General features: G+C 39.1%; 7 protein-coding genes across 10 annotated transcripts; 3 read left to right on the top strand and 4 right to left on the bottom strand.

The window, feature by feature from the left end:
- Window positions 1–22,696: 22,696 nt before the first annotated feature.
- Window positions 22,697–27,390, top strand: siae (sialic acid acetylesterase). The gene is made up of 10 exons (XM_083886442.1): window positions 22,697–22,806; window positions 23,292–23,453; window positions 24,356–24,510; window positions 24,865–25,003; window positions 25,221–25,389; window positions 25,498–25,583; window positions 25,668–25,801; window positions 26,004–26,158; window positions 26,639–26,825; window positions 27,016–27,390. The coding sequence occupies exons 1-10, from the start codon at window positions 22,734–22,736 to the stop codon at window positions 27,265–27,267; spliced, it is 1,512 nt and encodes a 503-aa protein (XP_083742568.1). The 5' UTR covers window positions 22,697–22,733; the 3' UTR covers window positions 27,268–27,390.
- Window positions 27,391–27,528: 138 nt separating this feature from the next.
- tbrg1 (transforming growth factor beta regulator 1) lies at window positions 27,529–35,578 on the bottom strand. The gene is made up of 15 exons (XM_083886470.1): window positions 35,479–35,578; window positions 35,059–35,196; window positions 34,753–34,810; window positions 34,574–34,656; window positions 34,435–34,471; window positions 34,069–34,131; window positions 33,029–33,262; window positions 32,824–32,894; window positions 32,318–32,562; window positions 32,089–32,225; window positions 31,845–31,991; window positions 31,581–31,678; window positions 29,709–29,819; window positions 29,358–29,503; window positions 27,529–27,831 (listed from the first exon to the last, which is right to left on the bottom strand). The coding sequence occupies exons 2-15, from the start codon at window positions 35,175–35,177 to the stop codon at window positions 27,743–27,745; spliced, it is 1,638 nt and encodes a 545-aa protein (XP_083742596.1). The 5' UTR covers window positions 35,178–35,196; window positions 35,479–35,578; the 3' UTR covers window positions 27,529–27,742.
- A 1,468-nt stretch (window positions 35,579–37,046) lies between these two features.
- Window positions 37,047–53,766, bottom strand: LOC310925034 (uncharacterized protein; the record flags this gene model as incomplete). The annotated part of the gene is made up of 29 exons (XM_083886901.1): window positions 37,047–37,150; window positions 37,650–37,753; window positions 37,908–38,073; window positions 38,178–38,302; window positions 38,386–38,572; window positions 38,828–38,989; window positions 39,071–39,196; window positions 39,295–39,443; window positions 39,528–39,655; window positions 40,401–40,517; window positions 40,608–40,665; window positions 42,300–42,345; window positions 43,946–44,088; window positions 44,676–44,772; window positions 44,882–44,944; window positions 45,987–46,106; window positions 46,206–46,309; window positions 46,469–46,629; window positions 48,143–48,247; window positions 48,663–48,724; window positions 49,182–49,285; window positions 49,561–49,717; window positions 49,946–50,079; window positions 51,316–51,487; window positions 51,582–51,740; window positions 51,840–51,965; window positions 52,252–52,400; window positions 52,905–53,143; window positions 53,632–53,766. 29 exons carry the CDS (start codon window positions 53,764–53,766, stop codon window positions 37,047–37,049), a joined length of 3,702 nt encoding a protein of 1,233 aa, XP_083743027.1.
- A 6,088-nt stretch (window positions 53,767–59,854) lies between these two features.
- mmp13b (matrix metallopeptidase 13b) lies at window positions 59,855–62,821 on the top strand (the record flags this gene model as incomplete). Its single annotated transcript, XM_083886444.1, has 11 exons — window positions 59,855–59,960; window positions 60,064–60,177; window positions 60,314–60,441; window positions 60,574–60,722; window positions 60,847–60,972; window positions 61,073–61,228; window positions 61,334–61,454; window positions 62,035–62,168; window positions 62,261–62,420; window positions 62,517–62,620; window positions 62,721–62,821. Exons 1-11 carry the CDS (start codon window positions 59,871–59,873, stop codon window positions 62,819–62,821), a joined length of 1,383 nt encoding a protein of 460 aa, XP_083742570.1. The 5' UTR covers window positions 59,855–59,870.
- A 9,715-nt stretch (window positions 62,822–72,536) lies between these two features.
- Window positions 72,537–80,860, bottom strand: tsku (tsukushi small leucine rich proteoglycan homolog). Of its 2 annotated transcripts, none has more exons than XM_083886126.1 (3): window positions 80,663–80,860; window positions 74,461–74,775; window positions 72,537–73,889 (listed from the first exon to the last, which is right to left on the bottom strand). In XM_083886126.1, the coding sequence occupies exons 2-3, from the start codon at window positions 74,767–74,769 to the stop codon at window positions 73,149–73,151; spliced, it is 1,050 nt and encodes a 349-aa protein (XP_083742252.1). In that variant the 5' UTR covers window positions 74,770–74,775; window positions 80,663–80,860; the 3' UTR covers window positions 72,537–73,148. The 2 variants fall into 2 exon arrangements, with proteins under 2 accessions (XP_083742252.1, XP_083742253.1); XM_083886127.1 differs by lacking the exon at window positions 80,663–80,860 and adding an exon at window positions 75,676–75,685.
- Window positions 80,861–88,525: 7,665 nt separating this feature from the next.
- gucy2f (guanylate cyclase 2F, retinal) lies at window positions 88,526–99,362 on the top strand (the record flags this gene model as incomplete). Its single annotated transcript, XM_083887253.1, has 18 exons — window positions 88,526–89,267; window positions 90,621–90,922; window positions 91,659–92,013; window positions 92,111–92,195; window positions 92,463–92,559; window positions 92,637–92,762; window positions 92,971–93,051; window positions 93,233–93,409; window positions 93,499–93,655; window positions 93,817–93,966; window positions 96,062–96,210; window positions 96,321–96,484; window positions 96,589–96,781; window positions 96,899–97,073; window positions 97,575–97,673; window positions 97,756–97,850; window positions 97,939–98,024; window positions 99,281–99,362. 18 exons carry the CDS (start codon window positions 88,526–88,528, stop codon window positions 99,360–99,362), a joined length of 3,315 nt encoding a protein of 1,104 aa, XP_083743379.1.
- A 1,775-nt stretch (window positions 99,363–101,137) lies between these two features.
- serpinh1b (serpin peptidase inhibitor, clade H (heat shock protein 47), member 1b) lies at window positions 101,138–104,968 on the bottom strand. 3 transcript variants are annotated; one of them, XM_083887115.1, is made up of 8 exons: window positions 104,881–104,968; window positions 104,161–104,192; window positions 103,332–103,481; window positions 103,060–103,252; window positions 102,709–102,979; window positions 102,521–102,619; window positions 102,186–102,418; window positions 101,138–102,078 (listed from the first exon to the last, which is right to left on the bottom strand). In XM_083887115.1, the coding sequence occupies exons 3-8, from the start codon at window positions 103,448–103,450 to the stop codon at window positions 101,776–101,778; spliced, it is 1,218 nt and encodes a 405-aa protein (XP_083743241.1). In that variant the 5' UTR covers window positions 103,451–103,481; window positions 104,161–104,192; window positions 104,881–104,968; the 3' UTR covers window positions 101,138–101,775. The 3 variants fall into 3 exon arrangements, with proteins under 3 accessions (XP_083743241.1, XP_083743240.1, XP_083743242.1); XM_083887114.1 differs by lacking the exon at window positions 104,161–104,192 and having other exon boundaries at window positions 104,881–104,944; XM_083887116.1 differs by lacking the exons at window positions 104,161–104,192; window positions 104,881–104,968 and having other exon boundaries at window positions 103,332–103,854.
- Between the last annotated feature and the right edge of the window lie 19,252 nt (window positions 104,969–124,220).

Genomic DNA, 124,220 nt, shown 5'->3' with positions numbered 1-124,220 from the left:
CATAACACTGAAGTGTTTCATAAAAGACTCCGGTCATCTGTATGAGTTTTGTCTGATAAATACATATACAAACATAATTTCAATGTATTAAAATGCTCACATAATTTAGGCAATGACGCAAATGTAACAGAATATTTACTTTAAGGAAAACGCAGATTTTATAATTATTTGTAAGTGTTTTGTAAATGCAATTGTGAACGTGTATTTGATTAATGAATCAATCACATTTTACAATTCGAGGAGCTTTTAATATTTGAAATTTGACAAATGAATTAAGCTTATTTTGCGGTTACAATGACTCCAAAAAAGATCAAATGTTATCCATTAATCATTTGTAAATGAAGGTCAAAAGTGAAATTAGATATTAGTGAGATATGTTAACTCATGCAGCTAGCTCATTCAACTAATATATCTGTGCCTAATTGCTTCAGTCCACCATTTGTTACTGACCAAATCATAATTTAATCATTAGCCAACGATTCTTGTTCATTATTAATTATAAGTATTGATAAATTAAACATATTAACATAAAGGAGTTAGCAATAATGTGCAGCCTGATGTGTTCAAACATCAACATGATTTCTTTGTCATAATCATTAGTTTATTTTCTTCCACTAAGCATTCATCATAAAATTGTAATAATCACCGACTCTTAGTAAACAAACAAGTGAGGTGTCGTTAAACAGATAATCAAACTGTCGCTGCGTGTCGTGCAGTCTGGGTGGTTTGATATATCGAGCACATGAATTAAGTCCACTTCATTAAGTTGCGTGGATGTATGATCAGTGGGGCTGATATCTAATTATCTGATCGCTTTGGCGGACGATTGAACTAACTGATGCAAAGTAGGAAATATGCGAATAAACATAAATTAATGAATTAACAATCTGATCATGGAGACAGCAAAGCGGCTGCGTTGCTTTTAGACAGAACCAAGTTGATTTGAGTCCTCATCTTCATTTATGCGATCTTTCTTTGCAAAAGGTTGCACTTTATTCATATTAGTTTATTTAATTTTCAGCTATCAAACCATGCCAAAACATTTATATGCGAAGCATTGGATTTATTAGAAATTAAGAAGCATGTTATCACACTAAGGCTTAGATATTAAATACTGAGGGCGGGGGAAGCTGTCAGTCAACACTTTAATTTATAATGATGTCTCATTAAGTGACTTTTTTGAAATGTGAAGGAGTTGTAACAATGCTAATCCCACTGAGCATTAACAACATACACTGCCTCTCCAATCTCCAATTTTTCTTCAATGTTCAGTTCCTCATACACAAAAGAAAGTGTGTAAATGTGGGAGTTTCCTTTCCTAATATCAGTGTTTTGAACATTGAACAAAGTAGCTGTTTAAATTTAAATGTGTGGCAGAAATCACAAAGCAACACCTGTGTTTCCCCCCCATCTTTGATCTTACAGTCCAGGAGGATACGCAGTATCAAAGAGAATTTCCCTCCTCACCATCTTCAGCAAGCAAATCCTAAACTGGAACATAGCAACTGATATAGTTTTGTTCACGAGGAAATCCTCTTGATCTTTGCCATGAAGTCGAGCTCATACCTCAGAAGCTCTGGGTTTCATCTGATTATGGTCTGACCTGTGTAATTCACATGCAATCACATCACAGCTTGCTGAGTGTTTACCTTTATTTCCACTCCATCATTAACCTGTTGCCTGTGTACTTTCTTGATGAAAATGAGTGTCTGGAACACATACGTGATCTACAGTTCTGCTGTGTATCAACACACGTTACTGTTTCAACATGCAGGAAACAGCTCAACATTGAATTAAACCTCTTTGTTCCGTGAAGCACAGCAGACCAGTTGGATTGATCTGGTGTAGTGTGTGTGTGTGTGTGTGTGTGTGTGTGTGTGTGTGTGTGTGTGTGTGTGGGGGGGTTCTTGTACTTGCGGCATACTGAGGACCAGTGAGGGTTTTTAACCAACAAAGTGAGGTCATTTTACAGAGTGAGGACATTTTGGCCAGTCCTCACTTTGTTTTCGTTGAAATCACTTCCCTAGGTTGCTATAACATGCTATACTAAATTTGTCCAAATTTGTTTTCCACATTTTGGACGACATGGTATAGTATGACGTTTTTGTCAAATTCTTTTGTCAAATTTTGGACCAAAATGTTTTTGTCAAATTTTGGACCAAAATGTTTTTGTCAAATTTTGGACCAAAATGTTTTTGTCAAATTTTGGACCAAAATGTTTTTGTCAATTTTTGGACCAAAATGTTTTTGTCAAATTTTGGACCAAATGTTTTTTGTCAAATTTTGGACCAAAATGTTTTTGGTCAAATTTTGGACCAAAATGTTTTTGGTCAAATTTTGGACCAACATTTATTTTGTCAAATTTTGGACCAAATTTTTTTTTTGTCAAATTTTGGACCAACATTTTTTTGTCAAATTTTGGACCAAAATGTTTTTGGTCAAATTTTGGACCAAAATCTTTTGGTCAAATTTTGGACCAAAATCTTTTGGTCAAATTTTGGACCAAAATCTTTTGGTCAAATTTTGGACCAAAATCTTTTGGTCAAATTTTGGACCAAAATCTTTTTGTAAAATTTTGGACCAAAATCTTTTTGTAAAATTTTGGACCAAAATCTTTTTGTAAAATTTTGGACCAAAATCTTTTTGTAAAATTTTGGACCAAAATCTTTTTGTAAAATTTTGGACCAAAATCTTTTTGTAAAATTTTGGACCAAAATCTTTTTGTAAAATTTTGGACCAAAATCTTTTTGTAAAATTTTGGACCAAAATCTTTTTGTAAAATTTTGGACATGTTTTTGTAAAATTTTGGACCAAAAAAAAAAAAAAAAATTGTTTTACAGCCCTTTTTGCTCTGGGGCTCCACCTGCAGACATGTTATGGTACTGCAACCAGTAGTTATTTATAGATGTCATTCATGAAGTAGATATTTGTAATTGTGTTGATTTATAAAGTGGAAATGCTGGTCCTCACTTTGTCAGCAACGCAGTCCTCAGTATGCAGCAAGTACAAGAATGTGTGTGTGTGTGTGTGTGTGTGTGTGTGTGTGTGTGTGTGTGTGTGTGTGTGTGTGTGTGTGTGTGTGTGTGCGTGCGTGCGTGTGTGCGTGCGTGCGTGTCAGAATGTACAGATGTTTGGAGACGGTGTTTGTCATTCTCTGTATCACCAGAGCATCTGCCTGCACTCTCCTCCAGGCAGAGTGGTTCAATCAGTGACAGCTGGTTATTACAACACAAAGTGGAGAACGTGCTCGCCTCTTTTAGGCTTCAACAGGCTCCATCAGAATGGTTTGACGCCTGTGGATTCTCATATTTCACTTTGATTATTTATGATTTGCTTGAGATCTCAGATCTGGCATTTGGTGTGAAAATTCCTCTTATTGAATAAGAGCAGTTCATACTCTCACATTCTCTCATATTACTAGATAAATATTCTGCATGATGTTCTTGATTTTGGAGCTGTAGTGCATAACTTTTAAATATAAAGCCGTAAACAAATGATTTCACACAATGCTGATTAAGCGTCACGCGACTCGCTCTGTGTGACTCTCTCGCTCAGTAAAGCAGTGTTTTTGGGTCACCCGACAATTTACTGTGGCCCTGAAGTGCAAATCATCAGCACAAACAGTAAAACAGCATTACCTGAAAAGACATACACATTACTGAAATTGCTGAAAATAAAAATTATGATTAAAAGAAAACAATTATATCTTATCATTGTGATTACATTACAAACAAAATGTCAAATAAAACATGTACAGATGTATTGTGCCTACAGTATAAAATGTATATAGTGCAGCTATAGTAATCCATCTACTTTTATATTGTCTGTCTTGCACATTATCATTTGCATATATATATTAATACTCTTATTTCTCTACCTTATTTCTATGTTTTGTGATTTTTGGCTGCTGTAACACTGTAAATAATGTGGGAGGAATAAAAGAATATCTTGTCTTTTTTTTGGAAAAAAATATTAGTAGGTAATGATTTCAGTTTTATTGTAATTAGTACTTCTTGTACTTCATGCACAAGCAAAAAAAATACTTTCACTCTATATACATTTGGAGTAATCCAAATGTTATTTGCATTAGTAATATGATTTCAGGTGTAATCGATAGAGTACCGTTTAAGTCATTGTGTTTTCTGCTTTTGATATTGTGTTATTGAAATAATGATGTTATGTTTTAAGTTAATGCTGTTGTTGGGTTAGGGGTTAGGGTTAGGGTTTCTCCTATTTGTGCCGGTGATTTTGGGGTGGTGATTTGCACTTCTGGGCCACCATACACCTTGCACACACTTTATGTCACAACTGATGGAGGTAAGAAGTGCTATTAATGTGAGATGGCTCCAACCATAAAATAAAAATAAAAAAACAAGCACTGAAAAGCACTTTCTCCTAATCCTCATAGTCCTGACTCCTGCAGAAAGCCAATGTGGGTGTTTGAGCTGTACATCATAACCGCTGAGAAGCTATGAAAAAAATACATTCAGGGTCTGATTCGCTGCTCTGTGCTCTACATACAGGCAGGTTTCTCGATCAATGATCTCTTGCTCTCCTTGTTGAGACATAGTGAGGGGGTGTTTTGGCAGCCACTATTTTGGTCTGCAGTGCACTGGAGCTTTAATGTTTTTCAATTGAACTATGAATCATAACAAGCTTGGCTTCAATACATAAGTGCCCAAGATCAACCAAAATGTTCCACCATCTACCAGATATTTCTCATTAAAGGAGTCATATTATAGCCTATTTTTTTAGACTGAACATGTCTGTGACATGCTTTGGTCAAAATAACATAAGGATGAAGCACCACAGCAGTTCAATCACCCTGCTAAACAGAACACTCTGTTTAGTAGTATCTCTTTTAAAAAAAAAGAAAAATGAAAAGAAAAGAAAAACGAAACTTAAAGGACAGGAACTGACATCAGCCACAGAGGCTACTGGGAGCTAACAGCAGTTTGCATTTGGAAAAGTGATCATTTACAGGCTCTAGCACTCATATTGCCATCATATATAACATGTATCCACTGGACAGATAAATCCTCTGAGGCTGAACGTTTGTGTAGAACTCTGTGCAGAATATAACTTTTTGCAGACTTCGCGGACTTCTGGTTTTCGGATACAGTTGCCCTCGCCAGCACTCTAGCATGTTTTACGGACAAAGCGGAGCTCAGCGAGACAACAATTCCAGGAATTTAGCGCATTGTGACGTCACAGTGAGTGCGGAAGTTAACACCGTGTGTTTTATCTCCTGTACTTAGACTGAGGAGGACCACAAAAACTTGAGTGAGTCATCTTTTTTCACACTTTGTCGACTGATAGGGCCTCCCAAATATAAGGATTTAAATGATTAAAAAGTTGATTTTGCATAAAATGGTACATTTAAGGGTTTTTTTTTTTTTTAAATTGCTAAATATTAGTTTACAAACTTTAAGCACCGGTAGTGAATAATAGCAAACTAAATGTTTCAGTGGCGGCTGGATTTTCTGAAATCTGCAGTGATTCATTTCCTCACAAACATGTATAGAAATGGAGTCATGCCTCATTTCACACAATTTAGCAAGCAAATGGTTTTCCTGACTTTTATTTTCAGTGTGATTAAATGAGCCTCTCTCTGCAACAGTGCAGGCAGCCACATACTTCAAAGTGTCCAAATGTCAAATTTAACCTTCTGTGGAAATACACACACAAAAACACCATGCTGGACGTCGGAGATTACAAAACATTGCGGGCTATTAAAGCTTAACTGCTTGATCTGCGGAAGCAAAAACATCGCTTGTGAACAATGGTGAAGATCGTTGTGCGACGAATCAGTGGTTTCACCACAGCCTGCATCAGAAACAGCATGGTGAACTTTTAAAAGGTCACAATCAAAGCTCATAAGTCGTGCTAAATAACCCGAGACTCTGCAGTTAAGGCTTCAGATGACCCTTTGCATGCAAGAACTCACTGGTACAGATAATAGACAATAGAGAAGAGATCGACACAGATGCAGATATGGATTTCATTGTTAAAGTGTGGAAGTCATTAAAGACATGTTTTGCACGTGTGTTTTGATTTTGATTAATCTAGCATTCCTATAAATATTTTTATTGGTGTCCCTTTTCTAAATTGACTGCTATAATTTCAAAAAAAAATTCATTTCTCTAATGAAGGATTATGTGTGCAGTAAGTGAGAAAAGTTAGTGAGTCTGCTTTTTTTTTCAACTTGAAAAACAAACTGTAGCTGTTTATATAGTATAATATGTATGTTTGTATGTATGTCTAGTTTCCTTCGCCATTGTCATGACACTCAAAACCAATGGGGCAATATCAATTAAAGTGAAATTATTATTTGTATTTGTGCAACAATGCACATCATCTGTGGTGACAGATGAAGATAATGAAATATTGCCTTTCTCTCAATTATGATGTGACTATAATTACAAAACAGTGTTGAAACTGGTGACACAAAAACGCTTAAATGAAAACATAATAATGCTTTCAGGCACTGATGAAAATATAATTATTTGTTTAATGCACACTGTTTAAAGAGGTGTTTTTTTTGTTTGTTTGTTTTTAACCGTTTTTCGTCTCTCTCACAATTGGCATGTGGGAATGTGTGTGTGTGTGTGTTTTCCTCCTGACTCCTCTTTCTTTGTTGTGCTGATAGCCACAGTCAGCATCGCTGTTATTGCTCCCCTTGGTCATCGCTGAGCAAGTCTCCTAAAGGTCCAGTGTATAACATTTAGGAGGGTTTATTGGCAAAAAAAATAAATATATCACCCATAAATATATTTATATACCATGTATAATCTCTTTAAAATAAATGTGTAACCTGAGAATATGCTTTTTATATATATACTTTAGGCTCTGGCCTTTATGGAGACCGTCATCTTGACCACAGCCTGAGAGGCCAAAACATTCAGAGTGTGCGTTTCCCTTAAACACTTACACAAAGAACTTGACAACAGGCAGTAAGTGTCTAATCACACAAAAAGCCTTGTTTTGTTCAAAGATTTAGACGATTTGCTAACATTGGTCAACAGCATCATCTGTTGACCAATGATAGTAATTGCCACAGTAATACCAAAATATGAACGGAGAACACAATCATTTGCTGTGTGTGTAAAGTGTAAATAAATGTCTCTGTGTTTTCCCCAATAAATACTTTTCCTTCCTGTTTAAATAAGATGTGTTCAACTGTTTCTGGAAATGTCACCAAACCTCTCATGATATGATTTTATACTTGTGACCCATTTAGTTTGCACGTAAGATAAATAAATATACTATGGAGTTAGTCACCATCTGCTAAATTATTAATATTGATAGTTTCTATTTGTAAAAATTAGACTTACACTTGTTTCCAAAGGCATTTCGAAAGAGTTAATTGATATACACAGGCAGCATTTACAGTAAAAACTGCAGTACAGTATTGTCTTATGTGTATTATTACAAAAGACATCAGTCGTTTTGTTTTTGTTTATGTGCGATATACGTATCATGATCTAACTGTGGGACTCATTACAGCGATTGATTCCCCTTCATTTGATTGATGATGAGCTTTTTTCCCTGTATGGAATTACGTGGTAGTGCTGTCAGACTTAACCAAGACAAAGTGTCAGTGCTTTGTGGAGTGTATCCACAGGGATTCTCTCAATGTAATTATGGTTAAATCATGTTTCCTTATAAACTCAGCTGCTGGTTTAATCCTCTTCATCGTCACACTTTAGGTGCATAACAGAATTCAGACTGGATGATGAACTAATGAGAGATATGAGAAAGGCGAAAGTACATGAATCATTCTTTCAAGGGTGACTTCAAACGCCCCATGATCTCTGACTGTTTTGTTCTTATTTGTGAGGCATTTCTAAGGAGGATATTGTCTCTATATTTCATTGTTGCAGCAGTGCAAATGCAAATGTGTCCTTGGGTACAATTAATGAGCGCCAACTCAAATGATGTCCTATGTGGCTCATTATCGTGCATGGGTTTGATTTGCTGAGCGTGCATACTCAGCAAAGATGTCAATGTGCATGTATGGAATGTGGAAATTCAGGAGTGTTCTACTAACATTCAAACATGTTACAATGTCTTCTACAGTACAATATCAAATCTGAGGTGTCCACAGCTGTATGGATATGTGTACAATGATAGTAACAGAGGCCACATCCTAACATCTTTTTCAAGACCATAGTGAACACAATTTGTCCTTAATTTGTCCCAGAATTAAGTAAAGTGAATTTTATTTATCAGCTAACACAACTACACAGAACACTATGAGTAACAAGTGCAATGCTGCATTACAGAATCACCTCACACAGATTTATGCTGGTTTTAATAATTATTTGTCGGAACATTTTTCAGAAAAACTGTACAGCTAGTGCCTTTGCTGTGAATGTGGTGTGTGTGTATGTGTGTATGTGTGTTTGTGAGTGTATGCTGATGTGTGAGTAGTGTGTACTGTGGTCGCTTAATGGAGGAATTGCAGAATGGGTCGCACTCGGATGCTGGAACAATAAAAGCTGACGTTAAGCATTTGCTGTTGGATTTTTCTACAGTCACTTTGTGTCCCTCTTGCTCTCCTCCCTAAATAGTTATGCTATTAAATACCACACATTATCTGGTTTTTATGGCTGGATATTAAATGTGTGTTTCAAGTGAGTTTGTATGTTGAATATCTTGAATTTGTGCGGGTTTCCTCCCACATTCCGAAGAGTTTCTGTTTAGGAAAACTAGATACACTGTAATTTGTCCATTGGCTTCTCTGTAGTTTCGCCCTGTGATGGACTGGTGACTTGTCCAGGGTGTTACCTGCCTCTCACTCAGTGTCAGTTGGCATTGGCTGCAGTCATACCTGCCAAACGTGATGGATAAGTGGTAGGCAATGGATGGATTGATATGTCACTACCTGCACTGGCACTGCAAATTGTCCAGTATTAACACTAATCTCTGCAGAGCAGGCTAAACTCAATCCAAGGTGAAGGTGTTTTAAAACTTGCATTAATTCCTCAAAGACCCATCCTACTTTCTCTCTGATTGGTTGGTAAAAATGGTCTGCTAAGGTCAGGCCTATTTAAAGTGTGTGGAGGACACACACTTATTTTTTATTTTTTTCTTACTTATTAAAAACCTATTTTTAAAACCTGTCAGCATGGGACAAAAAATACTAAATAGGCTCGGTCTATCCCTAGGACTTTATTGAACAGCCTCATGTTTTAATTAATGAGGCGGCTAATTAATCAATACATTTTTGTGATATGAATTCAAAACCTGTCCTTGCTTGGTTTACATTGCCTTGTATTTTGGGAAACCCTGATATGTTAATGTCCCCTGTTTGTTTTTCTTGTATAAGCTGATTTCTGAGTTTAATTACATGGATATGTTTGCTGTTTTAAAGGACTTTACTTAAATCCATCCATCCATTATCTTCTGCTTTATCATCCACTTTACTTAAATCAAAACAAAAATATGTATTCTGTAACCGAAAGGCATTTCACTTTTCATATTTTGAGTATTGACAAAAGTTATTTTGCGCACAGCGGTTTCCTCACTTGTGGGTCGACAGTGACTACAGTTACATTACACGTGAAATATGCAACATGAAAGTACTTGAAACTGACACATTTAGTCTGTAACAATTTTCTCCCTATGATAATGGCTGTTGTATTGCCTGTTTCATAATAATATCTTTTTTTTTTTTTAAAAGGTAGCCATCCTGGTTTCCCTTTCACATTTTTATTGACTTTTTGTTCATCTATTCATTTGAGCTGCTTAAAGACCCTGGGTATTATCTTCTTAGGTATTTTGTTATTTGTTGTTGTGTTTTCCTATGTGTTACATTGACACTCACACCACCCTGCACAGCTGCACTGTGCACTACTGAACATACTGTACAGCACAGACTGTTTCTCTATGCTCAATACACATGTTCATATTGTAAATTTACTTGTCCTGCTTTCATATACTTGTGTAAATGCATAATTTAAATGTGATTTCAATAATCGTTTACAATAATTATCTTTACTTAATTAGCCTTCTTGTGTGTTGTTTAAAACCTACACAGCAACATATTCTGACTCTGAGTTTAACCTCACACAAAGCTGTTAGCAACCCTCTTTCCTATCTTGCTCTGTGTCACATCTTATCTCACCGCAATTGGATATTCAGTAAGAAATGTTTGCCTGAAACGTTATTTACAATAACATTGTAAATTAAGGGTGGCAGGCTTTCAAAAATACGGTGCATCTTGCCACCCTGCATATTCAATTTGAATGACTTTAGAAAGCATTTCCCCTGGATGTATTTTTGCGCTGTTAAATTGATAGTTTGCAAGCCTGTTGAGTTATATCAGATTTTACCTTTGAGTGTTTGGTTCTTAAAATAACTGAAGCGAATGTATTGAAAGATTTTCTCTTTTTTTGTCATTGTGTTACACTGTTAACACCGCACTCACATTTGATTAAATAAGAAGGACATTCAAGAGCATTCAAGCAAGAGAAAACTGCAAATGTGGCAAAAGTATGGATGACCCTGATTTAAAACAGGGGAAAGTAAAGGTCCAAGGTAAAATTGGAAATATTAATTTCATCCAGTGCATGACCTCTGCTGCTGAGGGACATTATTTCCCTTAAAGGTGCAGTGAGTAAAATTTAGCAACATTTATGGGTAAAGTCGCAGCCTTCAGCTGAATATTCTCACCTCAAAAAGGCTCATTCTGGGAAAATGAACAAACAACAATGCAGTCAATCAAAACTAATTATAATTATGTTATCTATAGGTTCTGCCAAATGACAATAATGCCACCTAATCTGTACACACTCTACCTTTAATATGCATTTGAGTTGGAGGCAATTAAACCTGATGTCAGTTCTTTGCTGCTGCACAACAGTGTAATTTGAACTGGAGAATTATCATTTCTTTTTTAATTTGTAAACTGAAAAACACTCACACAGTAGATCATTAGGCATAGATGGATAAATGATTACTGCTTATTAAAAACTGTAACTTGTTCCAAATAGTTCACCTGTATCAAACACATCATGCTATACTGGCTTTTCTTTTCTTTTCTTTCTTTTCTTTTCATATTGGTGCTGTGGATTGTACCATAGTAAGTGATATTTAAAATAAATATGAAGCCAGTTTGAAGACGACAGGGAATTAATCATTAATTATTTATGTTTGTGTGTTGAAAACTTGATAGACGCTTTATACTAATAATGTTGTTTTTCAAAAATGATATATCAAATGCAAAAACAAATGCATGCATGTGTGTGTTTGTGTGTCCATGATGTCATTATGCCATTCTCCGTCTCCCTTTGTGTCACTTTACATAATTTGATCCTTGGTACATTAAGACATCATGCGAGGCTGCCTCATTAAGGCAAATGTATCATTAAGTGTAATTCCTCTGTTCACATGGTGAACAGAGACATTAATAGAAGACACAGTGTTTCTCATACATTCAATTATTTTAAAGTGATTTGACACCTAGACAATTAAAAGTTTGCCATGGATGTACTGTAGCTTTAAATCTATGTCGGTCTGCTATTGTGGATGTTGTTTTTTATTTAAAATGGGAATTTAGACACACATCAGTGTTGGTCTGATGTGACGTGTCTCTGAAACTAGGTATTGAATTTATCTTCTCTCTAAACCGCTTAATAAGGCAAATGAAGGACTATGTTCAGTGTCCTTCTCACATATGATAGACCCTCTTTTGAAGTCTCCTTAATCATCAAGGGAAGAGAAACATTGATATTTAAAAACAAAGCTACTGAATGCATTGACTGAGAGTAATTTCCAGTGTCTTATACAGCCTATATAAATAATTAAGGAGTTGGGGTGATGTTCATCCATTTTTATATGAAAAATAGATACAAGAGAGATTAATTTTTAAACAGCAGTCAACAATTAACTCAAAAAAATGTAGTTTTGATAGTTTGTCCCATCAAAGAGACAGCCAGAAGGAAACAAAAAACAGGATGCTTTGCTTAACATAGTTTTATTGGAACACAATAATAATAAACTTGTATAATGCATATCTTCTTGAAAAAAATCACCCTGATACACACATGTATCATGTCTATTTTCTACTAGGTGCCTATGGATCTTTCAATGCATGTCCTCATATCTTCCACCGTGGAGTGTGAAAAACAGTTACAGTTATTGTCACTGTGCAGATAGCACCATGCAGCATGCTTAAATAATTGCGATCATGACTATTTTGCTGCTGACATTGTAAACGAGCTACAGTCACAACACAGGATTATTTTAAAGTTGACAAAGTGGAAGAAGAAGATGATGATGATGATGATGATTATAATAATAATAAAGAAAACAAGGAGGAGGAAAATAACGAGTTTATATAGAGTTGGTTTATAGTAGCTCATTATTAGCCACATTGTCACAGTCACGCTCTAGTCAGGTTTGGTCCTCAGGCTTGTATCAATGCGTGCTTTGCCCCGTGATCTTGTTTAATGGCTCACATAAACAAGATGGATTTTAGCACCTGCGTTATTTGTCTCTCTGTATACAGTTAGTGATACTACAAGGAGTTCATCTATGGGTATTGCAGCTGGCAGTGTAATTAGGAAACATGACAGGTTGCTGACATGATCTCTCCTTGTTACTGCTGTTTAGTTTTATATAGTAAGTAAGGCAGTAACACTTAGGGTCCCTTAATTAAAGTACATTATTAAGCATTAACTGTTTAATAATATATTAACAATCATTATTATGTTTTACTTAGTATTAGTTAACATATTAGTTAACCACTTCTTCCCTGACCCTCTTTTTGGAGTCCCTGCTCGAAAATGACATGACCAAACTAAATAGAGTACATCTCTGCAGTTACAAGCTCTATGTGAATTATCTTGGTATCAAAATAAAGATAACACTTGTGCGATTCCACCAGATTCTCGCCTAAAACAATATTGCATTTTGCAAAAATGCAATATTGCAAATATCACCTTTAAAATATGCAGTAGTAGCTTAAAAACACATGGAGGTCGTGTAACAACATGTGGACATGAGCTGTGCAAAGTCTAATGCTGCTGAAGCAGAGGGAAAATACAGAGGTTTTAGTAAAGAGATGTCTAGGTGTTCTTTCTTTTGCACAGTTTGGCACCATCTGTGCCATTTGAGATTTCTTAGGTACCAAATGATTAAAAACTCATTAAATTTTATTTATACGTCACTACAGCTTGTTTTGAAAAAAAAAAAAGTATGATATCTCGCTGTAAATCGATGCTTTCTGTGCGGTGCGTAATAACTACTCTGCAGTGTCTTCAGTTACACAGCGCCATAGCTCTGGCTAACCTTGGTCAATTGACAATTGACAGCTCGTTCTAAACCTCTAAACCGGTAAAATCTAATGCATGTGAATCACTTCATTAGCGAGTCAAAAGGACATAAGGACATAAGGGCATATGATGCATTTCTGTGGACATTCACTCTTCTCTAATCAGAACGATCTAATGTCGTTCTGTAATTATCAATCAGACCGGGATTTGTTCCCAAAGCATGCTGGAAAGTATAGTTCTTCATTAGAAGTGGTTTTGTTCCGGTGGAAATAACTTGTTTTGATAATCAGCAAAGGTATTTTGGGGCTGAATCTGTGAATCTAGGTCGTAGAGTGTTAAAAATAGTACCGCTGGGATCTGTGGGTCCTCCGATGTCCAGTTGACACATGTTTTTTTTTTGTTTACATAATCACGCTGACGCTCCGGTGCAGCTTTTCAATGTGTGCGCTGTAACAGCTTTTTTCCGCTCCTGCTGGTTTGATCCGTCGTGTGTTATCTGTGTTTCGTGAACATAAGAATTATGTTCACAAAACACATATAAGAGCTTTAAGCTGAGTTTCTGACCTTTCTGTGGGTATGCAGCATATCTGTGTTTGTTAAAGTTAGATATGGTTTTGGCTACCGTGAAGAAGAGGTTAATCCATTAATAAGTTAGTTAATAAAAGATTCTTTAGTTATCATTATGTATGTATTATTGTTATGATCATGTGTATTTTGTGTGGTTTAGGTAGTTAATCCTCCCTGTCAGAGGGAGGTGATGCTCCTGTTATGTTTCGTCTCTCCTTGACTTTTGAAGGTGGTGAGTGGAGACCCTGATTTGCCAGGAGCTGATCAGGTCAGCTGTTAAAGCTGCTGGAGATGTCCCTCTCTCTCTCTCTCTCTCTTTTGCCATTGTCCTGACTTCCAGCCAGACCATGATGACCTGCAGCCTGCTGTTTAGTGCAGTAGGTAGGTCCTGTTTTGTTCTCCTGTTTTGTGTTAGAGAGGCAGGATAGAGTCCTGTATTTTCTTTTACCATTTATTTTGGAGGGGTAATTTACTTATTTTTTATTGATAGCGGTTCTGTTTGTTATTTTTGCCTTCCTCACCCTGGAGTTAAACTGCCCTGCATTAAAAATACATTTGTGTTGGACTGCAACTTTTGGTTGACTTGGTCTCTGGGAGTTGGGAGAGAGGCGGAACACATTTATGTTAAGCTCAGGTTACCCCGAGGCCCAGGCGTAACAATTACTCAGCATTAATTAACACATAAGCAACATCATTTATTCATGGTGTTTATTTGGAGTGAATAAGCATTAAGTAACAGTGAACTAATGTACATACTAATAATTCGCTATATATGAGCATTAATAAACAATTAATGTAGGTCTTAATTAATCATTTACTAATGCTGTGCTGTGTATGTCACCAGGGAGCCCTTACCTAACCTTATGTAAGGTATTACTTAACATTAGTAACCTGACTTAACCCTTAATAAGTTCCTCATAAGCATTTATCAACAAAAGTTAACCAATACTGAATGCTTTTTGGACCCTTATTGTAAAGTGTAAACATGTATCCCTTAGGAAACGCATAACATTGGTAAATGAGCATTACTTAACCACTATTTGTTGAAGAAATAACATATAAAGCATTTTACACATTGTATTTCAAACATACTTTTTGTCAAATTTTGAAAGACATACTAAAGTATGACATTTTTGTAAAATTTTGGACGACATATTAAAGTATGACTTTTTTGTCAACTTTTGGACGACATACTAAAATATGACTTTGTCAAATTTCAGACGACATACTAAACTATGACTTTTTGCCAAATTTCGGGCAACATACTAAAGTATGACTTTTTTGTCAAATGTTGGACGACATACTAAAGTGGACTGCATCCACGCCACCTTCTGCACGACCTCTACCTGGTGACAGATGTCCAGAGAGATGAGGAGAAGAAACATCCAGGTTGCTCTGGTGGGTGCCAAAAGAACAAGAAGATCTCCGGCAAAGACCTGTCACACGTTCGTCAATGATCCATAAGCGCGTGCTTTTGCAAATGATTCAGGTTAATTTTACAAATTTTGTCTTTTAAAATCTAAACTTCAAACATTTATTTAGAAAGGCTTTTAAACCCTGGCAGCACTGTGGCACTTTCCTTGTGTGTTTTCTCATATTATTGTATGTTTTATGATAACTTGATGTTAGGTAAAAATAATATGGATGCATTGTCGGTGTTGTTTACAATAAGTAGACATTGATTGATTGATTTAAATCAATCAATGTGACATTTCGGGATCTGCTTCTATTATACAATGTTAGAAATGTTCCTGTAAAAAAACAGTAAAGAACTGGCAGCTGGGTTGCCATTATGTTACCGTAAAATTAACATATTTTTTACTGTCACTGAGATTTACAGTTTTGTCATGTAAATGAAAAATACAGTGTAAACTAAAATTTAAAATGACTTTCACTGTATTTTACAATTAATTTGGCTTGTTTTATTTGTACATTTCAATAATCTATTAAAAAATATGATTTCACACAGTTAATGGAACCTTTGTTAAGAAAAACATGTTACTTGTCATTGACTTTAGGTTTCACAAAATCTCTGTTTCAACCTGGCCACAAAGTGGTATCAAGGCAAACGGATGATTTCCTGAATTTCAAAAATTCATTAAAATTATTCCTTAAGAGGTTTGCAAATATGTTCAACGGATCCTTGTTCAGGGTGATACCAACTATTATGATGGTAAATGTCAAGTCATTCCGAGATACTTTGTTTTTGAGACTAAAATCAGCTCACTGTCAAAGTGCATCAGGCAAAATTGATTATTTCCCGAATTTCAAAAAATCATTAAAATTATTCCTTAAGTAGTTTGCAAATATTTTCAACGGATCCTTATTCAGGGCAATGTTGACTATTATTGATGGTAAATTTCAAATCATTCTGAGATACTTTTTGTGTTTGAGACTAAAGTCAGCTCACTGTCAAAGTGCATCAGGGCAAATTGATCATTTCCTGAAATTTAAAAATTCATTAAAATTATTCCTTAAGAGGTTTGCAAATATTTTCAACGACTCCTTACTCAGGGCAATGTCGACTATTATGATGGTACATTTCAAGTCATTCCGAGATACTTTTTGTTTTTGAGACTCAAGCCAGCTCATTGACAAAGTGCATCAGGGCAAATTGATCATTTTCCAGATTTTCAAAAAATCATTCAAATTATTCCTTAGGAGGTTTGCAAATATTTTCAACGGATCCTTGTTCAGTGTGATACAGACTATTATGATGGTAATTTTAAAGTCATTCCGAGATACTTTTTGTTTTTGAGACTCAACTCAGCTCACTGACAAAGTGCATCACGGCGAATGGATCATATCCTGAAATTCAAAAATTCATTAAAATTATTCCTCAAGAGGTTTGCAAATATTTTCAACAGATCCTTACTCAGAGCGTTGTCGACTATTATGATGGTACATTTCAAGTCATTCCGAGATACTTTTTGTTTTTGAGACTCAAGCCAGCTCATTGACAAAGTGCATCAGGGCAAAAGGATCATTTTCCAGATTTTCCAAAAATCATTAAAATTATTCGCTAAGAGGTTTGCAAATATTTTCAACGGAGCCTTGTTCAGGGTGATACCGACTATTATGATGGTAAATTTCAAGTCATTCTGAGATACTTTTTGTTTTTGAGACTAAAGTCAGCTCACTGTCAAAGTGAATCAGGGCAAATGGATCATTTCCTGAATTTCAAAAATTTATTAAAATTATTCCTTAAGAGGTTTACAAATATTTTCAACGGATCCTTGTTCAGGGCGATGCCAACTATTAGGATGGTAAATTTCAAGTCATTCCGAGATACTTTTTGTTTTTGAGACTAAAGTCAGCTCACTGACAAAGTGCATCAGGGCAAATGGATCATTTTCCAGATTTTCAAAAAATAATTACAATTATTCCCTAAGTGGTTTGCAAATATTTTCAACGGATCCTTGTTCAGGGCGATACCGACTATTATGATGGTGAATTTCAAGTCATTCCGAGACACTTTTTGTTTTTGAGAAGAAAGTCAGCTCACTGTCAAAGTGCATCTGGGCAAATGGATCATAACCTGAATTTCAAAAATTCATTTAAATTATTCCTTAAGAGGTTTGCAAATATTTTCAACGGAGCCTTGTTCAGGGTGATACCGACTATTATGATGGTAAATTTCAAGTCATTCCGGGGTAGTTTTTGTTTTTGAGACTCAAACCAGCTCACTGACAAAGTGCCTCAGGACAAAAGGATCATTTTCCAGATTTTCAAAAAAATTCATTAACATTATTCGCTAAGTGGTTTGCAAATATTTTCAACGGATCCTTACTCAGGGCGTTGCCGACTATTATGATGGTACATTTCAAGTCATTCCGAGATACTTTTTGTTTTTGAAACTCAAACCAGCTCATTGTCAAAGTGCATCAGGTCAAAATGATTATTTTCCAGATTTTCAAAAAATCATTAAAATTATTCCTTTAGAGGTTTGCAAATATTTTCAACGGATCCTTACTCAGGGCGATGTCGACTATTATGATGGTAAATTTCAAGTCATTCCGAAATACTTTTTGTTTTTATGAAGAAAGCCAGCTCACTGTCAAAGTGCATCAGGACAAATGGATGATTTCCTGAATTTCAAAAAATCATTAAAATTATTCCCTAAGTGGTTTGCAAATATTTTCAATTGATCCTTGTTCAGGGCGATACCAACTATTTATGATGGTAAATTTCAAGTCATTCCGAGATACTTTTAGTTTTTGAGACTCAAGCCAGCTCACTGACAAAGTGCCTCAGGAGAAAAGGATAATTTTCCAGATTTTCAAAAAAATTCATTAAAATTATTCGCTAAGTGGTTTGCAAATATTTTCAACGGATCCTTACTCAGGGCGTTGCCGACTATTATGATGGTACATTTCAAGTCATTCCGAGATACTTTTTGTTTTTGAAACTCAAACCAGCTCACTGACAAAGTGCCTCAGGAGAAAAGGATAATTTTCCAGATTTTCAAAAAAATTCATTAAAATTATTCGCTAAGTGGTTTGCAAATATTTTCAACGGATCCTTACTCAGGGCGATGTCGACTATTATGATGGTAAATTTCAAGTCATTCCGAAATACTTTTTGTTCTTTTGAAGAAAGCCAGCTCACTGTCAAAGTGCATCAGGACAAATGGATGATTTCCTGAATTTCAGAAAATCATTAAAATTATTCCCTAAGTGGTTTGCAAATATTTTCAATTGATCCTTGTTCAGGGCGATACCAACTATTTATGCTGGTAAATTTCAAGTCATTCCGAGATACTTTTTGTTTTTGAGACTCAAGCCAGCTCACTGACAAAGTGCATCAGGGCAAATGGATCATTTTCCAGATTTTCAAAAAATCATTAAAACTATTCCTTAGGAGGTTTGCAAATATTTTCAATGCATCCTTGTTCAGTGTGATGCAGACTATTATGATGGTAATTTTAAAGTCATTCCGAGATACTTTTTATTTTTGAGACTAAATCAGCTCACTGACAAAGTGCATCAGGGAAAATGGATCATTTCCTGAATTTCAAAAAATCATGAAAATTATTCTTTAAGAGGTTTGCTAATATTTTCAACGGATCCTTATTCAGGACGATGCCGACAATTATGACCGTAAATTTCAAGTCTGCATGCACTGTCTTCATAGCCCTATTCGCACTGAATTCATTACCTGGGGTCACCAAAGGTCCCCAAGTAATACTTATCTCGTGCGAATAAATTAAATTACATAGACGGTAAAATGTTTACACAAACTATCATAAAGTTGAATTAATTCACTGACAAAATGCAGGTGTCAACAAAAGTTAACTTTGTAAAAAAAATTAAAATGTGCTCCTTGTGTTGTTTGACTACTTTGAAAATTGAGCTCGCTGCTAACCAAAATCATTCTCGCATGTGCATATGCTGTAATCGTCAATGCAAACAAAACTAATCAAATCAAACAATAATATCATAAGTAACATGAATCAATAATATAAAGTTGCTACTCACCAAATAATTGGTAACATGGAGATGGATCAGGAATGGCAGGTAAATAGCTTCACGTGCAGCTCAGGCAATGCTCTTCCCAGAATGCCAAAAATAATGTATGATACTGTTATCGAATACACTTTAACGATAAAGTGCTGTAAAATAGGAATACATTAGGGTACTGTTAAAAAAACAGTAAATGAGGTGTAATTTCACTGATGACCTGTAATATTAAAAAGTATATTAAATAAGTAAATATTAAAGCACTGTTAATTAAAAACACACACCTTAATACTGTTGAAATTCTGTCGTAAATTTACAGATATTATTTACAGTGTATCTGTAAAATACAGTAAATGACTGATGTCAAGTATCTAAGAAATAAATATGCCTTGTCCCCCAACACCCCTTTTTTAACAATTTATGTGTCAGATGCTAAATGAACAGGCAAAGACAACAGCGGTATAGAGTGAGTTTGTTCACTTCAGTTAACTTATTAAAATCTTTTAAAACTGACTACACATTTTCTCTCAGTTCCTAATATTTGTAATACACCAAGATAACAAATTGTTGGTTTTATGGCTTATTGTATGGACATATTGGAATGCAACTCTCGTGTTAACTTAATTACAGAGCAGGATGAATGCAACGCAGTGTTTAATATTCTAAGAACAAAGTGTTTAATATTCTTAGAACACAGTGCAACAAGAAACAAGGAAACAAAGGATGGAGCTGGGTTGGGATATCTTGACACAAATTAATAAGATGAACAACAAAGGGAAAACACAAAAGCTCAAAGTGCGGGAAGATAGTAGCGAGCCACAGGTGAAAACAAGTGGGAATAGTGAGTGTGAGTAAATAGGGAGACAGGAAACACAAAGGGACAGGAAATATATAAAAATGTGTTACCAATAGAAGAAAACTACAAAGTACAGATAACAAACATAGAACGACAATAAAAAGGCAAAGAAATGCTTACAATGACAGAAAGGTCACTTTCAAATCCAAAACAGTAAACCACATGACCAAACCGAACATGTTTCGCATAAAACAAAGGCAGGACAAACATTTGAGTATGTTTGAGTAAGTATTACTAAAAATGTGAAAACGGAAAAATGGAATTGTGCTCTGAACATCTGTTCTCCAGCAGGATATTGTTGGCATAAATAGGGCACAGGAAGGAGGTATGAAAGAGTGAAAGCATGTAGCAGTGCAGGTTACAGGAGATGATGCTCTGGCTCCTCTCTTGCACCTAATCCCTGCTGAGTGGCTTAAAGAGAGACGCTAATTCAAGGGATTTATCACACGATGGATGAGAGCTGGCGTGGTAAGAGAAATGTGAGGGCTCCAGACAGACAGTCATAAATCTAAGTTCATGCATGAAGCCACAAACACATTTGCATCTCTTGGTTTCACCACATGAAATTATCTGTAAAATTTGATGGAACAGACTAGAGCCCATTCCACGGATCACTGGAGGAAGGACAGGCTTTTCTTGAGCCTAATATCTGAATTCTTAAATGTAATTTATGCGCTGGTTTGGACGCTGACATGAAGTGCTAATATTGAAGCATTACTCACGCACAAATTCACAGTCACACCAGTTTGATGTGGTCTCAGTGTGTAAAGAAAGATGTGGAGGTTCTGATGATGACAAATGATTCAAATATATTTTTCTTAAACATTCCATAGAAGAAAATTCAGAGACATTATGTCATTTTTCGATTTAAGTAGCTTTATTGGCATAAACAAAAAAGTAATGTTGCCAAAGCATTTCACAGCGACATTTTACACATCACATTTCATGATAAATATATGATAAACTGCGAACTGACAACACTCTCCAGTTCGAAGTTTGCAGGTTCTCCCTGCAAACTTGCATGGTTTCTCTCCAGGTAGTCTGGCTTCCTCCCACAGTCCCAAAATACGCAGACTGAAGATAACTGGACACATATTCACCATGAGAATGGTCCCAGTTCCCTCCAGTCTGTCAAGAGTGCGGTAAAGCAGTAGACAATGGATAGATATTTCACAAATGTTGGATATTTCATAGTACTTATAGGTAAACATGTCACAAATATACAGGTAGATGCACATTGTCTTTGCATATCAGTGCAGTGTTCTTACAGTCACTGTGAGTCCCACAGGCTGAGACAGTCAGAACAGTTGCTGTCCCTTCACCAAGCACAATCTGTCAGTTTTGGTTGAGTAAATGTCAGAAATGTTTCTATTTTATTTGTCATTTCTTTGCAGAATGAGCCCCTTAGTGAGGAGAATTCCCCATTATGTCAGGAGGAAATGCAGTTCTCTTTCCACCTCCCGTGTCCAGCAGTTACTACATACATGTTCTTGTGTCTACACAATCATCTTAGTAATGTTGAAAATACCTTTTCTAGAGATGGATTTATAATGATTTGTCTTGAGGCATGATATTGCTTCACATCCATACTGTGTGTACTCTGCAACTTTGCAGCTGACGAAGCATGCTTAAGACATAGAGTGGAATATAAAAAGAAAAGAGAGACAAATGAATAAGAATGGGAAATGAGGTTTCACTATACAGTTTAATGTCAATCTGAACCACATATACATTCATGGTGACACTGTTCAAATTAAGATATATATAAATGTTATGTCTCAAATACCGTGCATGACCTTTGAAAATGTAACATGACAAGCTGCACGTGCTGTAGGCTAATATATATATTTGTACGTCTTCTATAAACTGGTATTATGTCACATCTCACTATAAATACACTTTCTTATTATTCACCTCAGAGTTGCTTCATGCAGAATCCAACAGCTTTCCCAGTCCCCTGCTGGTTTTGTTATTTTTATATTTTTTTGTGTTTAATAGCTTGCAGGCAGAACACAGTGTCTTACCTACGGGCAAACATGTAAAATGCTTGGGTAAATACACCTGGCTGAAAAAGTACTGGTAGATAATTTATGTAACACCTGTTTCCATTTTTTAACAGTGTTCACTGCACAACAGTTTGTTTCCTTGAGAAACTAATGGGGGAGAAAATGTAAAAGCTAATGTGTGAAAAATAAAAAAATATGTATTTGTTTTTGCTGAAATAAATATTAATTCAAGGTTTAATACATAGGGTATTTTAGGTATACAGCACTCAAAGGAAGGTTTTTATAAATACAAATGATTTGACTTTTTCTTTTATTATTCATTTATGTTTTTTTAAAAGTGCACCTCAGCTCTCGTGCTTTTAATTTGAAGGCCAGACAAATGACGTCACGGAAAAAAGTAAATTCCTCAAACTCTTCAAGTAGAAATCACACGGAGTGTGCTCACTGATAGCAGTGCGGATTGTCGCTTTTCTTATGTCAGTTTGTATTGTTTTTAATGTCAATTTTTTTCTGAAGTTTTCTCTGAAGTTTTCCTGACAAAGCTCTTCAGCTCTTCAGTAACATAATGGGTTGTCCTGTTGCCATGGAAATCACGTTGTGTGTTGTTTTTGTAATGTTTGCTTCTGTCGACAGCTGTGGTGAGTTGAGTACACCGAGGGAACAGTGAACACACAATGTATGAATCTGGAAATTAAGCTAATATTATAGTTTGTTAGCTAATATTAGCTATATTAAGCTAATATATAATTTCAACACAACCCATTATGACACATGGCATGGCTGAAGTAAAGTAGTAGTAGTAGTAACAGTGTGTGTGTGTGTGTGTGTGTGTGTGTGTGTTACCTCTTTAACTCCTTTACTGACATAAACAGTGACCTTGCCAGGACTAATAGTCCAAAACCTGGTTATAATAATGCACAAACTCATGTCTGAGGAACTAGTTGGTTATGGCTAAGGTTAGGAATAACAATAAGGCAGTTCAAATGAATGGGGGTCAAACACTGTGTGTGTGTGTGTGTGTGTGTGTGTGTGTGTGTGCGCGTGTGTGTGTGTGTGTGTGTGTGTGTGTGTGTGTGTGTGTGTGTGTGTGTGTGTGTGTGTGTGTGTGTGTGTGTGTGTGTAGGTGGGAGCCTGAGCTTTGCCTCCTACTATGGAGATCACATGGTGCTGCAGAAATCTCCAGAGAGAGCTGTGCTGTGGGGATACGGCCCTGAGGGTGGACATGTGAGCGTCTCCTTGTCAGGACCAATAACACAGGAAACATCACCGGTCACTGTGACAGAAGGTAAATACGAGCAGTTGGTGTCAGATGAGAAAGATATCCTGACGTCTGGAGGTTACTGAAGGCAGCAGAGGTCAAACCAATCCTGACATGAGCATGTATGGCAAAGTCTGCAGGTTTGGATGTGACGTTTCGTTGTGGATTGAAAATAGTGGCCTCAGAATTATTTTCTGTACCAGTAGCACAATTATAGTGTTGTTGTTTTTTTTTGTAGGCAATCTGCCTTAATTCTACCTCAGTGTATCATCCATCCATCCATTTTCTACCGCTTTATCCTCCACATGAGGGTGGCGGGGGGTGCTGTGCCAATCTCATCAGTCAGAACAAAATGGGGAGCCCCTAAACAAATGAAATGAGAAAAGAAAAGTGAACATATAAAAATAAGGTGTAAAAAAATAGACGTGAACAGGAAGCTTCAGCAAAAAATGTAAGGGATGAAAAGTCATGTTCCTCATTTCTGATGCATCACAGCAGAAAGGGATCGAGGTAACTAGACCAGGCAGGCACCCATAAGAAACAGACAAAGTTTAAACATACTGGAACAAATGTTCTACGGTAAAACTAATTAGTGTAATAGTACATAAAAAGATACTTACAATGAATCACACATACAACATAGTAATTATAACTTCATTTCTACATCATGACCGACAACCATCCACCAACTGAAGAATGTCATGACCCAGGTTAAATTTTTAAAATTGGCCCAAATAAAACCTTAAATCACAAATTTGATCAGTACACATGCATATAGGATCAAGTATTTCCATACATAGCCTTGCATTTCTTAAACAACCAGAAAATACATTTGGAACACTCATTACATCAGGTGGGGCTATGTTAAACAAATGCTTCACTAACGTGTTCCCACTTTTTAATTCCACTAACATCTCTTCCATATACAGGTATCTGGAGAGTCTCACTTGATCCCGTGGAGGCTGGCGGCCCCTACATGGTGACAGTAGCCACTCAGAACAGCACGGCCACACTCACTGACGTGCTGTTTGGAGATGTTTGGCTGTGTGGAGGGCAAAGCAACATGTGCTTTAAAACATCTCAGGTAGGAGGAGCTACAGGAGCAGCACCGTAAATGCACAGTAGAAATCCGTCTGTAATATTGAATCGTCTGTTATTTTACACCAAATATGGGAGGTTAGTATGAATCAGTTCTACTTTATTTCTAATTTTATGGCTGATTAGTTTCGTAAAAAAAATTATATTTGTTTCTTAGTTGACCTTTATGAAGCTGCAATCAGAGCACTTGTTTTAATTTGATTAAAACCTACTCCAACAATTCATTGATTTTCAAAATAGTTGATGATAAATCTAGTTAATGACTAATAGTAACTGTAGCCATACATATTTTATTGTCTAATTACACGTCTTCACTTTTTTATAATTCACTGCCCAAAAGATTTTCAATGCATCAGAGGAGTTGGCCCTGGCAGCACAGTATCCTCATGTGAGAACTTTTATGGCAGCGTTGAACTACAGTGACACTGAGTTGACTGATCTGGCTCAAGTGGAGCTTCCCTGGACTGTGCCCACAGCAAGTAAGCTAAAGGATTTTATTATTGACCTCCGCCAGGTAGATAGTTAGAAGAAATGTAGTGAAGTAAAAGTAAAAGTTGCTAGAAATAACTTACAGTAAGTATAGTAACAAAGTATTTGTACTTATTTACATTACACCACTGATTAAGGTTTTGGTGTAGTGTATTGAAGTGCAACATGGCCTTACTGTGTGTGATAAAAAAATATGTGTATTTCCAGGGACCCTGTCTGAGTTTTCTGCAGTATGCTGGCTCTTCGGACGATACATGTATGAAATTCTGAAGCATCCCATCGGACTGGTGGAGTCCTGTTGGGGAGGCACACCTGTGGAAGCATGGTCATCTTCCAGAGTACTGCAGCAGTGTGGACTAGAGCAAACTACAGACAGGTGAGGACATAAAGACAACATGATTTAGCATTCTGTAACTTGTTTTATGCAATTAATGACCAAGAAAAAGCGAGCTGTGGCTACTCTCTTCTCTTTACAACCTTTCAGTCCTAAAGACAGAAATTCTGTCTTGTGGAACGCTATGATCCACCCACTGCTCAACATGACCGTCAAAGGAGCCATCTGGTACCAAGGTATAATTGAAATTAGATTAATCACACATCCATTATAGCCAAATATTCTTGCTATTATGAGTTATTTTTCTCACTTTGACACAGGTGAAGCAAATGCAGATTATCATCAGGATAAGTATAATTGTTCCTTTCCTGCTATGATTGATGACTGGAGGATGGCATTTCACCAGGGCTCAGGGAATCACACTGCAGTCGATTTTCCCTTTGGTTTCGTTCAGGTATGATACTTAATTTAATTTAACATCTCAAAGTTAAACATTTATGATTGTACATGTGTGCATTGATTTTGGTGCCCTCTAAAGTTACCATCAAAAATTCACATTGTTAAACTGTTGCTATGCAGATAAAATTAGATCCTGTACAGATTTTGAATTATTTGCATTATTGCAGTGCTGATCCACATTTCCTCTTTATATGCAGCTGTCCACCAACATAAAGAACTCCACAGATGATGGTTTCCCCAACATCCGCTGGCACCAGACAGCAGATGTTGGCTTTGTTCCAAACCCAAGGATGACACGTACCTTCATGGCTGTGGCTATGGATTTACCTGACGAATCATCACCATATGGAACGTAAGGAGGACATTTTTTAAAAGCATTGAAATGTGCTTATACCTACAGGATTTGTGATTTGCACACAGGTGATCAAGAAAATGCAGGTCCAACTTAAGGATTATTAATAAACATTATGCTTTGGGAGTTTTAGATATGTTAGAATTGTACAGAAAACTAAATGCATGTGGTGGGTTAGGTTTATGTGGTGCAGAAGGTCATGACATTCAATTTGGCCACAATACTCTGTTCTATCAGAGCTACTTTCAATCAAAAAGGTTTACAAAACATACTTTTGCAAGAATTTTAATTGGGGCAAATAGCTCTGATATGACCACTTTCACCTGACTCTGAAAAGCTGTCAAGACACACAAGTCTTCTGGCATTAACCAAACATCAACAACGAAATATGGAGGTGTGCCCTGTTTTTACATTGAGCTATTCTGTTGACTTCACATCTCTAAATCTGGTCAGTGAAGATTAAATAATTTTTCTCCCCAGAATCCATCCACGGGACAAACAGGATGTCGCATACAGACTGACACTGGGAGCACGGGCAGTGGCTTATAATGAAAAGGACGTGCACTTCCTTGGACCTTTCCCCAACCAAGTCAGGTCCTTGTCAATGCATGTCAATGTCACCTACGACCAGTCCATCTCTGTCACACCGTCTAAGGACGCCTTTGAGGTAGAGCTGCAAGTAGTGGAGTCAATGTGAATGAAAATATCTCAGCCATATTTACTGGTTCACTACTTTACTGCTTCAGCTGCACATTTAAGTTTAATTAAAATATAAATGTAGATTATACTTTCTCTGACAACCCAAATTCTTGCTCAGTAAAAAATGACCTGCATTTTATCTTTTTTTTTTTTTGAAGATCTGTTGTTCAGGGAACCAAGCATGCCAGCCTCAGTCCCTCTGGGTTCCAGCTCCCATCATGCAGTGGGATTCAACCACTGTGCAGCTATCTACCATGTTTTGTCTGCCCACTGACGCCGCCACTGCTCTTCGATATGCATGGAGAGACTGGTCTTGTGACTTTAAAGCTTGTCCAATCTACAGTGCCAGTGGGATTTTACCTGCACCTCCCTTTATTGTTAATATTGACTCAGCCGAAGGAAACATTTAGAAACATTACGGAAGCGGTTGAGAAGCAGAAGTGATACTTTTTCTGTATTGTATATCTATGGTGTTTAGATTTAGGTGTCTTTAGAACCACTGCAGATAATTGCTGGACTTCACGAATGTTGAAAAAAGTGACACATGTTCATGACACAGATTCAAATAAGCTCAAATAAATTACAAATAATCATCTCGGATAATGTGAATGTCTTACATTCAGACTCACAAAACCCAGCTTTTACTGGTTAAACAGAAACATCTTAACATAATCGCAATAAATCCAAACATGCAGTCAACTTGTTTTTTGCAAAACTTTAAATAGCAAAGCAATATGCCATAGAACAAAATATGTCCGCCTGTCTGTCTGTCTGTAGTAATCCCCACTCATACATAGAGCACATAATGATTATTCAGACAGAACCACTGTATTAAAATTGCTAGCACACATACATAGCAATGCTGTTTGAGCGACACTATTAGAATCAGGAGCTGTAATATGAGGTAGAGGGCTTCATGGTAGTGGGGGTCAGGTGGTGCTGATGAGACGAACTAGGAGACTGTGGCGTCTGTCCTGAAGAAAAGCACACAAATAAGTTAAGGAAGAAGAGTCACAATGTGGTTGAGAGCAACTATCGTAGCAGCATAAGGTAATGAAATGAAAGAAATGGAAAAAATAGTACTTTTAAATAATCAGCAGACTGTTATTTTGAAAACCTAACCTTACAGTTATGCGACTCCTGTAAGGGAGTGCAAACATTTTCCTTCTCATTTTATTGCTTACATTCATGGTATACTGTATTGTTTACAGCAGAGGTTTGGAGAAGCACTTGGGTGGGTAGGTTGTGTTATTGATAAACAACAGAGCAAAGTAGAGCCTGCAGTGGAGCAACTTCACTATGACAGTTTGACCAGCTGTTTAACCCTGTCTCTGTATGTCTCATTGGTTCTGTCCAGACCTGGTATAAATATCCCCCCTCAGCCAGATCACATGAACTATAGATGTTCTCATCTAGCATTAAAATGCATCCTGGATGAATCTCCTGTGAACACATATGATCGGATGTGGCTTCCCCACCCTTTATTCAAATACATGCTGATGTCAAGACTGTGTACATTAATTGATTAACAAGTCTGACTGCACAGATGAGTGTGCTGTCAACATGTTAAGGCTGCGTGTCTGTAACCATGATAAAAATGAAATCATACAGTGACCATGGTTAATATTGTGGAGTGCTTTTGAGTGCAATTATGCTGTGAAACTACTACTGCTGACTAATGTCAGCTGAAGAGGTGATCTCTAATCTGTCCTGAGCAAGGTTATGATAGATAATTAAAACTAACGAAATAACGAAAACTAAAATTATAAAAACATGTTCATTAATAAAAACAAAAACCTAAAAAAACTAAACGTGCTTAGTTTAATGTGATGTGTCTAACGAGGATTATTTATTATTATTAATAATAATGTTATCATTATTATTATTCATGTTATGTTTATGTACGTCTTTGTTCTGTTATTTTTTCACACCGACTCCATCCAACCTCAGCACTATGATGCACATTTGCAATGCATTTGATGCATTTCAGGTTATATTTGATTCAGGGATGGTTGTTCATCCGTCAAAACTTTTAAAAATAAATTTGTTTTTTAATCTTGCAACTGGCAAACAGTCTATATTACAAACAACTCAAACAAACACTAAAACTAATAAAAACCATACTAAAAGTAAGCATTGACAAGAAATAAAAACCCATAAAAACTTGCAAACCTGCTCTAAAATCTAATAAAAGTCAAAACTAAATAAAAAATAAAACTTATGAACAATCCAATCCAAAACTATTATGACCTTGGTCCTGAGGATGAATTGAGTTCAGGGATGTGGACAAATGCATTCTTCACATCAAATACAGGACTCATTAGGACCTGTACTTGGCATAATCTGGCTGTAATCAAATCACTGAGGGGTCATGAATTAATCTGTTTAAAAGGGGCAACTGCATTGTGGTTGCTTCTACTGCTCATGTAATAATCAGGGTCAATGCTATTAAAGTAAAGTGCACACACTATAACCAAGATAAATGTAGTATATCAGCAACCTGTGATATGTTCTGTCTTGATGTTCTCATCAAAGCCTTGGTGTCTCTGGTAGGCATCGAAGTTGACAGAGGCATCGTCCTCTGATAGGCTGTGTGGAACCTGACCGTCACCAGGGCGACACACTTCGAAGCGAATCCATCTGTAACTAAATAAACAAAGTACAAATTGAATAGAGGTTGGCCTGGTTCTGACAAACTTTAGATGCACTATGCACATCTGTTGTCAGCATGATTCCATGACCTAAAAATGTTAACTTCACCATGGCCTGCTAATATTTCCCAGTTTGCTTTGCAGTTTCTCCTGTCTTATTCTCATTAATAATCCATGCTTGGTAAGCAGAGTGCACATACTTGGTACATTTGCGCGCTCCAGGACAGCTTTGGATGAGATTCTGGATGGTGGGATGAGAGAAGCCAAAGAAATCTGCTCCTGAGGGCACGATGGGCACCACACATTTGGAACTAGGGGAAGGACAAGTTTGAATGAGTACATTATAAAGCCATGGCAGTCAGACACTCCAGTGTCCCCAATCTTTCTATGTGTCATTAATATTTGCTCACCATCATTAAAATGCAACAGTAGATGCTATTAACAACACCAGTACTTTTCCTCAGAGCCAGTGTTGAGCCATACTCAACCCCGCTAAAAGTAGTCTTATATGGCACTACGTAAATATGAATTTGCACAAGAAAATTGCCGGGCAAGCAGAGCTTTTGAAAATTTGTGGTAAAATTTGGGCATTTTGAGGCTTTCTGAAGGACCATTATGGTGACTCATGAAGTAAGGGCAAGTAACTCAAAATGGAAAAAAACAGAAAAATTATTGTGCCAATTTTGTAACATTTATTTTATTTTATTATTTTTTTTCAATATAATTTTGTTGTTATGGCTGGGACTGTGTGTACTGACATCACTTAAGTCAAGGCATTGCAATTGAGGGTGCCCCTCATCTGGTGCGGGCCTTTTTTTTCTGTGCACCGCCCCTGCTGACTCTGCTTCTCTCTCTCCTGCATTGTGCGCCACTGTAAGCGGACCCTTCGTATAGATGGAATATATAATTTCTCTGTGTGCAGTTTCATCCCCACTTTCATATATGAGACGTACATAATGATCTCTATGAGGATCGAGTGCAGTCGCGATGAAATACAGGGGATCCGAGTAGATCTTAGTAAACTGTTGATAGATTCTCAAGAGCGCACTTTTCATTGTTTTTACTGGGTCTCGTTCTTTCTTTAGAAGATGCTTTAGCGCTGTAATTAAGGGAATAACAGATGCAACAGTTCTCTCGAGTGGCTGTGTGCGTCCAAGCGTGTGTGTGCGTGGAGTGCGAACGAGGTTGCGCTTAAGTTTACGACAGGGGTGGGGGAGATAACGCAAGCGCTACCTAAATGAAGACGGCATCTCATCCAGTCAAGATCACTATACTTCACTCTGGTGGACACCTAACGAGCGCATGCTGGCAGCAAAAACTATGGCCAGCACGCGCCCGTCTATACCCGCGCGTCATCACAACATCGTTTCGGTGAAAAATAGGGCGTCTTTAGGGCGTCCTGCCTAAAAGTAGGGTGTCTAATTTCTTATTATTTTCAGTACAGTCCCTAGGACGCCCGGACCCTCCGCTGGCTAAACGCCTGTTGGACAGCCACCATGGAATGACTCCGCTGGTTGCAAAAGTCAGTTTGAATGGAAATCTATAGGAAATATTTCACTTGATTTACAACGTCAGTAAATATTTAATGGTCTCGAGCACTAGTTTTCCATTTCGAGGAAAATAGAGGATAAAATGTGGCACATATGCGTGAACACCACGATGATTGAGAGCTGACTTTATCCAATAGTTGTCTGGTCAACAGTGACATAAATTGTAGCAAACCTCAACATGACACCAGTCAAATTGCAAATCATGAAGCTTTTAAATTATTTTAACTGCCATTTGCAACATGTTGTGGCACAAAACTGGCTGCTGGGGAATTTATAAATGCAATGAGAGGAGAGAAGAAATAAGTATGCAGACTGTAGGTAATGTAAGACTTTCACAATATTATACTGAAATGTGTCTGAGGTGTATTGCATAATAATAGCAGCTTAACAAATATTGCTTTGCATGAGTTTCTCCAGTAAGTAAGATTAGCAAATGAATGTCCCGTGGCTCAAACCTGATGAACCGAAAATGTGCAATTGCAACAGGGTCTGACCACAAAGGCTTGTGGTGACTGTCTGTACCTGACAGATGCGATGGCCTTCAGTAGGTTGGAGTGGCACATCAGGGCGGAGGAGGCCACAATTGCATTCTGAGGGTCTTCTTCAGGCACAATCTCAAACTGGTGGGGCAGTGTTTCAAAATGGTTAATGCAACTACCACTGCAATGCAGCAGTCAGGCTGTGTGTTCCATTGAATTGAATAGGAATCAGACAATGTTGAAATAAACAAGAATACAACTAGATTACTGAGGCTTTAGCTACTTGATCCGATGTAACAATCTTTACCTTTGGACCTGTTCCTCCATCTTTAATCTGGCAGGTGTACAGGCACTGCTGGTCGGGGTTCTTCATGCTGGCAAAGAATCGCGTGCTGCAGAAGCCGACGGGGTAAATGGCACACTCGTCATGGAATGACATTCTGTCTGTGATAATCTGCAGAACAGCCATATCAAGTTTAAGTCATCGCAAGAACACTTAATTAGAGATGTTTATCTTAACAACATGGCAGTCATCATCATATGACACTGACCTCTCCCAGACTGTAGACTGTTAAACCTCCTAATGTAATGGGGAAGACAGGTCGACCCGATGAGTCCAGAGGGATGAGCTGCACGAGCTTCCGAGACCCGTCAACTAGCTTTCTCTTTTTAGATATTTTCTTTGGCACTGGACAAATATGATGCAAACATGATCAGAACAGCTGTCTTAAATGGTGAAATTACAATTATCATTAAGCATTTACAGTGAAAAGCACTCACAGTCTTCCTTTCCGTTCTCCCTTGCTCGCTCTTTCCTTTCCTTCTTGGGTTTTTTAAGAGTACCTTCTTCGCCTGTTAACGCCACTGATGCCAAGTTGTGTGTCGTCGACAGACCTGAAGCCCCTGCAGCACCTGAGGTTTGTGCCACAGGTGGCACAGGCGCATGATGGGAGCTTGAGCTGGGTGTGGGCAGTATCTCCCCCTCTGTCAAAGACTGGTACTGCAACAGTGATTTCAGTAAGAACCTGAAAACAAAGATGAATGATAATTACAAATTAATCATTCAGGAAATGTTCTGGAACAAATCTGGTTCAAAAATCGACATGACATAAGATTTTGTGAAAAATAGAAATGGCCATATGTTATCACAGAGACAGATACATCATTCAGTACATGGGATTACAAAGGGAAGGAAAATGCAGGATAGGCACACAACAGATGGTTGATAGCACTTGTTATATAACATTTGAAAATTATAGGCACAACATTGAAGCACATTCACTCACCTTCGCTCCTCCTTTGCCCTCAGAAACTTCTCTTCTAAGAGAGCAACTTCATCGCAGAGAGCTGCATTCTCCTGAGATTCAAATATTAGTACAAGATTGAAGATAATCAAAGATCTGCATTGGTTATTCCTTCCTGGGAGTTACTCAAATTCTATTAAAGTTCAACAGTTTTAACCAATACTGATTTATAAATTGGTTCACTCACAAATATCATGGCACGTGCTGCTTTGCGCAGCCTGAGGTACTTGAGTCGGTACTTCTCATTCTGGTTTTTGCGTGAACCTCTCTTCACCTTGGCCCTAAGCTCAGAGGAGCCGGCGGAAGATGGGAGGGCAGCTGCCGAGGAACCTGAGCCGGAACCGATAGCACTTCGGTGTGGAGAGTTGAGGAAAGACTGAGTGGTGAAGGTCTGCAGTGCCTGCTGCCGTTCCTCATCAGTCTGTGAGAAGACAAAGTTGGAGAGGGGGACAGATCTTTTTATCAGTGCTACCTAGGCCATACCCGAGGCCTTCAGGGGAATGAGTGAAAACACAAATGAAAACGTATAACAAAACACTGATAATTGATATAACAATGGAAACAAAATGTGCATGAGAAATACATTTAATAAACACCCTATGAAATGTTATGAAATGATCAGCCCAAGCGATAATTCTCCACCGCAAATAAAATGTGCCTGCGGTAAAACTTTACAGTACAGTAACAACATGCTAATAGTACTGTAATGAAGTTGTAACAGGGAGGTAATATTGAGGTAGTACCATTGTAATTCTAGCTTGGAAATATCAATGGTAATTTTGTGGTAATAAGGAGATATTACCAAAGCAATGCCCAGGTAATAGTGTATAATGATCATTACTACACAGACTTGATAATTACCATATTATGAAGTCGAAAGACATCCTACCTTACAGTCTCCACACCTGTTCCATTGTTATTACCAAGCTATAACTTGGTGATTACTATAGAAATATGATATTACCATAATATTACTTCCTTTCACAAAATGATTACCATATGTTACTGTACTGTGTTACCGTACATGCTAATTTTGAAGACGGTGAGATATAATTTTCAATAAATCAAAAAATGATGTCTATATGGCAATATGTATCCAATTATATTTTTGGGCCAAGGGAACAGCTACAAATCAGAATTTGTTCTTGACAAACAGCCTGGAATAAAGGCTCAAATGCATGTTCAGGGGTTTGTGTGAAACTGGCAGTAGTATCCCAATTAACTCACCAGCAGTGAAAAGACTCCATTTCTGTTCTCAATCCTCTTGAATCTCCTGCTGCCTTTTTGTGTCTGAAACATATGCGAGACTGAGGCCAAATTCAGGGAGCTAGAAAAGCCAAATCTGCCTCCATATTTAAACAAAATTGTATTGTTATGAAATACAGCTGGTTTAGACTTGTGCGTGTGAGTTACGGGGCATCCTTTGGTTTGTTTATGAATGGAAAAACATGGATGAAGGAAAAAAGGCGCAACAGAAATAGATAAAACATGTGCTGTAGAAAATTAACCAACACAAATGCAAAGTGGAGGTGCAAGTTATTATGCTCAACAACAGGGGTTGCTGTCAGACTGAGTTTTAAACACCCTCCTTACCTCACGGTACATGACTGCTTCCAGGCTTGATTTTGCACTGCAAAGAAAAAAATGTAACATAAAGGTTTAAGTATGCAGTGACTGTTTCATGATTTGTCTTAGCAAATGGATAAATAGTAAATTGAGAGGATTAATGTACTTGGATTGAACAAGGCCTCTGTCAATGATTCTCTGTTTAATCTCCTTTATGTGCATTGGACGTCCTGCTTCCTCCAAGACAATCTACAGGAGAGGTAGATTTCAGAAAATCAACAGTCAACACTCGATTGTGATTTAAGTGACAGTGCAATAAAAATATGTGGAATAAACGGAAAAAACCTGTGCAGCATCCAGCCATGTTAGATTTGGCTTTTCTGCAATTTCACTGGGTGCATCACTGCAAAGTGGAAAAAGCTCAGTGTCATCCAGTGAACTGGTATTTGACTTTGAAAGTCAATGAAAACATAATCAGTCTTACAGCACACACTCTCCATAGTTTAGAACTTATGTTTTAAGTTCAAGAAAATGGATGATACTAAAACGACTACACACAAAACTACACCGATCCACTGCTGGCTTTCAATCGGCAATCAGCTTAAGTTTGTTACCACCATGTGCTTTAAAATACAAATATATTTGAACAACCTCTCCAGAGTTTCTGCGGTTCCCGACAGACTTGCTATACTGTCCAAAGCAGGAAACAGAGAGTAGTTCCCCTGTCCATCAGCCTCCATCTCAGACTCAAAGGTGTTGAGTGACTCCATGGGAGACGGGGACAAACCGCTGCCCAATGAGGAGAAGAAGAGACATCCGTGAGACTATGTTTCAGACTATTGCGAATACCAAACATGCATGTATGTTTCAAGCTTGTTTCCTGCTTGCCCTTCTGTCAGCAAACACCTCGCACAGTCAGCTACCATATACCACAGGAAACAATGCACGTGGACATATCAACAACACCACTGATGCATGTACATTCTAAAACAGTATAAATGATAACACACATATACAAACACAGTAATTGAACTACGGCTAACCAACAAGCTCACTTATTTCGTTTCATACCCAAGATTGTTTGTGTCCGGAGCGGAACCTTCTTCGCAGTGTGTGAAGATAAAAAACGAACGTCAGCCAGCTAGCTAACAAAGCCTATCGTAAACCCGGCGCTATTCTGCAGCTGCGCTGACAACACAAGAAATGTTTAAGTAATAATATCAAACCGTGAGTATCGGTGGTTAAAAATGTAACGTAGGTTAACTGCAAGAGTACAAATCCCCAGCGGACATGAATAAAAAGCGAACCGAGACCGGATATCCGGTCTAATACATCCATGGGTGGAACTTGCCAAAATAAGGTCACAGCTTGAAAAGAAAGCATGTAATTTATGTTGTTACAATAACATAACTGATGTCAGATAATTTATGATTTGTGTCAAATAATTGTCAGTGTAAGGTAATTTTTTTTTTTTTTGTAGAGCTCAGAGGAAAACACAGAAGCCAAATCAATCAATTAAAAATGACGCAATGGATTTTACCTTGAAGTGTTAAAATTAATAAAATAAAATAACAAACCACACACCGTGAACATTCACCGTGAACATTTGTCAGTTTAAAGGTGCCAAATGTCCAAAATCACAAAACAACTAATGTGCAGAGAAAAAAATCGTACAGGGAAATAATGTGTCCAGAAATATATTTTGCTGTGCACAATGCTGTGAAAATGACAATACAAATTGAAGCTGAAATTTATGGGATAAATATCTCAGAAATAAAATCAAAACTATTTACATGGCATGGTACTAGTCCAAAGAAAACAGGATGAAGTTTTTTTGAAGCCCTCATACTTTCATTTCACCTCATTCCTTGGTTTGGATTTGTTAGGCGCCTAAACCTGAATACTACTGCAACAGCAAACTATTAAATGTATCCATATTCATGCCAGATCTGTTGTGTAGGACTAGATGTTGATGTCCCTAAAAAAATAAATATACATGCAACACCGATGACATTCTGTGGGATGGTCAATTGAGTGATGGCATCCTTTGGGTTGTCAAGTGGGCGCCCTCCTTCTTGGGTGTTTCGCTGATAGTTCCCACAACACCTCAGCAGTGAATCGAATATTCATGACACATTAATGACTCATCTCTCTTTCTATATGTTTTTTGTGGCTAAACAAACTCTACTTCTAAAATTACCACATCCAGGAAAAAGACAATGTTATTTTCACGAAAGAAGAGTTCAGACATGATTGAGAGCAACTCATGGCTTATTATTGTCTGCATTCTTTTTATTGTGTAAGGAAATCCTGTATCCTGATGACAAAAAAAATGATTTTGCATAACTCCATTTGCACATTTATTTCACTAAAATGAGGAACTATAATTTAGTACTTTCATTCACCAAAAGTAAAAGATTATTGGGAAAATTGACTGAATTATCTACTGACCTTTGCCTCGTGTCTGCCTTGTTTGCTATACAGAGCATGTCAATAGTCAAGCAGAGAGACTGCAGAACATCTCCATGTATCCATTTTTGAGAACAAGTTCAGACATTAAAAAACGTTTTTTATATGTAAAGGACTCGTTCATGATGTCCACGCTAACTGCAGATACACTTAGGGACTTGGCATCTCCACTAGTAACAGTTAAGCCAGCCGTAGTTGAGCAGAGTACGCATCAGTCTCTTTTGTGGCAGGTAGTATTCGGTCTGTCTGGCTCCATTTGAGAAATAGAGATATCCTGTGGGAGGGAATACACATTTGTATGATTATGCAGCTACTCTTAGAGGCAAATTAACTGAAATGTTGGTAATAATGGCAGAACAACCTTGTCTGTGATCTCTGTTTGGCCTAAATATGATTTGATTGGCTAGTGCCTGTGCTGAAATATTTTCATCACATGATTTGACTGTCTGACAAGCTGACGCTAACATTTGTCAACAACATTTCTCAACTTCTGCTGTATGTAATGTGATGTAAGTGATGCAATGGATCCATAATACAGTTTAGCACACTGTGCTCTTTAAAATGAATGAGAAGAGTGTCAGTTGACGCCTCCAACGCATACGCGTGAATCCAGCATTATAGAAATATAGAAATGACAAATTTGATGACAAACAGTTGCCTTTTTAAACATCGTTTCCCACGAGTGTAGCTTTCAACATAATTGTATTTATGTGTCATTCTATCCAAAGGTGATTTGGGGATTGTAAGAATTGAAAGAAAGAAATGTCTCTCACCATAATTCTCAAAGGCTGCATCTACTCTGGAGCCAATATCAGGAATGTCTTGAGTGATATACCGTGGATATCCAGAGTCCATTTGTTTTCTCCTGTCATCATAGCTACAAGAGAGAAATGTGAAGCAATTTCAGATGCTCAATAAAAAAAAAATCACTCTGTTATTTTTATGTTATCCAATAAAAGCCAATGGGTGAGTACATGCCATGTTAAAACCAAAATAAAAATGACCATTGACATGCCATGACCAGCGCTCACCTCCAATATTGGTTTTTCACAAATATAAGTGTTTTCCCAGTTGTTGGCACATAAACAGCTGCGTCAACCTTTGTAACTGAAGAGGGGAGGCCAAGGGTGGCGATAGACTTTGGATAGCCAGATATTTTTGTCTTTGCGTAAGCCCGTATGCCCCAGTATTGACGACCTGCACAGTTTGAGTTTATTATTATTATACAATGCAGACACAGCTTTACAGTTAAATGAGTATAATCAACATGCAACAAAATGAACAAAACTTTGAAAAATTACCTTCGAACAGATACAGCACATCATTATATGGGACTTCAAAGGCAGCATCAACAGCGTTGATCCCGGGCCATTTTGTACTCACTTTAGTGAAACGCAATCCAGAATAACCCTTCCTCCAGTAATATCTAGGAGTATGAATTGAAATATAAAAATGTTGCATTCACATTCCAAATAAATGCACATTTATTATCATAGTCTGAGAAGATACCCGCTTTTAAAGAAGTACAGGTCTCCCCTAACGGAGGTAGCAGCATCAAACACCAGGCCACGGCTGCACTGCTCATCTCTGGGATTGGGCAGAGGGTCTGGTCTTTCTGTTGGCTCCTCTGGTTCTGGTTCAGGTTCTGGACGACGAGTTGGTTTTGGTCGTACTGTGGGAACTGGTGTTCGACTTCCTGGTGCAGGAGGAGGAGGAGTAGAAAAATCAAGAAGCGACCAAACTGTACGATCCTCAAGCATCATATTTTATCAGCCATTGATGTAAAGGAAACAAAATATGTACAGTACTTAGAAAGATTTAATACCACTAAATAAGTGACTATCAAACATAAAACCAGAGTAAATATAAAATGGCTCTAGGTTAATTTGTATGCTGTTTGTTATTGGCCTGTTGTTCAGTGATTCCAATGTATATGCCTTTTTTTTCTTACCATAGAGCGCTTGAACCCCACGTTTGTCATCATCAGGCAGTCTGTACCGATTGGTGTTGACATACTGATAAGTGGGATACATTAGTGCACGCCTGTCCCTGGAGTGATCCAGGCCCAGAGCGTGGCCAAACTCGTGGGCTGCCACCAACAGCAGATTCACGCCTGAACACAATGCATATTTGAATAATTTATGGCATTTGACAGAGAAAATTTTAGGACTACATAGAGGTTTATTTTTTGTACCTCTCTGGGCAAGAGTCCAGCTTTCATCATCGTCAAAGTGTGTGTCTCCACCCTGGCCTTGTCCAGGAGAGTTAGCATGAGCCAAGACTCCGCCTGCCCCATCAAAAGGGTAAAAGTCCCCATGATCTGCAACAGCATAAAGAAAAGAAAGAAAATAGAACTTCATATCATGTCAAATTTGAGGATATAACTGAAGCAAAAAAAACACACATCTTATTACTCACATCCACCCTTGAAGAGGATCATGATGTCCGCAGTGCCACTGTAGATCTGTTTGAAGTCCAGTGGGATGACATCGCTGTAAAGTTGGAAGGCTTTGGTGATGGTTGCATCCACCTGACTCTGGGTCAGCTCTGTAGTGTACTTGGTGATCCTGTTCAAAGCATAAATCACTCAAGTTATTACAATTATTGTGTCATAGGCACATTTATACATCATTGTTAACCACAAGAAATACCTGTATGTGATTAGCCTTTTCTGCCATCTGGGTTTTCCGTGGAAGTGTCCATATTGGCTGATGTCTGACACGCCACACCTCGGTGCTTTCATCACCTCCACGGTCTCTTTATTCAAGATGCCAGTCACCTGGTGATCAGAAGATAATACAAGGTAAAATAGTGCACACTTTAAGAGTTTAACATTGGGAATAGGGATATAACAATTGAATAAATAGATGAGTAATTGACCACTAAATGAACTATTTTGATAATTGAGTAGTTGGTTTGAATGTTTTGAAATCAAATCAACTTCTCTGGTTTAAGATTAGTGACATCTAATGATGAAACTCCTCCCTTTCTCAAGAGGAAAACTATGGTGGCCTTTGCATATCAGAATGAATGTTTTCGCCAGCAATTGGGTTTGTCTTAATGAGCTTCTCATCAACATACATGTTTCAAAGTTGGTTTATGCATCAGGTTTATGAAGGTGGCCATTTTGTCCACTTGTCTGCTATAGAAACATGACAGCACAAGATGGCAGACTTTCTAATATTTCTAACATTTTATGGTCCACGTGAAAAAGCTATATTATTATTATTGAGAAAGTAATCGACAGATAATGACACTAACGAAAATAATCAATAGTTGCAGCAATAATTGGTGCATTTTACCATTCATTGGTAAATTTGGTCATTTGTCATAAGTCATGCTATATTTTCTTTGAAGATAGAACAGTTTATCTTATTAAACTGTGGAGTTGTCTATATTTTAAAGATATTTGAAAGTACACCCAACTGCTTACATTATATACATATATTTTATGACTTCATACCTGCTCACTCGTGTAATATGAGATGTGTTGAGAATGAAAATATTTCAGTCACTGTAATCACCTCCAAGCCAAAGAAAGCCTGCATGGTTTCAAGGTCCTGTGTGAAGGTGTCGTTGACCAGGCTTCTCAGAGTGGAATTTCTCGTTCCAATATCACCATAGAACCGAGAAAGGAATCCCTGATGGAGAGGACACGTCATTTCAGCAGGAGATGATACTCATACAGGCTGCTGCTACACAGTATAGATGCAGAACATACAGCACATTACCTGTGCCACGTCTTCATCCTCTGATGAAACCGTTGGAGCAGCAGTAGGAGCCGCCTGACTAAGTGTAAAACAAAGCAGCAACACTATCCAAAAATCAGTGAGAGACATCTTGTTAAAATATCTCCTTCTCTCATCCACTCTTCCCTTGTAAGAGCAGCCTCGGCAGTCTGAGGTGTGCATTCTAATAAAAGCTAAGCAGATCTTTCCAGTCCATAGTAAGATAAACACATGCCAATAGGAGGGGAGTGAAGAGTGGCCCCTCTGATAACAGTGGAAGGAGATGATGTGATTGGTTAAACCTAACTCTTTAAACATTTATGAATCAGTAAGATTGAGTTTTGGTCTCTGTTATTTTGTCTTTATATTGACATACTTTCAGGCCTTTATCCAACCTTTAGGGTACCAACCATAGCATTTGTCATGGTTATATCACGATACCTGGGTGCTGATTGAATTTGTCTTGCAATTTTGATTTGTTGCAGTTCTATATGTGTTGCAATGTGTTATTATGTATAATTGTGATTTTCTTTTTTTGTGTGCCTGAAACCAAAAGTGAATGATACATTGGTAAAAGTTATAATTCTTTAATCAATGCTCACGATATGTCAGACAGTCTGACATTTGTCTAAAATGAATGGGAAAACAGAATATTTTTCTTTTGAAGTTGTTGTTGCATTTTGCTGCCCCTGTCCAAGTAGAATATGTGTAATATTCCATAAGTATGCTTTAGCTTTGCTAACTCAGCGTTCACTGAGCTAAAGCTGTAAAAGAAACAATGCTGGCCCAAAATGAATAGATCATCTCAAAACAAAACACAGCAAAAATGAAACTAAATATGTATTTTCAAAACCCTGGATAACACTGATGAACAGAGCTTCCACTACTTTTTGAGATAAACTGGCAACTGTTCCTTTCAGCCATTTCTGTTCATCAATCATTTCTTCTATATTTACAGTTTTGTACATTTTGCAATCAAGATACTACAAACAACATGCGCCTACAAGCAGCAAAACTATGACTCCAGTGACAAACTGAAACATGAACAAAAAATCAGCAACAAACATCACTGTCTGTTCACATTGTTCTTGTGTGCTTTTGATAACCCTTAATGGACACTGACCACAGTTCAGTTTAGGTAAACATGAGCGCTCTGTACACAGTCACACACAATCGTACATGAGACACTGGTGACGGATCAACGAAACTCCCTCTCTGTGGCATTCAGGGGATGCATGTGCTGTTGCTTTGCACAAATTTCAAGAGCATACATTTATTTTTTTTGCTTTAAAATCTTCATGAAATTGTGAAGGGAAATACATATACGGCGTGTTTTACTCTGCCTCATTTTCCGGACACATGTAGTTATAGGCTTTGCTGTTGCAGATTTTAAGAACCTATAATGAGCGTTTTAACCACAACACACAAAAAAGGTACTCTTGGCACTGGGTTTTCATTCTGTACATTTTTACACACATGAGGTGCAATATCATGCCCCAGGGGCTGTCAGAGATGTGAATTACACACACGTATGGACTTGTTGCACAAGTCTAAACTGTAATATTGTGGAAATTATTATTATTTTCTTGTTTTTCTTTGCTCATCTCAGTTCATCTCAGGATGCGTTCTCCATTGGGCAGCACTGTAACAACTGAATCAACATCTCAACCATGAATTTGCAGGAATGATCTTCACCGCTCGATTTTTCCTGAAGTCAAGAAGATGAGAAGGAAGATGCTCCCTGTCAACAGATGATCAGAATGGTTTCAAGGATACAGAAAAATGTATATTCAGTTATGTCACAAGCTTAGTGTGTGTGTCTGCCTCAGTAAAGCATTGTTTTAAAACTAAGTAAAAGTGCTTTTTATATGGAATCACGTGTAGTGTGCGGTAAACCACATCTATGTACCATCTAAACATGGTAAAAACAAGAAATTACAGCTTCCATTTCAGTTGTTTTCTGTTTGTATTCTGCTCCTCAATCTGCGTTTACAGGCAGCGTTGACTCTTGCGGGGATTCCAGGCCAGTCTGTGTGGATCAGTTTGGGGAATCCTGGGTCCATCCGTCTCTTGTGCTCATCGTATCTGAGGCTGGATCATTCAAACTATTTTGAATGGTCATTTGTTTTCATTGTCCAGCTTACGTTAGAATTTATCTGCAGGATATGGACAGTGCTCCCTTCTTGGACTGCTCAGATACAGTGTTGTGTTAAATCCTGAAGAATCACATTTTAATCATCATACACACTGATTTACTCCATGAGGTAATGATTTGTTTTACAATTGATTTGCTCCATCAATTTGCTCTCTTACCAGGTTCCAAAGGATTACACTGAACTGAACCTTTGCCCCTACTGATGCAATCATTTACAGAACGCCAAATCTTGATTGTAATAAGTAAAATGGTGCAACTGCAGCTGTTTTAATTGAATTATTTTCCCTGTATTTCTTACTGTTTCATATTTTGTAGTGTGTATGTGTTGTGTATTATTGAAGTGAACTGAAACTGGTGAGCTGTCTTGGCCAGGTAGAGATTTCTATTTCCAAGGGATTTCCTAGTTAAATAAAGGCTAATTATTATAATAATTATTATAGATATATTATATCTAAAAAATAAATAAAATATATATAATGTAATGCTTAATAACTTATGTGCGAGTTTATTTTTTTGCTTCCATTACCCTAAACTGAATATATTTGGATTTTTAAGTTTTTTTAATGAAATTTGGGGAATATTTTGTGACATTTTATGAGCAAAATGATTCACAGAATAATCAAGAAAATCACAAGTGGATTGATTAATAAATAAAAGAATCAATGGCTACATCACTAGATTCATTTGACCCGTACAGCATTGAAACTGAATGAGCGACAGCTCAATATTGGAATTTTCACTTCATGGGTTACGTTTACTTCGTTTTTTTCAAATGTCAACATTTGTGTTGCAAAGCATGTTGGCCTTTAAAAGGTTAGCTGTAATAAAACTGTCCAGTGAAGAAAACCGTTTTCCCCTGCTCGCCGATATTCACGGCAGCGTCAACTCGCCTGACGCTGGAGGGGAAACCATACTCATAGATGGAGCCAGCACAACTTTTTGTCTTAAGCTAGCTGAACCACCCAGTACTTATGACCTAGAAAAACACAACCGTGTCACTGCATTCTGGGATACATGAAAAACAGCAACATACCACAAGCACTGCCGAACTTCGCTTCGTCTCTTGCATGAACTGCAACACTTAAGTTGCACAAGGCTGTAATTTGTGTGCAACATTGTGCTCTCCTGTAAATCCTGCCTTATCATGCTGACGAAGCCTAAGTGATGCTTTGCAGACTGCCCATACCAGTGAAGACGTACGCCGTGCCTTTGGTAGGGATGTCATAAGCGGCATCAACGTGAGAACCAATGCTGGGTAAATATGTGCTGCTGTGGCCCGCACTCAGCTGATTCCAGTAGGTTGTCCATGTTGATCTCATCCACATGTACCTTGATGAATTGAAACAACAAGGTTCAGTCACACAACAATCACATGAGTGGGTCAGCAATCCCGCTTAAACCAGATCATACCTGTTTTTAAAGAAAACAATATAATTTCCAATCATAGTTGCTGCATCAAAAGAAAAGTCGGGGTCACCCTTTCTGGGAATGTTTTGGCTTTCCACGTTTTTGGTGGGTTTACCTGAGGAATAATAGTATGAACAACACCCATACTCTCTGTAGGTCAGTTTTTGAGGGGGTCGTACCTATGTTCCCCGGGTCCTATGTTCCCCGTTTTTCCCAAAAAAGGTCCACTTTGTATGTGACAGGGGAACATAGGACCCTTTTTTTGAAAAAGGGTAGGGTTAGGATTAGGGTTAGAGAAAGGGTCCTATGTTCCCCGGTCACATACAAAGCGAGGAACATAGGACCCGGGGAACATAGGACCCGGGGAACATAGGACCCAGGGAACATAGGTACGGTCCCGTTTTTGAGCAGCAAATAACTTAACATTTGAAATGTCTTCCTCACCATACAGTGTTTGGATCCAATGCACATCATCCATGGATATAGCGTATTGCGTACTGCTGTGATACCTGTAGTTGGGGTACATAACAGCAGAGGGTTCCGTGGAGTGAGTCAAACCCAGGGAGTGACCGAGTTCATGAGCTGCCACAGCAAACAGGCTGTAACCTGAAACACGACAACAAACATCCTGTCAGTGCATTTAAAAGAGGAAATAAGCAAAGATTTAGACTAACCACTGTTGCCACATTTCTGCCTGTGGGATTGAAAGCTTCACCTGTGCCTCTGGCCACACCCTCATCAGTGATGTCACACCAGGTGCTTTCCATGTCAAAGACACCTGCTGTGAAATCACTGTGTGGATTGTGGCAAGAAGTGTCAACACAGAGCCATGCAACATCTTTCCACCTAATTATTTTACACCAGAAATAAAGGATTACACTGTTTCCACAATCTGCAATAGCTTTTCTCAATCCAGCTACTTAGTTTGGCAGCATTATGTTGAAACTGGGGCCACACGGTTGGCACAGTGGTTAGCGCTCTTGCCTTTGCAGCAAGAAAACCCATGCAGCAAGAAGCACTGGTTGGAACAAGGGCCTTTCTCCATGGAGTTTGCATGTTCTCCCCATGTATGCAAGGGTTTTCTCCGGGTTCTCCGGCTTCCTCCCACAGTCCAAAAACATGTGATATGGGGATTAGGTGAATTGGTCACTCTAAATTGACCGTAGGTGTGAGAGTGTGAGTGAATGGTTGTTGTCTCTATGTGTGGCCCTGCGATGGACTGGCAAACTGTCCTGGGTGTACCCCGCCTATCGCCCTTTGTCAGCTGATATATGCCCAGCACCCACCGTGATGGATGGATGGATGTTGAAACTGACCCAGAGTAAAATACTATGATTGATTCAAGGCACTTTTTATGGTAAGGTGTACAATAAGTGTTTAGCCTTCTATATTCAGTACTTGAGTGCAAGGTTTGCAATATAAATAGACAATGTGCAATATAAATAAATGTACATTGCACTATTGAGAGCAATGTGTGATTGGTATTTTTGGTATTTTTTGGCAATGGTATTTTTAGATTATTTATATTATTGCCACTTGTGTCTATATGTTTGTAAAGTATTAATGTGTAGTGGTTTATTACTGTGTACATTACAGTGTGTTTTGTTACAACCAGAAACAATGGTCTGAAACATTCACATGTTCACAAACTTCATCAGTGTGTATTTTCCCTATTTGCAAATGAGATAAAAACAAATAATTTATTGAAACAAGTAAACACAAGTTGCAGTGATGTCCATGGCTTAGGGTCACCTTTTGTACCTTTGTACTGCATTTTCTGTGGAAATGCTCACACACAGGGTTTGACTGACAAACCTTGCCTCCCTGCCGTCCACGTTTCATCTTCATCAAAGTGCACGTCCACCCCATGCCCTCTGCAGGCTGAAAGGCGTGAGCCAGCACACCCCCGGACCCATCAAAGGGAAAGAAATGTCCATGAGCTGCAAAAAACAGAGGCGAAAATCATCACCAAATCATCTCTCTGTTGTTATGTATTTTAAACAGTGCCATAGTCCCTCAGATGTGGTTTACACATTTACTTCTGCGGGCGAAGGAAAAGACGATATCGGCTTTTCCATGGTGGACTCTGATGAACCTCAGTGGTGCTGCATCACTCCACAATTGTGGAGTGTATTTGGCAATCCTACCAGTGAAAACCAAGGTCAACAGTATGTGAGAGTGTGCAAAAGAGTATTTTTTTGCGACAACATATTAAATAAAACATCTCACATGTATGTGATGGTATTGTTCCTCCATTTAGGCTTTTTAGAGTAAAAGTTTAAGTTTTCTACATCTGGGACACCGCACCTCGGCTTTCTCCAGTGTGTGAGGGTCCAGGTGGCCTGATTCTCTCAGACCAAAGAAGTTCTGCATTTGTCTGATCTTCTCCTCTGTGGTCGACATGGACCTGATTTGTCTCTGTCCGTGTCTGGGGATCAGGTTATAAAACCTCTTCAGGTAGCCCTGTTATTAGAGGAAAAAATATTTTTTACTGGAAATGGAATTTTATATGTGTACCATGGGATGTGCATGGCTGTAGTGTTTAATGACAGAGTTATGACAAAAATGAACAAAAAACACCTGGGGATTATTGTTCATCGTGTATCCAAATTATTTCTGCCATATTAAAGGTCCCATATTATACCCTATTTCTCCAAGTTAACCTATCGTTCCCTGGTGTCCTAATGAACATGTCTGTGACATGCTTTGGTCAAAATACCATAAGGATGAAGCGCCACAGCAGTTCAATCACCCTGCCAAAACAGCCCTGGTCAGAATGCTCGATTTAGTAGTTTCTCTCCAGGTAAAACGAAACTTAGGGACAGGAAATGACATCAGCCACAGAGGCTACTGGGAGCTAACATCAGTTAGCATTTGGAAAAGTGATCATTTACAGGCTCTAGCAGGCACATTGCCATCATATATAACATGTATCCACTGGACAGATAAATCCTCTGAGGCTGGAAGTTTGTGTACGACTCTGTGCTGCACTGTGGAGCCAAGAATAGAAATGTTCACGCACTTCCGGTTTTTGGATACCGTTGCCCTCGCCAGCACGCTCTCGTGTTTTACGGACAAAGCGGAGCTCCGAGAGACAACAATTCCAGGAATTTTGCGCATTGTGACGTCCCAATGAGAGTGCAAGTCAACATCGTGTGTTTTATCTCCTGTACTTAGACTGAGGAGGACCACAAAAACATGAGTGAGTCATCTTTTGTCACACTCTGCGGACTGACAGGACCTCCAGCGTCCCAAATATAAGGATTTAAATGATTAAAAACTTGATTTAGCATAATATGGAACCTTTAAAATAAGGCTACACACTGGTTCAGTGGACAGCATTGTTGCCTCATAGCAAGAAGGCTAGACTGAGGGTACCCTGACTTCCTCCGACAGTTCAAATAGAGGATAAGTTGAGCACTCTAAACTGATCGTGATTGAATGGTTGTTTGTCTCTTTATGTTGGCTCAGCGATGGACTGGCGACCAGTCCTGGGTTTAACCTGCCTTATTATTTGGGATTACTGAAACTGGGACAACACAAACAGCAGGTGTCGTTTCGTAAGTGTTTTTTTTTTCTGTGTCACAAATGAAGAAATGTATCTTGATATTGTAAAAACAAAATATGTTACTGAATCTTTTTTTTCTTGTATTAAATAAGGTGATAATCTGACTTCTATATTTTGTGACTGTTGTGAAGACGTATTTTTGAATCAATTTCTCATGATAACTGATTCAGTTCTGCAGACAAATTGGTATTGACACATCTGTATTAAAAGCTTTCAGTTTTTTTTAGTTTTAAGCTTTCAGTTTAAAACTAAATTAGTCATTATAAATATGTTCAAAATGATTAATAACATGGATTGGATACAAATTCGAACAGTTTTGTATATATATATTTTTGATTTAAATGTGGAGTTGAATTGAACAATCTGTTTTTTTTATACAAATTATAAAACAGCCGTCTATGCACAAACCTCAGCTAGCTCCACGTCCTCAGGCCTCGGCTGTTGATCCGAATCAATGGCTACAGTCCATGATATTTCCACAAACACCAGAGAAGCTAAAACAGCTTTCCACAACTGGAGCAACATCATGTTACAAGCGTACATTTTCAGCAGGCTCCGTATGTTTTATATGGGATCATTGCGGGGGGGGGGGGTTGACGGGCAATTGCATATCCCTAAAATGAACAATCCTGGTATGTAGACCTGTGTCTATACCTGCTTCAATTTTCTGGAGGTTTTGTAGACATTTTATATTCCAGTATATAATGATGTGTGTTGTAAATTCTGAGAGCTTTTTATTGTACATGGAAATACCACAAGCACACACACACATGTTAGCTTCACATCTTAGTGTTTTATTATTGTGACAAAATGTGGCCACTGATGAATGAAATCATTCAAAACTGAACAGTGTTTATTGTAATTTCTGTGCCGAGCGTTCGCAGCCATTTCAACATCCAAGCCAGGAGTTTGCTTTCTCAACTCCGACGACAGCTTTTCGAGTGTAGTCATATTTGTAGACTTGCGGTCCAACAAAGAAGTAGATGAAACCTGTGATGAAGAGAAATTCAAGGAGCAAACAAAGCAATATGCATATTTCTTTTTTTTACATATTCTGCTGTCTAGAATGTTACTGCTGATGATGAGCGTCTCGCTCTCAAATATTCACTGTTGCTTGCAGTTAAAATTACAGTATATGAAGGACTGTAATTGGTAAATTATACAGCTTAAATCATAGAGGGGAACAGTGTGTTCTGTAAAATCTTAACTGTGCAGGGCTGATTAAAAAAAGAAATGCAATCTGCAAAAGCCATTCAAGCTACAGACAGAAATATACTATCTGCTAAATGTAAGTAGATTACTGCACTTTTCATATCACCCACTGGGTTCAGTTTAAGACATTTTTCAAAGCGTTTTGCATTTTATTCAAACAAGTGTATGATACAAATACAAATGTAGCCTAAATCAGTTGAGAAGTACATGATTTACAGAGAGAACATATTCTCACCATCTTTATGAAGCGCTGCATTGATTGTTGAGTTCACTCCCGGAAAATCCTCGCTGATATACTTTGGGTAACCAAAATCCATAACCCTTCGGTTCTCATTATAACTGGAAATAGAAAAAAAAATGTGATCATCTTTTCGTTTCATACAAAAGGGCAAAACATTTGAATGAGAGATGTAAGTGACGGAGCGTGTTGTGAAAGGACTGGGTCTAAGTTTTCAATGTCCAAGTTTATATGGATCACTGCTTTGAGTGCAGCTCTATCCATTTTCATAACACAATACTGAAATAGCTCATCATTCAGGCTAAGATAAGGAAGGCAATGTGATATACAATGCATTTATTCACTGCTAAAGGTGGAACTATACGTCTGTATTCACCTCCAGTAAATGTCATGCATGAAGAAGAGAGTTCGTCCTGTTTTCACAATGTGCACAGCAGCATCAACGTCCTGCACCCAGGCTGGAAATCCAAAGTGTTTGAGTGCTCGAGGCTTTCCCCTCATCTGTGAGCCTTTCACTGTCCAGAACATGGATTCTGTCAAAGGATAAAGATACAGACTGTTGGAAAGTTGCAGCATTGTTTTTAATTTTCACTTCATGCAGGGCCCTGACTGTTTGACGGCTGTAGAAATTAATGTATCATTGAATTAAGAATAAAGTTGTGAGACCAATGGTGATTGGACATTGAATTTAAAATAAGGATGAGATTTATTCATGGAGTGAAATAATGAGTGTCACAGTTCAAAGTCAAAAGATAAGTTACCATGAATGAGATAAGCCGTGGATCTGCGAGGGACCCAGAAGGCTGCATCGATGCTTGTTTCAATCTTGGGCATGAAGTTGGTGATGGGACCTTCTTTGATGTCATACTGCTTATTATGTTTAATCCAGAGATATCTGCAAAAGCAAGTTACATTCTGATTATTGTGTTTGCAAATTAACTTTGCAACAGAAACTCATTGGAATCATTGAGCTACAGCCACAGTTTAACTTTCAATTGGACCACTGTCTTTGGGGCGAAGTGTCCGCAACTACATTCAGTGGCGATATGCCTCCTTATAGCTTATTAGGATTAGGCATTTTATATCACACACCAAAAGCTGGCACTCAATTGTCATGCTGAGTGCCATTCTGTGTCTTTCTACCATCCATTAACTTAAAGAAATATGTCGCCAGAGCTTTAATTCACAGCACCAAGAACAGTTTGGCTCCAGTTTAACATATGCATGCAGTAGTAATGGGTATTTGAACCACATTATCTAGTCCAACTTTGAGTTGAACTTCAGAGTGACATTTAGCATTGAAGTGTTTTTCATTATTATTTTATACAGCATAGATTAATTCTGAAGACATTAGAACTATGAAGGAATACACTAGACAATAAAGTGTTAAACAAACCAGAATGTGCTATATTATTTTAGATTATTAATCTGTTTTGCTTTGCACCCACTTAGCATTCTCTCAATCACTTTCATGAGGTATCACCTGGATTGGCTTTCCCTTATAGTTTAGAAGGAGTTCCATGAGTTGCTGAGCACTTGTTGACTGCTTTGCCTTCGTTCTCAGAACAGTTTAGAACAGAACAGTTATTGTTGAGATTTTTCCGCTACCTACATAAATTCTAATCTGAGGTGATTTCTAAGGCTGGTAACATTGGATTGACAAACCTTTATTTTTAAAGTAAGGTCAAACTTTTGTTTCTCTTTACTTAGCTGAGTGGTTCTTACTATAATATGAGGTGGAAGACGAGTCAAATAGTGTTATTCACTGTATAGAACTGTGTAACAACAAGTGACAACTTCATTAATCTGACAGGGGGAATGCCAGAAATGTGCGAAGCTGTCATCAAAGTAATATGTGACTTTTGTTTAACACCTTTTTGTTTAAACACAATTTTCCGTTAAAGCTTTGACGTCTTCAGTATAAAAAACACCACAGAAAGTCATAAAAAATAAAGAACAAGATGATGTGCCTAGACCTTTGACTGGTACTGTATTTTGAAAATCTGGTTTGTCACACTAACAAAATTATACAAAAAGAGAAATTCTGCTGTTTTAATTTAAATTTTCTATAAATTAAATGAATGGACTGGATATTCTTCTTGGCTTTGAAATCTCAAAGTCACGCAGTTACCTTTCTCTAAAAAAGAATGTGGCGTCCCCAAGAGTGGACACTGCATCAAAGGTCAAATCTGAAGCACATCTGTTCTGCAGGAGTCGGGGGAACAGGGATCCTGACATCCAGGGGTTATACTGAGAACTCCAGCCGTACCTTGGAAAGTAATTTGGACGACTTCCGGCTCGTCCTAATTCACAACACCACACAGTTATCTATTAGGCAGCAGCTGCCCCAGTATTCAGGTTTAATCAGTCGATAGATGAATCAAACGTTTTTTTTACTGTAAAGTGCGTTGATATTTGCTACATCTTCTCTAGATAACAGGTTGACTGGATGGGAGGATTTGTATGTCGGATACATCAGTGAGTGTGGGTTTCTGGAGTGCTTCAGGCCCAAAGCGTGGCCGAATTCATGTGCCGCCACCACGAGCAGATTATAACCTGCAATTGCTCAAAAAGAAAAAAATGCAAGGAAAATTGCAGTCAAATGAACATCTCTACAGTTCTACAAGTTAGTGTGATTCAGGTTGAGTTCCGCACCTGTTTTTCCTGCTGTCCAGTGCTCATCGTCGTCAAAGTGTGTGTCACCACCGACACCCAAGCCCGGACCAAAAGCATGCGCCAATGTTCCTCTAGGCCCGTCAAATGGATACAGATCGCCGTGTTCTTAACAATATGGGCCGGGCCAAACATGAAACACAAACCACAGAGAAAACCATTTTATTTCATGCCACTGGAAAATTACAGCCCTCTGTTCACCTCATCTAAATGAGTCCTCACTGCATGTTGACGCTGCCCCAGTTTGCAGCTAAATACTACTGTCATTATCCATGTGCATGTCACACTCTACCTCTACTGTATATCTTTATTTCTATGTGTGTGATTATAACTGTACAATGTAGCATGAAGCATCTTTCACCAGTGTTTGTTATTAAACTAAAGAAAAACCCACCATTGGACACAAACTCGACCATGATGTCAGCGTTGCGGGTGTTTGACCTGATAAATGTCAGGCCGCTGGCTCTGGCCCAAATGCTGAAAGCTGACTCAACCAGAGAGTCCACAGAGCTGCGAGGCAAATCCCTGGTGTACCTGCCAATGCTGCAAAGTACACATCATATATCGTTCATTAATGAGCATGACTAGATTTGAATTACAAAAACAGCTTTGTTTCTTATATTTTCTCTGTAATTGTGCATTTTTCTTATTTGCTTTGTTCTAAATCCTGTGGACACGTGTCAATCTGAAATAGCTCTGGTGAATTGACAGTTTACATAAATTCAAGGGTGCATGGAGTTTCTGGCACGCCCACAATCCCATAATAACATTCAGAGGCAGGACTCCCAAACCCAAAATCTGTCAACCATCATGTTTTGTGACAGTAGCTCTTCCATATTCCTGTCAAAGTTTTAATTGTCCGCTTGTTCGAATGGTTTCCCACATACTTGGTGGGTGCCGCATTTTAGGAACTTTTTTTTTTCGTCTCGCAAGTTGAGTCTAGGTCACACATGCCTTTGTCTTACATAAGCATAATTAAGTAGCACTTAAGCAGTAAAAGTAATAGCATCTCAATCATTAAACATCACTTAAAGGCCACACTCATACCTGTAAGTGAGGACATTCTTATTCCATCGTGTTGCCTGATTGTGGCTGTACGCCTCCACATCTGGAACGCCACATCGAGGGCTCCTCATCACGGCCAGCGTGTCTGCGTCCAGCTCACCCGTTACATTGATCCCAAAGAAAATCTGCATGTCTTTCACTTTGGAGATGAATGTGGGCTCACTCCGCTTCATACGGCCCAAAGGCTCTTTTTGCAGATTGTAATAGTGCTGAAGGTATTCCTGCGAGCAAATTAAAAAGCCTCATCAGATTTGCATCCATCTGGTAGCACAATATTTCCATTCATATTTTCTGCATAAACGTACTAGTCTGCAAAGTCATCACATTCACAACTGCCTTCTCTAATTGCAACAGAAAAATCGCTTCACAGCAGTTAACTGAACAAAATCTTAACATGCTCAAGTGGTAAATATTTCCCATGCTGGTTGTCAACAATTCCTTAGATATTAAGGATTCAGAAAGAATAAATAAATGCAGCAAACTTGTGCAGTAATAGAACTTCAGTAATAGAACTACCAGAGGGTAGTGCAGTGACTTACCTCCACCCCTAACACTAAAACAAAATAAATAAAAACAATAACCGAAGCAATGATCCATGCAGTGCTGTCCAGTCCACAGTAGAATGTTTTTGCAACTGCACGTGATGGGACCTGAACAAGAGATGTAACACACTCAATCTCAAATATTCGTCATGCAATTATGCACTTACTGTGGCCAGCTTCAGGTCAGCCTGTGGTTCTGTGGAGGGAGAGCTCGCTACCTCCGGAATAACTGTGGGTGCCGGGAAACATGGACGGGCCAGCAGAAAGACCAAGACACAGCAGGGGAGCAGCATGACATGCATTTCACGGACTCAGCACTACATGGATTGCAGTGCACCGGTTCTCGTTAATGAGAAAGCCTTTTAAATGGCTATTGTGACTCATGCCACTTGCAAATCCAAGGAAAGCCTCAGACAGTGCTATGGAATTAGGGAGGGGTTTGTAGACAGCCAAGGACAGCAAAGAAAAAATAAAAACAACAAAATGTCATTTGGACAGTTCTGCGACATGCTTACTGAGGGGTAATTCAGGAGCGTGGTTTTGAATGTAGTGTATGCCTTTTAAATATGAACAAATGTCAGTTTTAAAACATTAAATCCATTGTCAAATGAACTCACACAGAGCTGAATAAGCCCAGCAGTCTTGGTCTTTACATTGCACCAGTAAAGTCAAGACAGGTTGGAGTAACTGAACACACAAATAAGTTTCAGAGGTCAAATCTACTGCTCAAAAAGCCCAGTTCATCTTGTCTCTGCCCATCCCTGCTCCCACAGTCAGGTCTGATAGTATTGCTTGACAGAGCTTGACCTGTTTTCAGACCAATGGACTTGGGGAACAAATAATTTTTAAATAATTTCTGTTCACAAACACCAAAAAGAGCCAAAATAATAACATTAACAACTCTGTTGTGAGTTTCACTCTGCAACTGTACGCTCAAAGCAGATTTTGGTACAAACTAAAATTGTTTTGATGATGGTAAATATGATAGAAATGAGTATAGGACGCCAACTTTGTGGTATGACTACAAAATGCTTATTCACAGACAATATAAAAAAAAAAACAATGTGAAAACAACATGAGACAAGGTACGTCTGCATAAACCTGTCAATATTTGCATGATTAAAAACAGCAGCTCTGATATTGAGTCAACAATGTGCTTATAGAATTTCTACATGAAACTAAACTTAACTTACTTGAGCAACACAATAGTCACGGTTGCACTTCTCAGTCCCACGCATTTTGCAGACTCTCCCAAAATAACACCGTCAAATCCATTCTTGCCCGTTTTAGCAAACATATGCAGGACCTTTTCGATGAGAGAGTTCAATGGAGGGAAGCTGAAATTTAAGGGGTGGATTTAAGGCCTTCGAAAAAGAAAATGGCTGTCAGCCAGGGTGCTCAGACTGGCTTGGGTGGTGCTGCTGCGGTCAATTCAAGCTGCAATTACAGTTGATTGGTCATTGTGGTGCTTTACAGGCACAACAGCATTCCTCTGTGGGACAACATGAGCTGACTTTTTCCAGAGTGTGGAGTTCTATTGCAGATATTTTAAAGAGACTTGTGTCAGCCTGGTTTTATGGTCTGAGTACAGTCGCGGTGATGAAATCATTTAAAAAGCAGGGGTGAGGACTGAGAGTTTACTTTAGGTGAGAGACCTAGAACATCAGTATCTATTTCAACAGTCTCACCCTGGAACGACGCCACTGACGCTACACCTGACATGATCAATATCTGACTGTGAGAATGTAATGTAAAGGTTCGAAACGCTTCTTCTATGGTTTTCTACATAATGTTGTTCTTTAAGTCACTGTACATCTTTGGATGAAAGTGTTGAGTGAGAATAATAACTACTACAGGAGACATCAGATTATTACAGTACAGTAAATATACAAAACGACTTCATAATGACTTAAAAAAAAACACATTATTAATCAGTATATAGCAATGTAGCTAACTCAGGGGAACAAATCTGTTTTTATTTTGTGACTCAGACACACAGCGAGCTCAGTAAATGTTGCTTCTTTTTTCTTTTTAAAAAAAAAAAGATAAAAAAGACTCCCCTACAAGCATGCATATTCTGTTTGTTTTTTCAACGATAAGTAAAAAGAAAAAAACTAAAAACATGATTCACTAAATAACATTGATTTTTGCTTTATCCTTCAGGGCAAATCTGACATTGATTCCATCAGCTGATAAATCCTCTGCTGCCCTCCTGTGGCAAATCTACAGAACATGTCGTTTTAAATGCTGCGAAATGGGGCTGGACTAACGTCACAGAAGTCACTGTGGATTTCATTTTGGCAGATGTGGCAGGCAGCACTGCTTAACTTTAAACCTTTTTTTGGGAACAGTGAATTTGCAGATTAGTGAGTGAGTGAGTGTCCAGATTAAATTATAGCTTCTCGTGCGCAGCGCGTTCTGTGTATTCATGTAATCTAAATCTTCCCTTTACCCACGGCAGTAGCTGACTCTATGTGCTTTTGTCCACTGACTATACAGACAGACTGAGAGAATGTCTCAGCAGTGGACAAGAGGGAAGGAATTGGACTCATAACCGGAAGGTCGTAACCCCCAAAAGGTTGCAGTGCCCCTGAGCAAGGCACCCAATCCCCCACAACTAATCCATTCTACTAATCAGTATTAAAAAACATCAGTTTACCAGTGTTTGACTGACTGTGTCAGCCTGTGATTGATTTCATGGGTTGTTTTGCCTCAGTGAAATCAAATGACCCAAACACTTTTCATTCACTGGACATCTTAAGAAACAAATGAACTTTTTTTTGTGTCTCTTTTTTTTCTTTTTTTTGTGCGCTTCCATAATAAGGGGACATTTGAGTTGATGATTAACTTACATCAGAATAGTTACCATACAGATTTGCACATTTTTCAAAAAGGAACATGGGAACACGAGACAAAGGAAAGGCAACAATGCAAGATTATAAATGCTTACTGATATAAAACACCAAGTACAGTTTTTTCCTTTAGTTATGTAGCAGAACTATTTGTCCCCCAGTTTGTTCAGTAGTTTACTTGTTCTGCCCTCAGAATGTGTTCAACTCAGTGCTGTTTGAGAGCAATCAAACACTATAATAACAAATTTCTCGTACTGTATTTACCAAAACAATGTTTTATTTATGATAGCTTTCATGGCTGGATCATGGATTACTTTATTATAGTAAAGGTGTGGTTACAGGTTATCAGCATAAAATATCTTTGGGTTTTTTAAAAATATTGGATTTTTGGGTTTATTTTACTGTGAAGGATCAGCAATAGGAAATGAGTCTCCTGCCTCAGGTTACTTCAGAGAATGACCAGAGCAGCGATCAAAAGTAAACAATCACATGGCCCACTTTAAAAAAGTGTTATGACACTGTTTCAGTGATATCCTCCACAGAGCAATAGTTTGTGCGCTGTCACAGTGAGCAGCTCCACTGTGATTTTTAAACTTGTTTATTACACAACCGCTATGTTTCCCAATCCTGTGGAGTTTAAAATCTTGGTCACTGTGAAACACATAATTTGTTGTATAGTCAGGAATTAAATGGCCAACAAATATCAGATTCTTCCGTATTATGATTAAGTCAGATTTGATACCCGATAATGATGAATAACAGCTGTTGGTGAGTCTGATCCCCACAAGCAAAATTAACCTGTTATACTCATTCTTACCCTGACTAACTTTTTGTCGATGAAAGAAAAAACATTTGATTTATTAACATGCGATTTACATTTAAGAAAATGATTTTGTTACACCAACAAAACATTATTTATCTTATTTATTATTTTTGTTAGTAGTGTAATGGAAGTCAGTCCCCAAAAATGGAAACTGAAACCAACTAGCATCGAAATCAGGGGTGTCAAATGTACGGCCCGCGGGCCAGAACTTGCCCACCAGAGGTTCCAATCCAGCCCAGAGGATGAATTTGTGATGAACGAGAATCTAATTGTAATGTAAAATACTATATTTTTCACTTGCAGATACCTGTCACTCAATGTTTGTGCCTTTATTGAGCCACTGGAATGGTAAACTTAGGCATTAAATTGTTGAAATTGCACATGTTTTGTACACATTTACTTTGTTGAATGTAGAACAAAGGGTAAAACATGGAGTTCTTGCAGTTTATAGGTTATTATGCTGTTTTTTTACTGGCCCTGTGCACTCATCCTGTATATGTGGGACCTGAACTATACGAAACACATGGAAACAGTTCACATTATGATTATGAATTATTTCAATGTGTCTCAGCAAGTCTGTTGATCAGGGTTCGTCCAACATCAGCATCAGCAGGGAAGTGGTCACATTTCATCGCTGAGCAAACTCCAGACCACACAACGTAGCCAGAGATCGTGACCGTGCACAACGGTGACAATTCAAAGAGAAGATGAGAGCCATTCCTGTCAAGTAGCGGGCTGGCTTGGGGTCAGACATCATCACTGTCCATGTCTGTGCTGAGAATTTCTCAGGCTGAGTATGGACCAGATGAGTGAAAAGATGCTTATCTGTTTTAATGTGTCTTGTTGTTTCTTTGGAAAACAAAAACAAGGTCGTTTTTGAATCAGTGTGTTTTATGTCTCCAAACATTTCACTGACATTTCCCGTTTGGTTTAAAAAGTTGTAATGTTATCGTTGTTCACAATGTCGAATCTGAAATCTGGTTAAAAACTGGAGTCTCACTTGCCAATCACCACACATTGTACTTTTTTAAAAACTATTTTTAGCCAACTTCTAATTAAAAGGACACTATATGACTGTCATTACCAATAAATATCATTATATCTGTCTATTTGTGCACTATAACTTGTTGTTTGAACCTTTTTAAGATCTGAAACTTATCCAAAAGTAGGTCACAACACCTCTATATATATATATAATATATATATATGTGTGTGTGTGTGTGTCTGTGTGTGTGTGGGGGGGGGGGGGGGGGGGTGTTGCCATTTAAAATAAACAACAAAATTCCCCTTGGCTGCCAACTTCCCCCAGGCATGAGTCAGGAGCAGCCTGTTCACCACTGCCCACATTTATGTTACTTCAGAAAATATGTCTCTACAGGATGCTGAAGTGTTCAGAAAGGATGTTTGTGTCCAAACACAAACATTGTGTCATGGGGATTCTAATTGGACGCAGACAAATATGATTTTCCGGTGATGTGTGTTTCGTGCCCTCATAATTATGAACATGAGTTGTTTTTAAAAAATAATTGTCAGATACATTAGAAGTCATCGACTAATACTGCACACGTCTCAAAAGTCTTTGACCTCTAGCAGGCCAGCAGCTTGGTACAAAACATGGTCATTACAAGGCATTTCCCAGAAGCACTGATTGGTACTGTCAAATCATTCTGTCAAATGTTTGACAAAGAAAATGTTGTTATTGCAGCCATTACAGTTACATTATCGCAAAATGTGTTTGTGTCCATTATGTCATTATCTACATAAGCTGGTTTAGGTGAGTCCAAGTACTGTTCTAGTGGCCTCTGACCAGTTTTGTTTCTCTGGAAATGGACGCCAAGGAATTCCACTGATGTGGCAGGAGCTAATAATTATTGTCTCACACATAATAGGCAGCATGTCTTTACCTGCCTTTTCTCCAGGAACTGATCGAATCCTACGTGTACTCTGCATGTGTCACTGGGTTTTTCCACTGACTGAGACACATTGTATGGTCATCCTTCCAGTAGTTGTTGAGATAAATATCTTGATATTTGAAAAATTCATATAAAGTCATAAACTTTATAAGGATTCATGTGAATGCCTGCAAGAAAATCAATTCATCCCCGTATATTACTGAAGTTATTACCATCTTTAGGGGAAAATCATCAATTTAGATCATGATCAAAAGCTTGATTCTTTATTATAGCATGATCTGTGCTATAATAAAGAATCAAGCTTTTGTCAAACATCACGATGTGTGTCTGTTAGTCACATCCCCAAAACATCGTGACCTAAAATAACACGGACACACGGAATGACTGAGACGAGATCAGCGTGAACATATTCTCAAAATTCCCTCTTTTTTTTACTGAACCGCATTTATTTTTATTTTTGAAACTGAAGATAGAAAGCAGTGATGTGACGCCATGAAAAAAACCTGAAGTGTTTTCTTCCAAAAAAAGAAGAGAGGACTAAATGTACATATTTGGAGGCATTTTCAGTGTAAACTTAAGCCCCGGGCTATTGATTAATGTTTTCTCAAAACACAAGTCAGTTCAAAGAAGGTCACTCAAACCACAGCAACGTTTTACAGATACAAGCACATTCTCAACACATGGAGGAGGAAGTGGGTAGGTGATTTTACATGAATCACAGACCCCTTGAAAAAAAAAAAAGTGGACCAAACACTATAAATACCCGGCAGAGCTGTGTACACTCAATGACTCCTGAGGACAACACTGAGACTTCAACAATGATAGCTTTGCTGCTGCTCGCGCTGTTTGCTCACTCCTCCGCTGTGCCTCTGCCGTCTGAGGACAAAGACGACTTGCTTTTAGCAGAGGTAAGGACTGAGGACTCTAATTTGGACACTACTCGGTTGTGTAAGTTTGCGTCAAGTGGCTCTGCGTGACTTACCTGACGATATTTTGTCCTCTTTTGAATAGAAATACCTCCGTCGCTTCTATGGCCTTCCAGCAGGTCTGCAAGGCAGACAAGGGCAGCCATCAGACGCCCTCAAGACCAAGATCAAAGAGATGCAGAGATTCTTTAAACTCAAGGTGACAAGATCAACAGAGTGATACCATTAGTGAGAACATTAACAAAGTTTTAAAAGTTCTATTTAAAACCAGAAGCTTAAAAACTTGTGAACTTGAAAAACTATGTCGACAACATGTTGTGTCTCTACTTCTGCAGGTGACAGGGAATCTGGATGAGAACACTTTGGAGCTGATGAAGGAGCCCAGGTGTGGTGTCCCAGATATTGGGGAGTACAACCATTTTCCTCGACACCTCAAATGGCCAAATACCAATGTTACATTCAGGTATGAATTAAATGATAATATTGAATATAATGTAGAAAATGGTGACAAAAAAAAAAAAAAAAAACTTTTTGCAAGGAGTTGACCTTTTCATATTCACTCCCTGACGTTGTCCCCTACTCCCCGATGATCCAGGATTGTGAATTACACACCAGATCTGAAGAAGTCTGACGTGGACAGAGCCATTCGCAGAGCACTGAACGTTTGGTCTGATGTCACACCTCTGACCTTAAAGAAGCTACACAAGGGCAACGCTGACATTATGATCAGTTTTGGATCCAAAGGTACAAAAAGCCTATTTCGCATAATCTGGACATTGTTTGAAATGATAATTACACTTTTACAGAGGAGACACTTGACATAAAGTGCATTCAACAGAGTAAATATTGTTTGACCTATATTCTGCAGAGCATGGAGACTACAACCCCTTTGATGGGCCTAATGGACTGCTGGCTCATGCTTATCCCCCGGGCCAGGGCATCGGAGGAGACACTCACTTTGATGAGGACGAAGATTGGACCAAAGATTCATCTGGTAAGAAGTGTACACACATTCAGCAGATTGTAACCTCACTACTAATGGAATCTTTATCTTTACCTAAAATGTATTTTGACTGGAAACCTTTTCTGTTCAGCTTACAACCTGTTTATAGTGGCAGCCCATGAGTTAGGACATGCCCTCGGTATGTCCCACTCCACAGACCCAGGCGCCCTGATGTATCCCGTCTACTCGTACAGCACAGGCTACCCTCTGGCTGAAGATGACATTGAAGGAATTCAAGCTCTCTACGGTGAGAAGACACATAATTATCTCTTTTGATTCAACATTCTTTTTCTTATTTTTTGTGGAAACATTCTTGTGAACAGTGACATTAATGGCAGATGTTCGATCATAGGTCCAAACCCAAACTCAAGGAAAGTGAAGCCGAGGCCTGACGCACCAAACAAATGTGACCCGATGTTGAGTTTTGACGCTGCTACAGAGCTCAGGGGGGAGACCGTCATCTTCAAAGACAGGTACAGCAAGCTCCACAATCTTCCATACAACCATGGATTTACAAAATCTTCAGGTTTTTTCACGACACAGGAAACCTAAAAGCTATGATCACCGTCAGTGTCGGGCATGTGACTCAGAAAGTGTAACACGATACTTTTCATTGTATTACTATATTACTTTTGTGAACACGATCAAAAAGTTCATTTTGGAGCTGAATCCACATTATTGAAACAGAATTAGCAGTCAAACTGTAGAACTGCAAATATGGCAGCCTCTCAAAGCAAAAAAAAATTCTAATAATTATCTGCAAACCTTTTCTGTTTTATTTTATATTAATATTATCACTGTTGTAATCCCTGAGACTACTCAGTAATAAGTATGTTATAATACAGCAATGTATTACTGAGTAAAACATGACTAACACTGATAATCACTCACATAGTTGAATAAGTTTACTCAGAATCAATCTCTGACCTACTTACTCATCGTCCAAAACATAGGGTGAAAGGCCAGGTCCACCTTGGACAGGTCGCCAGTCCATCACAGTTGATGTTGATTAGTTTATTATGCCAAATATTAACATGCTGAACCTTGTCACAGATTCTACTGGCGTCTCCACCCTCAGATGCCAGAGCCTGAGCAGACACTGATCAAGTCCACATGGCCTTCCATACCCAACAATGTGGATGCAGCTTATGAGAACCCAGAGAAGGATCTCGTCATCATATTCAGTGGTGGGGTATTTTGTTGCAGCAGTAGTAGTGGTAGTAGTTTGAAACAGATGTTGTTATTTTATTTGATTTTGACTTTGGTTTCTGGTCCACAGGGATCCGAATGTGGGCTTTGAACGGGTACAATCTCGTGGACGGTTATCCAAAGTACATTCACAAACTCGGCCTTCCCAAGACCATCAGGAAAGTAGATGCAGCTGTGCACATCGGAGACACAGGCAAAACTCTACTTTTCACTGAAGAGGAATACTGGAGGTATGAAGACACACAGCTTCATTATTATAAAGGTATTTTATAGTATTTTTGTTGAACAAGACTTACATTGCTTTTCTTCATCATCGCCATCAACAGCTACGATGAAGCGACGGGCACCATGGACACTGGCTACCCACGATCCATCGAGGACGATTTTCCAGGAATGAGTGATGAGGTCGATGCTGCTGTATATCACTATGGTACTATGAAACCTTCAATAACCCAGTTTCACGAATGATAATTCAAAATACTCCTTTGTCCATATTGAATTTTCTAATATTTCCTCCCTCTTGCTTCCAGGATACTTGTATTTCTTCCATGACCACGTGCAGTACGAGTACAGTTACACCTCGAAGAAAGTCATTCGCATCATGAGGACCAACGCTATTCTCAACTGCTGATGAAGTGGTCAGCAACCGGTTTATACCATGTCATAATGACTTTGTGACACAATTATATGCAGACATGTTAAAATGAGACTTCAGAAGATGTGATGATCCAGTGAATGTTTAGGACAAATGGTCACATGTACAGAGAAGTTATTTATTTTTACTTGTGCTGGTCACATGTAACTGTCGGACACAGAAAGCTTGAAATTTCCTCGTATATCTATGTTTAATAAGATTATTGCTATTTATTTTACAACTACACACACACACACACACAGTTAGTCTTAGTCTTAGTCCTAAACTTAATCAGTTTCTCAGAAAGTAGGTTCTGCCAGAAATAAAGCAACAAATACAAGAACATAAATGTTATTACCTACTTTTTCCACTAGAGAGCACTCAGCAGTTGAAGTACATAAAGGTCCAGGTATTGTGATTCTTCAAAACCAGAAGCTGTAGATACCAAATACATCTTTCTCTAAATAATGACAGAATTACAGACTTAAGGGGTTATTCCACATGTCTACCTACATAAGAGTGGATTTCACCAAAATGCGACTTTCTGGATCCTAACATTTGCATGTAAGACATTCTGTGTGTGTGTATTTTTACATATCAACAATGAGAATGAATTCATGAATACAAATTCTCACTCCACTGGAATTTTTGTACACATACTTGAACACAAAGGTGCTCCAAGCAGTGCCCATAAGGTGAGCCAGAACCTCTCCAACAAGTCAACAATGCATAATATAGTGCAGCAGTTTCCTCTTGTTTAGACAGATGCAAAGAAATGTATTAAAATAATGTACTAAAACAGAAATTGACCACAGTGACCTGCACTTATTCGATGAAGCTCAGTTGTGTTACAGTATCACAAAGTTGAGCTCAGCATGTTGTACATCTCTTTTCAGTTCTTCAGGCTAACATTTCACTTTTATAAATTGCTACTCTATACAGAAAGCATTTTGAAAAAGAAAGAAATCCTATTTGGTCAACTGAGATGATTCCACACACATCGACCTGACAAAATAGAAACAGACAAAGAGACATTATGAATGTTCTCTCGGTGCATCACTTAAGCCATAAAGAGCTTGACAGAACCTAACACATGCTTAGGCCTGCAAAATGAAAGGCTGAAATGCCAAAGGTTAATGTCAGAATGAAGACAACAGCAGATTATTAGGTAAATTGTCATGGTAAAGTAGAAAGTTATGCTGACCTTGCAAATATAATCATTCACTTGGCTGAGTGATTTGTCTGAGAACATTTTGTTAAAGTGTAAGCGCTACTTTTACCCTCCTTTGTTCACCAGAGAGAATCCCTAAGCCGTGCTTAAGCCGTGCCAAATTGTTTAATTGTTTTATAGGATGCAACATAAACTAAATAAAATTCACCCAAACAAGAGTGTCTCCTGTTTCCACTGTTTGAACAATCACCAATATTAGTGTAACAGATGTTGGCTGTGTGAAAGCTCAACATACCACACAGCCTCAGTACTAATTCAAGGATTCAAAGGATTTAAAAGAGGCAATGAAATTCACCTTTCTCCATGTCACGACCTGATCACATATGAAAAAGAAAAGGGAGAAAATGCAAAAGAAAATCTATACGTACTATACATAATAAACGGTATTTACAGTATGTGTGTATATGCATACATACATAATCACATGTATAAAGGGAAATTGCATTGCAGTACAGAAATGAAAGGTCAGTTGCTTCTTTCAGGCTCAAGTTGATGCAACAAACAGCATAATCCACGGGCGCAACCATGCAGATGTAATTACGGGGCAGTGAGGCAGTACCCTCATTTGTTCACTGCTGAGTGTATTGTGTGGTGTATAGGCTATTTTACTGACTCAAACTAAGTAAGGTTCTTAGCCCTGGTTTAAAGACACGCATGATTTAGAGGGTGAGAGTAATACGGCTTTTGCATTGGTGTCATTAAGTCATTCGTGTGTGTCTGAAATACGACTGTAGCAGGTCGTGTTGCAGCCTGGAGTTCACTCACAACGCAGAGAGCTCACAACGGTGTGAACTTAAATAAACTGCCACACACAAATAAACAATAAACTCCAGTATTGCGGTTTTATCATGACGTCTGTTCTCTCTCGTCTCATCGTCAGTGTTCCAAAACGCCGCTCTCTCTCTCATGTGCAACAGTTCCCAAACCCTGACCCTGACCCCAAGTGTCATGTGGTTTACAGCACATGCTACTGCATTTAAAGGGAGAGCATGATTACACACCAGCACCAGCTGTGACAACTGGCTCACCTGCAACTGCTCTCAGGAGCCATCTCCACACCTACAGTCAGTATTACTACTTGAATGTCAGGGTGTCAGTCGTAAATTTGCTGTTGGAAAAGAAACAGCAGAATTCACTATATCAGCCTGACCACTTTTAATTCAATTTCTGCCAATAAGCCTTCCTAAATATTACTGAAGCTTTAACTTAACCTTGACGTAAACAATGTTTTGATATTTTGATTATGGCAAGAGACATATAGACTTCCTGCTTTGCAAAGAAAGTGTAGCGAATACGAATACAAAGTAAACATTTGTCTTTGGTGCCACCACAGCAAACATATAGACAAAAAACATTAAAAAACAGACATTAAAACACAATACATATAAAATGACCGGAATGGACGACACATTTCTCATGGCCTACAAAGCCATGGGTATAATATATATTAGATACATTAAATGAATAAAAGTGAGTAGAGCTGTCAGAGAAATCTGCCTTTATTTCTGAATATAGTGTTCAAGTGTCTTTGTGTTTTTCCTATGCTTTTTGCAGCCATGTTTACTATCCTTTGTAGTTTGTTTTTTCTTTGGATATTAAGGTTACCATACGACATAATCATGTTAAAGAATAGGAGACTTTCTACTAAGCCTTTGTATACTGTTTGGAGGATATCTTTGCTCACTCCAAAGTTGTTCAGCTTCCGTAATAGGTAGAGCCGTTGGGAGCATGTCTTAAATATAAAATCTGTTTTTTCCCCAAAAATAGGTTTAGCATCTATATAGGTACCCGGATATTTAAAACCATTTACAAATTCCACTGTCTGTCCGAGTAGTGTTATTAGCTGTAACCCACCCATGTCATTTTGAATAACAAGCTGCTTTGTTTTGCTATTATGATTACGATTATGATTATTTTTCATTCAATGGTAATATTGTCTCCTTGCTCTTATCCTTAGTGATCTTCAAAATCTGAGCAACGTTTGTTTGGTTGACTTGCCTGTAGTGAGACAACCATCCGTCCATCTTCTATCGCTTTATCCTCCACATTTAACAAGCATCTTCCTATATCCAATGAACAAATCAAAAAGAAACTTAAACCCGAGCACATGTAGAGAACTGTTTGCCCCTTTGAATCAGCAACACCTGAGTATAATGACAGGTGACCTCAAATAACCCAGCATGACTCCTGGCCGGTGTCAGCCTCAGGCAAAACATAAGAAATTCAATACAACCCCCTAGTGGTTGGGGGGAAACTCACAAATAAACATGAGGCATGACTAAGGATTCAAACCAGCCTACATCCACGATCTGAGATCTGTAAATGAAGGAAAGTGTAAAACGTGAAGTCATTAAATTCCTAGATAAGAAAAGATTAATTAAATAATAATTAAAAATCACATTTAAAGGGATTTAATTCATTTCAACGTTTGTGTAGTTACTACACTTAGACTTTGTGGGGCAGTATAGCTCTTTTTAGAGAGAGACAAGTGAGTTGAAAGAGGTCAATTGGAATGGGGGAAAAAAAGGTAAGGAGGAAAACGTTTATGTAGTCCAGCCCTGCAGCTCCTGATGGAAAACAGATGGAGAAGAATGACACAGTAGTGAAGAGAATCAGGATATATTCCTTTTCCTCTGGGAAACTCCCTCCTCAGACCACTGCAAGAAGAGGTGACGCAACATTCCCGCTGCGGCTTCACTGCACCGATTACATGAGCCGTGACAACTGGCTCACATGGTTCATGAAACACCATGAAACTCTTTTTCTCTTACATTAAACACAACTATAATGAACTACATATATATATATATATATATATATATATAAAAAGAAAACAAAAAGTGGTGCACCACTTCCATATAGGTCAGGTACAGGACTTGTTCTTTAATAGTGCTGATGAATACACCCAATAAATTAGCTCTTTTGTCTGCCTGGTGCTATTCTTCCATTTCCCCAGGTGGTGCAGAAAACATCTGAAGTTAGTGCTGATGAAGCTGCCACAGCCTCTGAGAAAAGGCACAGACTCTGCTGTTTCTCCCAGCGAATTTGCTGGAATGTGGAGTAAGTCAGCTCTTTTTTTTGAGTTGGCCCATAAACATAGATAAATGAGCCATATATGAGCCACTGTAGTGTCATAAAAGTGACTGATACATTCAGTGACAAAAGTTATCTCTGTGGAATAACAAAGGGATTCAGCTCCACTGCACATATACTTTAACCCTCTTATGACCGTCATGACAATCAGGTTTATTTTTTGATTTTTGAATCCATGAGATAACTTTCACTTTCGATATCTGGCAGTTATTTAACCATTTAGGAATCAGCTGACATCACAAAGGTGTAGTGCTGGTGAATCTTGTCTTTGATTGGATGGTCGAGCTGAGGGCTACCGTAATGACAAGTATATGGGCGCAAAGCTCTATTTCTCTGCACTCAGGTATGCATTCATGCTGGGTCACAGCCTGGACAGAACAGATCGCTAGTCCATAGTTTTTTGAATATTCTAGTCTTCTAATCCCAAACGGTCAAGGAGTTACGGTAAGGAGAAGTACAAATGCCAAATCCTGTCATGTGAAACACTGACAACACTTTTGTTTTCTTTTAAGAACAGTGAAGGTATATTTTCTTTGGTATTACATAAAAATATAGAAATGAATCCATGAAATAGAATAGAAGAGCAAAAAATCATTAAGGTAAAATGTCAGCATCCTTACTAAATAGTTGAACATTATATGATGATGATGATGATGATGCTAATTATCATAGCTTCATCTTGTTTTTCCATGTTTAGGTGAGTCAATCTTGTGCTCAAAAGTTACTCACTACAGCTTTAACTGTGTAAACATGTTACGTTTTCTTGAAGCCCATTGTATAGAGCACACCTTATATAATACTCGGCAAGTGAGTCATCATGTTATTTGGACTTTGTATATTTCACATAGACAGCAATGCCATGCAGTTGCACGAACCTCAACAGCTGTTACGGGGGAAACAAGCCCATCTTTGTGGACTGTAACAAACTGAGCTGGCCTCTTTTTTGCCTGGAAAAAAAAAAAAAAAGTGTGTGCTGAGCCACAGTGTGTTGTCACTGTCGCTGGGCATTAATCAGACCTTCTTCAGACCTAAGAATATAACATGCTTTTAATTCATTATCTTATTTGATTCATTGTATGGCTTTTGTGTTACTGGCTTTTGTTACTAGCAATCTATACTGCAGTTTTTCATAAACGGTGTTATATAAATGCAGTTTGAATGTTGAATGTTGTTCTGTATAAAAGCTTTAGAAACGTGCACCTTGGGTTTCACAGCCACTGCAAAGTAAAAACCTCACAGCTTTTAGACAAGTATGGCCTCATTGTTAGGGTAAAGTAAATTAGTTGCTTGGATAGCTTGATCCTCAGGAGGATCTGTGCGCGGAGGTCAAGTTACAATTATGTGCAAGTGAGAACCGAGCACTTAATAAAGACACCCTGGTTCTGCTCGCACTCAATTCATTATAAACAGTTCAAAGCTTCTCTGTGGTTTAAAGTAATTGCATGTCAGAGCAAAGACCACAGCAGAGAAGCGAGTGAGTACCTTGTGCTTTCTTCACTCATATATCCAGCAAACAGTACACTGGAACTAATACTGTTTTCTCTACAAAAGCAACAAAGGAACATGAAAAACAGGTAGATTTTATTTCAGTAAAAGGTGACTTGAGAAATAGGTCTTGTTGAATCATGTTCAAACTTGGATAAACAAGCAATTGCATTGTTTTGCTTGGCCACTCTGAAATAACTAGTTTGGAGTCCATCCTGGAAAAGGTTTTCTTTATTTTCTGATCACGCCTCTTACTCTGACTGAAAGGACTGCAGAGGAAGGAAATCAAACATTGAATTATTACCGTGTCAGTGAATTTGAAATTGATGTGTTTGCAACTCTTGAACTTCACCTCTGTAGTGTCAACAGCCGGGCAAACCGCATTCATATCAAATATCAACGCACCACTAGTGAGTAGGAGATTTGTTTTATCAGCATCGAGCAGAAATGTCAGCATTTCTGTCAAGATCTTTATGAACTCCTGTTCTGTAGGAGACATTTTTACCTTCACTCGCTGCAAAAGATCATAAAAAAAAGTGCTCTCTCAAACAATGTGTGATTTCTCTCTCGACAGAACTTCATTTCTCATCAGTTATGTGTCAACGCTGTTTTTTGCTGACTTTCAACATGTGTGCATGCTGTGGACAGAGAAGCAGTAAGAGCTAACTGAAAGTTATATTCCCATTTCACAGTGTTCAAATAAGAGTATACCCACCACTGCACCATGAAAACAGCCAGCACAGTCTCTCTGATGAATGTTTTCAGTTACTTAAGTTTCAACATGCCAAGCCTTCAGGTGATGGACAGGAGGACACAAACATCTGGAAGTGTTTCACACAATGGGGTCAATCCACTCTCAGGGCTCTTAGGCAGACTCCCACCGACATGAAGAGAACAGAGACTCACTCACCAGCCTTTTCTCATCAAAGCTTTGTTGCAGCCACACAAACACAGGCATAAATATACTTAAATACAGAGGTGGAAAGTAATGCACTATATTGAGTAGGTTTTTTGTGTACTTTGTAGTTTTACTTTAACTTTAGTAGTGCCTTTTTGTAAGAACTGGACTTTGCTACATGTTAAATCACATCCATTACTGAGTAAAAAAAATTAATAATTAATGCACTGGAAACTCTGCCAGTGAATGATGAGGTGAATTGACGCTAACTAAGGTCCCTGAGTGAGTGACATTTGTGACCTTTGACCCATTTTGACTGATACATTACATGTTTTATTTTGTCAGCACTTTCTTTTTGCATGTAACACTTTACTTAAGTAATTGTACTTAAGTAAAGTGTTACATGCAAAATAGGGATACTTTTACTTGAGTAGAATATTTCAGTACCCCCTCCACCTCATACAAATAAAAGATAACTCGAGAAACTTGGACTTAAATAACCATGGTTTATTCTCAATTTCCAGGATGTTACATGAACAGTCCCAAGCTGATGTAATGTGTGATTTACCAGACACACACACACAGAAAGAGAGAGAGATATAGAGGGAGCTGTAAGCAGTGGTGACTGACACCCAACCTTGTTCTCTCTCTCTCAGACTGGTCTTGTCCTCAGTCGCCTTGTTGCTGTTGTGTCCGCCCACTGTTGATCGAGGACCATTCAAGACCACAAGTGACTAGGAAAGTCTGAATATTCAGACATTTGCTCATACAGACAGAAAAAAAAGACTGACGTGTGCTGAACTGCTGATTTCTGTGGTCCCTCTTGTCCTGTGTACAGCCACACCCTGCTTTTCAACTCTTTCTCTTACACTGTTGCCATTCCTGCTGTTACAAGCCTGGCTCAGAGAAAGCAAAATCGGTACAATAATCTTCATTGTTACAAATAATCTTTCAATGTTAACTTACACGAAGGGTGTGGTGGCTAAAGCCATTGTCACGGATCCTTGCAGCGGGTTGAGAGAGTGAGGTAGGGCCTTGAAGACCAACCATCACATGCAGGTGTTCAGAGACTGAAAACACACAATGTATGCAGGAAAAGGAGTGCCTCAAGGACAACAAACACAGCATTTGTTCTTTACATAATGCCACATCATCCTGATAATGAAACTGCAGACATTCAAGCAGAGGTCGTAAGAATATTTATTTATTACACATGATTCATATAGTGTATATATAAAAGTTATATACATTATAGACACAAAACAATACGTACAAATATAAACTTCCGACACCAATACTGTGCTCATCCGGCTTTCAATTAACCAGGTGACCGCAAACATGCAGTCTTCTTCGAGACACCACAGGAATGCTCCAGTAAGGGTGAACGCACACTTCAGCTGTGTGTGTGTGTGTGTGTGTGTGTGTGTGTGTGTGTGTGTGTGTGTGTGTGTGTGTGTGTGTGTGTGTGTGTGTGTGTGTGTGTGTGTGTGTGTGTGTGTGTGAACATCGACAGATGCCAGGCCTTGCTTCATAAACAAGGCAGACGTTCAAATTAAATGAACACAATTTGTTCAGGAAAGTTTGTGTCATGTCAGTGACACGAGGGTAACACGTCAGCAGGCACCACATGAAAGAATGTATGCGCATAATTTGCAAAGGCTACACACCAAACTTAGCGTTGAGATATTGTCCAAACACAGAGGACATGTTGTTATTTTTGGCTATTTCTATAAATTCAAGTAATAATACAAATTATTTTGTAGCTGGTGTGCTGAATTATTTTTTTCATTTTCATTTTTTCTTTTTTTTTTTTTTTCTTTTTTACCAAGCGTTAAATCAGAAGATTGATACAACCAGTTAGCTTATCATAAAGACTGGAATCTGGCAGTAAAGCAGCTTCCATTACCAAAGCTGAACTCCTCAGGTGGAGCTCAGGCCGGCGTTTGACGCTGCTTTATGCCTTATTTGTGCAAAGCTAAGTCAAAGCATATCAAACTTCTCATTGAACGTTCAAGCAAAAAAATATGTGCATTACGCAGAATACTTCCTATGATAAATTCTCACATTCAAAGTCAAATGAAAAAGTCTTAGTGGTCAATAAAAACGGTGTTGTATTATGCTGGATGAGATCTTGTTAATGTGCGAGTGCCTTAATGAAATGCAAATGTAATTGAATTAAGTGCAAAGATGCTTGATATGGTCCCACATTAAATAGAATCCTTAAAGTTTGGGATTTATGAAAGTTTTACTACCAGTTAACATTGTCCTGTAAATTAAGGTGTGAAAGAATGTAGACAGCGTGTTTTTAGGTACAGCATTAGAACACAGTGGTACTTGAGTCATGAAGCTTTGAATTAAGCTTTCCCTATACAATCTTTTTTGTTCTTAAAAGGTTTTGCTTAAAGGTCCCATATTATACCCTATTTCTCCAAGATAAATTAGTTCCCTGGTGTGCTAATGAACATGTCTGTGACATACTTCAGTCAAAATACCATAAGGATGAAGCACCACAGCAGCTCAATCATCCTGCCAAAACAGCCCTGTTCAGAACACTCCGTTTAGTAGTATCTGTTTAGGTCCACCTTAAAGGTCCACTTTAAAAAAAAGTAAAACAAAATTTAAGGGACAGGAAATGACATTAGCCACAGAGGCTACTGGGAGCTAACAGCAGTTAACATTTGGAAAAGTGATCATTTGCAGGCTCTAGCAGGCACATTGCCATCATATATAACATGTATCCACTGGACAGATAAATCCTCTGAGGCTGGAAGTTTGTGTAGAACTCTATGCTGCACTGTGGAGCCAAGAATAGAACTTTTCGCTGACTTCATGGACTTCCGGTTTTCGGATACCGTTGCCCTCGCCAGGACTCTCGTGTGTTTTAGGGACAAAGCGGAGCTCCGAGAGACAACAATTCCAGGAATTTAACGCATTGTGACGTCCCAATGAGCACGGAAGTCAACATTGCGTGTTTTTCTCCTGTACTTAGTCTGAGGAGGACCACATTTTGATAGATGATTTTGCATAATATGGGACCTTTAAATCACGGCACTGTTTCAAATAACTTTATACACATGAAACCTACCATGACAACGCTACATGCTGTAGTAATGTGCCAGGCCTCCATGTTGCGCTCTAATGCTGCCACAGAAATACCCCAAAAATCAGCGAAGGCATGACGCATGTGCATAAAGTTTACACACTCTCTACAAACTCCAAACACAGATGAAGAGAACAGCGGCGAGAAAGATGCCGTCTCGCATCGTCATGGGTAAGAAAGGTGGTGCTATGTCATAATCATTGTCCCGAAGTTGTGTTTTCGCTTTATACACAAATACACAAGGATGGTATTTTAAGATTGTGTCACGCTGGGACCTGTTTTCCGAAAATAGCACTTTCTGACTTCCAAAGTGCAAGTGGATAAAAAGCAGATATGATACAAAACCTGTGGATTCTCTTTCTCCTTTGTATGGCCCCATAAACCTTTAAGACATATTCTGAAGTTTTGCCTTGAGAAAGAAATGAGCTTTACACAAAACATATTTTGCATATCAAAGCACATAAGGCACAGCTCTGGCATTAATATATATTTTTTTAAAAGTGGTCAATGTGAAGTCTCACAATACAATGCCCTCTGTATTACAGTTAAGAACTTGGTTGTGTTCGACCTGACCCAGCTGCCTGTGGAACTGCCCCTGTTTCTGGGTCTTCCAGCAGTGGATATTCCGCCCCAGTGTGATACTTTTAATACTGGGCAAGTGGGTCAGCATGTTATTTGGCAACGACACCACACCAGAGTTTGACAAGTTCAGCTCTTGCAGGGAGTTCAGTCCGCTGAAAACAGCCGGGTCCAGAGCTTTCAGCTTGGGGTTGCTGGAGAGATCCAGAACTTGGAGGTTCCCGAGATCTCTGAAGCTGAAAGGCTTAATTTCTTGAAGCTCGTGGAGGCTGCTGATGGACAAATAAACCAGATCTTTCAGTGGAGCAAAGGCTCCCTCCTTAATCTCCACGATAGGGTTAGCATCCAGATTGAGGTACCTCAGTGGAAGTCCTGCCAGATGCGGTACACTCGACAGCCGGTTTGCAGACAGAGTTAAGGTTTGAATGTGTGATAGTCGACCACGTAAATTCATGGAGATTGACACAAGGTTATTATGAGACAGATCCACGGTGACAGGCTCACTGTTGACTTTCGTAGAAAACACGTCCAGGTCAAACCCCTGGAAGCTGTTGTGGCTGATGTCGACTTCAACCAGAGGGAGACCAGAGAAGCAGCTCGGAGAGAGGCTCTCCAGCTTGTTGTGGCTCAGATCCAGAGTCTCCAAGTAGCGCAGCTTGGACAAAGCATTGGGGCTCATCTGAAAATAAGAAGGAAAGGAAGAGATTAAGAAATATAAAATGAAAAAAAGCCTTAAATTGACATTATTAAGACACTGCTATGCCACGTGTACGCACGCTCTCTCTTACAATACAACAATGTTCTTTTTAGTCAAACCCACAATCAGGTGTGTACCTTAATTACTTTAGTTTATAATTAAGAAACACTTTCAGACTTAAGCCCTTAGCAACTCAACAACTGAGAATTACTATCAGACACTAGTTGACATGAGCCACACAATGATGAAATAGACATTTTTTTGAGTGAGCTGTAGGAATCAATGTACAGGTTTGTGTTTATGTTTAACAAATAGAGTTTAAATTTGTCAGTGAAAACACTGACAATGTTTACTCTGTTCTTTTGTCTGTTCAATAAAGGTCCAAATACATGTTGTTGTTCTTTTTGCTTTTCTTTTTTTTTTTAAACACACATTTTACATGAATATGAATTGTATAATTATATATAATTTATTAAATGTACATTTCTTTCTTAATTTAAAAATTGCATTGCAACATTTTACAGTTTGAAGATGACTTCTGCCAAGCACTGACCTTTGTTATTTTGTTGTTGCTTAGGTCTAAGCCAACAAGAGTAGTGTAACCTGGACCAGCCAACATGGTGTCAGTGAGTGGACCCATGGCATTGGAGGACAGGTCCAGGTGGGCAGTGTCCAGTGGGATGAGGATGGGCATGGTGGTGCTTGGTCCCAATCCTCGACAGTCCACCCTGGTCAGGCTGAAGCTGTCAAACAGGCCAAAGCTTTCCACCTCGCAGTGGCAACCAGGGTGGCAGTTCTTGATGGAGCTGGACTGGACAACTGCCAGCAGCAGTGAAAAGGCGAAACACAGGAGGATTACCATTGTGTCCTGGGGAGAAAAGAAGAAATGAATTATTCTCAGTTCAAGATGTTTTGCGAGATAGAAATTAGAGAAGCCATCCTGATTCCAACACCACATTTAAAGTATCGGTTACCTTTTATAGAGAACTTAGTTTTTGTTTTGTTTTTGAAACTTGAGAAGCTCTTTCAGAGTTCACACTCCTGGTTTCTCCGTGGGTATATAACTACATTTCATTTCTTGAACAAAGAGTTTATGTTTGTTACAATTACAAAAAAATTAAACATTTTCTGAATCAAGGGACCTAAAATAAGGACTGCAATATATCAAAATTGACCATAATCACAATATACATGTCAACAAAGACAACTTTAACAGTGATAAATGGAGATGTTTGTTCGGAAATGTTTATCTTCTTAATTAACAATTTAACCATACTTCAAGATCTTTGCAGCAAAGTATACGATAAGTAATTAAACAATTACTAAAAGACGCAGATTAATGTAAAATATTCTTATTTTGCAAATTTGAATTATTTATTTCCACAATCCTGGTAGTAAGGCATGTTGACAGAGAAGCAGACAATGTTTTCAGGAGGGCATGAAGATGTTTGATTCTGTTGTTCCATCATAAGTCACATTGTCATTGCAATTTTCAACAACCTTAACGAACATCATGCGTTTTTCCTAACTTCCTACTAACTCCTAACTTCCGAACATTGCAAAGCCCAAATTAATTTTCTGATCAATAAAATTCTGTAAAATGAAAAAGTGCACAAGCAACGGTTAACTCTGATGACCCTACAATAGCATTGTATACCCGAAAATGCAATGTAAAAAATTAATAAAACGACAGGCATAAAAGGCTGCACATTCTTAAAATAAATAAACTCATAAATGCAATAATGAAGTTATATAACACCATTCGTACCTGTTTTACAGCTTTCACTAAGTCCCTCTATGTCGTGAATGAGTGAGAGCTTAACCGTACTAAAGCAATGTGTGCACACACAAACACTCAAATACTCCAGTGGAGAGTGGACAGAGGTGAAGAGTTGTGTAAGAGGTAAAAATGCACAGTCACTGTAAAGTTGCCCTGACACGATAGGCAGTGTGTGTGTGTGTGTGTGTGTGTGTGTGTGTGTGTGTGTGTGTGTGTGTGTGTGTGTGTGTGTGTGTGTGTGTGTGTGTGTGTGTGTGTGTGTGTGTGTGTGTGTGTGTGTGTGTGTGTGTGTGTGTGTGTGTGTGTGAAACACACAACCCAGGGTTTTAGCATTTTAGCCAACATGAGAGGTTAAAATTCAGCACCAAACATACATTAAAAACTCACAAACAGTGCAATAGAATGCTTCTCTGTTTTCTTTTTCCCCCCTAATTTTTGCTTTTGATTCGGACTGTCTTTTATGGCGTGCACTCAGATTATGGCACGGCGAACAGTTATTTAATCACAGCTTATCTGAGAGGTCGTCCACGTTTACAGTGTGATTGCAGTGCCTAATGATCTACTTCAACAGAGGTGTTCTCCTCAGAACAGTGGGTTTGATTATTTAATCAACTCAACTTTCAACCCCTCTCTTTATTACATAATTTGCAATAACCTTTTACTGTTTTGTTTTCAATCTTGTTGATGCTGGTATAAATAATTGCATAACTTTAACTTGAATACTTAAAACTTTACATACCGGCAAAAAAAAAAACATTAGATAAAAAACAAAACGACTGAGGAAACCAAATTAAATGCAAGACCAATTCAAATCTAGAGCTGTGTCTTTACACCAGAGTAGAGGACAGGATCCCAGAATCTTCCTGCTGCAGGAAGATTTGCTTGGTTTAGAACGTGTTAATAAGTTTTTTCCCAACTTATTAAAACATCAGTCCAAATAAAGACTCTTCATTTAGTTTTATTATATATGACAAAGTTTACCCACTTTGTTTGAAAGCAAATTTTTTTGGGGGGTTTAGATGCAGAATACTTTTCATCCCAGAAGGGCAATTCAATTTCTACATACACATTCACATACAAACACAGAAGAAAAGTAAACTATTGAGATGGGAATTGGAATGAATACGATACTCCGATCCGAGTCGATGCTTGGAACAGTGTTAGCCCGTCAATCTGGTTTGTTACTTCCACCACGCTGTTATTCAGCCACAAAAAGACACAGAACACAGCAATTCCTCCATTGGCAAGAGCCTGTGAAATTGCACCCTGACACCTTCTCACCTTCAGAGGCTTTTTCACAACTTCCAGTTCTGGGAAAGCAGCACAACGACCCCCAATTCCTCTCCAATCAAGATCGGCAGAACATGTTTATTTATTTACCAAGGCAAGGGCATTGCTTCATGGAGCGTCGGCGCAGCAGCCAGAACAGCAAACAAACCAGAGCATGGGTTTAACATTTAGACGGAACAACTTACTACACTAACAACAGAGGAAAAACAGCCTTTCTGTTGTGCCAAGTACCACCGTACATGCATAAAGCACTTGGCTAAAGAAGGTGAGCTGAGGATCTGCAGCCTGACCATTAAATGTCACTAATTCTTATACAAGAAACAGCAAAAAAAAAACTTATGGAAAGGGAGAGATTTGATGACATAAACTCATAGCTGCGTGGTATTTGTCTACACTCAACATGCATGGTCAAGATAAGCTGTTGTAGATCACACCCACTGGTCAGAGTGACCGGTCAAATATCGTGCAGCCCTACTTCTTCTTTCTGTCAAATAAAATGTGCACTCTTGAGAAATTAACTTTAACTCTGATAGCAATGCATCCATGTGCTCTGATGATACCACAACAGTATTGCATCTGTAATTTTGTGAATAAAATACATGTCCAGATTTTTACCGGTTGCTTCTTACAACTTAACAAACTACCCTCTGGGAAGGGCGATCAGAACAAGTACAGCGGACAACTCGAGTGTCTTTTCGAGCGGTTTTATTCAACTGGAAACACGCTCCATACCTGCTATAAAACAAAATATATAAAAGCCCTGCACACTCAAGTGTAAAACATTTCATATCTGCTTCTCAGCTTTTGCAAGGTCCCCTGTATGTCATAGGTGACGGCAGCTGAATAGCAGTTATTTAACTATGTACACAAAGACAAAGAAACACTCAAGTGAACAGACGTTAACAGTTGCATAATAGGTGAAAATGAACAGTCATTGTAAAGCCGCTCAGATATGACACAGCAGTGTACGTGCGAAAGACACGACCCAGAGTTTTTGAGTATTACAGCCACATGTGGCAATGTTACAACAGCACTACAGGAGCACTACAGTAGCACAGGACCACACAGGTGTCACTCCTGACACTTTATCAGGCGTCCTGCAGAGGCGAGTGCTTTAAAGGTCCCATTATGCAAAATCAACTCTTTAATCATTTAAATCCTTAAATTTGGGACTCTGGAGGCCCTATCAGTCGGCAAAGCGTGAAAAAAGATGACTCACTCATGTTTTTGTGGTCCTCCTCAGTCTAAGTAAAGGAGATAAAACACGTGATGTTGACTTCCACACTCACTGGGACGTCACAATGCGCTAAATTCCTGGAATTGTTGTCTCTCGGAGCTCCACTTTGTCCCTAAAAACGTGAGAGTGCTGGCGAGGGCAACGCTAACCTAAAACCGGAAGTCCACAAAGTCCTTGAAAAGTTCTATTCTTGTCTCCGCAGTGCAGCACAGAGTTCTACACAAACGATTCTACGATTTATCTGTCCAGTGCATACATGTTATATATGACGGCAATGTGCCTGCTAGAGCCTGCAAATGATCACTTTTCCAAATGCTAACAGCTGTAAGCTGCCTCTGTGGATCATTTCCTGTCCCTTAAGTGTTCGTTTTCAGACATGTTCATTAGGACACCAGGGAACTAGTTTAACTTGGAGAAATGGGGTATAACATGGGACCTTTAAGACAGCAAGGGAAGTTCTGCTTCCACTTAAATGTCAAATATGTACTGTTATATTTATATTTCAATACTAAAAGATCATATGTCTTGATCTCACAGTTCTTGCCAGTTATAATGTCCAAAATACCTTTTATATCTAAAGTCATTGAGAAGATACTGAATGATATATTTTTTAGCTGGGTTATTCTTTTGCTTTTAGGTTTAAGTGCTGCATTTGAGACAGTTTCGAGCAGTGGGTGGGGATCAGGGGTGTAGCACTGGAGTGCTTCAGGTCTTTCTTGGCAGATCAAACTTTCTTAGTCAGCCTTGGTGACTCTGTATCCTCCTCTGCTACTCTCTCTAAAGTGGGACACAAGGTGTGTCTAATTTGTGGACACACCTTTAGTCAATATGATTATTTGGTTTGATGAGGGTACATAGATGCATAATTATTGTGATTATTATAATTATTACCAAATATTAACAAACCTTTCCCCACCCTAAAGATCTCTAATGATCTCACGCAGTGTTTTCGTGAAACTCACTCATGGACATCTGCAAAATCTCTATTATGTGTTATGACAATAAACATTTTAACCAGTGAATGATTTAATGTTTCACAAGAAAACAAGACAAAAACAACACTTTTATTATTGCTCACAAAAGAGAGACATTTGTGGCTAAAAAAAAAAAAAATGAAATAGCCACAGCTCAGAGGATGTGAGCTGTGGAGACTGTCTCTAATCAGTTCCTTTTTTTTACTCTGAAGTTCTAGTTTCAAATGTATCATACGTTTATTTAGTAATGTGCTACGACGTGACAGTGTATAAAGCACTAACTGTTAGCTTTACCTCCAACAGATACAACACATCAGTAATAGCAGTGTTAGTATACTATTTACAAGGGCTATTCTGCAGCACTGAGCACTTTTACTGTTCAAATTTGAAGCACTTTCAGTTAATGATACCTCTACTGACAACTTTAATAATATTAACGGCTCCTACTATTATTTTAATCATAGATTATCCTATATTTTTCCCTTTCTTTATCACAAGGTTGTTTGCCTTATGCATTTCTGGGACCCTAGTCTTTCATGGGCCTGCTGCCTCACACAAAAAAAGCTTTACCTTTCTACTGCCTTTCTAAAAGAGTCACAGTGATCCGAAGGTGAGTCGCATTGACATCAAATATTTGGTCCTCAATTGCACCGCAAGGTTTACAGAGTGATTAAAATGTTCCATTGAAATAATAGATCCTCTTTTTTTTAGCCTTGCCAAACCAAGCGAAGTTTTACATAATCATTTTGCAATGGAAATTAAATGAAAATGTCTTATTTTGCCCAACAACCACATTTCATACAGGAGAGGGATATAAAGGGATAGTTCAGATTTTTCTGATGTATCCAGCAGCTGTACGTGGCAAACCACAGCAGAGAGAGAGAGGGAGAGAGCGTGTGTGTGTGTGTGTGTGTGTGTGTGTGTGTGTGTGTGTGTGTGTGTGTGTGTGTGTGTGTGTGTGTGTGTGTGTGTGTGTGTGTGTGTGTGTGTGGCCTGTTCAGGTGAACATACATGCATTCACACACAGCTATTAGTACAACGTGTGACGCAGCCACCGTGATACAATCAACGTTAACGCCGCCCACTTCCAGCTGTCAATCACAGCTCCACATTTGCGCATCAGTCACAGGAACACTCGTTTGTTTCTAGGATTTAACAACACACGCACGCACCCCCACTCACACACACACACACACACACACACACACACACACACACACACACACACACACACACTGGTCAGTTTCAGTCTGGACACCAGGGGCGTTTTCTTAATCGCACCGGGAAAAAAAAAGTGAAACCTGATCTGTCCACAGCAGTCCTCCTCTGTCCGAAATCAGCCCGCTTCCAGCGAGCAGCCGCTGACCAACTCTTTTAGAAAAAGAAGTACAAGACTGAAAAGTGTCGCACTTTAATGACTCCCCCGTGTCAGTCTGTGGTCACAGTGTTGTTTAAATGCGAGAGAGTGACTTACTTTGGAACCTTTCTTCTACACAGAGTGCGCTTTTGGGCCGTTTTTCACTTCACCGCTCCCATGTTTTTTTTCCAGACCCCCGCAGCGCTGCTGAGTCCCGGTGGTTGAAGTGTGCTGCTGGGCTACATGAGCCCCGCAGATCCCGTAGTGTCTCTCCTCCACCGCCACAAACTGCCAACACCTGGAAACTCTGGGTCACACTCGTCTGTTCCCATCCCATAAACTCCTGACTGTCGGCTGAAGGCTCGTTTTACCCCCACGGTCAAGCCCGCCGTCTTACAAATTAAAAGCACTTTTCGGTAAGGAAATTTCAAAATAAAACACACCAATGAAAAAAAAAATCATTAAGACTCTTATTTTGTTGCAGATATTTGCAACAGATACAATGCAAAGAGACGAAATACAGTACTGTGCAAAAGTTGCTCCAGTGACCAATGACCGTATTTTTTCTTAATATCTTGAATAAGCAGTATTAAAACTTTTTTTTTTTCAGTTAAAAACACTTCAAAAGCAGCAGGATTCTTAAACCTGGAGTGGAAATTAATGTTATAAGGATAACCTGTGTTCATTCATGATGTTATGACAAAATAACAATGTTGCTGTGAAACACAGGGGTATTCAAGACATGCTGTATAAGTTTAGCTCATTGGAATATTTACAATATAACACCACCTACACATTAGAAGATCCCCATACCCTGTTTTCCTCTGACACTATTTTATTTATCATTGCATGAATATTGTGTACATGGCAATTTGACAGTAGAAACTTAATTGCCCTTCTGGGGTCAACATTGTTTCCTGTATCTGTATCAACTTCCAGGCACAAATTATCAAATGTCACAGAATTGAACAGACATGAAGTCATAACTTTACACCATTAAGATGCAAAACCAATAACAAAGCTGTTGTTTGTCTTGAGTAATCGGTGTCCAAGTGGGTGATTCCCATAAATTGTTTATTTATGTGGAGAAAGCCTGGAAATAAAACGCCAGGAGGGATATGTGTGTATTATTTGTACTTTATATTTTACTCTATACATACAAATACATAATAATAAACAAATCCAATATTTATGACATATTGTAGTTCCTTTAACGCCAACAGTTTGTTTTTCACTTTATTTTAGACATTTTTACAACAAAACCTAACCTCGCTCTATTGACTTTTATTTTTAAAGGCTCACACGGTTGACTTCCGGGCTCAGTATACCTTCTCAAGGGTGCCCTCCAGTGGAGACCGCTGGAACAAGCCCACACCAAAGAATATTGTTGCGTAACAAGGCGGCGGCTTGTTTCATTTGGCCCCAAGTTTACATTTTGATGAATCAGATAAAGAACATAATAAAAGGAACGGAAACCCTGAGGTTTTCCTGTTGCTGCCTGCGGGGTCGTGCAGAAACAGACAGTGTAGATTATACTACACAGTAATTTTACAAAAGATGTCATGTGAATGTTAGAAACAAGGAAAACATGGAGAAGTGTCTGACACAAAATGGGCCGAAGAAACAGAGTGACACAGCAGGTCTTCAGAAGGGAGAAGCGACGGAAACTCAAGTGTGATGAATTATGGTGAATATCTATTACTGCTCACACAATGCTGAGGGGGCCTCCACACTTCATGTGCCATTGTTTACTCCATCAGAGCATGACAGCACCACAGCACACACCCATACAATATAACACACGCACACTCAAGAGTCCACACAAACTGAGGCTGCAGTTTAAAAAGGGTGTAATTGTTGTAGGCTTTTATTTTCACACACACACAGAGAGAGAGAGAGAGAGAGAGAGAGAGAGAGAGAGAGAGAGAGAGAGAGAGAGAGAGAGAGAGAGAGAGAGAGAGAGAGCGAGAGAGCGAGAGAGAGAGGTTTGCACGACTATTCTTTTCTGAGGGCTCGGCCTTGACATCTATTTATTTGGACAGTCTAATGAAAGCATTATCTCTTACCTTATCCAAAACCAGTAAAATGTGCTTAGCTCTAACCTTAATCCAACCACAATTCAATTCATCTTAGTCCAAACGTTAACCAGTTCCTTTAAAATGAGCTTCTGCCTACTGAAGACTGGGCTTTGTCCCTTTGTCCCTCAGTGTTTGAACCAGAAAAAGAGGTAACATCAGTGCCTAGACACACACACACACACCAGACCCGGCTGCAGAAAAACATTTAAGGGGGGGCATAACATTTTTTCAGGGGGGCAAACTTTTTCAACCTATTTTTTATAGGTTTTTTATAGCCTATTTGAGTTATTTATTTGCTTCAGGGTGAACAATATGGCTCTGTGACCACTCCTACAGTGTGGAGAAATAATTTTGCTCTTACTAAAAAGGGGCAGTTCATCACAAAATCTACAAAAAAAAATGTGTCGTGCTGTGTACATTTATCAAATAAAGCATGTATTCAAGAAGATAGCACCATACAGCAGCTTCACTACTGGAAAAAGAAGCATGGATGTCAACCTGAACACTGAAGTAAACATTCATACTGGAAGAAGTAGCTACAGCAGCTGGGGAGCACAAGGAGCAGCACAAAGCAGTGTTACCCTTCTGCCTACACTTAACCTAAAGTTTGTGAGTGAGTGAGTGTAACTCACCTGCATGATGCAGGTGAGTTACACTCACTCAAACTAGGCTCACCTGGAACCTAGTTTTAAGGATTTTTTTTGTCAAATGGAGCAAAGAAACCAGACAATATTCACATTTAAGAAGCTAACAAATCACAAAGTTTGTATTAATTGTTAAAAAAAAAACCTCTCTAAAGATTAATTCATTGTTGCAGCCCTACTGGTTACCTAAATGTTTCACGAATATTACATGATAACAAAAAAATTTAAAAAAATATTTGGGGGCGCTGGGCACTATACGGCGCGTGACACGTTTCCATGGCAACTGACCGGAAAAAGATGCGTGTGACGTCATGTTTACGTGCTCCCGATTGTTAAAATTAGTCTCTAAAGTAACGCTAAACTGTAAAAACAGAGGCACACATAAGCAGTTACACAAGTACGTTGGTTATTTGTAGCGCTGCTCTTTTCCTTTAATAAACAGACCGCTCCAGTTCCACTGTAGGCACGCTAAGCGACACAAGGAGCTAACGGAGCTAACTGGTGAACAGTGCATGGACTTCGGTGCCACGGCACGAACAACTAATTTTAACAATCGGGAGGCACGTAAACGGGCATTGCCCTGTAGCTAAAATAACGGACAATGCTGCGAGCGAAACGAAAACTTGTGGCACCCCCTGATGAATGTTTACGCCAGGTATACTCTTTACTTCAGTGCTTCGGTGAATGGCGCCGCTAGTAACTAGCGACCATAAACGTCAAGTGCTAACAGCGTACCATCTCATCGGTGACCCGCCCCCACCACCTGTGATTGGCCAGCATGTTGCTTTCGTTCGTTGGTTGGATTGGTTGAGTTGTATGATCGATAAACCAAGATAGAAATAATAGAGAGCTGGCCACTCCGATGTAAAAAACAAAACCCAAATAAAATAAACAGCTCCCAGCCATAGACTGTATAAAAAGCCAAGGGGGGGCACGGCTGACTCTGTGGGCGGGCACGGCCCCCCAATGCCCGCCCATGCCGCCGGGACTGACACACACACACACACACACACACACACATTCCAAAGAAGAGAGAGAGAAAGAGTGTGGGACTCTTTGAGGCCGTAAAGATTAGATGTTTGGTGTTGACAAGAGTGCAGACGACATCCTGTATCTTGATGAAAACCCAAACCAAACACAGCCGAGGTTGACATGTATGATCATCATGTATCAGTAGCCTGTCACTCACATTCCATTTTTTCAGAAATGTGCGAATAGCTTTTAATCTTCATGCATGATTTCTTTCTCTTCAGCCGCAGCACACTGACGCCATGTTTGGATTTAACCTCACTCACAGTCAACTTTATTGTCACACGTCTTCCGTTGGTGTGTTAAAGTTTACAGCGTGTTGCAGTTTCTTTGTCGAACAAGGGCTTGACCCTTCGTCAAACTAGTCATTTTGGATATCATAATATGTATTTGCAGTTTAAGAAAAAGTCATGCACATATTATGTGAACATGGGATTGGGTGGGATTAGATGAAAAACATTCCAGTTAAATCTACCTGGGTAGAGCAGAAAAATTAGTTTTACCATTCAGGAGTCATTCTTCCCTTGTGTTCCCTTACTTCTCCTTTATTTCTAACATCACTGTGTTACCACTATTACCACTAGATGGCACCAGAGCTGCAGGCCTACTCCAAAGCTGGAGTTCCCACATACAGGGGCTCCTGGGTCAGTTTTCAGATTTAGACATCATGCAATAATGGTGCAAAAGGTTTATATTTTCCCCTAATATTGAACCGTTTAAAAGCACAGTTACTTGAAACACATGAGGGGCTTCCAGAGTTCCTGGGCTAGGAATACATTTAGAACCTCTGCTCTTATGAATTTACTGTATGGAGTTGATTAAATCATTTGAATAAACCAGCTGACTTTTAAACACACCTGAAAAATAAATATGGCCAGTAGCCACTAGAGGACTGTGTGGCTACTATAATACAACAACTTCAGCACAGTCAGTATCAGAAATGACCTGAGAGTACTCACACTTTCACAATTTCCAGATTCACGAATTAAAATGATTAGTATGGCCTTATTATGTTTAATTTATTTTTTCTTACAAAATAAATGACGGATGAATGAATAGAATTGCATTTAACCCTAGAACACCATTGCCGGGTGAAAACGATCAAATACATTTATGTGATTTTCATGAAAACCAAGTTTTCATTTTCATTATTTTCCAGTAATTTTGGGGCATTTTTATATGGGCCCCTCATGATGCTTTTCTTTCATTTTGTTAGACATGACACAGTTTAAAATAAAAGAACACTACTCAAATGTGTCATGTATTGTCATGTTTTGATGACAAGTACTTTTTATTGGGTGTATTTATTATCTTGGGTAAAAATCACCCGGTGTTAGTGATGGTGTTTTGAATTTGAGGGATAGTGTTCTAGGGTTAAATAGGGACAATACAGTTAACATAGTTCCGATACAAATAATGCAACTGGTGTGCTGTACATAGAGTTTATAGCTATTGGTAGTTTGCAACTATTGGCCCTGGTTGGGCTTTTACACAAACAGTATATTAACATAATATGTTAATAAACATAATATGTTAATATACTGTTTGTCGTATTTGATCATGTATATTATACATGATCAATTACTTTAAAACTACACTAAAATACAGAACTGCATGATAAAATGACACCACACAATAACAATTGTCAAATTATAAAAATAAAACATAACCAGTGCAGTAAAGTATGATAAAACTTGCTAAAACTACACTTGATAGTACACTAAAACACATACACTTACAAGTCAAATAAACCTAATATACCTAAAACAATGAATGGGTAGCTCTGTTTTTTATATTAGCCCGTGCTTAAGCGTTGTTGTAAACAGTTTTATGTCTGATATTCATTTGAGTTGACAGCCCGGAAATGTGGTCTTACGAATATGGTATTTCAAGGTTACGATTTACCTCACTCCTGGTTACACTAAACTACTATTGTGTTAATAATAAATGAAGTTTAATTTGTAATCTGAAATATGTAATCGATTGCTTTGTTATCAATCAATTCGTTGTCAATAAGGTTTATGTTATTAAACATAGTGCATTTTATCTTCATTTTGTGTGTTTTATCTTTCTTTATAAGCGACATTCAGGGATGCTATTGCATTTACTATTTCATATTTTACATATAACACACAGAAAAAGTGGAAAGCTCTTTAAAATGCTGTGGTGCGTCAATTAATTGTTCACTGGTGTGGTCCTCCATCCCATTACACTCCAAGGACACATTCAATCATCTGTCTCTCTTTTCTGCCCACAGAGCATGTTGACGTTTCGTCCTGGCTGCTTATGTAAAGTATAGAGGATATATGATGTTTTTAAAGTCTTATATACCTTTAGGATGCATTATTTATCAAATTCTTTAAATTATTGATATTTGTGCTTATGGAGAACATGCATTTTCCTTCACAGTGTGTGCCAGAGCTCATCTCAGGAATGAATGTGCTGTGTTCACTGCACACTGGCTGAAAAGTGGAGATTGTGCTGAGTTGTCATTTCTGTCCTCTATTCCTGGATGCAGGACAGTGGTGTCAAGGTGTTACGTTTAAGAGGCTCATCAGCTTATGTGGGATATGGGTCAACAAAGGTGGAATCGCCTTCCAGCGCTGTGTCCATATAATGAAATATCATATTTCCCGTATAGCTCGGTCCAATATTGTTTTGTGGAAAGTTGATATAGTCAGGGGTCAGGACTGTATTTGACATTTAATATCCTTCAAATAAACACAGAGAGAAAGAGAGCAGGACGGGTGGACTGAAGAGGGAAGACAGACAGGGTGAATAGGTCTCTGGTCTCATCTCGCACACACAGACATGCACAGAGAGAGTTCATCAGAGGTCAAGTAAACACTGTATATCTTGATGATCTACAATAATAAACAAAAAAAGCTCCATGATCTAAATAATTATTCTCACCATTATAGTTAACAGACAACTGTTTATTTTTGTTTTTCTGCTCTGACATGCTTCACTTATCATCCGTCATATATGCATATTATTTTGTCATCCATGGGCTGATGTTGTGGCAACCAGCTGTTCTCGGTGTCAAGTGCCAGGCAGGCTGTTTCACCAGTGGAGTCTTTTGAAAAAAAAGAGCTGAGACGACTGACGCAGGCAAAACACAGCAGAACTCATAGGAGACCCAGAGGGAGAACCCTTCGTTATCTTTAATGACTCCCACTCCACCAGGGTTCAAATTCATTTAATCTGAGGGATCTGCAGCAGTGCGGCCATTAGACCAATTAAAGCTCGGTTCAGGTGCCTTTGTGCAATATGGCTGATGTGTCTCCATGGCAAGAAAAAACTCTCTCTTTATTATTGTAGAGGCAGTGTGTTTGTATTTAATGGCATTGTTATATAATATATGGTATATAGACTATCAGTAAAACATTATACTTCCATATTAACTGGAAGGGAAAGGCCTTGTTGCTTCCCTAGCATGCATGATAACAAGGCTTTTAGAAGGCCTGCTGTCAATCCTCTTATATTGCGCCTCACTGAAAATGGATTAGTGAGTAACACCTAGTTTTGGCCTCAGGTCACTTTGAAGAGATTTGATTGAGTGGGCCTGCAGCTGACACTGGCCCCTGTGTTTATAATATAACAAATACATTATTTTATGACTCAAAAACGCCTTTTGAGGTACAACAACTTCTGTTTGTTGACCAAATTTGCCTTTTGCCACGCTTTGGAATATATCTTCTTTTTTTTATTGTTTTTCTTCAAAAGACACTCATGATTGCAGACAGGAAACATGATTGCTGCAGGGGAGGATCTCCACTGCTCCGGTGTGATTGTGGAAACGCACGGCAGCCTTCAGAGGCGCTGACTGCGGGGCGTAAGTAGCTCTCCAGGGTGCTGAAGTCGTCTCCAAACGCGACAGACGCAGCGCCCGACACCTGCCCGTCATTTCCAGCCCATCATCCAAACACAATGACTTGGCAGTGTCTTCGCCCGAGCAACAGCGTGGATCATCGGGCTGAGTAGGTAAGGTGTTGGGATGGTTAGGTGAGATTTTTAAGGCGGAGAGAAGGCGCGCGTGAGACGAAACTCACCGAATATTGAAGTTGTCCTGGTGGCATTAAAACAATGGTGAGTGATTGTTTTATTTTATTTAGTGTTTTACTTCCGCCATTTTTATTTGAAAGCAATACAATGTTATTGTATTTACAGGCGCCAGTAAGAAATAAGTGAACACAAAGATTCACCACCTTGGACATCGTGGAAGGACAATGCACCATATTTCCCCTAATTACAGAGGGACGCTATGGGAGTCCAACCATGCATGTATCCCTATAAGTAAAAGTAGACCAACTTTTACCACACAGTCCTTTTATAACTTTCTGTTATGGGTCGTCCTCGGAGTGTTGACGTTCCCTTGTTGTGTCCGGTGTCTAATATTCAAAGTCGGGGTCTTGGGGCCTTGGAACTGCGACCCCGTATACTACAGGGCCATGCCTGCTGCGGCCGCCAGACTCGCTGTGAGCAGAATAAACGCAGACCTGAACCTGGATCTGGGCCTCAAAATGGATTTCATCATCCTGCAGGAGCCATGTGAAACATCCAAAGCTCTCAATGCCTTTATTCAGTACGACCAATTGGCGGATGTGCTTTTGGGCCCCACCAACCCGGGATACTGTGTTGCAGCTTCTCTGCTGGCCAAGAACTGGGACAAGGCCCTCTTCTCTTTCGGATGTCTTAGCTATGAGCTGGACCGGGCCACGGGATACCCGACCTTTGTCAGGACAGTGCCGTTTCCCATTGACGTGTTATTTACCGTGTTGAAGCACTTCAGATGGGCCAGTGCTGTGGTGGTTTCATCTAATGAGGATATTTGGGTGGACACTGCAGGGAGAGTGGCCACCGCGCTGAGGAATCAGGGTCTCCCCATCCTCCTGGTTACACCTATTGGTATAAACGAGACAGAGGTACAGAGGACACTGTTGAGGATCCAGGCTGCGGGAGAGGTCAAAGGTGAGTCAACACTGTAATAACTTAAACAGTGTTAAAGTCAAAAAGGAGAGAAGTCGAAGATCTCAATTAATCTAAAAAAAAATATTAGAATCACATTTTAAATTGTTGGGCAGAAAGCTTTTTTAGTTTGATTATTGCAACTGCCTGGAATAAAGTAGAAATACTATAAACATTATTCATATTCTCAGAGGCGATACAGTATAGTATTTGGTCAACTGCTCAAAATCACTTATTCGTTTATCAAATTTTGGAAAAGAAAAACGTAAAAAGTCGAAAATCTCTACATTTCACATACATGCTTCATTTACACTCAGGCTGTAAAATGTTGTATCGATATCAGACAAGAAAGGGTGAGACATGTTATTGAGAATGCTTTACATGAGCACTGCCTCTGCTTAACAATTTCATTAGAGGTTTTAACAGGAGTATTAGCACCAGATCCACCACTAGAGGGGGCTGTGAGGTGCCAAAGGACGCACCACATTTGGAAATATGTGTTGTTGTCAATAAGGGGATGTAAATAAGATGGTATGGTAGAGTGGAATAGTACACCATTTGCAATAATCTTAAGACTCATCTTAAACAATGGCTTAAAGCAAATCAAGACAGTGAGACATTTTAACTGGGCATTTTAGTTCATGTAACCGGTGTATTGTTTATTTGTGCGTATTTTAACAGTGTTTTGTTCCGTTCTTTGACTTGTTGTTGCTGTCTCAGGACTACAGACGCAACAAATTCTCATTCTTGCAATAGTCTAACATTGTACTGTAACGGATCGATTAAACGATAATAAGTAATATCGTTAAATTATGGATTTTTAGAGACACAAACAACTGACAGAACTACACACCATCAAAGCATCATCAGAGAATTACATGCATCTCAGTGAACTGTGTTCATAATTTAAACATTGTTTAAATGTTTTCTAGATGACAAGATGGAGGCTAATGTCTATTTAGAAGCATCTGTAACCAAATATGTACTGTTAACCAAAGAAGCAAAAACAAACGAAAACAAGGAAGTTTATACACTGTTACATTATTGTTTTTGTCAAAATGTATTGTTTGTAACCTGTCTCCTTCGTCTCTAATCTCTAAAATTTACTCTGACATAATAATAGAAGAATAGAATAATAGAAGCATAATATGCTGCTGACCTCTTGGTCAGGTCACCTTAGGGGAAGATATTTTGATCTCAATGGCTTCTATCTGGTTTAATAAAGTTTTTATTCTCCACTTGAGGAGAATAAAAACTTTATAACAGCGGGATTTTACAAGTCAATGTCTTCTTCATCTTCACTAACACAGAGTCTGTAAAACAAATATTTTACTGCTTCTTCCTTGTCTATTTCAGTCATACTCATGTGCATGCACTCTATCCTGGTGGGAGGTGAGCAGCAGGCTGCGTTTCTTCTCAATGCACAGAACATGGGTATGACTTCAGGAAAGTATGTGTTCGTTCCCTTCGACACGCTCCTCTACAGCGTTCCCTACACCAACGTCTCCTATGTGCCCCTGCAAAACAACAGCAGACTGAGGGAGGCCTACGATGCCGTGCTGACAGTCACCATGGCCTCGGAGCCTTTGTCCTTCAATGAAGCATTCACTGCGGCCAAGAGGAGTGAGGAACTGACTGTAGCCCTGCAGGCAGAGCAGGTAGGAGTGGTTAGGACATCACACCAGCAGGGAATTGGAGACTGGGCTCATTGTAGATGTATACTTTTTATTATTCTATACTTTTGCAGACCAAAGGACCAGGAGAGATTATGCTTACAATATCATACCAAGAAAAATCTAGTATTTTACCTTAGTACAAGTAAAAGTAAAGGTCTAAAAATGTACTCAAGTTAAAGTAAAAAAGTAGATTGGTGTATGTAAAACATGTAATGTACTAAAAGTTACTTAGTTATTTTTTTTAACAAGGTTGGGGTTCTTTCTCATGAATTAATTGTTTTTAATGAAAGCCAAACCTTTACAGATTAAAGTGCTGACAAAATATGTAAACATATAATGTATCAGTCAAAATGGGTCAAAGGTCACAAATGCTTTAACTTTCTCACTCACTCAGGGACCTTAATTAGCGCCAGTTCACCTGGCATGTCCTCATCCTTCACCTGTTTTTGTTCAGTAGCAGATGTGATTTAAAACGCCAAGTACAGTAAAAACATACTTGAGTAAAAATAAAATTACAAATTTTAAGAATTACTGTAAAAAGTACAAGCACACAAAAACCTATTCAATTACAGTAATGCAAGTAAATGCAATTAATTACTTTCCACCTCTGGCTTTGACACATCCATTTATACCTTGCTATACTTTTCTCAACGTGATATTTGCAGATCGTTAACTATCAACATGTGCTCCAACCAGTGACTTCTTCTCATCCTCACAGGTAAACCCATTATTTGGGACCATCTATAACAGCCTCTACCTCCTGGCTAAGTCCATCCATAACGCCAGGAGAGCAGGCATGTCGCTGTCAGGCTCGAACCTGGCCTACTACACGAAGAACACAACTTTCAATGGTTTTAACCAGGAGATCAAGGTGGACAATGCAGGGGAAGTCAAGACCAACTATGTCATCCTGGACACGGACAACAGTGGAAGTCAGCTGTACCAGACATACAACGTGGATTTAGTTTCTGGAAAGCTTAGTTTTGCTGGAAGGTCAATCAATTTTCCAGGAGGATCCCCTCCACCATCTGACTCCAAATGCTGGTTTGATAAGAACGCCATTTGCACCGGAGGTAAGACAGTTGAGATTTGAATGTGTGCTCATGGGTTTGTATGGAACGTGTTTAGCGGCTTGTTCCTCAAATTCTTTCTCACCCTACATTTCCTTAGGTGTGGAGGTCACCTATATCATCGTAGTGCTGGGTGTCATCTTGACTGTGGCTGTAGGAGGGCTCGCTCTAAGTTTCGTTATCAGGTAAATTGTTTCTTTAATTTTGGATGCTGTGTTGTACCAGTTGTATAATTTTTCTGTATAAAACGCCCAATGAGATAAAAAATGAGTCTGATTCTTGTTTAATGCATTCTCGAAACTAGGTTGAAAAGACAAAAGTGATAACATTATCAATAGGTCTGATAGGAAATGTGTCAAAGTAAGCTTTTGGAAATGCCCACGATGATTTCAAACACAGTTTTAGAAAACCCTCAACCTGATTTTATTGTGTTTTGTAAATCTCATTGACAGGAGGCGACTCCAACAAATCCAACTGGTCAAAGGTCCAAATAGGATCTTGCTTACCATAGAGGATCTCACTTTTATCAACCCCCAGCTAAGCAGGAAGGTAAGTGTTGCCATTGTGTCCCAACCATGAGTGTCAAACAGGATCCAACTGTTTGAGGTGTTTTGATTTCCCTGCAGAAAATCACTCTGGAGGATTTGAGTGAGTCTAAAAGCGCTCTGGAGGAGAAATCCGCAGACCGCTCGCACTCTGTCAACAGCATGCAGATAGCAACTCACGAAACCACCAATGTAGCCGTGTACGAGGTAGGCCACGCTGATGAAGACACCACAGTTGGTAACAGATGCTCAAGAGACGATGAATAGGTGCCATTATGTGTCTGCACATAATGGCACATTTCAAAATTAGAAGGGAAAACATCACTAATCCTACTGTAATACGTTTTGTGATTTTAAAAAAAAACACTTGTGGAAAAGAGGAAAACTAAAATGTTGAATGTGGCTTCTCTTCCAGGGTGACTGGGTTTGGCTTAAGAAATTTGAGGAGGGTCAGTTCAAGGAGGTGAAGCAGAGCACCACAAAGATTTTCACAAAGGTAGAGCGACATGTCTTTACCTGTGTGGAGATTGTATTACTACTACTACTTCAAATAAAACAACTGAAAGCTAAAGGCAGTGTGTGGGATTGCAGAACTGATAAACACTACTTCTGGTTATCTTAACATGTCTGCTCTCCTCCCGTTCCTTGCATGAACCAACTATGTGCTGCTGTCCCAGATGAAAGACCTGAGAAACGAGAATGTCAATCCTTTCCTGGGCTTCTTCTTGGACTGCTCCATGTATGCTGTGGTGACCGAGCACTGCTCGCGCGGCAGTCTGCAGGACCTGCTGAGGAACGAGGACGTGAAATTAGACTGGATGTTCAAGTCCTCCCTTCTTCTCGATCTTATCAAGGTAGACATGAATATAATCATTTTCAAATGTGCATTTTTTACCCGAGTTGACCACTGACCTTTAATGAGTTGAATGTGTTTTGCTTACAGGGAATGAAATACCTTCACCACAGAGATTTCGCCCACGGCAGACTAAAATCTCGTAACTGTGTGGTTGACGGACGCTTTGTCCTCAAGATAACTGACTATGGCTTTAATGAGCTGCTGGACACTCAGAAAGCACCGATAGAGGAGTTCCCACCTGAAGGTATACACAGTACAAACATGCCAATTTTATGTCAGATAGATGACTGAATCCCCCTGATTGTGTTTTTTACTGCTAGTTTCCAGTGTTGTGTGCATACATGTAAGGTCATAAAAGTTTACTACTACTGGCTGATGATAAATTATTTATTTTATTCTACCCAGATCTGTTTTGGACACCTCCAGAATTGCTGAGGGATGTGGCAAACTCACGTAAAGGGACATACAAGGGAGATGTGTACAGCTTTTCAATTATCCTCCAAGAAGTGGTTGTCAGAGGGCCGCCCTACTGCATGCTGGGTCTACCACCGGAAGGTATTGTATGAGTCTATCACAAAGGAGAAGCAGCAGGTCTCTGAAACATTAATTCAAGGTCCATTTCATGGCAGAGATCCCAAATGGAAGAACGTTTGGAAAGTTTGTCCTTATTTCTTTGACCGTCCAAAGTAAGCAAGCCCACAAATCCAAAAAATAATATCAACACAGGGACGCTTGTGCAAGAAAGCTGATGTCACAACAAACTCTCCAGCACCACCAGTTATACACTGACGGCGACGGCGCTTTTAGGGCTTAAAAACGCAAAAAATAAACCCACCCTCCAGAGTGGTAATCTTAAAAACGCTCGACTGTCGATTTCCCGTCTAAAGGGTTGAAAACGCAAAAGTGTGCTCTGAGCGGCTCATGCTGGCTATCGTCCCGTACGCGTTGATGTCAGAGCTATGTGCAGCACAGCCAAACAACAACAATGTCGGATTTATATCCATCACCCGGACATTCAAGTTGCCTTAGCTGCTCTGATACCTATCCAGGAATCATTATAGCGATTAAGCCTGGAGAGTTCATGTTTTGGTTTTCGACTGTGGGCTACTTCGCGCTACTAGAGAGAAGTAGAAGGAAGCATGTGCACGCTCCTGGCAGTGCTTCACAGTGCCACCTAGCCACCTGGCATGCATACTTCATCAAATTTCACACTTTTGCGCCACCGTGTGCATGCAGATTTCCACCCAAAGACGCTCGTCTAATGGCGAAATAAAAAGTGGGAACGCGATGCCACTTTTGCGGTTTGTGTTCAGATCGTTGTCGTGTAAAGCTAGCCTGATTGCCCTCACACTTAGTCAGGTATTAAGAGAAAGTCTTCACTTGTAGACACTGAAAAGGATGAAAGAATGTGTGACACCAAATATAGATTATCAAATCCAAAAAATTGCTAGGTTTATGGAGCTCTTGATGCGGGGCAGCTGTCTGACTGGAGGCGAGCCGCCAACTTCTCATGAGCGTCTCTGTGAGAGCTCCGAAGATGAACTTTCAAATCAAGTCCTCATCACGATACACTTACTCTTATCTATCAGTGAGTCGTACTCGAAATAGTCCCATATTGGGCTGTGGCTTTCTCGTCCTGCTGCAACTTTAGCCATTTCTAGCTAATCACAAAATGCCCGCCGAAGCACCTTCTTCTAATGCCGCAAATGATACAATGTAGCAGCTGCACTACCGCCCTCTGGAGGAAGGGTAGCAGCACAGCGGCTGCCACGGGACAGGCAGTAATCGAGGGAGAAAATGAAACTGAGTTTATTTACAGTTCATTTGCGTTTTGTTTGTTTGTTTTGTTTTTGTTCGTTGTAGTTTTTATTTTGTTATCTAACTAAATAAGTTTTTCACTGCTAGATTTAGTTTGAGACTTAGTTTTCATTACCATAATAACGCTGGTATGAAGGATAATTAATTTTGCACTGCTCACTCCTGCAAAATTATAACAGATAAATGTAATCAACACAATTTGCTAACTGCCGTTGAAGCAGAGTGCAACAGATGCTTGAATCGCCTGCCAAAATGGTTTAAGATTGGGGGAAATCACTCAATAAATGTTTGTGGTCTCCAATCTGTTTACAATTCCTGTTCCTATTCCTTCAATATTGGACAATTTGGGATTTTATGACCCTACTCACGTGGGCCTTTCCATTTTTCATCTTCAGTAATATTTATTTATAGTGCTTATGTTTCCTTTATAACTGAAGACTTCTCTGATAAGTGTGTTTGTATATATTTGACACTATATTTCTCTTACTGTTCTTATCAGAAAATGTTCTCTGGGTGTTGGGTGGTTGTTTCATAACATTCCATTCATTGTGCAACACTATGTAATCCTAGTAAAAATCCTTAGAGCAAAAAGCCATATTTATGTAGAAAGTGCTTGAACGACTCAAAGCTAATAATTCAAACATCTGGTTTATGGTTAATAATCCTATCTCCGCCCAAATCCGACACCCATCCAATTAAATTGTCAGAAGTCTACAATCTTTGCTTTTCTTACTGCTTGTGATACTGTGTTTACATTTCTACAGTGCGGCAGACGACATATTCTATTGTGACAATGAATTGCTGTGTCCCATTCCCAATATCTCCTCACCAGAGATTATCCGCAAGGTGAAGAAGCCTCCTCCAATGTGCCGACCCACCGTGGCTCCAGACCAGGCTCCGCTGGAGTGTATCCAGTTGATGAAGCAGTGCTGGAGTGAACTGCCTGACCGCAGACCCAACTTTGATGAGATCTTTGACAGGGTAATTTTTAAGTTGCTCCGAGCTGTCCAATAAATAGCTCAGTTAAATAAAACTGTGATTTAATATGAATCATTTCGTTTACGATTCTTCTGTCGTGTATTTTTCACTAGTTCAAAATCATCAACAAGGGTAAAAAGACCAACATTATTGACTCCATGCTGAGGATGTTGGAACAGTACAGCTCCAACCTGGAAGACCTGATTAGAGAGAGAACAGAGGAGCTGGAAGTGGAAAAGCAGAGGACAGAGAAGTTGCTCTCTGAGATGCTTCCGCCGTGCGTTAACTCACTCATTGTCAAATAGTCTGTAAAAGTAGGAAATAAATGTGCCGTTTACAACCTGATTGCCCCATAACCTCTTTGTGCCTCTTTGTCCTCAGCTCTGTGGCCGAAGCTTTGAAGACTGGCACCACAGTGGAGCCAGAATACTTTGACCAGGTGACAATCTACTTCAGTGACATCGTAGGTTTTACCACCATCTCGTCCCTGAGTGACCCAATCGAAGTGGTCGACCTCCTCAATGACCTCTACACTCTGTTTGACGCCGTGCTCAGAAGCCATGACGTCTACAAGGTCCGCAAGCATGGTCTTATTTTCATCATAAGCTCCTTTTCTATGCATGTGTTTGAAATACAGCGAGATGTTGGACATAAATAAAAATAATTCAGTACATATTTTGACATTGTCCAGGTGGAGACCATCGGGGATGCTTACATGGTGGCATCAGGTCTGCCAAAGAGAAACGGTAACAAGCACGCGGCTGAGATCGCCAACATGTCCCTGAACATCCTCAGCTCAGTGGGTTCCTTCCATATGCGGCACATGCCAGACGTGCCCGTCAGGATACGGATAGGAATCCACTCAGGTGAGTCCTGTGCAAAGTCAGTGTTACGAACCCTGGGTCTAGTTGGATCTTGAGAGCTGATTCGTCCTGCACAGGAGGTTCCGGTATAAGAAGCCTGATCACAGGCAGACTGCCAGCAGACATATTGAACTTGTTTTTAATAAACCTTTAGAATAGTTTGTTTAGTTTGTTGCTGGTGGTTTCCTTGGAGTTGAGAAGAGGGAGTCTCCTTATTCAGGTTGCGAACAGTTTTTCCCCCAGGCCTGGTTGTAACATCAGTTGTTGACTCTCTGGTTGAGGACAAGGTCAAGTGAAATTCATGAATTTGGCTGGTGAAAATAAGACACATTGCAGTGAATAACTCAAGCTTAATATACAACAGTTATTGATGTCCCAGACTCAGGTTTGACCCATTTTAACTAACACTACAGCTGCAACGCAAATGTATACAATACATGTAATACAGACAGGGAACCATGTACATAACACTGTCAAATCAGAGAATTCTGAATGTGTGTGCAGGGTCGTGTGTTGCTGGCGTGGTGGGTCTGACTATGCCTCGGTACTGCCTTTTTGGGGACACCGTCAACACTGCCTCTCGTATGGAATCCACAGGGCTGCGTGAGTAACGAGATCACAAATCCCACTGCATGGTCATGTTGTTTCATGTGTTTTTAGTCATTAAATCCTCTTCTCTTCTCAGCTTATAGAATCCATGTGAATAATAGCACGGTAAAGATCCTCCACTCTCTTAACGAAGGTTATGAAATAGAAGTCAGAGGCAAGACTGAGCTGAAGGTAACGTTAGTGTGTTCTGACACGCACGCATATTCTAGATGAGACTGTTTTTTCACCGTCTACTAATCCATGGCTTTTGTTCTTGCAGGGTAAAGGTATTGAAGAGACGTACTGGCTTGTGGGAAAAGCAAACTTTGAAAAGCCTTTGCCAAAACCACCAGAGATCAAAGCAGGGTAAGAGCGTTGACTCAGTGTTTTTTTTTTTTTTTACTCTTGGCCAGACTGCATCATTTAAGGGAGAGTACAGGTTTATTTGAAGTGTGGTTGTTATGAGGTGTCAACACTGACTGAGCACGCTGTTGATTCTGTGAACCAGCCTGTCACCCAACCACTGACTCTCTCTGAAAAGGTTGCTGCCAGCAGGAAACAGAAGAGATTTTAGCCACTTCACAAAAGGCTCACCTAACCAAATGTACACCTGTGTGACCTGTCTGTGACATTATTTGTGTAACTTTGCCATTACATTTTACTGTTAGACAGCCTTTTTCGACTGGAAACGACTTGCTTCAAAGTACATAGAGAAAATCAGCAGTCTTACATCACTGACTGCACACAGCAGTAGTCGATCCACTGCTGCCTCCATCAGTATGAAGCAAATATTTCATGTTCTTACTTGTGTTTGAAATCATTGGTTTAGATTTACCGAAGTGACACAAACTTACCAAATAAGGCAGCAGTGCACAAACAGCTCCTATGTCCCCGTAAGCTAAAAATGTTGTGATATTAACATATTCTTACATGTGTCATAAACTCAAGTGTCTGGGGACCAGGCTGATTGTAGAAACAGAATATGTCATACAACCACACTTTAAAGCAACTTAACCATCCTTCAACAATTGAAACAAGAAATTCTTCTGTAATAAAGTCTTGAATTCACCATAGAAAGAGCAAACGTCATGTCTCATCTGATCTAAAGTTGAATGTATGCCATTAACCTGTGACTGACAAACATTGGACTATCCACTTTACTTCAGGAACGACAATCATGGGCTGAACCCGGAAGATATAGCTGCATACAAGAGAAAGAAAGCTGAGAAAAAGGCTTGACCTTTTTTTTTAAGTCCGTACACAGGAGGTAGAGACCTGCATGCCAGCTGGTGTTGTGTTGCAGAAATGTTATTGTGGCACTGTGTCAGCTTAATGTGAACCTCCGAGTCTGTGCAGACGCATGCAGCTCTGAACCTCGTGATTTACTAGTCTCATTAATCTCTTGATCTTATCACCTTCCACATCATCTTAAGCAGATTTGGGAAAGCCCTCTGTGTTTGTGTCATTAGCTTTGATTTACTTTTTGTCGCCGCATTTTTGTGTTGTGGTGGTTTCATTGCTTGTTTGTTTGTTTCAATGTGTTTGCATCATAGTTCTGCTTAAAAATTAACGTCATTATAAATTACAACTTCGGTCCTAACTCCACGCTGTGTCTTTTTTAGGGCCAACTGGCAGGAGATGGTGACAGAAGAGATCAAGACACTTTTTCGTAAGGCCAACAGGCAGGTGGACAAAAAGCTCTGAGTGAGCTAAAGAGCAGGAAAGATGCGAAAGAAGCAAGAATGGATGGGAGTATGACAAAAAGCAAGGCAGAGCAGAGAGAGGACAGAAGGCACCACCCAACATCTCACTGTGGCTTACTGCAGACTTGTTTAAGAAGATTATCCATCGACTGGCTAATCTGGCTGCAGCCAGCACAGCGGAACACGACGGAGCTAATGTAATGAGAGCTGCTGCATTACCTGCCTACGTATCCGCTGCCGAGAAGCACACGGAAGGCTGCATCCACTCCTTAATGAAGGATGCACTCATTCACTCCTCTCTGCACACACTGGCCACTGAGTGGTCAACTATTTCAGAGCGACCAGAGCTTTGAACGCCCCCAAAGGCCTATTTCAAAATGAAATGTTATGTTTTTGTTTTCTTCCCTGGGGATAGTTTGTCAGAAAAGCTCATCATAGAGTTGTGAAGGAGAGGCTGTTTCTTAGTGACGGCTGAATATTGTGTTATTTGCTTCTTAAGGATGGAGGCAAATGCTGCTTGGATTTATTCTACTGGCATAATCCTTGATATTAGCGACCATTATCAAAATTGGTTGTTTGAATGAGGTACTCGTTAAAGATTGTTTTATGTCCATCAATATTTCAACCAAATCTTGACTGTGAATTGATTGTAGAGCGTTAAGTTAATGTCTAAGCAAACTGCATGTTCAGTGAGAGTGGAAACACAGCTTATGTTGAAATGTATTATTTATTTATTTATTTTTGTGGTAGATTTAACTCCCCCCCCAAGAATCCCAGGTGTAGTTTACCCTGAGAAATAACTATGATCGTGCAGGCCGTGCACGGACTAAAGAGTACCATCTAGTGTTCAAATTATTTATTACATTTGTTAAGAAGAAGCATTGAACATCATTTTATTATTGTATTGGTTGCTTATGGGTGAGACAATAACATTGAATGATAACTGCAGATTATTACAAATGCCAATGTCGGGGTATGGGTGACACCAGGGAAAACAAACAAAAAACATTTAAATATTAATATTTAATTTGGTGGAAGTGCATTTTTGAAGGTTTTTACCTAATCACCAAATAACCCAGTCAATAACTGTCTATTTAAAAGCATCTTTTTACATGAATGTTGACTATAGGAGCACCTTAATCCATGTTGGGTGAAATGGCAAAGTGAGTCAGAAATGTGTACATTCTGTAATTTAATGTATATGTTGTTTTATTTTTGTCTTGCAAATTAAAATGTGTATATGACAAGATAAAGAAATGGAAACCACCAATTTCTAACTTAGTCATTGTTCTTATTGTCCTTTTACTCTTCACAACCAGAGGGTGGTGCTATAGCTTTTAGTGCTTTTAGGCAAGCATTTAAGCATTTTTCTACTCACAAGCTTTGATTTATTTTGCCAATATTAAAGTGATAATATGACAATAAACTGAATTTGCTGTTGAGGTGTAGCTCAGTCTTTTTCCTATCTTTCCCATTCACCGTGAGAACCCTGCATTCCAGAGTTTGTTTTTCTGGTTTCTGTGTCTCAACAGAAATCCCACTGATATATTATTTAAGCTACGGGTAGAGAATTTAACCTTTTTCTCAATGCAACCTATGGCAGATTAGCGTTGGGAGAAAAGGGCAGCCATTGTTACATCCCTGCATTCCAGACCTGCAGGTTTGTCTGACCTTCATTCAACTGGAAAGATTGTTATCCCATTTTCTTTGAATGCTCACATTCCTCTCTGTCTGTCTTTTTTTTGTTTGTGAATAAAGGACACCAATGCAAAAGAAACCCTTTATTTATATTGAAAAATGAAGATAATGTCATTATCACACAGCTCCAACAATGTGTTTGTGGAAAATACCTGCAGCAACACAATGGCACAGTACAGGGGAACATAAATTAAGCATCAGGCATTTGCCACCTTTCCACTGCAAGTGCTGTTCTTGCAGGGGAACAATTCAGTGCACGGCAGACTGGAGACAAAACAAGGGAAAGGAGTGAGACAGAGCGAGCAAACCAAGCTGGTACAAAGATCTTATTTTTTTTTTAACGTTAAAGATATAAAGAAAAAAAAACAAATGGGTTGTGACCAAACCAAGCCCGGCAAAAGTAGGATGTGAAGAAGTGGATATCATACTTAATATAAGCATGGTGTCTGCTATGCCAGTTGTTGCTGTTTTTTTTTTATATAGGGATCTCAATTAAGGCACACATTGGTGTTTTAAGGTGTAATTAAAAACATTGTTCAATCCAAGTGGCTTGACACTAACACTTAACTGTTCCCCGGACTGATGTGTCTAAGAGTAAGCTCAGGTATTCATTCTACAGAGTGTCTATTGGAATGTGTTCATGAGGTAACAGTCACACACACAAAAGGCCCTGACATAGTTTCACAAAAGCTACCTTACATGGTTCAATAATGACATTATAGCTCATCACGCATCTTATCTCCATTAGGTCTTACCACTCTGCCAATGTAAAGGACAGAGTTGGTCTTGTTGTCCTTTACCAGAAAAATGAAGGGGTGATCTACATAGAAAAGTTTGGGGTTCTTCAGCTTGTTGCTGCTGAAGATGCTGGTGTCAAAAGGATTTCCTGCAACGTCCAGCTCCAAGGCTGAGGCATGGAAGACATTGGAGAGGTACAGGTCCTTCTTTCCAGAGATGTTGGACAGGTCAGCCTTGGCTTTGTCCACGGCTTCGGTAAGGCCTAGCTCAGCCAGGTGTTTCTAGAGAAGGACAGGACAGATTTGCTCAACAAACAGGGATCGGTTGATGTCTGTATAAATCTATGTTTGGGTGATGACCTATTGAACACCCAATTTCCACCATTTACCTGCAGATTGTGGCTGACTTCCAAAGATACTTTAGGGAGAGAGATGGCCACAGCTGTCTTCTCCATTTTGCTGAGCCAAGTGTCCACCTGTTTCCTGGTCAGGAGTTTCTCCAGGCGAGCCAGGGGCTCCAGGTGGTAGGGCATGATGAAGAACATGGAGGCCTGCTTCTGACCAAGAGGCATGTTCAGCACAAAGATACGGTTCTCTGTGTCCTCGTAGAAGTCATACAGACCTGTGCAGAGCAGTCAGGCAATAGTCAGATATCATGTCTGTATTCTGTCTGTATTCTTACCCAGAAAACAATAAAATATACAGGGAAGAAGTAGGAAGTTACCTGTACGATGCATCATGGGAATTCCGATAGTGAATGAGCGAGTTACCAGGAACCCACGGTTGTCCACCATTTTTTCATGGAACTTTTCATCCCAGTGAGCTGTAGACAAAGATGAAAGATTTAGTTACCCCTCTGATTCAGTCATGGGCAGAAATAGGAAAAAAATTGCAAAATCTATTTAAACTTACGCTTAAAAAACATGGCATTGACAATGGTGGCTCCATCTGGGTTCTCCACATCCTTGGTGATTTCAGGAAGCTTACCACCTGTTGACTTTGCTGCCCATTCATTGATGGAGTTTACAGCACTCCTTTTGTCCCGCAGGTTAATTTTTGAATGGTCGTAGTTATAGTGCTTCTTGCTGTTTTTCACAAACTCGTCAGCAAAGGAAACAGAGCTGGGGCCATAGAGGCGGTTGTTGATCTTCCAGGTAGTGTTGCGGGTCTTTTCATCGGTCACCTGGGAAGACACAACAACTCATCATTAAAAAGCTTTTTTGGGGGGAGTTATTAAAGATGAGGTTATTGTACTATATTTACCTCAGAGAGGAGCTCAGACAGTCCTGTGTGCAGATGCTCGTCCTTAAGTTTGTCTGCACTGAGGACAGTTTTGACCTGAGAAGCAGTGGAGGCCTTTCCACCAAGGGCTACCAACCCCAGAGAGGAGGCCACCACAACTGGAGAGATGAGGATGTTCTCAGTATCCTTCTCCTTTGCCATGTTATGGTAGAGGCTGAAAAAAATAATAACAAACATCATCCTCATGTTTTCTTTATGAAGAACTGTTAGTTATTGAGCCGAGATTCACAGACCTAAACGCCAGGTTGGCGCTGTTGTCAGCCAGAGTGGTAGCATAACCGCTCAACTTCTTGTCCTCTGCAGAGGCCACGAGGGCCAGCAGACAAAGAGCTACGACATGAGTCATCCACATCCTGTCTGTCTCCGAAAGCAGCTATAGCAGCCTGCAAGAAAACAAACACAAGAAATAGATTTAACCAGGGTCATATGCTGTAAGTTTGATCATAAGATGGGAAGCACATCAGAATTTCTTCTCAGGGAGTTTATGTAAGAAATACATTCTCAGAACTATCTTTTATTCATGTACAAACAATATGTATTTAGTGGAAGAAAGTGTGATTTGGCCAGCACACGGATGTGGAGCTGTACAGGCAGGATTGTCTCAGCCCACACAGAAACTTGGGAGACTTGTTCGTTGCCACGTCAGCAGCAAGAAGAAGCTCAGCTGCACAGCTACAGTAAGCAGTCTACTCATTGTGTAGCTCTGTGCTGACTCAACCCTGTAATATGATGCTTCTGAAACAACAACAATCACACTGTTGCACATCTGCGCTTCGATGGCTTCAAGGACCTGTTCTTCTTGAGACAGTAAAACGTACGATCGGAAATCAGTGTTTGATATGTTTGCTAGTTAAATCTGAGTCACAGACAAGGGCGTGTGCCTGTGTCTGTTACCATCACTTATTCAAACAAAGGACCAGGCACATAGCCCGAGGTTGTGCTTACACAGCTGCTCTGATTCCTGACTCTCCTCCACCACTGCAGACAAACCTCATCTGCATCTCTGTGTTTGCATATTTGTGTTACAACAGAAATTAACTTTTGCATCATGTTAGGATATACCTTGAGATGTTTTGTTGTCTGCGATTTTCATTCTGAAAGACAAGAGTTGTATGTAATAATCTCCACAGAGCAGGCAGTAAAACATTATTCAGGGCTCTGATGGAAACATTTGATCTGATTTCTCCACTTTCATTTGCAGCTATTATAATTTAAAATATTATTAACGACTTAAAGTTGTTATAAAAGTCTTGTCATCACTAGTTCGCAGTCCGACACGTAAGCGGTTTTCATTGGCTGTGTATGACTCAGACAAATCTTCCATCCAATCAGTTATGCCACAGTAGAGCAGCACTGATTTCTAGAGGGCGGATTATAACTCTCATTATCACGGATTATAACTCCCATTATCAAAGACGTGACAGATCAAAAAGCTAGACTGGGAGTGTATACAGACCTTTATTTTGGTTAATTTTAATGCATTTTATGCAATATAAAGCAGTGGCATGCAAGATGCAAAAAGATTCACAATTGTCATGCATGGAAAAAGTGATATGAAAACTTTAAACTCTGGCAAAAACTGAGTTGGTTTCCTTGCAAATTTGTCAACGATGCTATGTGAAATATGCAAGCCAAACAGTCTGAGAAAAAGCAGACGGTTTAAAACTGGTTAACATAGAGGATATATTGCATAGAAAAATAAAACCACAAAAACAAAGCAGCTCATTATTCGACCTCTGCATTCCTTCCTGGGAACAAAGACAGTTATCTTCCTTCTCTTACCTGGCACAGATTTGCTGGGGTTCTTCTCTGGGTTGTGTTGTGTGAATGCTATTCTCTCCTCTCCTGGTCTATATACCCTGTGAGAGAATGTTCTAGAAGGGGGAATGGAATATTCAAATGAGGGTATCTGTGAGTTCCTCAGGAAGTGGGGAACTGGGACGTCCCACAGGCTGGAATGTAAGGGGTTGGCTAAATTTCACTTCTCTGCACTGGTCTGGGCTCAGCTTAGAAACTTTCCCATATGTGCCCACAAACAAGAACTCTGATCAAATCTGATTCAGGACCAGCTGTAGCTGATGATGAAATTAGAAATGGAGCTCAGCCTTTCAGTCTACACTGTTGCCCTCTGACTCAATCTGCAATAGTGGTTTCATCACATACAACAATAAAGATTAAACTGCAAACTAATAGACTATGTTGCATAAAAAAAGATGGTGTGTGACAGGTCACAGTCAGTTTTGCAGCTGCTGCAAATTGAAGTGTGTGAGCCTCACAACCGTCTACAGGCTCCTCAGACTACTGAATGGAAATACTTGTTCACAGACAAGCAGCCGTGTGTTTTTGCAGTTAAACTCATGACACTGATTTGTTGTTTCATGTCCAGACACCTTGGAAGCTTCATCCAGTTACAGCAATGCCTCAAAGAAGTTGCAAGATCTCCAGCCCTGCCCACAAATCCACCCCACCCCCACCGTGCCACGTCTCTCCAACTCAGCTGCTGGTGGTTGAAGGACAGGGGTGTTTTTGAGGACCACTGTGGTAAAAAACTGCCATGTCCTCCCAAGGACCTGCTTTCTTAATGTGTTCAGTCACTCTAACATTAACTGAGGACAAAATCTGCTCGGCTGCAACTTCAACATTTCAGATCAGTCATGAACTATGTTTGGTGCACAGCACATATTTTTCTATGTAATGTGGACACTTCAAAAATCAGAAACTGCAAATGGACAGGACAGGTCTATTGAATCAAGAGGAATTCAAACAGTCATACCCCCCAAAACTCTGACATGCCAACCGATGAGTGACTTGCATTTGTTTTCCCAGTGGATGATCGGGGGAGGTAGCCTGAGTTTTTTAAAGATTGATCAAGCAAAACCTCTAAATATGAACTGTATCATATGAGTCATATGTCATGGGCAGTGAATCCAAACAATTTTGACTCTGCAATGTGTGATAAAGGACAGCAGGCCTCCTGTGAGATGGTCTTCTGAAAAAAAAAGTACCAGAAGCATCAGTGTGTAGTCAATTTCCTCGGCATGTGTGGAATGGGGGTCATTCGGGGGGGTCAAACATGTCTGGTCAAATCACAAAACACTTAATCTCCACTGAAAAAGCAACCCTTTCAAGTGGTATGAAGTTAGAGATTTAGAGCATATAATAAAGGGATAGATTCGGAGAGGAATACGTGGAAAAAGCTACATCAAAAAGGGGCAATGTCATTGCATAATCACAACTGTGAGATTTAACATTACTACACAAGGCTAATGTTTATCCTTAAGGGTTCCAAGGTGAGCTAAAGTAATTCCCAGTTGAAATCATTAACCTATCACAGAGGCAACCATTCACACTACTGTCTTTTCTTGTGTCTCCAATTAACCAAACAACCATTCTGCACACCTTTTGGACTGTTGGGGGAAGCTGGAGAACCTGGAGAAGACAACATGTGTTGTTATACCTGAACACCTGAACACATTATGTGTGTTGTATGTGGGTGAGCATGATGAAGAAGCTTCTGGCACTTTTCTGAACCACCACATCCACCACCAGCATGTCACTGGACAGATGTTAGAGCTATATAGGAATAACAATGAATGAGGCAACATTTCAGCAGAGCGAATAGCTCTCAACAGGAGATTACAGTGTGAGGTCACTTTTCACTGCCATAGAATCTGATTCAAGGGCAGGAATAGCAGATCACAGAGGGTGAAGCCTCTCTTCAGTAAGTGTGCTGCAACAAAGTGCTATTTGTGGATAGGAGCTCATTCAACATCTGCACGTCATAACACCAACCTCAGTGTCAACCTCAGAGTCTCTTTACAAACTTCTCTTTGTTGACTGGTGAATTTAAAATCACTGATTTGATTTCAGTAACTCTCAGCAGACATCAATACCAATATTTTACAGATAAAATCATGACCGATCAATCAAAATGTAGAGTAATCTTTCATATTTTATAAGCTAATGTATATACAGTCAAGCTCTAAACGTTGTGGAATCAAAGTGAAAGCTGTTCTACTGATGAAGAAGGCAAAATGACTTCATGGGGATGGTGAACAAACAAAATAGTTCAGCCGATCTACCAACATCTGTGTTAGTTCTGCAGCCAAAAATACAAACAGGAGTTGTCAGGCTGCTGCAACTTCTGAGGGGTTTTCTAGACACCTCCCATCCTCCCCTCCAGACCTATCAATGTCTCCTCTCTCTAATATTTTTTCCACATGGTCAATTTTCCATCCATCCATCCATTATCTACCACTTTATCCTCCACCAGAGGGTCGCGGGGGGTGCTATGCCTATCTCAGCAGACATTGGGGGTACACCCTGGACAGTTCGCCAGTCCATCACAGGGCCACATATAGAGACAAACAACCATTTAATTTAGAGTGACCAATTCACCTAATCCCCATATCGCATGTTTTTGGACTGTGGGAGGACGCCGGAGAACCCGGAGGAAACCCACGCACACACGGGGAGAACATGCAAACTCCTTGCAGAAAGGCCCTTGTTCCGAAGATGTTCCAAACGGGGCTTGAACCCAAGAACCCGGGTCTTCTTACTGCAAAGGCAAGAGTGCTAACCACTATATAGTGGCTCCACGTGCATCCACCACAGGACTCAGGAATGTCCATAAACCACATATTTTTACATACACTATCACTCACAGTTACAAAAACAGGTTTCCATACAGAATCTTATCAATGTAATAGGCAATGCACTGTGTATCTGTGAGTGTTGGGTTTATTCTGTCACAAACTGCAGCAGCCACTGCTCCTCACTGAAGAAATGCTGGCTGCAACGCTTTTTGAAGGTCTGAGCTGATGTATCACTTTGCACTAATTTATTACACGCACTGTCAAATTAAACCAGTGAAATTACGATATGGTGGTCATTAATCGGATACTGACTAATGAATTGGTTTTTTTTTTCTCCCAGCAAATACTGTAATTAATCATTTCAATGTAATTAATCTGAGAGTTGAGTGCATTTTTCTTTCTGTAAGAGATCAAATGAGCTGTTGGAATGAAAGCTAGGATTGAGGCGAACAAAGCTGACAGATTAGATTGTACAACCACATTTCTCACAAACGTTAATAAAAATGCAGTAGAAACTAAAATGTGTTAGTTGTTAATTTACCTGAGTCTTTATTTATTAGATAAATGAGAAAGAGTTTTAAGTGTTTTCACTGACTATCAGGGGCATCATAGCACTCAGCAATAAACATGGCTTAAAGCTCAGCTCATAAATACTATTCTTATGATCACCAAACACAGTTAAAACACCAATCGATCAAAGCAGCAGGTGTAGAAAACACTTTAACAGTGTAAACTCTAAAAGACACATTTATACTTATATTCCAACCCCCTTTTTTAACTGTTGATCTATGAAGAAAACATTTACATTTATAAACTGAATATCCTTTATATTGGGTGTCGACAAATACAATATACAATACAAACAGTTTAAGCATAACACCCGAAGTTGAGTGCGCTAGAAACTTGCATGAAGAAAGCATCACATGAATGTGTGATTTTCAAATAATAATAATAATAATAAAAATAATAATAATAATAATAAATAACAACAAGAAAATATATTACAAATACACGCTTATGAAGTTGTTGTAGTTTTTTTTTTTCTTAAGCTCCCTGGTGGAAAAGGATTTAAAATACTTTTCGAGCCAACAAAGTTTCCTTTGCAGTAATTGCTCAGGTTTAATTTATTAAATCATTAGGCTTAATATTAAAATACAGACAGGCCTTTATCTAAAATTATTCCCACTACTAATATGCATGCCCAAATAAGCTCAGTTTTTCCCATAAGATGTTTATAGTTTTAAGGAACCTTAAGAGGAAATAACTGCAACAATTTTAGCCAGTTGGCAACAAAGAAAACTGTAATGTCGACTAACAACCACTAGATGGAGTAAAAAGAAACCAAATAAATAACTATCAACATACAAATAAATGTATAAACATAAAATAAAATGTGCAGTTGGTAAATCTATAATATATTAGGAAACAAATCAGCTCTTGTGTGTGGCCTCATCACCCTCTATTGTTGGTTAGAAATATACATGTCTGGGTGCATAAGTAGTATCAGATGCATGCAATAATATTCATACCGACAGGCTCAAGGGATCTATTCAAGACATGCACTGCGCACATACACTGTAGATATCAAGAAAATACCATCTACCTCTAAAAGCTCCTCTTCTTCCTGCTTTCATTTAGGGTCAACTTCTTCTGACCTTGCTGCATTATGTCACACCACCTGCAGAGGAGTCTCCTACCAGCAGCCTCCACCTTCCTGGCCATGGATGCTGGTTGGCATTTTAAAATAGTTGAGAGTTCAAAACAAAACTCAGCAGCTGGTTAATGCCAACCTATGGAGAGAGGAATAAGGGAGCTCAGGTCAACCACATCAAACAGGATATGTCACAGGAAATCATCCTGAGATCAACATTTCCCTGGTTTCCCCACCCGGAGATGCACAGGCAGAGACAACATCAAGGTGTGTGGGCCTGTGTTTCTATGAGTGGCTGCATGGATTCAAAGGGGGGGGGGCATCATTTAATCTCATTGTCTAATACCAGATGTTTAAAGTTATGTTAGATCCAAACACAGACTGATGACAATGTAACTGGCAACATCACAGCACAGCAGGCTCCTCCTCTACTTGGCATGTTAATCATTCAGACTAACCAAGTATACAGAGGTTTTCTGAACACATTTCAGAAACTGTATATGTGTCGCTCGATGAGTCATTGAGACCTGCTGACTATACCTGTCACAGTCAATGACGATCACAGTCTGCGTTAGATTAAATTGTTCTATACAAATTAAAATCTTTTGGTGCCTTTAATACGTAGAAGAACAGCAACACAGTTACCCTCCATGATATAATCATGTACTGTATGTTTACTGTTTACTCTGCATTTTATTTCATTGGTAAAAGAAACATGTTGGGACATTTCTTTGTATTTTGATAAAGATGCAGCAGTGACCAGTGATACCAGAATGTTGACCTCTTCATTTTTTTTTTTTAGAGAGAGGATAAAAATAAAAATATAACATAAATCAGATGCATTTTAGCAAAGCAACAATTCAAGCTCACAAGGCAATTTGTGACCTTTGTCACATTGTCTGACAAAGTTGACTCATTGCCTCTGTCTATCAGCAGAGTTTGTGCTGCTAAAAATTAAAAAAGTGTCACATAATTAATTTGTACTTTTTTATTCAAAGTGAGCAGATTGCATTTGTTGTGAACAAGTAAAACAGGCAGAGGTGGAAAGTAACAAAATACATTTACTCAAGTTACTGTAACTGTATTGAATACATTTTTTGTGTATTTTGTATTTTTTTGAGTACAATTTAAAATCAGGATTTTGTATTTTAGGGGCCCACGGTTGCTGTAGTGGTTAGCACTCTTGCCTTTGCAGCAAGAAGACCCGGGTTCGAGCCCCGTTTGGAACAACTTTGGATCAAGGGCCTTTCTGCAAGGAGTTTGCATGTTCTCCCTGTGTGTGCGTGGGTTTTCTCCGGGTTCTCTGGCTTCTTCCCACAGTCCAAAAACATGTGATATGGGGATTAGGTGAATTGGTCACTCTAAATTAAATGGTTGTTTGTCTCTATATGTGGCCCTGCAATGGACTGGCGAACTGTCCAGGTTAATGGCTTTGGTTTGAAAACTTTAAAAGTACAAAATAGAACGAAATACATTTAGATACATATAGATAAAGATATCTATATTGCTTTAATATGTAAAAAATAAATCAAAACATAAATAATGTTTTTCTCCACACACTATTTGGGGCCCCTCTTGGTTGCCTTATGTCTTGAGCCGGCTCTAGAAGGCTCTTTAACCTTTACCATATTTCTACTCGACCATTAGCAAGTGTCCAGCTGCCAAATCTCTCAATGGAAACCTTGACAAGAGCAAATTTGTGCATCACGTTCCTTAATTGTCTTCTTTTCTGAAAAGTTAAACCAAACCTTTACCAAGAACAAACATATTATGTTTCCTAAATTACAACTTCTATTTATGTTTATCATTTAAAAAATATATCCATTTTAAATATGGCAAATATTGTGTAAATGTATCTGCCCCGTCTGTGATTCCTGACCCAGTCTCGAGGGGGAAAAAACACTCGATTGCTGCGTTCAAGTCACATAAGATTTTTTGCCGTTGTGGGAGCCGCCTAATGTGAAAACCCTGATAGTGGTATTTACGTTCAGTGTTCTCGATACACAATAATAATAGTGAAGGAAGAGTAATGGAAAGTAACTTTGAAAGTTTTAATTACTTTAGCTAGCTGCGGTTAATTAAGTCGGTGTGAAGGGGGCAGCCTGTGCTCTATGAAGGTATATTTGGTGCAAAAGTCACAAGCACATGTAACTGTAGATTTCACATGCGCACACTAAAGTCACAAATGCGTAACCGTAAAGTTGAAGTTGTACATTAAAGTCACAAATGTGTAACCGTAAAGTTGAAGTTGTAAAAAAAAATGGTATACCTTGTTAACACAAACCCTTGTTACAGGTACACAAATCTTATTGCTCCAATAGTTGCGGTGCAGTTGGTGCAAAACACATTCACACACCTGTGTTTCATAATCTGCAATATTTGTGCATTTGTAAACCGTAAAGTTGAAGTTGTAAATATTTTTTTTATACCTTGTTAACATGAAATAGGACTACAGGTACACAAATCCTTGTTACAGGTACACAAATCCTTGTTACAGGTACACAACTACAAGTCAATTGATACAAGTGCTCGAATCTGCTTCTATGAGTTTCAGATACTTTTTCTCCTCGCGCTAGGTGGTATAAGTGGTGCAAAAGGATTTGTAACTTGTGCAAACCGAGCGAATCGATCGATGAGAGAACAAGGCTTAGAGTGGGCGGGGCTTAGGAAGCTCTCTGCTGAGTTTTGAGTGACAGCTCGGAGTCGCAGATTCACGACACTAAAAGTGTCAAATATACGAGAAATAAAGTCGCAGATTTATGAGATTAACAGTACATTTCCATTTTATTAAAGGTCACAGAGTGGTCCTGTTGCACATATATGTGAGTTATGGAGGTCTACTTACATATATTAAGTTGTTTTTATGGTCAAAATCCTCCTAGTTGATGTAAACGAGCCGATTGAAATCTGTCCTTTTCGAAGAGCTTGTCAGTCGCGCTATTTCAGCCATAAATCTCGCCCGAGAAGACAGAGTGTGTTGTGATTGGCCAGCCAGCGTAGAGCCTTCCCACCTGTGTTGTGATTGGCCAGGTATCTGGAAGTGACGTAATCTATCACGTCAGCTCTCAGAAGCGCAGCTCCCTCTCTGGAGCGGTGGATGCATTGCTACTCATTATCAAAACATTGTTTTAACAGTGTTTAAAAATAGCTTCGTCACGACACCCCGCCGCAGTCCCTTTATGACTTTAAACCGGAGTCAGACCCAGAGTCAGAAGACACTGTTGCTCGTGAAACACCTCCACAACGGACGTTATTCTTCTTCTGCGGTTCAACGTACGCAACCGGATGTGCCCGGACTACCGCCTGGAGCAGGACGATCGGTTGTTCAGGAGAACCGCTGCTTACGTAACTAGTACGGGATTTTCAGTGATCTCGTTGAGCCCCGAGATTACAATAAAACACAACGTTCTCAGCAATGGCTGAACCGTTTGTTTCGAACCGTCAGGCTTCATAAACAAGGTAATGACGCAGATACACACCAAAAAAAAACAGCGATAATAGGAACTTCGGTCTAGTTCCGCTTTAAATATATAGACTCACGCCCAACATTTCTCCCGCTGTTTATGTGTTTTATACATATGAACCGTATCTATATCAGTTCAGTCTGTGGGCTCCCGGCTGCCTCGCTGCGCTGGGGGAGAGACGGTCTTTGTGGGTGACAGCGGCTGGATAACCTGCCTTCACCAGCTGACTGACAGACATTTACTCAACCAGAATAGTTTTAATACCGGCTGCATGAGAAGAAATCAACAGTGTTTAACTGATTAATTTACTTTTTTTCTTCGCCCAGGGAAAGCCGTGATCGTGCACCTATCTTTGGGAGAGGCGGAGGAGGGTGCCGTGTCTCGCCAAGCGTAGCGACAACAGTAGTGACAGCAACACACTGACGTGACAGATTTTTTTTTTTTTTTAATACATTTTTTTTTGGTTAGTTTTACAAATAAACTTACGACAGTAAGCGAGTAGTAGTAGAGGGAAGAAACCTTGATATCTGACATGGTTGATTAGTTAATAGTGTAAAAATGTGTAAAAAAAAAAAGTACACCCTCCAGGGGGGGTGTGTGTGGTGCTTGTGGTATCCGTTCTGGGGCTCCAGGCAGGCGGGTAGGTGGTGGTCGTTGTCCCTACTGTGGAGCTCCAGGGTGTGGGGCAGGGAAATTTGTGAAAATGAATAAAATAGCAAAGTTAAACTAATGTAAAACGGTTAAAAAAAAAAAAGAAATCACTTCCGTCAAACCACTCCCGTCGTTTCGGTGTGTAAATACAGTTTTTAGGGAAAAAAATTAGGTATTGTCACGCCAGGGTGTTGGTCTCCGGGGCTGCAGCTGGATGCTCCTCCAGCGAGGCAGCCGGGAGCCCATAGACTGAACTGATATAGATACGGTTCATATGTATAAAACACATAAACAGCGGGAGAAATGGTGGGCGTGAGTCTATATATTTAATAAAATGGAAATGTACTGTTAATCTCATAAATCTGCGACTTTATTTTCTCATATATTTGACACTTTTAATGTTGTGAATCTGCGACTCCGAGCTGTCACTCAAAACTCAGCAGAGAGCTTCCTAAGCCCCGCCCACTCCAAGCCTTGTTCTCTTATCGATCGATTCGCTGGGTTTGCACAAGTTACAAATCCTTTTGCACCACTTATACCACCTAGCGAGGAGAAAAGTTTCGAGCACTTGTATCAATTGACTTGTAGTTGTGTACCTGTAACAAGGATTTGTGTACCTGTAACAAGGATTTGTGTACCTGTAGTCCTATTTCATGTTAACAAGGTATAAAAAAAATATTTACAACTTCAACTTAACGGTTTACAAATGCACAAATATTGCAGATTATGAAACACAGGTGTGTGAATGTGTTTTGCACCAACTGCACCGCAACTATTGGAGCAATAAGATTTGTGTACCTGTAACATGGATTTGTGTACCTGTAACATGGATTTGTGTACCTGTAATAAGGATTTGTGTACCTGTAACAAGGATTTGTGTTAACAAGGTATAAACATTTCTTTACAACTTCAACTTTACGGTTACACATTTGTGACTTTAATGTACAACTTCAACTTTACGGTTACGCATTTGTGACTTTAGTGTGCGCATGTGAAATCTACAGTTACATGTGCTTGTGACTTTTGCACCAAATATACCTTCATATGAAGCAGCAGATTCAGACTTTGCCTCATGAAGTCATTCCACCCTCCGTTGGCAGCATGTGGTACTGCTCCATTTCACACACACGTATGTGATGGGTTTAAAAAAAACTGACTTGTCAATGGTAAATAAACTTATTCACTCACTCTCCCACACCAAAGTCCATAGAGAAAACCAGTGCTTTTAGCTCACAGGGACACAGGAGCTGCTGGTGAGTGACTTTGGTGTGGGAGAGTGAGTGACTTTGGTGTGGGAGAGTGAGTGACTTTGGTGTGGGAGAGTGAGTGACTGGTGTGGGAGAGTGAGCGACTTTGGTGTGGGAGAGTGAGCGACTTTGGTGTGGGAGAGTGAGCGACTTTGGTGTGAGAGAGTGAGTGACTTTGGTGTGGCAGAGTGAGTGACTTTGGTGTGGCAGAGTGAGTGACTTTGGTGTGGCAGAGTGAGTGACTTTGGTGTGGGAGAGTGAGTGACTTTGTGGGAGAGTGAGTGACTTTGGTGTGAGAGAGTGAGTGACTTTGGTGTGGGACAGTGAGTGACTTTGGTGTGAGGAGAGTGAGTGACTTTGGTGTGGGAGAGTGAGTGACTTTGGTGTGAGAGAGTGAGTGGTTCAGTGAGATAAAGACATGAACATGTTCTTAGGATGTTGTAAACTTAGGTTTCTCTGGTACATCATGTCCTGCTTCCTGTTATAGAGACACGCCTGCAGTGTGTGTGTGTGTGTGTGTTCTTGGACTTGCGGCATACTGAGGACCAGTGAGGGTTGTTAACCAACAAAGTGAGGTAATTTTTACGGAGTGAGGACATTTTGGCCGGTCCTCACTTTGTTTTCATTGAAATCACTTCCTTAGGTTGCTATAACATGCTATACTCAATTTGTCAAAACATAGACGACATAGTATAGTATGACTATTTTGTCAAATTTTGGACCAACATATTTTTTTCAAAGATTTTTTCAAATTTTGGACGACAGTATAGTACGATGTTTTTGTCAAAGATTTTTTCTAATTTTGAACGCCATAGTGTAGTATGACGTTTTGGTCAAATCTTAGACCAACATTTTTGGTCAAATTTTTTTACAGTTTGGGCGACATAGTATTGTATGACGTTTTTGTAAAATTTTTGACCAAAAATTATTTTTAAAAAAAAGCCCTTTTTGCTCTGGGGCTCCACCTGCAGACATTGTATGGTACTGCAACCAGTAGTTCTTTGGTTCATGAAGTAGATATTTGTAATTGTGTTGATTTATAAAGTGGAAATGCTGGTCGTCACTTTGTCAGCAACCCGGTCCTCAGTATGCTGCAAGTACAAGAATGTGTGTGTGTGTGTGTGTCCAGGGCTGACAAACACAGCCCTGGACTTTGCAGCATCACATCGTCAGCGTGTTGGACGTCTAAATTCAGAAGAGAGATTCTTAGAACATGACTGACACTGAGAGGATAGAAATAGACAGAGAGGACAGAGAGGACAGTGAGAGGACAGTGAGAGGACAGTGAGAGGACAGTGAGAGGACAGTGAGGACAGAGCCAGTTTGGCGAAATTCGGCGCAACTAAATTAGCACCCTCTCCATAGGGGCATGGATTTTAGATAACAATCCATGCCCCTATGGATAACATGGATTTCACCTGTGGGGGCGCTACTGAGCCATTTTGCATTGGTTTTTCAAAAGTCCATTATTTTACCAAATCTAAAACAAATACACAAATAATGTTGTGTTTGTGGACAAAAACGAGACATGTGTCTGTGTGTGTGTGTGGTTTTCATTTCAGGAAGGTAGGGGCTGTTCTTAGAAATAGCCACAAGTGTATCATCTACAAACACGTGCGCACACACAAAGACACAGACACACACACACACACACACACACACACAGAGATAGAGGGAGAGAAAGAGACACACACACAGAGATAAAGACACACACACACCACCACACACACACACACACCACCACACACACACACACACCACCACACACACGCAGACACACACCACCACACACACATGGACACAGAGACAGACACACGCATACACACAGACATATACACACACACACAAAGACACAAGACACATACACAGACATATACACACACACACACACACAAAGACACACACAATACGTCATAATTGTGAGACGTTAAGTCGTAATTAGCGGAACTGATATCACACTTATTATTTATGACTTAGCATCACTTTGTCATATTTACGTATTTATATTCATATACTAACATGTATTTGTGTTAGTCAGTGTTATAAAGAGGCTTCCGTACACGTCACAACAGATTTACATAAACAGTAGAATGGCTCTTACCTGACAGGAGTTCGTTAGCATTAGCATTAGCACTAGCAACGCTAGCATGTTGTCGGTTCCACGACTTCACGTCTTTACTCACGTGAATCGACATGAACACGGAGTTACCGCCGTCTTTCGCTGCTCGTATTCACAGCGGGATAATGTCGGTGTTTTCGTCGATATATTCCGCTCTTTTCTTCTCTTTTCTTCTCTTTTCTTCTCTTTCTTCTCGTCCTTTCTTCGTTTTCCTCACACTCAGTCGAACTTGATTGCTCAGTCGTGACGTTCCGTGTCCATTGGCTGGTGACGTCAGCGGGGGGGCGGGCTCTCCCTGGGCCTTGTAGACAATTGTGTCCTGGTGGCCACTCTGGGTACTGCAACTAAAAAAGACTGATGGGGCCCAAAAAAGCAACTTTCCCGTTGAGCTCAATAGTAAAAGAGACGATGAACACATGAATGTATCTATGTGTTCATAGAGTGACTGATAAATGTGATGAACACATGAATTATAGTTGAAGATTTTGAATCTTTTACCTGTTGTTTAAAGAAAAATAGAAAAAAATCTACACTGACACACACACTCTGTGTCACAATTGTGTATAAATGTACAAATGAAAATGGATAATTTTCAAAGTTAAAATGTTTATTTTCCATTGTTTTCGTCAATAATAAAATCACTCGTTGTTTGTTTGTTTTGTTTTTTTACCACAAAGCAAATCTGCAGGAACACAGACAAATATTTAAATTAATGTCAGAAAAATGTGAATAAATTAAGACATTGAAGGTTTTTCTGTTTTCATTTAAATAAATATATATATATATATATATGTATTACGACAAAGCAGGTTTTATTTGTATTATTGTCTTTTAAAGCTGCACGTGATCAACATGTGTGATGACACTGATATTATCATTATTATTATTATTTATTATTCATGATGCCCCTGTATATACCTTATTGTACTTTGATACTTTTTCTACTTTATAATCTCCTTTTGACTTTTTTACACTTTGCACCTTTGTGGCCTTGAATCTGGGAAAACTCTTGATATTTTAAAAAAATCTCTTGAAGCTCTAAAATGTTTGAAGAGGGAAACATAAATATATAATAGTCCAGATCAAGTGTATTTCAGTCCACCTAAAAACCCCAAATCACAAGAGTGAAGAAAATCAAAGTGTACCAGGAGCAGCAGAATAAAGATAAACAGCTAAATGTGAATGAAAAAAAAATAAGGCTTTACAGCAGGATAATGATTTATTTACAGTTTTTAAAAAGCATAAAAAATGACTTGCAGTGAGTGCAGGACCACAGTACTTGACTGTTTATAAAACACGCCCACACCGGAAGTCCATATTAGGAGTTGTTCCCACGGCAATTGACATTGCTTTCTTTTCCTTCTTCCTGATTGGTTTAGACCATTCGCGCGGGAACGTTCACATTTCCGTATTTAAGCGACTTCCGCGTCGGCTCGAATTATTCAGTGTAGCAGAGGAGAGGAGCGGGAGAGTTCTTCTCGAACGTAAGTGGTTATTTGTTTTACTTCTGCTGTGTTTCTGTGTTTCACCACTAACGTCACTTATCTACATATTATCACTGAGTAAACGCCAGACCTGACATATGATGCGCATTTTGCGCAGCAGATACGCATGTTGACATGAACTATACTCTCTCTCGCTGGTTTTAAGCCGCAGAATGTGGGCTATACGGCTGTGTAACTGTTTTAAATGTGACAAACGCAGCTGGAATAACGACAAAATTGCGTATTACGTATCAAACTTCGTACGGAACCGCTGCGTCAACGCACTCGCCGCATTTCTGGATCAAACGCTCCGACACTTTGTCCAAATCACGCTCCACACGGATCAAATGAAAGCTCAAATCGGTTAGCCGAACTACAACTGTAAAATATATCTTACCTTTGGATTTTTAGCCGTGAAAATAGAATTTTTCTGTGAAAATTAAAGCGGTCGCTCGTCAGCCGGACTTCCTGTGTTACACTTAAAACAGTCCGGGCGTCTCTGGCTGACGTAACCTCCCTGAGAGAAGCGCGTTTGCCGGTCGCGTCACATCAGCGACACAGTTCAATTACGCCCTCTTGCGTTTCTTTTTGGAATGGAATATATATATATATAGAGTTCTGCAGGAACTTAGAAACACAGCCATGAAGTGTTTTATAGAACACTAATAGTGATATAAAAGTGTACGTACTTACTGGACTAAACCACTGCAATTGTGTTGTTTTCACTTGATCAAAGTCAACAATTGTGTGTTAAAATGTGCTGTTGTGTGTGTGTAGGGCTGCAACGATTACTCGAGTTACTCGATTATAAAAAATCGACTTATAAAGTCAAAACGTTTGCGTAATGGGGGTCAGAGAGAAACGGCCCGTAAAAGGCAGTAAATGTCCAAAGTGTGGCGCAATTTCACAATAAAACCAGAAGCCAACAATGTTCAGTGTAACCACTGCACACGACACGTCCTCCATGACTCACTATCTGAGCCGGAAGTACTCGGTTGCTAATGCTAACGCTGATTTAATGTAGTTTAGTGGAGCGGACTGTGTTTGTCGTGATGAGATTTGACTCGATATGATGTTGCACACAATAACACACTCGTCTCTCACGCGCGCAAGATCAATCGAGGAATAATTAGGAGAATACTCGATTACAAAATAATCGATAGCTGCAGCCCTAATAGATACGTGTACATGCATATATGTATGCGTGTGTGTGTGTATATATATACATACATTTGTATATATGTTTACATGTATATATGTTTACATGTATACACATGTTTGTATGTGTATATATGTGTATATATGTACGTGTGTATACATGTACGTGTGTGCACGTATGTGTATATGTACGTGTATATATGTACGTGTATAAGTACACGTGTATATATGTACACGTGTATATGTGTACGCGTGTGTATATATGTACACGTGTGTATATAGGTACATATGTACATATATGTGTGTGTATGTGTATATATGTGTATATGTATATATGTATATATATGTGTGTATATGTATATATATATGTATGTGTATATATGTATATATATATATGTGTATATATGTGTGTGTATATATGTATATATGTGTGTGTATATATATATATATGTGTATATATATGTGTATGTATATATATATGTGTGTGTATATATATGTGTGTATGTATATATATGTATATGTGCGTGTATATATGTATATGTGCGTATGTATATATATATGTGTATGTGCGTATGTATATATGCGTGTATGTGCGTGTATATATGTATATGTGCGTATGTATATATATGTGTATGTGCGTATGTATATATATGTGTATGTGCGTATGTATATATGCGTGTATGTGCGTATGTATATATGCGTGTATGTGCGTATGTATATATGTATATATGCGTGTATATATATGTATGTATGCGTGTATATATATATATATATATATATATATATATATATATATGCGTGTATGTATATGTATATGTGTGTATATGTGTGTATATGTGTGTATGTATGGGTGTATGGGTGTATGTGTGTATGTATATATATGTATATATATGTGTGTGTATATATGTGTATATATGTATATATGTGTATATATGTATGTGTGTATATGTATGTATATGTATATATGTGTGTATATATATGTATATGTATGTATATATGTATGTATATATATATGTATGTATATGTATATATGTATGTGTATATATATACATTTGTATGTATGGGTATTTTTATGTGTGTATACATAGTACGTATATATATTAAGACCTACATTTTTTTGCCTCACAGGTTCCCCTCGTCTGCTGCACAGAATTCCCTGGACGGACCGGAGCGGAGCTGGGTTTCTGTTGTAAGTACAACAGAAACCATGTTTGTAAGTTTAAGGTGTACAAAAACACTACAGTCACAACACACTTCATATAAGGTCTATGAGACCACATCACATGGACACTTTGTTCATGTTTTGTGGTTCTCAAAAGGCTTTTCAGAGGTTTATATAGAAGGTTTATATATATATATATATATATATATAGTCTATGGGAGCACATTACGTGAACACTTTGTTCATGTCTTGTGTTTTTCAAAAGGCTTTTCAGAGGTTTATATAGAAGGTTTATTTAGGTTTATATATATGGTCTATGGGAGCACATTACGTGAACACTTTGTTCATGTGTTGTGGTTTTCAGAGGTTTATATAGAAGGTTTATATATATATGGTCTATGAGAGCACATTACGTTGAACACTTTGTTCATGTCTTGTGGTTTTCAAAGGCTTATCAGAGGTTTATATAGAAGGTTTATATATATGGTCTATGAGAGCACATTACATGGACACTTCGTTCATGTCTTGTGGTTTTCAAAGGCTTTTCAGAGGTTTATATAGAAGGTTTATATATATGGTCTATGAGAGCACATTACATGGACACTTCGTTCATGTCTTGTGGTTTTCAAAGGCTTTTCAGAGGTTTATATAGAAGGTTTATATATATATATGGTCTATGAGACCACATTACATGGACACTTCGTTCATGTCTTGTGGTTTTCAAAGGCTTTTCAGAGGTTTATATAGAAGGTTTATATATATATATGGTCTATGAGACCACATTACATGGACACTTCGTTCATGTCTTGTGGTTTTCAAAGGCTTTTCAGAGGTTTATATAGAAGGTTTATATTTTCATGGTCTATGAGACCACATTACATGGACACTTCGTTCATGTCTTGTGGTTTTCAAAGGCTTTTCAGAGGTTTATATAGAAGGTTTATATATATATATGGTCTATGAGAGCACATTATGTGAACACTTCGTTCATGTCTTGTGGTTTTCAAAAGGCTTTTCAGAGGTTTATTTAGGTTTATATATATATTTGTATATAAGGTCTTTGAGAGCACATCACATGGACACTTTGTTCATGTCATGTGGTTCTCGAAGGTCTACATATACATATACGTACACACACACCTGCCTTTCCACCTCGACGACCCTTGACTGACTTACAATGGACCGACTTGTTACTTTTCAGGTTCTCGTGTTTCATTTCATGACATTTGGTCATGTGCTGTGATCCTGTTTGGCCTGGGTGCCATTTTGTTTGGCTTTCGTGCCATTTTGTTTGGCTTTAGTGCCGTTTGTTTGTTTGTTGGGTGCAACGCAAAGGAAATGGACTGGATTCAACGCAATGGAATGTGCACCACCCCCCCCCCCCACCTCCACCACCTGGATGGATAAAGTCTTATCTTATAGGAAAACAAGGCCTTTAGCTTATATCTTAGATAATTATTATTATTATTATTATTATTATTATTATTTAATCAGGTTCTCCAGAGATTTAACATCCTGTTAAAAGGATGTTTGAGAAACGTTAGCATAGCTTCTCGCTAACTTCCTGTTAAAAGGATGTTTGAGAAACGTTAGCATAGTCTTTCCTCCTCCTCCTCCTCCCTCTTCCCTCTTCCCCCCCCCAACCGGCCGAGGCAGATGGCTGCACATCTTTGAGTCTGGTTCTATCAGAGATTTCTTCCTGTTAAAAGGGAGTTTTTCTGTCTGGACTGTTGGGGTTTATGTTATGATGTTGTTGTTATGAATAAGTTTATCTTTGTTTATATAGAGTTATTTAGCTGAATTGATAATGGCACCAACCGTAAGAACCGCTATTATCAAATATAGTCACTAAAATGGTAGCATACTATCCCCCCTTTTTTCCTCGTCTCTTCCTCCTTTATCTCCCTCCCACTTCCTCTCTCCCCCCCCCTTTTTCCTTTCACCCCAACCTGTCGAGGCACGCTTGCCACACCTGCTTTCCTAACCTGTTCTGATAATGAAACTGTGGGATATATGGTCTGCTGCATTGACTGCCAGAACGTTTTGGGTTTCCTTCTTTCCTTAGGAAGGTCTTGTGCTTTAGCGTTAGCTTTAGCTTTAGCAACAATTGTCCTCCACAGTTTGTTCGACTGTGTAGAAGTAAAAACGGACAATCAGGATTATAGGTAACCTTAGACGACGCAAGACCTTTTAGAGACGTAAGTTAGATTATTGGCGTGTTTAGCTAAATGCTACCATTTTACCTGTCTCTTGTCCCACCTCTCTGTCCCCCCCATCTTTCCTTTCCCCCCAACCGGCCTTGGCAGATGGCTGCACATCTTTGAGTTTGGTTCTGTCAGAGATTTAACTCTCTCCACTTGCCTTTAGCTGTGCTCGCTCAAAGTGTGATCTCTGTTGGGTATATTAGGATTATTATAGTCTGTGTTGTTGTTTTGATAGTTTCTGCCTCGTTTGCATTAAGATGCATTTTCTTATATATATGTATACATTTAAAGAAATTAACAGACTTTAAATGTAAATCACAAAAACCACTTATATTAAATAGTCTTAGCTAGAAATGGGAGTCTTATCTGTACACCTTCTCTTTACCTTCTTTTTCTTCTCCCTCATCCCTCTATCCCCCACTTTCTTTCCCCCTGACTTTCGAGGCCCAACGCATGACAAAAGCACTGTTTCGTCTGTGTACTTCCTGTCCTCGACTGGGTCAAAACTGTCGGCGGTCTCCCTTCCTCCTATTGCACTGTAGAGGTTTTTGTGATGTAGTAGTAGATCACGTATAGTTTAGTCGTTGTCCGACACAGTTTGTGCAGCAAATGTGCAAACGAGTCATAGTGTGAAAAGTGTTTGTGTGGACAATCATGATAATGTTAAGTTGAGTCTCCTCCTCCTCCCTCTTCCCTCTTCCTCTTCCCCTCGACCTGTCGAGGCAGACGCTCACTTTGAGTCTGGTTCTGTCAGAGAACTTCCTGTTAAAAGGGAGTTTTTTTTTCTTCTTCTTCTCTTTATAGTGTTGTAGAGTTAAGTTTAAACGTTTACACATTCACACAAACAGATTTATTTGACAATCTTAACTTTTCAAACACATTTTTAACATTTTTAAATTCCTCCACATCAGCGCTGGACAAATAAACTTAAACACAGTTAAAGTCGCACCGGTTCGTGTTTGGGCTAACGTTAGCAACACGTTCTTGCTAATGCTCTTTTTCCAAACATCGTTAGTCTCTTTGTCACATGTCGTCTTTGGCTCCGCCCTCTTTATTTGTGTAGCGCTGAATCACAACATACATTATCTCTAGGTTCTGTTTATAGACGAGAGTCGTCCATGTTTGCTGCTGCTGCTTTTGTCTGTTTGTGTTTCTAATCTATTCCAGAATAACGTGGAACCGCACTGAGTCCACCTGAGATTAGCCCAGCCCCCTCCTCCATTACATGAGAAGAACCTGCGGTTGTGAGTATATCAGACTCCAACTGTTGCATCAGTGACTCATGTTTTGTCTGTTTGTGTTTCTAATCTATTCCAGAATGACGTAGAACGTGGAACCGCACTGAGTCCACCTGAGATTAGCCCAGCCCCCTCCTCCATTACATGAG

This window comes from Microchirus variegatus (genome assembly GCF_963457635.1).
Source record: "Microchirus variegatus genome assembly, chromosome: 3".
Classification (NCBI taxonomy): domain Eukaryota; kingdom Metazoa; phylum Chordata; class Actinopteri; order Pleuronectiformes; family Soleidae; genus Microchirus; species Microchirus variegatus.
This window is presented reverse-complemented; position numbering and strand designations above follow the sequence as displayed.

Bases quoted from the DNA above. Each gene is read 5' to 3' on its own strand.
- siae (XM_083886442.1), top strand. From the start codon at position 22,734: ATGGGTTGTCCTGTTGCCATGGAAATCACGTTGTGTGTTGTTTTTGTA. The intron at 25,802-26,003 runs GTATGATACTTA...CTTTATATGCAG, and splicing joins TTCCCTTTGGTTTCGTTCAG to CTGTCCACCAACATAAAGAA. The intron at 26,826-27,015 runs GTAGAGCTGCAA...TTTTTTTTGAAG, and splicing joins CGTCTAAGGACGCCTTTGAG to ATCTGTTGTTCAGGGAACCA.
- tbrg1 (XM_083886470.1), bottom strand. From the start codon at position 35,177: ATGGAGTCACTCAACACCTTTGAGTCTGAGATGGAGGCTGATGGACAG. The intron at 34,811-35,058 runs GTTGTTCAAATA...TCCACTTTGCAG, and splicing joins ACCGCAGAAACTCTGGAGAG to TGATGCACCCAGTGAAATTG. The intron at 32,563-32,823 runs GTGAGTGAATGT...CTTTGTTTTCAG, and splicing joins AGGGCAAAGGAGGAGCGAAG to GTTCTTACTGAAATCACTGT.
- tsku (XM_083886126.1), bottom strand. From the start codon at position 74,769: ATGGTAATCCTCCTGTGTTTCGCCTTTTCACTGCTGCTGGCAGTTGTC. The intron at 73,890-74,460 runs GTCAGTGCTTGG...TCTTATTTTCAG, and splicing joins GCAACAACAAAATAACAAAG to ATGAGCCCCAATGCTTTGTC.
- serpinh1b (XM_083887115.1), bottom strand. From the start codon at position 103,450: ATGTGGATGACTCATGTCGTAGCTCTTTGTCTGCTGGCCCTCGTGGCC. The intron at 103,253-103,331 runs GTCTGTGAATCT...TATTTTTTTCAG, and splicing joins AGCGCCAACCTGGCGTTTAG to CCTCTACCATAACATGGCAA. The intron at 102,419-102,520 runs GTAACTTCCTAC...TGCTCTGCACAG, and splicing joins TCCCATGATGCATCGTACAG to GTCTGTATGACTTCTACGAG.